At 34.5% G+C, this 103461-nt stretch overlaps 14 protein-coding genes across 31 annotated transcripts; 7 read left to right on the top strand and 7 right to left on the bottom strand.

The window, feature by feature from the left end:
- Positions 1-990: 990 nt before the first annotated feature.
- On the bottom strand, positions 991-5141 carry LOC123202730 (lysine histidine transporter-like 8). The gene is made up of 5 exons (XM_044618813.1): positions 4467-5141; positions 3139-3272; positions 2303-2730; positions 2064-2195; positions 991-1779 (listed from the first exon to the last, which is right to left on the bottom strand). Exons 1-5 carry the CDS (start codon positions 4847-4849, stop codon positions 1294-1296), a joined length of 1563 nt encoding a protein of 520 aa, XP_044474748.1. The 5' UTR covers positions 4850-5141; the 3' UTR covers positions 991-1293.
- A 5484-nt stretch (positions 5142-10625) lies between these two features.
- On the top strand, positions 10626-13349 carry LOC123203661 (thylakoidal processing peptidase 1, chloroplastic-like). Its single transcript, XM_044620107.1, has 6 exons — positions 10626-11673; positions 12139-12207; positions 12311-12379; positions 12506-12592; positions 12748-12815; positions 12937-13349. Exons 1-6 carry the CDS (start codon positions 10969-10971, stop codon positions 13055-13057), a joined length of 1119 nt encoding a protein of 372 aa, XP_044476042.1. The 5' UTR covers positions 10626-10968; the 3' UTR covers positions 13058-13349.
- Positions 13350-14186: 837 nt separating this feature from the next.
- LOC123203677 (protein NRT1/ PTR FAMILY 4.5-like) lies at positions 14187-16792 on the bottom strand. The gene is made up of 6 exons (XM_044620123.1): positions 16727-16792; positions 16488-16566; positions 16152-16369; positions 15491-15934; positions 15278-15402; positions 14187-15200 (listed from the first exon to the last, which is right to left on the bottom strand). Exons 1-6 carry the CDS (start codon positions 16727-16729, stop codon positions 14312-14314), a joined length of 1758 nt encoding a protein of 585 aa, XP_044476058.1. The 5' UTR covers positions 16730-16792; the 3' UTR covers positions 14187-14311.
- A 9038-nt stretch (positions 16793-25830) lies between these two features.
- LOC123203287 (nucleobase-ascorbate transporter 3-like) lies at positions 25831-31590 on the top strand. 2 transcript variants are annotated; one of them, XM_044619605.1, is made up of 15 exons: positions 25831-25982; positions 26277-26499; positions 27107-27204; positions 27294-27470; positions 28006-28106; positions 28255-28330; positions 28423-28482; positions 28570-28754; positions 28859-28955; positions 29194-29280; positions 29429-29487; positions 30218-30309; positions 30393-30470; positions 30562-30722; positions 31106-31590. In XM_044619605.1, exons 2-15 carry the CDS (start codon positions 26340-26342, stop codon positions 31322-31324), a joined length of 1650 nt encoding a protein of 549 aa, XP_044475540.1. In that variant the 5' UTR covers positions 25831-25982; positions 26277-26339; the 3' UTR covers positions 31325-31590. The 2 variants fall into 2 exon arrangements, with proteins under 2 accessions (XP_044475540.1, XP_044475541.1); XM_044619606.1 differs by lacking the exon at positions 25831-25982 and having other exon boundaries at positions 26068-26499.
- A 1487-nt stretch (positions 31591-33077) lies between these two features.
- LOC123203065 (mitogen-activated protein kinase kinase kinase 5-like) lies at positions 33078-39691 on the top strand. Of its 2 annotated transcripts, XM_044619234.1 has the most exons (11): positions 33092-34837; positions 34990-35739; positions 35839-35926; positions 36429-36491; positions 36584-36747; positions 37028-37103; positions 37678-37737; positions 37818-37943; positions 38618-38827; positions 38937-39037; positions 39161-39691. In XM_044619234.1, exons 1-11 carry the CDS (start codon positions 34536-34538, stop codon positions 39384-39386), a joined length of 2166 nt encoding a protein of 721 aa, XP_044475169.1. In that variant the 5' UTR covers positions 33092-34535; the 3' UTR covers positions 39387-39691. The 2 variants fall into 2 exon arrangements, with proteins under 2 accessions (XP_044475170.1, XP_044475169.1); XM_044619235.1 differs by lacking the exons at positions 38937-39037; positions 39161-39691 and having other exon boundaries at positions 33078-34837; positions 37818-37929; positions 38618-38816.
- Positions 39692-39834: 143 nt separating this feature from the next.
- On the top strand, positions 39835-48641 carry LOC123203064 (CST complex subunit CTC1). 4 transcript variants are annotated; one of them, XM_044619231.1, is made up of 17 exons: positions 39835-41317; positions 41418-41536; positions 41813-41887; positions 41977-42055; positions 42182-42244; positions 42335-42412; positions 42564-42764; positions 42992-43096; positions 43231-43509; positions 43704-44189; positions 44307-44945; positions 45039-45130; positions 45533-45740; positions 45907-46024; positions 46686-47020; positions 47123-47292; positions 48263-48641. In XM_044619231.1, the coding sequence occupies exons 1-17, from the start codon at positions 40274-40276 to the stop codon at positions 48447-48449; spliced, it is 4278 nt and encodes a 1425-aa protein (XP_044475166.1). In that variant the 5' UTR covers positions 39835-40273; the 3' UTR covers positions 48450-48641. The 4 variants fall into 4 exon arrangements, with proteins under 4 accessions (XP_044475166.1, XP_044475165.1, XP_044475168.1 ...); XM_044619230.1 differs by having other exon boundaries at positions 41977-42082; XM_044619233.1 differs by lacking the exon at positions 48263-48641 and having other exon boundaries at positions 47123-47479.
- A 3850-nt stretch (positions 48642-52491) lies between these two features.
- On the bottom strand, positions 52492-53686 carry LOC123202991 (transcription factor MYB77-like). Its single transcript, XM_044619147.1, has one exon. The coding sequence runs from the start codon at positions 53506-53508 to the stop codon at positions 52918-52920; it is 591 nt and encodes a 196-aa protein (XP_044475082.1). The 5' UTR covers positions 53509-53686; the 3' UTR covers positions 52492-52917.
- Positions 53687-58155: 4469 nt separating this feature from the next.
- Positions 58156-59671, top strand: LOC123203592 (phosphoglycerate mutase-like protein 4). Of its 3 annotated transcripts, none has more exons than XM_044620028.1 (7): positions 58156-58314; positions 58404-58485; positions 58604-58654; positions 58729-58839; positions 58927-59058; positions 59129-59204; positions 59300-59671. In XM_044620028.1, the coding sequence occupies exons 1-7, from the start codon at positions 58247-58249 to the stop codon at positions 59518-59520; spliced, it is 741 nt and encodes a 246-aa protein (XP_044475963.1). In that variant the 5' UTR covers positions 58156-58246; the 3' UTR covers positions 59521-59671. The 3 variants fall into 3 exon arrangements, with proteins under 3 accessions (XP_044475963.1, XP_044475961.1, XP_044475960.1); XM_044620026.1 differs by having other exon boundaries at positions 59285-59671; XM_044620025.1 differs by having other exon boundaries at positions 58906-59058; positions 59285-59671.
- Positions 59672-60479: 808 nt separating this feature from the next.
- Positions 60480-67473, top strand: LOC123203274. 2 transcript variants are annotated; one of them, XM_044619582.1, is made up of 18 exons: positions 60480-60832; positions 60958-61145; positions 61443-61547; positions 61649-61720; positions 62097-62244; positions 62649-62731; positions 63325-63380; positions 63783-63919; positions 64080-64170; positions 64272-64337; positions 64476-64698; positions 65215-65316; positions 65561-65646; positions 65742-65864; positions 66508-66577; positions 66650-66741; positions 66937-67041; positions 67123-67473. In XM_044619582.1, the coding sequence occupies exons 1-18, from the start codon at positions 60495-60497 to the stop codon at positions 67237-67239; spliced, it is 2202 nt and encodes a 733-aa protein (XP_044475517.1). In that variant the 5' UTR covers positions 60480-60494; the 3' UTR covers positions 67240-67473. The 2 variants fall into 2 exon arrangements, with proteins under 2 accessions (XP_044475517.1, XP_044475519.1); XM_044619584.1 differs by lacking the exons at positions 61443-61547; positions 61649-61720.
- A 1071-nt stretch (positions 67474-68544) lies between these two features.
- Positions 68545-70589, bottom strand: LOC123202922. The gene is made up of 2 exons (XM_044619068.1): positions 70544-70589; positions 68545-69864 (listed from the first exon to the last, which is right to left on the bottom strand). Exons 1-2 carry the CDS (start codon positions 70587-70589, stop codon positions 68753-68755), a joined length of 1158 nt encoding a protein of 385 aa, XP_044475003.1. The 3' UTR covers positions 68545-68752.
- Positions 70590-72533: 1944 nt separating this feature from the next.
- Positions 72534-76543, bottom strand: LOC123202747. Of its 6 annotated transcripts, none has more exons than XM_044618845.1 (12): positions 76322-76543; positions 76015-76076; positions 75845-75929; positions 75438-75539; positions 75230-75346; positions 74879-75125; positions 74327-74795; positions 74128-74227; positions 73903-73962; positions 73682-73765; positions 73422-73538; positions 72534-73162 (listed from the first exon to the last, which is right to left on the bottom strand). In XM_044618845.1, exons 3-12 carry the CDS (start codon positions 75905-75907, stop codon positions 72863-72865), a joined length of 1659 nt encoding a protein of 552 aa, XP_044474780.1. In that variant the 5' UTR covers positions 75908-75929; positions 76015-76076; positions 76322-76543; the 3' UTR covers positions 72534-72862. The 6 variants fall into 6 exon arrangements, with proteins under 6 accessions (XP_044474780.1, XP_044474781.1, XP_044474782.1 ...); XM_044618846.1 differs by having other exon boundaries at positions 76327-76543; XM_044618847.1 differs by lacking the exon at positions 76322-76543 and having other exon boundaries at positions 75845-75920; positions 76015-76295.
- A 6967-nt stretch (positions 76544-83510) lies between these two features.
- Positions 83511-85959, top strand: LOC123203518 (serine carboxypeptidase 1-like). The gene is made up of 8 exons (XM_044619897.1): positions 83511-83993; positions 84149-84256; positions 84344-84618; positions 84695-84937; positions 85021-85139; positions 85249-85344; positions 85417-85522; positions 85622-85959. The coding sequence occupies exons 1-8, from the start codon at positions 83612-83614 to the stop codon at positions 85763-85765; spliced, it is 1473 nt and encodes a 490-aa protein (XP_044475832.1). The 5' UTR covers positions 83511-83611; the 3' UTR covers positions 85766-85959.
- Positions 84997-93320, bottom strand: LOC123203519 (uroporphyrinogen-III synthase, chloroplastic-like). 5 transcript variants are annotated; one of them, XR_006499312.1, is made up of 11 exons: positions 93030-93320; positions 91253-91340; positions 90799-90868; positions 90224-90342; positions 89342-89437; positions 88722-88777; positions 88219-88304; positions 87779-87913; positions 87541-87607; positions 87265-87446; positions 84997-85133 (listed from the first exon to the last, which is right to left on the bottom strand). XR_006499312.1 is itself a non-coding variant. In XM_044619898.1 (10 exons), the coding sequence occupies exons 1-9, from the start codon at positions 93240-93242 to the stop codon at positions 87559-87561; spliced, it is 912 nt and encodes a 303-aa protein (XP_044475833.1). In that variant the 5' UTR covers positions 93243-93320; the 3' UTR covers positions 87054-87446; positions 87541-87558. The 5 variants fall into 5 exon arrangements, 3 of the variants coding, with proteins under 3 accessions (XP_044475833.1, XP_044475834.1, XP_044475836.1); XR_006499311.1 differs by lacking the exon at positions 84997-85133 and adding an exon at positions 86185-86438; XM_044619898.1 differs by lacking the exon at positions 84997-85133 and having other exon boundaries at positions 87054-87446.
- A 6634-nt stretch (positions 93321-99954) lies between these two features.
- Positions 99955-103179, bottom strand: LOC123203763 (polyadenylate-binding protein RBP47-like). Its single transcript, XM_044620232.1, has 6 exons — positions 102511-103179; positions 101462-101942; positions 100979-101046; positions 100773-100903; positions 100565-100661; positions 99955-100349 (listed from the first exon to the last, which is right to left on the bottom strand). The coding sequence occupies exons 1-6, from the start codon at positions 102844-102846 to the stop codon at positions 100182-100184; spliced, it is 1281 nt and encodes a 426-aa protein (XP_044476167.1). The 5' UTR covers positions 102847-103179; the 3' UTR covers positions 99955-100181.
- Between the last annotated feature and the right edge of the window lie 282 nt (positions 103180-103461).

The following is a 103461-nucleotide window of genomic DNA, read 5'->3' as shown; positions in this document are numbered from 1 at the left end:
TAGTGTCATGATTTCATCTTTTAAAAACTATATCCATTTTTCTGCATGCGCAATGTGACCCTCAAACTGAAATAGTTGTTTGAATGGTGAGTGAGATCAATACAAAAGAAATGGACCATGATGTTGAAAACCAGAAATGACTGTGGAATAATGTGGATTTGGTGGGTGGTTGTTTTTAATTATGCCTCCAAACAGTGTAGTGATCCTCAGATGCATTTAACGTGTGCATAAGGCTACAATGCTTTCACTGTACACTTAAGTTTAAGCATCCGATTTAAATGATATATCATCATGTAATTGATATTACTTTACCGATAATTTAAAATCACACAATAATATAATTATATATTATTTAAATATATAATTAAATACTTAAAATTAGGTATACATAGTTTTAGTGTTGGAAAAATTATGGACATCATACAATATGAACTCTATTACTTCCATTATTCATCTTTAACAAATGAACAGACTCATTTCTCTTCTGCTTCAATGTCCATTGACTAGCCTGGAAAATTTATCAAGGGTATGAATATTCCCAGAAGCATCCACCTGTCAAAACTTTCAACAAAAGCACTTCGAAGTTTGAGAAATAGAGATCTCCTTCCCCGTTCCAGCCTCAACCGCATGGAAACAGAGTCATTCAGCATCAGTTCCATGTATGAAAAAGAAGGAATCATGATTCATGTCTGATATTATGAGGTGTTCCTCCTTTGCAGAGCGATGATAATGAAACCTTTCAAAGTCCGCATGCGAAAATATCACCACCAACAGTATAGATTTCTAGCTTTTTTCTTGGTCAATTGATGATCTTTATCATTGATGCAATGTCAGCATAAATGGCATATATAGTGGAAAGAAGCAATGATCCAAAGTTGTGTATGACCACATTAGGCAAATGGACCATAGATTAGGATTCAAGTTACTATAATTGTAATCAAGTATGATAAAGAGGAAAACAGAACAACAAAATGATATGGAGTCATCCAATTCACAAACCGAAGCTCAATTAATTCGACTGATGCTTTTAACAAGTGAATTGGTCAAGCTTCACAACCCTCACCAAATTACTATGAAATTCGTAAAGTAGACAGACAAGAGATCAGGATAACACTAGGAGAAGACAATTTGTCCCAACTTATATGAAACTGTGATCCTATGCACCATATCGTATATATGCATATATTAAGTTTTGAATTCTCTGAAAATATCAAGAACAAATAGGACAATCCCACATTCCCACTTGAAACGTTTAGAGTTTTTGTGCTCCTTTTGGCCGCTTTCATCTTATTCTTAACTGGGTTTGAAGAACTTCAACTTAAGTCCATTGTTCACCAGACTCCAAATGCCCCCAATGGAGAAAGCCAAGCTAAATGCCACACCTAACCAACCTAGGGTCCAATTGAAGTACCAATTAAAGCTGTACTTTGCAGGCTTTTTAATGAGAACCCACATGAAGCAAGGGTAAGCAAATGTGACAGGAAGAGTGAGTCCTCCTAATAGACCAGCGAGACTGGAGAGGAAAGGGAGTGCCACACCTATGAAGAAGTTGACAAATCCATAGAAGACCCGAAAACCAGATCGAACCCAAATTGAGCAAGGGCGGTTGGTACGACTTGTGTAGCTAGCTTCAAAGCTGTCGAAAACGGGCATCGAGTATATCTGAAAACTGCTTAAACAATTGAACACAACTAGAAGAAAGGTCACAGCAAGAAGTCCTCTTGAAATATCATGACTGTGAAATTCGAACAAGGCACTGAGCATCCCTCCAGAAGGCATCTGAAACAAGGAAAAAAAGAATAGAGAATAAGTCAAGTAAACCTCGTGCCTTAAATTTCTTGTTTTTAAAGATTCTAAGAAAATTACTTTACAGTAAATATCTACAATGGAGAAGGCTTAATTCTTTAGGTAATTAAACAAAGCCAGTTAATTAAATTTAAAAGTAACGTAAAAGATTATATATCCCCTCCTTTCAGGGCAGTTTAAAGTCTAATTGGAACTTCTACAATTCTGCCTTATATTGATGTTTCAGCAATCATTTGCATAAGGAATAAAGATTTTACATGACTTCCATAAGCCCAAAAGCCTCCAATTGCTACTGGGAACAGGCACATAGCAATGAATACATAGGCAACTTTGGCTCCTTTCCACATAGGCACATGCGCTGGGTGCTTAAAAGTAGATGGCATTGTTGCCTGAAAAATATTTAATGAGATCATGAAATCTTTCAGATAATGAATATAACGCTTTTAAATATAACTGATTTTGCTAGGTGCTTCAAAAATCGTTCATCCATTTATACCTGTATTTCCATAGCTAAATTATGGCCTCTAAATGCAAATGCTATAATTCCAAGTGCATTAAACACAGAAAAGAGAGAAGCTGCGGAAGATGGCAATGAAAGGGGCTCATAAGAGATTGATGGTGGCCTTTGTTGGCTAACAGAGAGTACCCACACCATGGTGGAGTAAGTAATGGCTGTTATAGCCCCTACTAGTGAAAGCCCTGCAATTGAGTTGAGGTTTGGGAGCTGAGATAGGACAATGCATAGAGAAGTGAACACCAGATACCACTCAACCGTTGTTAGAGGATTTGAGGAGCAGAGAGGTCCACAAACTATCTGGAAGAATAGTTTCAACGTATCTCCTCCTATCAGAATTAACGCTGTTGCAGTTCCTGCTGATAAATAAACAGTTGGGAAGAGAGCAAGCCAGACACCAAGTCTCTCCCCTGCAAAAGATATAGCATATTGCATTAAGTCTCTCCAATGCAACACATATCACGACATGAATGAATATCTTTAAAAGAAGTCTCCCCTGATTTCCTGGTTAGTTCCTTGGCAGTTTACCTAGGATTCTATGTCTCAATCCTTCATGGAAAATTTCAGATAAATATAAAAGAGACAATGCAGAAAACGAGATTAAAGACTTAGTCCACGGTTTATATTCTTATGGTTTTACAACCCTTGCAAATGTTCAGGTACTGACTGTGTAATCTGACCATATGAGTAAAATGTAAGTTAAATGGTTTTAAGAATTATATGTGTAAGTCATTATAAATAAAAATGGCCATTATCACATTTTTAAATAAACCACATTCCTTTTTGTTTAACTTTATTGTATAAGTATGAATTCTCACCGAAGGCTGCTTGTGCTAGCTCCACATATCTGTTATACCTCTTTCCTGGAACAGCTTCATGCAACTGAACTAACATCCACAAGGTGTAGAGTTGCCAACAATAGGCTATTATCAATGAAAGTATACCCCAACTCCTAATGAAGACATCATAGAAGGCAAACCAAGTCAATCAATACATTTTTTAGTTCCTCTAAGCACTTCAATAAAAAATTCTTTTAAAAAATGTTGTAAAGATGAAAGGTGTCATATTCAAATTAGCAATCTAATTGGCCTAGGGGATCCTTCAAGGACAAATTCAGTGCCCATTTGTGACAATAAGAGTTTCAATTTCGATGTTCAATTTCTCACAAAGTTCAAGCAATAAGCCTTTGTTTTGGTGCGGCCTGAAAGGTGGAAACAGAGTAATCTCTAACTAACTTGACAACTTCTTTACATTTTTCCTTGAGTATGCTGATTTCCATAAAGGATATAGAAAATAAATTAGGAAAATTCCGAAAAAAGAAAGAAAGAAAATAGATATTTCAAGAATTTTCTATTCATTTTCAATCGAACATATTAATTTACTTTGTGAACATGCTTATGAATCGTGGCTATTATCTGAAATCATGAGTAATGGATACCAATAGTGGGGAAAACTATAATTAGATTAAAATGGGCCTGTGTCCTGATCCTTTCTATGAAGAAAACAGAATTGGCAATGGCCCCCAGAAAAAGAGATGGGAAATCTCTAGAATGATTCAACCTCTGTCAAAGCAAAAGAAAAAGAAACGAAGTGACTTGCCTCAAGGATGTTTATTGGTATAATTTAAATAAAAAATTCCTTGTAGACCCACTACCAAATAAATGTTAATGATAAAATATCATGACGAGCATGCATAGGTGAAAGTGAGAGACAGAGTGTAAAAATAAATAAAGTTAGAAGATTCGTCTATTGTACTTCAGTATAAAGCACGAAATATAAAAAAGCTACAGTGCATGACTGGAAGAACGATGAATAGATAACAAAATTTTCATCTTCAAGCTAGTAATTAAGACACAAGCCAAGATGACTAAAGGATATGTAGCAACATGGAAATCTGAAAGCCTCCAATTTAGAGATGAAAATTGTTAATTTTATGTAAAATAAGAAACACATGCAAAAACATTAAAAAGCTAAGTACTGAACAAGATAACCAACGGCCATGACAGGATTTTCACTGATATTTATTGCTTGAGTCATGTACTTTTCCTCTGCAAAGCCATTTCTTCAAGCAATGTCTACTGTCTAACCTTGTTTTCATAAACAAAAGAATCGAGTGGCAAAGCCAGTAAATAAGTAAAAGGCATACCAGCCAAGAAAAGCGAACGCCACGGGCAGGACAAGCGCTTGAAACCCAATACCAGCATTCAGATTATGAAACGCAGCGTAGTGAGCATTTCCATTACGTGACTCAGTGATCGGAAGCCAAGCGTCTTGTGGGTTAAGCTTGGTTAAATGTCCAACTTCCTCTAAATAACCCTTCATGTTTATCAAAACCCTCTTCATTGGAGTCCCTATGGGGCTCAAAAATCTCGGGGATATAAACGAAGTCGGAGTCCATGCTACAGAAGATTTTGCCTCCTTTGATGCTGGCCTTGGCGATCTCTGTCCTGATGGCGTTAGTATCTCCGGCGTTGAAGCACGTGGAGTTGCCGGAATGGATATCAGCTCCGTCTCTGGCCTCTCTTCCATGCTAGCTAATGCTTCACTATGCAACTGCAACCACTTAGTGCTTCTTTGTTGAACTGTGTTTATTCTCTAGCCTCTCTTTTTCCTGTCGCTTTTTGTTCTTTATTATATTATTTTCAGGCTTCAGTGTGATAAAACTGAGGAATATGTGAAATGCAGAAATGGTGGTGCTGGTGATTGACACAGTGGAAAATGATACGCAACTGCAACATGAAAGTTTGCACCTTTATGATCTACACCATTGATTTTGCAAGAGAGAATAAAAGGGCAGCTTTGACGGTAGTGATGTTGTGTGATGGCATTGGTACAAGCGACAATTTCTTATATACTGAGAGCGAGGGTGGGGATGAACTTGTGTGAGGGAAGAAACCGGTGATTACGGTGAGGGCTCAACGTGATCTGTGGGTCAGAGGGATAATCAAACAAGATTATAGCGTTCAATGACGAATCATTTCCACGGGTCCTACTTCTGCCTCCGGGATGTCCGTTTCTGGGTGTCAAGAGAAGGGTGGGATTGGGCCAGGATCTCGCACGCGACTGTAGGCGCGTTAAAAAGCTAAAAGAAATAAATTCTTCAACATTAATTATTAAGTGTTGGGTTGGCGCTTGAGGTCACTCTGAAAAGGTCGACAAAAATAGAAAATAAGAGGCGCGTGAGAATGAAGTAGTGCACGCTCGGAAAGAGCACCTGCAAGTGGAGTTATTAACGATGTATTGTGTGTGGCGGTAACTTTGAAAAAATGGACTAATAATACTGAAAGAATAGTAAAAGTGTCAGTTTTACCGACAAAACCACGTGCCATCTTCTCGCGTGGGCTGTCTCTATCGGTCAGCTTATTAACTGCTGACTGCCGGCCTTCTCCCGCAAACAATGAAATGAAGAAGCGACCCGTCCCATGAGCGGGGGCATCCAAAACAGAGGTGGAAAGAGACGGAATCGAGTTGAAATATCGGTTTATTTTAATTCAATTCGATATAAAATAATTTAATTTAAATTTTATTCAAATATTATAATTAAAAATTAGTTTGAATTTAATTGAAAAAAATAATATTATTTTATTAATAAATAATAAATTCAAATTATAAATTTAACTCATAAATTTGAATTATAAATTTAAATTGAATTAAATTATAAATAAAAAACTTAAATTTAAACTATTAATTCAAATCAAATATCCCTTATTTTAAGTTAGATTTAATTTTAAAAAAATTAACTATTTTAATTTGAATTTAAACTAAATACGATTTAAATTTACTCATAATCTAAATAAGAGAATATAAATTCAAAATCTGTTAATAATATATTAAAATTAAAATTTAAGCTTAATTAGTATAATAATTATAAGATTAATTATTAAATCTTAAATTTTACATATTTCATAGGAGTAATTTAATCATAAAAAGATAAATGATTTCTGTTTAGAAAAAAAAAGAAAGGTGTGTCCGGCACGCCTTTGGATTATATGATGACTAGAGGACATTGCGTATGATATTAAACATCAGGTTGTTTTCTTGCATAAGCGACTGAGCATGCATGTTAATGCCAATGACTCCAACAGAGGGAGGGGGAATGGGCCACATTAGACAAAGTTCAGTAGCCGAAAGTGAGATCGGCGCTATTGTTTAATTTATCTTTCCGTTCCCAGATGTTTATGCCACAAATGGAATGGGACTATGTTCTTTTCCAATTCTTTTTCCCTATTTGTAATTGAGTAATATTACGTGTATTTATTTTAAATACATAATTATGTACATATTTATATATGTTATTACATAATTAAATATTATTTTATTTTTAATTTAAAATTATTTAATCATATAATAATATATATATATATAAATATATATATATTTATATATTTATAATAGGTATATATATAATTTTATTGTTTGTAATAATCGCACACTTTGTTTTTATCAAGTCTTGCCAAAAGAATTCTGGCCCATTGGGTGTGAACTAATTGAACAAACAATGGCCCAACGCCGCACCCATTTCAAGTTGGGGTACAAAAAAATGATACAGGCACATTTAGAAATTGGGTCTGCTTATGGCAACATTTTTTGCTACTTTATGTGTAAGGTCTAGGACCTTATAATAGAAGACAATTGTGCGGTCGTGGAACATGCAAGTTAATGTTTGATTCTAGGTAAAGCTAACAATACACAGAGAATTTAAAAAAATATACGAAAAACTTGTAAAGAATGAGATTAAGAGAAAACTCTTCTGTATAGTTCACAATAAGTTGGATGGTCTATTCTATTGTCTAAAATATTATATAACATAATGAAAGCTTCTAGCATATTTTTCCAGATGTTCTTCGTATACAACACTTAGCGCTCTCCTTCAACCTTAATATTTGGGGGTGCGACATCTCTCATCATAAAATGGGTCTAATGAACTTTTAAATTCAAGTTAGATATGATATCCTCTCTTATCTAACTGTATAATTTTCTCATTATACTTATAAAATTGTCTAAACTTTTGAACCTTTTTCAAATATGAATCTATGTTGTTGATTCTCCTTTACATAGTCTTGTTCTTATATAGACCTTACAATATCAATTATTGGTTTGTTCTTCCTTATGTAACTCATCTTTGCTCTCACATCTTCATCACTCAATAGTTGCATCAAATTTAGATGAATTAAATGAGACGATGATTTGACCACAATAGGAATGAAGCATGGACCTCAATTTGTTATGTAAACCACATTGCCACAAGGCATTGACATCACATTGTATTGCCTCATGAGCTTCATGTCAAACACTATGTCGCACTCATCCATTAGTATTGCTCAATGGTTTGGCTCTCCTTTCCAATTGCCTAGGTGTAACTCTACTTCACGAGCCACGTCATTAAAGTGTGCATCAAAGACCCATTTATGTGCTTATGAGATGCAAAACTCACTTGTAGGGAATTGAGAATTTATGAGCTACCTATTTGTGCATGCTCTTTTACATCCATCTTCTTTGCCTAAGAGGTTCAACATATGAGATTCTAATTGGTGATGAAGAGATAATTAGTCTTGTCGCTATTGCCTTTCTTGTACATAGTTTAATCTGACTTCATTTCTTCTAAGCTCATATTTACACCTCTAATTTAAGTTTGATGTTTTGCTAATCCAAGATTCTACTTTTCTTAAGATCTAAACCTTATTCTACTACTAAATATCATGAGCTAAAAGAATCGTTAATCTAAATTCATACGAATCTAATAGATTGAATGATTATAATTAATTATGTTAGAATAAGAATTGTAATCCTATTTTATTATCTATTTGAATAAAAAAAAATATTTAAGAGCATATTTGCTAGATACTCTTTGGATCCAAACAATTACTACTATGGATGAGACATAATAAATCTTTGAATTCAAGTTAGATGTAACGTGACTCAACTTCAAAAAAAATTTTTTATTAAGTCTTTGACCTACCTCAAACCCGACTTACAATTAGGATCAAACTCAAACTATTCAAATTGGATTCAAACACAAGATAAATGGTTGGGCTCTTCATCTTAAATAAGTTGAATTCGATTAGATCTTTTGGCTTGGATTGATTTCACTATTACTATGGACTTGGATTAAGTTATCCTTTAACCAAACACCAAGATGATCTCCTGTCAATGATTGCTAATGTTTTTATTTGGGTAATGATATATTGTGAATGAAAAAAAAGCTTTAGCTCTTAAATGGGATTAAGTTCTCCTTTCAGTTCAGTTTTTCCAACAATCTGTTTTGTGATTATAAAATTCTAACTTTACTTCAATGTACTACCAATAAACTTTTAGAGAAAAAGTTCCTTTCAATTTATATATTAATCCAAAAATTTAGAAATAATCGTTCCACCTACAGAATTTGAAAAAGATTGAAACGTGTTTGACGTAGCCTCTATTCAACCAGCTGAAGTATGCGCTTCCGTCACAACCTTTGTCGCCTCGCCACTTAAGGAGCGGCCGGCACTCTTTCAAGCAACGTGGGAAATTACCTGGGCAGTTCTGACAATCCTCCTTCTCTTCTGATTTTCCTTTTCACCCCCAACCACTTTTGAAATTTCCTAAACTCTCCAAAGGTCCTGATACAATTTTATGAAAGCAAAATTTATTAGATTATAACTTTTGTGAAAGAGAACAATACAAAGTTTTATTTAAGTATCTAATTGTGTATTTTAATTATATATATCATTATATAATTAAATAAAATTTTATCTTTAATTAATAATTATTTAATTATATTACAATATATTATTTAAATATTTAATTAAATATTCAAAAGTAGATGTATAAGATTTTATTTCGTGAAAAAATATAATAGTTGTTCGATTAGAAAAATTGATATCAAAAGTTAGCTTGTGTGATTAAATGAAATGACTCTATCGCAAAGGGTCAAAGTTCGATTATCATGATATTTTTCTTATGTAAAAATATTGGATCGATTAATTTAAAATCAAATAATAAATTACTACAACAAAATAAAACCGTAAATTATCCGATAACCTCAGACTTTGCCTGTTTGACAAAATAGAATAAGATTCCCCAAATATTAAAAAAAATATACAAAAGTTTTACATAGATTTAAAAAAGCTTGCCAAATAAACTCAATCTTTGAATGTCGTTCAACAAATATAAAATTGATTATTTCAAATCGTATAAATGATATACAATATGCTTTTTTAACTAATAGATAAGCCTAACAATAAAGTTGTAAATATTTCTTATATAATTATTTTTTGTTAATTTATTTATATTAAATAATGCAATAATATGTAATTGAATGATTTTAAAATAGAAGTTATAATCCCATTTTACTACATTTGAATTAGGAGAAAATGTTTGTAAATATAATTTTATTTTATTTTATGTGTCTCTAAGAGGATGTACTTTCAATTTTTCCAAAGATAGGGGGCAAAAAGAATTACAAGAAATTTTTATGTGAACTCAATTAATGAATTTGTAATGTTGACTGGTCAACTTATTTTGCACATCGGGGAAGTTGTAGGAAGGCAACACGAAGAAGACCATCCCTGGTCATAGTCAAATAATGCATTTATCAATTACCCAGTTTACCCTTACTCTTTGCCCCCACATAGAATGACAAAATTGACCTCCTCCCTCCGTGCGCCCATTTATCTTCCGAATACAAACAGATTAATATTTATAAAAATTATTGTTTAAGAAGTTTTATTTTTATTTTTATTTTTTTAAATCTCCTTTCAGTCTTTCGCCAGAACACTTTGAAATATCAAATTATGCGCATTTAATTTTATAATAAGAAATATCTCCCCTGGTTGAAAATTCCAATTTGTATAGTTAATAGATTGTTTTTAAGTTATTGCTTTATAAATATATATAGGCAATTTTATTTTGTGAATAATTGGACAAGTCCAAATTTGAATTCATATCCTATTAAAATTAATTGAATTCAAGTTAGTTCCCTAAATCAATAATTTTGTTTAAATTCGATTTTTTTTATTTATTCTATGATATTATTCATTTAATCAATAATATTATTTATATTATCAAATATATTATTTATTTAAAGATAACCTTCTAACCCTGTTATTATAAATTTAAATTAATTTATATTTAAATTAAATTTCATTTGAATTTAATTTTAATATTAAAAATTTTGTTATTTTTACCTTAGAAATAATATTTTATTTATTTTAATATATTCATGTTAAAAGGATTATTGTGAGGGTATTTTCGTAAATTATTCAGTCCACTCTTCATGGTCATAATTGGTCAACAGCCGCCGTTATATATACACGTTTGCCATCACTCATCTTTGTTGTTTAATTCGTCGACTTCAAAAATCATTCATCGCGGCGTTTTCCCTCTAGTCTCTCTACTTCTCTCTCTCAGAGAGAAGAGAAAAACTCCGGATTCCTCTCCGTCTTAGTTCGCCGTGGTCGAAAGCTAAATCGTTAGCTCAATTTCACACCGGCTCCCAATTTTTGACCTCGCTTTGACCCAAATCCCCAATTCAACCCTCCCGTCTCTCGTTCACTGAATCCTCCTGTGACAATGGTGTTTATCGCTTGCTAGAGTTTCTCCGATCAACCCTTTTAATCTCCGAAAGCGCAATTAACCTAATCCTCATCAAGCTTATCAAGATTGCTAATATGGCGTTTCGTGTTTCTGTCCATTTCTCCGGCTATGTGGCCTTAAACCTAGCCCACGCCGGCTCCCGGCTGGGCTCCACCACCACCACTGCTACACGATCCTTCCATGAATGTGTTGTTCGCCCGCGGATCTTCTGTCACACCCAAAAACTTGATGTCGATCCTCCTCCAAATTTTCAATCCCAAACAAACCATAGAACTTCAGTTTATAAATCAATTGCTAATGAATTTTTAGGAGACAATTGTTCTACCAGTCCGATCCTTATGGGATTGGTGTCGTTAATGAAGTCAACGGCATGTGTATCCGGTTCTTCCGCAACTAGTATGGGTGTTTTCGGTAATTCACCGTTTAAAGCCACTTCGATTTTTCCCTTTCTTCAGGGATCGAAGTGGCTGCCGTGTAACGAATCAGTCCCGGAGAGTGACTACGTGGATAAAGGAGGGACTAATAATAATATAAAGTATCGTGATAGTGGAAACGATGATGATGATAATGTTAGCTTGCAATTGAAAACCAAGGAGTTCGATAAGAGCGGAAGTTGGTTATCAAAGTTGCTGAATATGTGTTCGGAGGATGCCAAGGCGGCTTTTACGGCTGTGACCGTTACTTTGTTATTCAGGTCGTTTTTGGCTGAGCCCAGATCGATTCCTTCCTCTTCTATGTACCCTACTCTTGATGTCGGTGACCGCATTTTGGCTGAGAAGGTGAAGTCAACTATATTAACTCATCTTAATTATATGGGAGAAAAGGATATGGAGTTGTAGAATAAATATTATTTGGCTTGGTACTGTAATATAACTAATTTGTTAAACAAGTATGTAGTGAAATTGGGTTCTTCAATTGGCCTATGGTAAAATTGTCTGATCATGGGCAAATTATTGCTGATTGGTAATCTTATACATAACTTTACAACCCATTTCATATTTACCAATCTGTGTAGAAGTACTTGAAAGATGAAACCATTTATTTCTTACTTTTTAGTTTAAATGGGTCAAATATAGCTTTATTAAAGATAAATTCCCTGTAATGATCTTTAGAGAATTTTATTGTTGGATTAAAATGTTTGATGTTGTGTTGAAGCAAGAGGATTGGAGATGTTTAAGGTTTAGAGATAAGTTTATCTTTTTTTATATTTGTCTGATATTAATATTTTATGGTTGGTTTATCAGGTCTCCTACTTTTTCAGAGAGCCTGAGGTATCAGATGTTGTTATTTTCAAAGCACCTCCCATCCTGCAGGTATTCTTTCAAAGTTTCTGTTCAAGTCCATTTATCAGGATATCTTTAGTTAGTTCATTCTTTACTATTTCTGGTTTTTGATTGTTCCCTTATTTTTGTGCAGGAAATTGGTTACAGTTCCGGCTATGAATTCATAAAAAGGATTGTGGCCAAGGCTGGAGATTCTGTGGAAGTAAGTAGATATATATCCAACTTATTCTATTTCTTACTTTAGTTCTTCCTTTATTTCCTAATTTATCTCTTGTAGAAAAAAATTATCATATACTCTCTTTTCTGACATCTGATATATGTGTTATAGGTTCGTGATGGACAATTGCTTGTAAATGGTGTTGCCCAAGATGAAGATTTTATTTTGGAGCCTCTTGCTTATGAAATGGACCCAATGGTAACTTTTTCGTACCCTTGTTCTCCATTTCTTGATTTATTTTGATATCTTCTCTTCTATAACATCTGCTAACTTCTTGAATTATTAATAAGCTGCTCAACATTTCAAATTGGCTAAGATAGTTTGGCAATTTGTTCTGTTTGATCTTTCTGAAGGTTGTTCCCGATGGCTATGTCTTTGTGATGGGAGACAATCGCAACAACAGTTTCGATTCTCATAACTGGTAAGTCTAGAATCTTAATATCACTTATTTATATAAGTACTAGTGCAAATTAGTGGGTACAATATTTTTTGTTTATACTGTTAAACGTAATATCTAATATCAACATGTTTGTGTATTCCAGGGGTCCACTTCCTATTGAAAACATTGTTGGTAGATCAGTATTTCGGTATTGGCCGCCTTCCAGAGTATCTGACACTGTTAATTATCAAAGTGCGAACATGAATGCTGTGGCAATTTCATAACATGTTGCTTCCTGTCTCAAGAGAAGGTCTTAGATAAACCTTGGTTTCACTGAGATGCAATTTTTATTATTGCTCTCTCGTGAATGAGTTCCTGTTAATATTTTTCCTTTTTGTGTCATTTTTCTGTTTATGTTGGACATTGTTTCAATGTTTCATCTGTTTAATCAGTGTGTAAGTCTATTGATGGCCCAACCATGGCCGATGACACTTTCTTTTTTGTAATCACATATTCTGACTTGCTTCCACAGCAGTGGAAAAAAAAAAAAAATGCAAATTTGTTGTTCTGTACAAATTTACATTGTCCACTTTCTTTATACCCTCGATGGTTATTTCGAAATTGATGTTTCAATGGCTTTACTGAATGCTTTCATTACCTGCTAAACTCTCTGCATAGAAAAACTCCAGCTGCCCAACCAGAGTGAACAAGGCAGCTGCTCCAGGTGTTGGATATTGGAACCCCAGCATGTATAGCCTCCGCCCTCCAGTAGGACTGGATTTTTCAAGATTGTTAAATTAGGTTGAATTCGAATTGAATCATCTTTGAGCTTGTTTCAAGATTGTTTGACAGAAACTAAGCTTTAAGTTGGACTTGATATGTAGTTGAGTAAAAATAATTAAAACGATATTGTTTTGATGTGTATTAATTAAAACAACATTGTTTTAATCTATTTATATAAAAGATTTTCAAACTTGTGAGTTTGGTGAGTTGAACATTTTTAAAATTGAACTCATTTCAAGTTTGTTCAAATTGAGTTTGTTTTCGGGTTTGAATAAATAAATTTAGTTTGAATTCAACGTTAACTTCTGGGGTCTGAGGGTATTGTATGATGTGGATACACAGATATTAGTATTGGTCCTAACGATTGCTGCCTGGTCCAGAAACCCAGATTTTGCAGGGATTGATCCATTTTAAATATCATGAAATTTAAACCTATTTATGCAAAACATTACTTTTGAGCATCAAATTGGTCTGCTCCCAGCTTATTATACTACGTTTTGTGTGCTTGCTTCTTCCGTTGGGCATGCCACATGTGGTTTTTAATGAACCTTAATTTGACATACAAGAGCCAGAGATCAAACAACAATCAAGACCAAAATTGATCAGTCAGAGCTCAAAGTAGAATTCACCTTTAAACAACCAGCAATAAAGCTTTGGACAACATTATTTCTATTTCACTATACATGTACACAAGCAGTATAGATTGATACAAACAATATCAGGAGCAATCTTTCAGGAATTGGGCCGTTCTATTTCTAAAATTTCTCCATTTCAAACTTTCTTTTTCCCTTGGTATCAGCATCACTAATTTCCTTCTCTTGATTTGCCTCATCCTTCTTATATCTGTACCAATGGGCACACAACAGATAAACACCAAAATTCACCACACTCAAACCTGAAAGCAGCCAATAGAAATAGTTGAGTTTGTCTCTGTTCAAGTTGTTACTGGCCAGCCACCCACCACTCACTTTGTTCACCACATCTACCACCACTGTGCTTAAGAAATACCCAAATGCCACTGAGCACCATGAGATGGCTGTGCTTAATGACCTCATTCCAGCTGAACTCTCTGCATAGAAAAACTCTAGCAGTCCAACCAGACTGAACATATCAGCCGCTCCAAATATAGCATATTGGAATCCAAGCCAAAGCACACTCATTGGTAGAGGCTCGATAGAGTCCACCATGTTGTGTTTTACAGCCACGGATTTCCTTCGGGTTTCCATGATTCCGGCAATGGCCATGGAAATGGCTGAGAGTACCAGCCCAACTCCGATTCTCTGAAGAAGTCGAATCCCAGTTGGGACTCCTGTCAACTTTCTAGCAATGGGAACAAACACGCGGTCGTATAGTGGGATTAGAATGAACATGAAAATTAAGGGGATGACTGGAAGGGAGGGGCCAGGCATTTTAAATCCAAACAAATGAGGATCCATTGTTGTGCTCTGTTGGATGGAGAAAGTTAGGAGTTGAGCCAAACATGTGTTCATGAAAACAGTGCTGAGAATAATCGGCAGCATGCGAAGTAGAATCTTTGTTTCTTCTACTTGTGTCACTGTGCATAGTCTCCAGGGTCCTGGAGTAATCGATGGAGATGAACCAGAAAATCTACTGGTTGTAAGGATTGCAGCTCGGTCCAAAAACCTGAGAAATTTGATGGATGAAATGTTTTTCAATTACTGATCCAAACCCAAAAACTATTTAGCAAACTGATAAAATACCTGAATTGATCGGTTCTTTGAAGAATTTCAATTTGCAGTCCTGCTTCTTTGTCAAGAACCTCATGTAATTCATCAGCCATTTCTGGTGTTGGAAGGTGGCGATTTCGAATTGCAGCAACGAACACCTAATTTCAAGAATATTTAGAACAAATGGGGCTGTAATAATTGTTTATACGTATAATTTTATTCATAGAAAATTGTTCAATTCCTTACCTGTAAGATGCGAACGATGGGGCTTCCTTTAGGCACATAATTCCGATACAGTGACTTGCCCATGCTTACAAACACAACAGCGAACAAGACAGCTACGGTGCACATACCAAAACTCCATTGCCAACCAACATTGGTGCTTATCCAGACAAGGAATGTGCAACCGATTATGGAACCAACAGTGAGGCTAAATAAAAACCAGTTGAAAAAACTGGACAATTGAGCTGCCTCTTTAGGGTCCTTTCCATCAAATTGGTCTGCTCCAAGTGCAGGCAAAGCAGCTTTAATCCCACTGGTGCCAAATGCAACCAGATATAGACCAGCAAAAAGTATTGTGTTTTGGCTACTGTCAGCAGTCTCACATTGATTCATTTGCCGAGCTGCACCCCCGCAAGGAGCTGGCCTTAATTGATCAAAATGTGCTTGCACCGCTAGAAGAGCATATCCCTGCAGCATACAAACAATAAAATCCACTGTAATTAATAACTTTTTGTGCATAACTGGAGGCAACATCATGTACATAAAGCCCTTTTTCTCATTAATTAAGATGTTATTAGGCCAGAGCTTTGGCCGTTGGTATTCTTCCTACCTGCCCAATTATTGAATTTTAGGAAATAATTGAGTTAGCAGGTCAACCAAGTGTGAGGATCGGGAGGAACATTACCACCAACTCAATGGATCCAAACAGGACAATGGTCTTGAATCTTGACAAATATGTATCTGTGATAAATCCTCCAAAGAGAGCCAGCAAAAATGAAGTCCCCAGGAAGTTGGTAAGCGTATTGGCAGACTTTGTTAAGCTGAAGTTCATGTATCCGTAGAAATAAGTTACCAAGCTCACGGCATTGGAGATAAATGCCATGTTCTCAAGAGCTTCCGTAGCTGCATCGAATCAAAATTCAGTTTCTTCATTAACAAAACCAAATGAGAAGGACGGGAAAATTTCAAAGTTTCCCAGAAAACTTGTGTCAAGTTGGATAAGATAATGTTAAATAGTTACCGTAAACAAAAAGAGCCGCCCTGTTTCCTCCAAGCTTGGTTTCTTGTTTAGGTTGTGTCTTTTCATCTTTGCTGGTTACCTGTTGAGTGATCAAGCAACAATTGGTTAGCCAAAGGCAAAAGACGCTGGACTTTTACGTAGAATAAGATGGAAGAAACTCAAATGTATGATGAAACATAGAGACAATAGAGAGGCTTTTGGTTCTTCTGTCATAGAAGGCAGGAGATAGATTAGTTTACCATTCTGTTGAGAGCTTTATTTTCTTCTTCCTGTGTCTGATGGATGGAAGAGGAACGATTTCTTCTTCTGACTCTGGTAGCTGATAGGTTTAAGTTGGAACCCATTTCCGTATTTATAAAGGAATAATATTATGCGTATATGGTATATATATTTATATATAGTATTATATGACTAAATATTATTTTATTTTTAATTTAAAATTATTCAATCATACGATGACATATATAAATATGTATGTATTTATATTTTTAAAATAAACATATATAATTTTATTAGTTTATTAGTTTTATTGTTGATAGAATCAAATAATTACAAATTTAGTGATTGACATTTTCCCACCTAAGTTTTTGCCTAAAAACCTTTTTCTACCCATTAAATGAATAAATCACATATCCTCACCTAAAACCTAACTCCGATTATGGAAATCTGACTCCGATGGACTATGTATAGATTACAATTACAAAATTTGCTCGCATAAAAGCCTCTCCTTACTTTCTCACCTTCTCTCTTGTCATGTTTCATCCCACACCATTTTCCTTTTCCTATCCTTCGCCTCTCTTTTCTTCAAATTCGGCCCTCTTTTTATCTTCAAATCACCATGTTCAAGTTGCACCTAAAAAGACCCTTCACCCACCTTTACCACAATCTTGCTCCTATTTGCCACCACCAAAATAGCCTATTTTAATCTTTAATCTGACAATTAGAGTATGAACTATATTTTAATTTTTTATTTTTTACCATCCATCTCCTCATTATCGCCTTGTAACTCTCTCTTTTGACCTTTTTAACCTCACAAGACTCAATAACTTGTAATGCAAGTTCTGAAGCTGTTGTCCTCTCTTCAGATGAATTTTTATGCTCTTTACTTTGCTTATAATTAAACTTTAATTGGAAAAAACATAATTACACTTCTCTCGAGCTAACTCCTAATGCCTCCATGGAAAATCCTTCAATGCACGTGCCAACACTTTGCAACCTATTATGAGGCACTTAACATATCTCATACAAAAGCTTTACACTATTAGTATATATTAAAAAAAAAAAAACATCAAGAATTTTGGGGTTAATATTAGATTCTACGAGAGGATTTATAACTTAAACAATAATGACAAATCAGTTTTGTTTAATTAAAGAAAAGGCGAAATCCTCCTGATAAAGGGTGAGAATTAAAAATGTATATTCGAATCAATAATCAATTAACGAAAATTTTAAGACTAGAGGTAATTATAGATTGTGGAATTCAAATAAGAGTAAATAAGATGGTAGTCTAAATAGTTGGCAAAGATTTTTCTAACAATTTTTTTTTCATTTTTTTAATTTTAGGAAACAAAATGATTAATTGGTCCTTTTAACATAGGTTTTCTATTGAATGAGTTAGATTTTGAGTGGAAAAAAAATATGATTTATACATTCACGGCTGAAAAGGTGTTGTTAAGCCAAACATTGAGTGGGGAAATGTTAATCACCCTTACAAATTATATGTAGAGAGAGACAAGAAAACCAGGAAGGAATCTTGTGGCATCTAGCCGTTGAAAAAATTAAGTGGGTCCTTTTGTATTATAAGATCAGCCCCGTCGCTCTCCCGAGAGAATAGACATAATTAACGGATCGTGTTATTTGACTTTCTTTATAATTTTTCATTCAATATTGAAACCAATGCCTTCTCTTGAGTTGACCAATGAAATTTCATGCTTGCCTCTGGAAATTTACATTCAGCTTGAGTTTCTTTATACTTAAGTCAGTCAGGTTGTCCCTTTTGAAACTGAATTGCCCATGTTAAATTGATAAAACTTTGATATAATGACTAACCGTATAATTATTATTTTAAATTAGCCAAAAGTTTGATACTTTCTCGTTTGATCATCCCATCTTTATCACTTAAACTACCTTTGTGATGATGAAAATCTCAACAACAAGCAAGCTACTTGGGACCAGTAAACAGAAGGTAAATACAATCAAGTCTAGGCTCTGGCCGGCATTGATGCAGATGGATGATTATTTGTCCAGTTGTTATTCAAATTACTCGAAAAGATTTGTTTTTAATAACTTGATATTGTAATGCAATCCCAACTTAGAAATGATAAAGATCTGTTGCCGACATTATAAAAATGGAAGTTCGTGAAAGAGGTAGAGGTTGTGGCATATACAATCTGGTTCCAGAGGCCTGCTTCTGGGAGCTCTGAAACATTCTCATTTTATATATTCAGAAGAGCTGTCTGCTTTTATCATAATGAATGAACAAGCTGGCTCTGCTCTTTGACTTTGCAAAATTCTGAGGCTCCATTGAAATGGCCTCAAGTTGTGGGAGAGTTCTTCTCACGTAGTGGTCCTGTCCTGTGTGTGCGGTGCTCCTGGACGTTTTATTGCCACTTTGGGTTACTTGTTTATTGATATACTGCTAGGCATGTGGAGCATGTCCACTTTGGTATGGCTTGGATAATTAAACTAATTCGATGTGGGCAAACAGTAAGACTTTCGTTACTTTCAAGATATTATAGTTTTTTTTTTTAATTATTTGACTTGCTCGTATTTATTGGATAGATAAACCTAAGATACAGTGATCGAACCTATAATTATTATACTAGATAAGTCAGGATTTCACAAACGTGGTAAAGACTTAAACTCAAATTTTCATTTTTAAAATTTTAATGTTTTATTAGTTTTATTAACCCCTTGGGGTCTCAAGATATTATGGCTTTGTGATCAACATTTCGATTTATCTGTTTTTGACAATTGCATTGGCATCACAGCTCACAAGCATGATACTTGGGGTTACAAATTCAATGGTGTAAATGGATTAATTAAGTGCTATCTTAGTTTCGTCTCTCCAACTTCTCATTGACCACGATAGAATTTTCCTTCTAATAGTATTGGACTCACGCTGAGTTGGTTCAAACTTGATTGTTAGTTCACTTCGATCAAGCTTGAAACGAGTTTTCACTAGGCAAACTTGAGTTCCAATTCGACTCTAGAAATGTTGTACTATCAAACTCAAATTCAGATACGAAGGGAGTTTGATTTATCAGATTCACGAGTTTGAGAGAATTCGATTCAAAATAATAAAAATAATATCGTTTTGATCAATATACATCAAAATATCGAGCAAAACTTGAGCTTGGTTTAAGGGAAGCTTGTCGAACTTGAGTTCAACTCTCTCAAGTCAAACTAAACTTAAGTTAACTAAAATTCAAACTAGAGTTAACTCGAATATAACCTTATTCTTAAACATTGTTATTTGAATGACATACATATTTTTTTCTACCCAAATAAGTGCAACGTAATAATTATTAAAGGGTAAATTCAAGTCAAATAAACTTAAGCTTAAATCAATATTTGACTTGAGTTGAATAAAATTTGAGTTAAAACTCTAGCTCATTTTAGCTCAAATTCGAAACTTATTAACAGTATATAATCATAACTTTTCTTCTTTTCCCCATATTATTGTTTACTATTAGAATTGATTTGAACTAAAATTTATATTGATTATTCTAAATTTAAGTCAAATTTGATAAGAAAATTGTTCAAATTTAATTCAGTTTGAATCCACTCTTAGTAATTATCTCGAAGATTTGAGTCCAACCTTCACTAGACAAAAATATACAGATAATAGGATGACTCCGAAATTTTGAGCCAAAGAAAAAACAAAATATGCTTACGGCTTACCATAAAGCATCTTTTGACAGTATCAAAATGCTCTCTTTTGAAGTCATTGCCAAATGTTAATTAACCCTATCATTGAAATTGGAGTTTCTTGATAAAATATTTTAAGTCACCGGGTCAGGCTTTCCATTCTTTTTCTTTTTGTTCAATTCGCAAAGCCAAACAAATAAATAAAGGTGGAATATGCCATAATTAATCATGAAACCAACCAGAAACCTACCTTGAAAAATTTTAGTTTTGGAAATGTGGGTCTATCAAAAGGGACATCATGGTTTCAATGTAAATGGTGCTTTGGCTTTTTGTGCTTATCACTATTGGACGCATATTGCAATATAGAAAAAAATAATATCGTATATATCTTATTTTTTATATTTAATTAAATATTTAAATAATATATTATTATATAATTAAATAATTTTAAATTAATAATAAAATAATATATAATTATATAATAATATGTTATTTAGATATTTAATTAAGTATTTAAAATTAGAAACCAATCTTTGATGGTTTCTCTCTATTCTCTTCCTAAATGGGCATCTTTTTTTCTGCATTGCCTTGTCACCATTTCATCTTCATCAATGTGGCCAGACTTATGTCAGCCAGAGCCAGCACAGGCATGCAAAATCAGAAGTCAAATAATGAAGGATGCTGATCTCACCTGCTGTACAAAACAAACTGAAAAAATATATAAAACTGAGCCTGATTATGATTTGACTTAACCTATTATTTTAGAAGTTGCAATCACTTGATGGTTCTGTTTTTGTTGGAAAAAAATGAGAAGGCAACTAACAGACCAAGTACTCAGCTCCATTTCTTCCATTCAAAGAATGGAACAAAGCAGAGCATGTTTATGATAAAAACCCTGAATAAATTTAGTTAATGAATATAGTCTAAGTGCATGCACCTGAAGCAGAGTCCATCCATTAATTGTTTGTAGGAGTTGGTAAGATGCTTTCTTCAAACAAAGGTCATATTAACTTGAAGACAAATTCAATATTATTTTATCCTGGTAGTAGGTTACAGGCACTACTAGCTAGCTAGGAAGAGCCAAAGTTCAGATAAAGCAGCCAAAATTCTGAAGCATGGATTGGGAAGAGGAGTTCAGTCTAAGGGATTAACTAAGGATTTTGACAGACGTCAACCCTAAGAAAGTTTCTTTGAAACTTATCTTATCCATGGGAGTGGATGTTTGCTTGAAGACTCTCTTAACTTAAATTTAATTCCCATGAAAACTGATCCAGTTTAAGGATGTTGAGCCAAAATTAAAAATAGTTTAGAGAAAAAAAAGATTTGATTCGAATTCATAGTTTAAGTTTGTGATTTATTAATAAAATGATATTATTTACCTAATAATAAGAAAAATAATGTTATTTTGTCAATGAGAGATAAACTCAAGTCATAAGTCTGAATCATAAATTTACACTATGAATTTAAACTGAACTCAAGTCAAACCCTTTAACCTGTGTTCAATTTGATTTAAAAAATGAGTTAGTCCTCTAAACTCAAAATCGGATTGAATTCAAACAAAAAAAATTCAAATCGAGTTAAACAAACTTTCAAGATCTAGTTGATACAATTTGGATCTAACTCTACACATCAATATAAACAAATATAGTAAAATGTGATTAAATGACTTAAAGTAAAAATAAAATAGATGATCGTATTACCCAGTCACGTATTAAAACATTAGTTCGTATAAAAGCTAAATTCGGAGTTCCAGACAAATCATGGTCCTTAAAATATTTTAAGGGCCCAACCCAATCCCTGTATAGTCTGCTTTCTGCTAACCCAAACTACAAGAGCATAACAAAATGATCTATTAAATAAAAAGACCCTCTAAAGCCCAAGATGAATTAACCCAATGAGGCCTATTCTCGGCTTAATTCCTAAGCAAACTCCCGCCTCATCTCCAGCGCGGCAAGCCGGCCATTTAAAATCTCTGTCCACCAAAAAAGGAACGACCTCAACTTAACACTTTCTCATCCCAATAAGTTACTTTCTTTCAAGGATTCTTTCAAACAGGTTGTGGATAATGTCTACAATGCCGCGCCAAATCAAGTTGATTTTCAAAAGGTAATTCTTTTCTTAATAAAGAAAAAACAAAGTTCCCATATTAAATCATTATGTAGTTAGATCAACTATTGATGTTGCACTGTTGGCACAAGCTTTCAATCGATTCAGTTAATATCGACATATTATTCTGGTGATAACATTTATACAATTGAAAAGAAATGTTGTTAATTTTTTTATTGGAAGGGTCAATATGATACTTAGCTGCAAGTAATGAATTATCGGGATTAGGCTTTGTTAGGGTTCTGCAGATTCCAATCCAAGCAAACAATGTCTCCAACAGATAAACAAGAAACCAATATGATTCAATTCATATGCTTCTTCCCTTGCACTCTAGATCCTATTGGATCCGGGTTTACTCATGACGGGTCGATCTGACCTGATTTGATTAACTGCCGAAAGACAGTTATTAACAGTTATTATTGATAGTTGGACTCTTATATAAACTCTTAACTACCTCTCAAAGCAAAAAAAATATATGAGATAACGTCATTTTTACAAAGAATCATTCTCCACCCAACACACAAAAGCACAGATCCTGTCTCCCAAGATGAAAAGCAATACGTGAGCAAATTGTGTTGTGGAAACAGACTAACGTCAACACCTCGCGTAGAATTCGAAGACGCTTCATCGAATATTGAAACGGGTACGTAAATTCGTATTAACATATTTCACAGATTTTAATCCTGACATGTTTAATTATTTCCAACAGATCCTAACAAGCTTCTATAGAGTAATACTGTGAATTCATCATTTTAATCCACTGAAAGGATGACATTGGACTAGAACTCAGGAAGGTTTACCCTTGACACTAGGTTGTTATTTTTACTTGCATTTGAAAGAATGGTCAGAACAATGCTTAGCAATTGTTAGTGTTAAAAGTTATGATTGTTAATTTGTTGTTTAAGTTTCCTTCTATATGTTATTTTGTTTCCTTGTATATGATTTAATCTTCAGTTTATATTCATGTAATGTAACCCATTACAATTCTTATATGCAATATAGACATATATTCAAAATATACATTTACTTTCATTAATGGTATTATAACGCGTAATATCCATTCAATAAAACTATATGTATCCATTTTGAGTATTATTTGTATCATTACATGATTAGATAATTATGAATTTAAAATAAAATAATTACAATCACACGATAATACATATAAATATATACACATTTGTGTATCTAAAATAGATATGTATAGTATTACTCATATCTTTTTACACACTTTTGATTTGATTTCTCCCTTTTCACCCTTTCACCCTGAAACTAGGATTTCATATTTTCGCCCCTGCAGCTACCTGCCACTTACTTTCGAAAACCATCGCTTTCAACCCGTGATTGTGCCTTCTTCAAAAGTGACTGGAATGGTAATGTTCATTGGTCATATTCTCAATCATTTAGCTGCTTGATTAACTGTGCAAACGTGTAGAGTATGCTTAACAATTTTCGAACATAAATAATATGACTCAAAAGTAGATATGTTGCGCTGCGCCAATTCATATAGCCTACATTAGCTCAAACTACTGTTCCGTTGTGGGGCTCTGAAAGTTGGTTTCAGTTGTGCTAGTTCTGGTTATGTTTGTCGTTCTTGTTTTCGCTTTAGTGCTATTAATATTAGAAAAAAAAATGTACTCTGTAGTTTGGGAGACTTATCGTCGTTCTTGTTTTTTTTGTAGTTGTTTCTGAGGCTCTTCTATTATAGATTGTTGGTGGATTTAAGCTAATTTAAATGGACCATAACATAGTATTGTGGGTTTCTTGTTTGGGATTTGGAAGTAAGTTGTTTGTCTCTTGTCCTGATCTGCGGAAGGCACCAGGAGAAATTCAGATTTAGCGGGTAAAATTCTTTTACTCCATGAGAGCTGAGTTCATGGTTTATTTTTATTGGGTGGGGATTATTTCAGAAGCTTGAGATAGATGCTTAGATCATATGATTTATTGTTTAATCTCTCAGATTTGTTCTTTATATACATATTTTAAAGTTTTCATCGCGTGCAAAGTTAAGAAGAAATAAAAGACTGAGCACAGTTTCATAAACTAAGATTTTTTCCTTTTGTGGGTATGAGTATAAAAAATATAATATTGAGTTAATGCGCGAAATCAATCAAGGTCAAATAGTATTTAGTTTGAGTTTGGTTTGATATTATTCAAGTTAAACTTAAGTTTGAATTTGTTGAGTTAAAAAGTTTTTTGTGCAAGTTCGAGTTGAAGACAAGAATGGTTAGCTCAATTTCAGTTAAAAAATTTTCATTTAAATTTTATAATTTATATATTTATCAATTAGTTTTATTAGTCAAAATAAAAAATAAATTTATATTTGAACTAAATCATTTTGACTTGTTTCAAGTTAATACAGTTAATTTTGTCAATGATTTTTAACAAAAATTCAAATGAATTTGATTTTGAGTGTAAAATGACTATTTAAGATTTGAATCAAACTTTAATTAGTCTATATTGAGGATTAATTTAATTTTAATCTAACTCTAACAAACAAAATAAGGATATGAATATAAGGCTTAAAATCTTGAAAATTTTGTTTATATTTTATTCGAATCTAATTCTATGAGTTTTGACACTCAGGTTGGATTTGATTACACTCAATTTGGGTCCAAAATTCATGCATCTATGCATGGTTACTACCACATGTACAGATTTATCAGTTATCAGGGGAAAAACCTTAGCAAGTTCTTTACTTTAGATCTTTTCGATTGACAACAAATATAATATTCGGTTTTGAAGATGCGTTAGATCCAAGTTTTTCAATTTTCATCAGAATAAGACGTCATCCTGAGTTAAGTGTAGATACCCTACTAGGCAGCCACGCTCGGTGCCGACGTCTGTACTTCAATTTCACATAAACCTGCATCAACTTGATTCTCTTTTATTGCGAGTGTAAAATTCCAATAACTACGCTACGCAGCATGATAGAGGCCCTGCACATGGCATGGCCTTCACGTGGCTGGTGCGAAATTTTATGTTTCTCTTGTTAAATTTTGTATTGCACATGTAGGTTCATTTTTCTTTTTAATCTAGGGTTAACGCCATCGCTTGATTCAGCTGCAGGCAAAGCAAATCAAAGTTGAACAGGTTTTACCGCAAACTCTGCTTCTGCTATGGAGGTTGGAACGTAATTGTGACTTACTGGCTATGGCTATGGCTCATGTCAACCTGATCAGGTTCAAGTAGCTTGACTAATGATTAAAGAGAATGAAATTATTGAAAAAGTTAAAAGGGGTTAGTGCTGTACCTATCAGTCGGTGATTGATTAGATGTGTCATTACTGTAACTCTTAGATTAATTGAATTTCGCACAAGAGGTGGCTACATTTAGAAGCAATATATTCAGAGCATAATGCGAAAAATGGCAAGAAGGTAATTGAAAGAGCATTGGATGTTAAAAATAGAAGAAAGGAAAGCTTGCAACTTGCAGGAAGTAAAGAGCCCACTCCTTAGTCTTTATGCCCATTGCCCGGACACGTTAGAATATTATGCTTCGATAGACGACAACCTTAAGGTAAATCCAAACTCCCTTGCCGAGTTCTTTTGCTTTCCTTCTACCTAAGATTAAACACCTAAGCTTATCTAACCTACAGGTCTTTCTCTTTCTCGGTGTTTTCTTTGGACTTTACTAGAAGGAAAGAAGCATCTTCATTAAAAAATGAACTGAACTGATTGAACTGTTCATATTATATATATTTTCATTTCCTTTCTGGGCAGATAACAGAAGCAGCACTTTCCTATATTTAATTAATAATATATTAATATTTGTGTTCTTTTATTCATTTTTGCTCCTGTTGGTGATTCAAAGCTTCAGTGCCTGTAATTTGAGGAAGAAGAAGAAGCAAGCTAAGAAGATAATTTGATAAAAGAGATGGGCGAAACAACGAACCACGGGCATGCACCACCAGCTCAGGCGGCAGCGCCACCACCACCAGTACTTCCTTCTCTTGCAGTTTCAAGGGGTCCTACTTGGACTCCGGCCGAGCAACTTCAGCAACTCCAATACTGCATCCACTCCAATCCTTCTTGGCGTTAGTCTCTTTCTTCTCTTTTTGATGATTTTCTTGGTCTTTATAGGATATACATCCTCCACTTAATTCTTTCTGTTTATTCCGAAAGGAAAGCTGGGAATTTTAATTAGAGTTGTTCTTTCTGTTTATTCCGAAAGGAAAGCTGGGTAAAGTTCAGATTCTATAGTAAAGTGAATTCTTTTTGTTTTTAATATAATTTTTTATAGTTTTGCTGCATGTCTATGTGATCGGCTTTAAAAAAAGCTGATCATGAGTTTCTTTTTATTTATTTATCATTATTCATGTCATGGATTCTTTTTATCTCAATTTTGCTGATCCAAATCTTTTGATCTGGGATTTATTTATACTATGGATTTGTTTGGTCTAGATAATCCTTTATCTTAAAATCAGCTCCTCTTTTAAAAAAAAAAAAAAATGTGTGGAATTTCATCTATTTCGAATCTAGGACAAATTTAAACTACTGAAAATTTCCTTGCTATTTTGATTTATATTTCATACGCTAATTTTAGTTATTTATTTTTGTGGAAGGAAATGAGATTACAGGCTTACTTCTAAATTATGCTTCTAACTTTGTAACTAATCATAATTAATAAATCGTTTTTCACAGCCCAGGCAGTCTTACTGGCTTTCCAACACTATATTGTTATGCTTGGAACTACTGTCTTGATTGCTAGTGCACTTGTGCCTCGTATGGGTGGGGACTATGTACGTTTCCAATCCACCAGCTCAGTTTCTTAGAATGAATACACTACTGATAAATCTCAACTTATGAAAATTGGTGCTGATATGAACAGGGTGACAAGGCCCGAGTAATTCAATCATTGCTGTTCATGTCAGGAGTGAATACACTGCTTCAAACACTTATCGGCTCAAGGCTTCCTACGGTGATGGGTCCATCAGCTGCTTTCACCTTGCCTATATTGTCAATCATCAATGATTACTCTGATAGGACTTTCACATCCGAGCATGAGGTATGGAAACTTCCAAAGAGATTCAATTGAAAAGTGGGAAAACAAAATAGATAGACTGTTAACATTTGAGGTGCCTGTGTTGATTTTCTGTATAAAGGACATTGTCGATGGTGTTGAAACATCAGATAAATATATTGACATGACATTAGAATCATTCATCTTTCAGTAAGCTTCTGCAACATACAACTTCTTCAAGATTTTATTTATGGTATGGATGACTGTTTGCAGATTTTCAAGTATTTCAAATGTTAATATGAATACTTCTGAGTTATCTCTGCAATTAATTTTTGAATAGTTCTTGGGTGGAAGGTATTCACTTTCTTGTAAAATACCTTGTTCCTTCTCCCTTGAATTAAGTTTATCCATTCTTGCTAATTATTTTTGCTCATGAATGTTATAAGCTGTTGCTACAAGAATCTCAGTTATTTATAATTTACCATATAAAACTACCACTGCCTTTTGATTGTACACCCATAATATGTGCCATCCTGGGTGCTGCAATGAATGCTCTGACAGATATTGTGGTTGCTTGCAGAGATTTCTCCATACCATGAGAACTATACAAGGATCATTAATTGTCTCTGCATTTGTCAACATTGTGCTTGGATATAGTCAGGCTTGGGGTAATCTAACAAGGTTGAGTTTTGAACTTATATCTTATCCTTGCTTCTTTAATGCTTAAGGCCCGTTGGCTACTATATTGTTATGACCTGATACCTATTGAGAAAATTAATTGGGTCTCATAGCTGGCTTTTACTTGTTGCTTTTCTTCTGCTCCCTCCAGATTGTTTAGTCCCATTGTCATTGTTCCAGTGGTTTGTGTGGTTGGTCTTGGTCTGTTCACGAGAGGCTTCCCACTGGTAATCCTTTCATCTGGCCTTCCAATCTCTGGTGGCTTTAAAAAATTAACACTATTGAAGACCTATATTTAAATCTACTATACTCTGTACAGCTTGGCAATTGTGTGGAAATTGGCCTGCCTATGTTAGTTCTACTAGTTGTTTGCCAGCAGGTAACAGACCTTATTCCATTTTCACTATTACTACTAGTATATTAATATACTTTGTAAATGCAAGAAACCTTTTGGTTCTTGGTACAGTACTTAAAGCGCATCCATCCAAGGGCTCATTTCATAGTTGAGAGGTTTGCTTTGCTTTTCTGCATTGCAATTGTTTGGGCTTTTGCTGCTATCCTCACTGTTGCCGGTGGTTACAACAATGTTCCAGAGCAGACTAAACTGAGTTGCCGGACAGATCGCACTTACCTTATGTCATCTGCTCCTTGGTATTGTCCAGATGATTTGTGTTTTTCCTCTTGGTCATTGTAATTGAAAATTATTGAATTACATCATTTTTATGACAATTCATTTGATATTGTTTCCAACCTAGGATTAAGATTCCATACCCATTTCAGTGGGGTACTCCAATATTCAGAGCAAGTCATGTCTTTGGGATGATAGGAGCAGCGCTTGTTTCATCTGCAGAGGTTCAATTACTAGTTTTTTAACATATGAAATTCCTTGGATATTTACATTAAAATTTGTACTTTTGCTTATGTTAAAATTTTGAACTATTTTAACATGTAAAATTCCTTAAGCTGTGGATAGAATTCAAATGTCTAAATGATATACAGTAAAAAATATGATCAGTTGCTTGTCTCATTTTGTTGAAAGAGAGGAGAAATCTGGTATTTGAATAACTGCTTTTATAATCATATGGTGCAGTCAACAGGAACATTTTTCGCAGCATCTCGTCTTGCAGGTGCCACTGCTCCCCCAGCTCATGTCCTCAGCCGAAGTATTGGCTTGCAGGTTCTCGCACATATTTCTATGCTTCTTTTTCTATTTTGTTTTCTTATTTGATCATCAATATATAATTTTAATTCACATGCATGGAATTTCTATCATTATTTTACCTATTAGAAATTTAGAAAATACTCTTTTCTTTTATCAATTGCAGGGTATCGGCATGCTGATTGAAGGAATTTTTGGTTCTCTCGTTGGTACCACTGCTTCTGTGTAAGAAGCAACACTTTATGAGTTAAATATATGTTAGTCTCACTATGGCTTAGCTAGTGGTCTTTCAAGAGTTCATTTTCATTGCATTAATTAGGTTCTTGCTCTCATTTATGGTGTCACACCTCATTTGGGTCTGGATTTGAAATGTCTTGACCTAATGAAGTTGGATTTTGTCATAGGCTAGCGGTGATAACTGAAATCATGAAGTTAGCTATGTGAAAAGAAGCTTTCAGTGCTTCCATTGGAGTTGGATTCTGTCTTACTTTAGGCCATGTATTTGAGGTGTAGTTTTCACATATTGTTAATCCTTATAAGAGAGCCCGGTTCATTATTACACCTGGTAAAATTACCTTCAAATTGTTGTTTTGAATCTTTTGTATTTTGCTCTGAAGTAGGAAGCCAGGTAAAATGTATTCGTTAAAGTTGCGAATTGTATATTTTTATGTTGTGCAACTGAACTTCTGGAAATTGCTAAGCCTGAAAATTATCTTCTTTTTGGATGCTATGCCTGAAATGAGTTCTCTTCCATGGATTATCTGTCTCCTTTGCAGCAGGCATCTGCAAACTTAGCTTGGCTTATACATTGTTAGTTATACTGTATTGGAAAAGTACATCTAGATGGCTATACTTTACCATCTTGCTGAGCAGTGACTAAATGTGAAATGAATTGACACACTGTTTCAAAACAAACCAAAGATTGTTTTTAATGACCCATCAAATGATATTGCAGGGAAAATGTTGGGCTTCTTGGACTGACACACATTGGTAGCAGACGAGTGGTTCAGATTTCAACTGCTTTCATGTTCTTTTTCTCCATATTTGGTTTGATTTTTACCCCTCATAATTAGATTCAACTCTGCTTTTTATTTTTGATGATTTTGTAATGACTTTGTAAAATATTTCAGGGAAGTTTGGAGCCTTCTTTGCTTCCATTCCTCTACCAATATTTGCAGCCATATACTGTGTTCTACTAGGGATTGTTTGTGAGTGATAATGTTCAGTATGGTGTTTTTTTTTTCTTCCCTTTTTCCATTAATGGGAATATGCTCATTTGATCTGTTTTCATTTCTGCAGCTGCCGTTGGGATTACTTTCATACAGTTTGCTAATAATAATTCCATGAGAAACATCTACGTTTTGGGTGTCTCTTTGTTCCTTGGCATATCAATTCCTCAATACTTTGTCTTGAACACTACTCAGAGTGGTGATGGACCGGTAAAAACTGATGGGGGGTGGGTAAGTAACTGAAGAACATGATGTACTTCTCAATTATTCCGTCTTATTTCTGTATGCCATTTAGTACCTCCGAGGTTTTCATCCATAACAACCCTGTCTGTTAAAGTCTGGTACGAATAGGATGGAAAAGAACTGGTGCACAACGAGAGGCACATGTATGTTGTAAATCATGCTCTAACATTATGACAATTTCCGAAGCAATCCGCTTTTAACACTTATGTATGGTGTGAGGCATATTATTTGCAAATGTTAGGGATTGATTTCTCTGCATTGACTTACTGTGTTGAATGGTTTAAGTTGTTTTGATATAATTTATTCAAGCCATTAGTCATGTGGACATATATATGTATTCAGAAATTTCTCATCTTTCACGGTTTTTGCAGTTCAATGACATATGGAACACAGTCTTCTCATCACCTCCAACTGTTGCTATGATTGTTGGGACGCTGCTTGATAACACACTTGAAGCAAGGGAGACAGCAGTCGACAGAGGACTTCCATGGTGGACACCATTCCAGCACAGGAAGGAAGATCCTAGAAATGAGGAGTTCTACAATTTCCCCCTCAGAATAAATGAGTATATTCCTACTAGATTTATGTGATTATAACTAAAACTAGCTCCTTGTATATTAATTATGATGCTGTGAGAAACTTTCATGTTTATATACATGTTGAGTAGGGGCATGATTTATATGAGAAAGCTGAGAAAACTCTCATGTCCCAAAAGGTTTTTCCCAGTAGCCTTCTGGATCTGAAGGTCCCAAAGAAGGGCACAGTATTGTTTTGCCATACCCAGAAACATTTTGCTGGTTATCGGTTAATTTTGAGATTAAAAAGATGATGATGTGTAGCTGTAGAAGCTTGAAAATGTGGATCTATAGCATGAGTTTCTAGCCTTTTTTATGCTCAATCAGTTGGAACCGAAATTAGACTTATGCAAAAGTCATCTCTAAGTCTTGTTATGTGATTATGTGTTACTTTTATATTTCGTCTCTAAATTGCAATAATATAATGTTTGATAGCACAATATTCTATACAGTAATTCTTTGTTTTATAAACCTCCAATACTGTGATCTGCGACCAGGACCTATACAACCAAATAACTCTCCTTCCAGCGAGCAGCCACGATTCAAATCTCAAAACTTTGTAATTGACATCAAGGTGGGAGTGAAAAGCAGCAGATATAATTGACTTCCATTTCCGGCGTCTTTTCTTCCGCTATTTCTGAAGGCCCACAAACTTACTGTGTCTCATCATAAAGGCCACGAGCTGACAAGATGTCTTTTTCTGCGATGGATTTTGAGGTGCTAAGTGAAGTGCTAGGCTTTTACTGATCCGTGAGGTGTTGTTTAGTTGGGTTTGGGTACGATGTTGAAGTGGGGTCAAGGCTGGCTTGGCCCTGGATTGATTTGCTTGGTTCACTTTGAATTGGGCTAAATCGTTTGGATTGGATTTCTGGCTCTGTTCTTCTGACAATTCGAAGAGGAATCTTTCTTGCTTTTGAATAATAAAACGACGACAAAACATAGGCCAAAGGACTATTTCGCACCCAAGGTATGTTGCAATCTCAAGTTTTCACTTTTTAATTATAGAAATACTAAACACCTATCTATGAGTAGTTAAAATTAACGGTAGTAAGGGTAAAATCGTCATTTTCTCTATAATATTAAAAAACAAACTAAAATGTAATCTATTTTTGCTCCCCTAAACTTTAAAAACTAAAATTTTTTCTCAGTCTAAGTTTTAAAAAATAGCAGTTTCACTTTAGGATTTCGTTTTGAAATCTCCGACGACATCTCCGGTTCTATTGCCGATGACCTCTCCCTCCCAAAACGTTATCTCCTTCCAACGATCTCTTTCCTCTCATTTGGATGCCCGATCGGCGTCGGAGAAGCTTTGGGAGACGAAGAACTTCGTCAGAAAAGACGAAGAATATCTTCGGGGAAGACAAAGACGAAGCTGTCGTCTTCGTTTGGAAAGACGATCGTCTTCCCAGAGGTCTTCTGGGAAGACGACCGTTTTCCCCAGACGAAGACGACAACTTCGTCTTCGTCTTCCCCAACGATATTCTTCGTCTCCCAAGGTTTCTCCGACACCAATCGGGTGTCTAAATAGGAGGAAAGAAATCGTTAGAAGGAGAAGATACTTCGGGAGAGAGAAGTCGTCGGCAATGGAGTCGGAGATTTCAAAACGAAACTTTAGGGTGAAACTGTCATTTTTTAAAACTTAGACTGAGAGAAAATTTTAGTTTTTAAAGTTTAAGGGGGCAAAAAGAGATAAAATTTTTAGGCGTTAGAGTTCTGTTAAATTTAACTGGCCATGAGTGGGTGTTTGATATTTCTATAGTTAAATGGTGGAAACTTGAGATTGCAGCATACCTTGGGTGAGAAATAATCCATTGGCCCAAAACATATGACTGGATGGTCATTGGAGTAGAGGCGGTGTCATGGGGCTAAAAAAAACCATAGTCTGCCTCAGCTAGACCTACAATTTTACCGGCCGAGTCATGGTCTGTTGATTGTGTGGGTTATGTCAAGGGTCTTTAGATAAACTTTAAGATTAATCCATAAAAAAGTTTAAAAAAAATCTAAAAACATTAATAATTATGTAATGTAATGGGTTAGCTTACAAAACATGTAAGTCAGTACATCAAATGCCCAAGAGGAACAACGTAGTAGCTCTATACGTGTCTGATATTTTGCTCTTTTAACGAATCGATAAGATTCGTAAAATTCATCTTTTAACAAACCTTAATATTATATAATTTGTAAGTTCAATACCAAATATGATTTGACTCAGCCACATACATACCTACATTGGGGACAGTTGTTGTAAGAATCTAAAGACCTTTTTAAGGTTTAATTTAACATGGTTTTACTATGTATGGTTAAAAGACCCTTGGTCAAGCACTTGTCTTATGTTGTGTTGATGCTTAAAATGGCATCAAAGACAACAGCACTAGATTGTGCTATAAAAGTGTAATAAAGAAAGTACTTGTTTTAACATGATTTGACCAAACTAATAGGAAAAAACATTAGAACTTTATCAAGTTAATATTTCAGGGGAGCAATTGTTCTGGTTTGACTTTCGGTTATGAATTGGTTACTGGAATTAATATTTCAATTCTTTCAGCGTCATGGTAGGGAGAGATATGATATATAATGGAGGCAATCGACCGGCCGGCCAGAGTAAACAACTGGAAGTAACCCAGTCAAATTAGTATTTCAAGTTGATTTTTTTTTTTTCCTTCTTTGTTTAAGTTGAAAAAGAGTTTTACTTTCTGCAATTTTGACTCCATCAAAACTCAACAGATACACTTGCCACGGAGACGACAGCTCTAGTTTCTGTTGCTTTTGTGGCTTCCAATCCAATCCACTTAGTCTTTCGTGTGGATTACGCCCCATTTTGTTGACAAACTAGAGTACACATCTTGGAAGTTTGCCGTACGCACACGGCATGTCGTGGATCTCGTCAACCTTGACTTTTATATGTTCTTCGTGAGCCACGTATTGACTTAGTGAACGATCGATTTCTTCAACATATTTGCTGGATTGGAATTTTTGAAGTAGTATTTAGGGTTTTCAGGTTTGAACTGAGAGTAGGAGTCTGTTGGGTCATGTTCTAGGTCACTTTCCATCTTAGTTGTTGACAGAAAATTTTTATTTAGAAAATTTATCAAATGGTAGACAAAGTAAACAGAGAAGGAACCGAGGTGTTTCCTTCCAAGTCATCAACATAGAGATAGGACTTAGGAGCTGGCTGCCATTGTTTCAGTTCACATGAAGCTTAGCTGGTTCAATTTTACTGTCTCAAATGCAAGCGAGTGGGAATGCTAGTAATTTTCTCCAAAGTCAAGGCCAATCCTCGCCTAGTACAGAGCGGAAGCTCAGGCGCATGAGGAAGCTTAGACACGCTACTGACGATGAACTCGGATTGTCCACCGATCGTTCTTCTCCCTCTTCGGATTTCACCCGAAAGTCGCGGTCAACCTTCGCCGTCCCAATACCTCTGCCGCTCCCTGAATCTTCCTCGGTTCGAAGACCAGACTCTTCCGGCTCCAATTCCTGCCATAGTCTCCAATCTCCGGACGAGGTGCTTGCCTCCTCGTTAGGAAGGTAAATAATTTCATTTAGACTTCGTTTGTTAAGATTTTTTGAAGAGTGTTTTCGGGAATTCAATTTCCTTTTGCGTTAATTAAATAAATATTTATGTATAATTATTGTTTTATTGTTTACTGTGTTAAATTTGTTGTAATTTAATTTTTCAGGAGGAAAAACTCAAATCATGTAGCCAGATGTTCAGACAAATCTTTGAGTCATTTTCTTAAGGGGGACTCTAAAAATGTTGATAATATGAGGAGCAGCCCAAGAAGGGGCTTCTTAAATCCTGCTGTTGGCGCACAAAGATCAAATGCAGCAGGTGCTGATCTTTTTTCTTTGCCTGATCCTGATTCCAAATCTTTAAGCACTCGGCGTAGAGGATTCTCTCATGATTTAAAAGTTGTTCACCCATTAAGGTTCGATGTTTCTCCCAAGAGTGCTCCGACAAGTGTTTTCTCAAGTCCTGCTGTTAGTCCTCAAAGAGCAAAAGCTGGAGATCCTATTTCTTCTTTCTGGGCTCGTAAAGACATTCTGGCTTGGTCAACTATAGAAGTCTCAGACTCAAGTAGGAATTGTACTTCACCGGTCTCACCAGTTAGAACAAGTGTATATAGTGCTGATCATTCGCCCCTTCATAGCCCCACTATGCAAAGTCCAAAAATCAGCCCCAAAAATCCTAAATTTTGTTTCCCATTGCATCATCAATCACTTCCACAGCCTGAACCTGAAAGCCATGCTGGTGCCTACAAATTGCCTCTTCCCCCTGGAGCTTTGGCAGCACCACAATCATCTATGCCATCTCCTGTGATTCATCAAGTTTTTGAAATGCCAAATCCATCATCAATGCAGAATCAATGGCAAAAAGGAAAACTTATTGGACGTGGTACTTTTGGAAGTGTTTATATTGCAACCAACAGGTGTGCTAGTATGCCGAAATTTTTTCTTCAAGTTGGTTCTTTATTTCTTTCAGTGAACACTAACATTTCTATCTCTTTTTATTTGATGGGATCTAACAGAGAGACTGGAGCTTTATGTGCAATGAAGGAGGTTGATATCATCCCTGATGACACTAAGTCTGCTGAATGTATAAAGCAGTTGGAGCAGGTCACTATCTGGAGCCCTTCTGGAAACAATCTAGTTGATTACAAAATTGTTTCTGTCTGTTAAATAACTTACTGAGGAATATGCAAATCTGATTTATTTATCACATCCTAGAGTATTTGTCACCTATAGTATTCTATTTCACGAATAATATGGAATTGGAATTTGTATTTGTCTTACATGAATGCTGGCTGCTTTAGTTGATTTTTTAAATGAAATCAAGCCTGAGCATGGTGCTCATGGTGAAATTAGTGGCATGCATAAATTCAGTTATCCTTTTCCTCATTTTTGGCTCAGCACCTAAGACCACTACCACTCTGCTTGTTAATCACTGCTACCAATGTGAAATGCTCTTTAGAAGATTCAATTCTTGTTCATGAGCTCTTCAACTTTGTGCGATGAGGATACATAAGACACTAACCTTTAAAATTAGTTTGACATAGTTTTTTTCAATTTCCATTTTTTCTTGAAAACTAACTATTCCTGCTTATCATAATTGCTGCAGGAAATTAGAGTCCTCCAACACTTAAAGCATCCAAATATAGTACAGTATTATGGAAGTGAAGTGGTGTGTGATTCTTCTTATAGAATATGCTAGATTTGACTGTGTTTGTATTAGTGCAGATATAATTGTTTTAGGTAATATTGTTTCTGCTGCAGGTTGATGATCACTTTTACATATACCTGGAGTATGTTCATCCTGGATCTATTAATAAATATGTTCGTGACCATTTTGGGGCTATAACAGAATCTATAGTTCGTAATTTCACCCGACACATTCTCTCTGGGCTGGCTTACCTGCATAGCACAAAAACAATCCACAGGTAACAGTTGTGCTTGACATGGAGCAGAGAATCATAGTTTAACTTCTTTGTTATTTGTTTTATTACTACACTTTGCACATTGCCAAAGTTCAGATATGTTCTTAATCTAGTAAAAAGACAACATTAAATTATCAATGATGTTTTGGAAGAATTGAACGGCTGCTTATTTGACAGTCTTTACTGTTTTGACATGCTTGTTGAATTTGGATTTTCTGCAAATTTTTTTTTGGTTATAAATTATTGCTTTTGGTTTACTTATCTACTTGATTATAATTTATAGGGACATTAAAGGCGCAAATTTGCTTGTTGATGCCACTGGTGTTGTAAAGCTTGCAGACTTTGGGATGGCAAAACATGTGAGTTTGAGATTCTATAGCATTACCCAGTAATGAATATGTTTCTTCATTTATCGTAATCTGGGAATACGCTTCTCTAACATTATCTTTTCATAGAGTATTCATTGGTATCTTTTCAAGCAGAGTGTTGTGGTTGAATGTTTGTTAACATAAGCATTCATCATTAATGATGGATGAGAGGAGCATGCTTGTGGTTGTATACTTTAGCATCTATTTGACACCTCTGAATTACATAATAGGAGACTTCTTTTTTGTGTGTATCAAGTCACTTAGCCATAATAGTGCTGACATTAGGCTGGTGAGCATGGAACAACGGTTTACATAACTATTCTATCAATAATTGAAGTGATTTTTTTGACATTTCATTATGAAATTATATGGTTTATTGACTGATTTATATTGGTTACTATCACTTTATGGAGATCAGTTTGGAAGAGTAATCCTCCTTTTGCAATTATGTTTGCAAGCTATTCTGTCTAAACATGTGGCTTTCTAACTTGTCATCAGCTATCAGTCACCTCTGTGCCTGTTGTTTTATTTATTTATTTTTAATATGAGTCTTGTTTGTATACAGCTTACAGGATTATCATATGAGCTATCATTGAAGGGCAGCCCATACTGGATGGCTCCTGAGGTACATTACATTGCAGTAGTTAGTAAGGTCCTTTTCTGTTTATGCCAACTTTTTCTTCATTAGTTTTTTTTTTTTCGCAGGTGATGCAGGCTGTAATGCAGAAAGATGCCCATTCTAATCTTGCTTTGGCTGTTGACATTTGGAGCCTAGGTTGTACTGTAATTGAGATGCTTACTAGTAGACCTCCATGGGGTGAGCTTGAAGGGGTTAGTACTTGATTGAAACTCATGTCTTATTCAGTTCATTATTAAGTGAACATGCCCAATACTATGATGGTTTAGTACAAACTGAAATCATATTTTATTTACCAATACGGGCATTTGTGTTAGCATATACTTATTGTAGTTGATGTTTATTTATGTATAACTGATTCTCTGCACTATTATCTCAAGAACTCTTCAAGAAAGATTGAAATATGCTTTGAAATATAAATCCATTAGCATGCAGAAGATAACTGAATCTCTGAATTGCTTTGAATAATCTGGTGAAACCACTGTTGATTACTTCTTGCTTTTAGCAATCTGGATTCTGTTTTCATGAAGAATTTCAGACTCGCATTTTAATTATTTTTATTGTTAAGAAATTTAAAATTTGGACAATTTCTCACCTTGTCATGTCATCAACTCTTTATATTTTTATTCTTTGAGTACCAAGTTCCACTGTTATTTGCTCTTTTTTGAGATTGAATTACTTACAAACTTCTAAATTGCATGGGAGATTCTGATTAGAGAATTTAAAACTTTTTTCCATATCTTGCTTTCCTGATAATGTGTTCTGCTTGTTGATGAATTTCTGCATATCACTGATTGAGCTTATAGCTTGATTTCTGATGTGTGATTTACACAAAATCACTTTCATTGTCTCATCTTCTATTTGTCAGCCTCAAGCTATGTTCAAGGTCTTGCACAGAACCCCACCTATACCAGAAACATTATCTTCAGAGGGAAAGGATTTTCTCCAACTTTGCTTTCGAAGAAATCCTGCAGAGCGGCCATCAGCTACAATGCTACTTGCACATCCTTTTGTCTGTAACTCAAATGATCAAAATATGCCAGTCTTGGTGCAGGGGATTTCAAAAATGAACCTAATAGTACGTACTACATAAACACCTGCTCTCTGCAGTTAATAAGCTCCAAATAATTTTATTTTATTACTTCCAAATATTATTTTATACTGATTGTATGTTTCTGCTTCTATAGGATAGATCACTTAGTCCAATAGACCATCCTGCACAGAAAGTTGAGTTTATGCCAAAGTCGTCGGGCACACCAATTAGAGATAGTAAGCAGCCTTGTAATAGGTAAATGCATCATGTTCCCAAGAACTAGTAGCAGGCTTGTGTGGAATGATTTGACCTAAGCATGATTAAATGTTTTGGCTCAATGAAATGTAATTCTCTATTCTTTGTGTTTTTCTTTTCCAGTGAAACCTTTCAACAATGTTACGCATTTAATTGCGCTACAGCTTCGCATCACTCTCCATGTTCTACCCTTGGAGTAAATCGGTCTTTATCAACACCGCCATTGATTCATAATTCACATAATTTTAGTCCCTCATCAAACGCTTCCAGCAATATGCCCCTGGGTGCCGTGAACAACCACCCTTGTGCTCTGTCAAGGACTCATGGAAGGGAAGTTCCACACATCTGAAACACGTTTTTGGTTGAAATAGATTGATCTGATAGTGAGTCTCCCCTGTGCAGAGCTGCAGGGCAAACCTAGGAAGTTGCAGAAAAGCCCTCGAGGAGGTTTTGATAAATTAAGCAGAGGTTGAATTGTAGTTTTTCTTTTATTAACCTCTGATTTCTGCCATGTAAATACAGGGTGTCAGTGTGTGCCTTATAATGTAACCAGGAAGAAAATTTTTATTGGACGAAAGGAGTTGTAGATATTTAGGCATTATTTTTGGCCTATGAAATTTATTCTTGGCAACTAATTTTGCCATTGTTGAATAATCAAATGGATGGCTTGTGTTTTGTTAGATAAAATAAGCCAGGTTGATTGATGAGGTTTATGCTTTGACTGATACAACCAGAAAAATAGCCATGCTACAAACAAACACAGAGTTTGCCAGCAGACAGGATAGATCTGAGGGGAAAATGCTACCCTGGCATCAATGTGGAACTAAAAGGAATCAGTTGGTTAATGGTTGTCTTTGCTTCACTTCATGATCCCAGAGTCCCATAATTTTGGTTATTCTTGATTCTTGAGTCTCATCATCATAAAAGACACTGTGTATGTTACCATAATTCTTGATAAGAGGTGAAAGCATTAGTTATGCCATCTAGAGGTAGAAAAGTTTTCTTAGGACAAATATTGGGTGGGAAAAGATAGTTTACTCAAATACAAAATGACTTTGTAAATTCATTTTTCATTCCCAAGATGGGAAACTAGACCACTCGAAGCTTGTAACTGAAGCCTCGGGTGAAGGGTTCGGGTCTATATATGGGTTTGCAGTCCACCTAACCCGGATCCGGATAAAATTATTTAAAAGCCCATTTCCCGCCCTTCTCTGACCTTTTGTCTATCCAAGTGAAATGGAAGAAAAAGTGGCCGTCCTCACAGTCGCTGAACTAATCCACACTGGCCGGCCCCTCACGGGTACAGCCTCTCTACACTCTGATCTTAACCGTCCGGTTACTCCAACTGTCTCATCAAACCACCGACCATCTCCTGCTCCCACCAATTCAGATCGTAACCCTAAAGTTCTGACCCCGTTGAATCACCCCGCCTTCCTCCTCGGAACCCTAACCATAAAATCATCGCACGACAATTGCATTAAATTCAAAGACATTTCCGCTGAAGTTTGCTGCGACATTCTCGACTTCAATGTTCGCGCTATCGGGAAGAAAATCTACGTCACGGCTTGGAATTTCATTCCCTTGAAACGCGGTAATGGTTTTCTGGAGATTATCAAATGGAAGCTTCCAGATTCAAGCTCTGTGCTTACTGGATGTTCAAGGGCCACTACATTCGATTCCTTTCCGTTAATTTCAGGTTCTGCTTTTGTTAATGAAACATATACTTCCAAAGCAAGTCATCGTATTCATGGCGCAGTAGAATCAGTTAGTCCTGTTTCTATCGTTCCGTGTTCAAATCCAGCTTCTTTGACCGGTTCAACTAATATTCAAGGGTTTCTAGTGCGAGTTATGACTTGTGAGTGTAAATTATGTAGTTCGAAAGAAAATAAGACGACACAGGCCTGTAAGGTCTTCACTAAACCTGTGTTCGTATATTTTTGTGGTGCTGCTTCATGTTGGCATCCTGTTATGATAAAGCTTTCTGGGCATGTTATTACAATCTCAGGGCTGAAGAAAAAGTTGGTTTTCATAGCGAAAGAGGAGTCTCAGTTGATGTTTGTAACTGTGGAGAATTCAGTTTTGCATGTTCCTAGGTTATCGGAGAAATGGTTTCCTGTTTCAAGAACTGTTATTAAGGGGAAGGGTGAATGCGGAGTGTATACTGGTGTAGTAAAGGGCGTTTACATGCGTGGTATGATTGTTGAGCTGGACAATGAAGTGTGGCTTCTACTAAATGATAAATTACTTAGCGTGCCACATAGTCTTAGAGAAGGCGCTGTTGTAAGTAAAATAATGTTTGCTTTTGTGTCTCATAAACTGTTCTATAATGTTTATGGACTATCGTTTTACATTCTTAGTTGTTGTTTTTCTCTTTTGGTAGATTTCTCTGAGAAATGTTCATTTCGTCAATCCAAGATTTCCATGGGCAAAACTTCTCATCTTAGGTGCATGCTTCAAGACTAGCATTATTGTCGAGTCATTCTCTCCGTTGGAAGCAGGGTACCTCATGCTCATTTTATTGTCATTTTATCTCTTAGTATTCTAGTGACTAGCAGCAAAGTCATCTTTGGGCTTGCTGTGGAAATTGAATTCCTGTATCTCATCCCATACAGTGAAGGTGAATGGGGCCATTTCTGAAATGACATCAAACTAATTTCAATCCACTGATTGTGGTTAATTGATCCCATCGTATTTATTGGTTTACTTTAGCTGATCTCTTTGGAGGAGCATAAGATGATGTGCATTTATGAAAGCTAATCTAATTGTATGTTACAGGTGCTATAGAAATGTTGAATCGCAGAGTCTATTGGGGAAGTTTGTTGAAACTTTGTCATTTTCTGCCAGACTATGGTAGGGTTTTGATCATGCTTATTTAGGAATGTTTGTAGCTGCACAGAACCAATTAAGATTTATGATATTATTGATTGATGTTGTTTCAGGGCACTTCTTGTTGTTTCATGCATTCGGAAAAAATTTTGTGGGATCTTATCTGAGAAGGAGATTTTGGGATCAAAGCATGTAAGTAGCTTGCTTTTGGCCTTGGCGGTATGTTTCTTTGAAGTTGTGCTTCTTGTTTTACTTTTGTCTTGGTAGTCTTGTTTCAGTTCCTGATGAGCATATGTGATGGTTGCAAGGTGTTATCAGAGGAAAGGAGTTGCTCAGATGTACGCTAGTTCACATTTGCCTTCATCTGTAATTCGAGCTCGGGTAATTTGGTAATTCAACTGATAGATATTTATATGACAGATCTATTTTGGAATTATTTTGCAATCTTCTATAACAAGTTTCTTTTGGCAGCATGGAGTATTTACAGAATTGTGTAAGCATGAATCATGTGGCTGTGGTAATGAACCATATTGTGGTAACCTGAAATTGGTGAGTCCTGGCCTGCAAGTTATTTTATTACAATCATTATGAATAGCTATTTCCTCGAAGGAAAGCTAAGTAAAATTCTTGTGCCTGGTTGCTTTTACATAATTGGTACCAGAAGATGAAGTTACAATTATGTATTTTTGTTTATGATCAGGTGTTGCCCATCTCTTGTTTCACCTATCACTGTGAAGCTAAGTGGATAAAAATGCTGTTACAATCAGACAGTGATCAACATCTATCATGTGAGAACTGTCTGATTAGTTCTCTATCTTCATCAGGTAAATCTTACAGTCGATCAAAGAGGAGGATTTTTCCAAGTGAAGACATGGGTATTGTTTTGCTTGGAAGTTTAAAGGTTAGAAATTTAGCTTCATTATAGAATCTTTTATCTCCCTTTTCCACTCTATTCCATTTTTATCTTACATTTGTTTATGACTTGGGGAGTGTAGACGACATTTGATTTCTTTTTTTGGGTATCAGCTGATGAAGCCATCTGTTGTACTTTTCAGAATACATTCTTCCTGGCTGTAAAGTTTTTTATTTTCTTTTAGTTCTGATCATGAATTTGTATTGACCTTTCAGGTTTCTCCATATTCTGGAAGGTTGCAGTTGGTTGACATGACTGGCAGCATTGATGTTATTGTACCGGACCTTTCATTAAATTGGAGTTCCAACAGCATTTATGAGGTCATAATCAATGACAATTCTACCTCATATTCTTCATCATTCTGTTGTGAACTGTGTTTAGTTTCTGGAATAAAGGTGCTACTTATGTTTTGCCCTCCTCTCTGAAGTCACTCTAGTTTGTGTTGATTTTTCAGGTCGTTGACTATGGTCTTATTGTGGAAGGCATAACTGAAGTTTTGGATCAGTTGGTAATGCCTGGCAAGGAGTTATTCTCATGCAGAAGCATCTTTAATTGTGCCCCAGCAGGAAGAAAGGAAAACTTATCATTTATTGTCCATTTTCACATGAGTAAAGCCACCAGCAGAAATCTTCCCTTTTATCCAAGTGTGGACCGGACAAATGATTTGAAGGAATTTGGAAGTGGGGCATTTCATCTCATTCGAGTAACTCATAAATTCCCATTGCTACAAAAGGTATGTTTGTATCTTCATATGTAATTGTTGGAATAGTTTATATAGCTGCTCTATCTTTTCTTCTTTTGTTATTACTTGAGAACCTGTAATTCTAAACAGAAGAGAAACTTAGAAGCAGTATTTTTTTTTCTCAAGTTGCTGTGTTGACTCATACTTTACAAATGATTAATGTTTTTACATTAAGTGTTTCACAGTTTCAGGGTGATCTGGTCATAGCAAACAGGTCTAGTATGTTTGTTGAGGCCATTATCTTACCGTGGAGTTTGGCTCTTGATGGAAAAGATGGAAGTAAGCATTCAACAAAGGTGTTGAAGGATCAATGGAGTCAAGCCATGGAACATGGTGCTGGTGAATATTACCAAGGACATGTTCCTGGAAAGAGGCATAAAACTGATTATGCATCAAGTGGGGCACTGACTTCAAGTTCAGGGGTTGATTTAGGCGATGTTGACTATGCATTAAACACTTGTTGTCATACGGATTCTAGGAAGGAATGGAAATGTGAAACCTTGAATTTTCCTCTTGAAATTCCATGTTTTGTTACTGTTAGAAGTATTAGTAATTCTGACTTTGTTAGTTCTGGAATCTTGTATTGCGCAAAGAGTCATGTTGATGTCCCCAATTTAACAGCTGAGAAGGTCTTGCTGCAATTTAACTCTGAAGATTCTTTGAAGTATCAGGTTTTTTTTTTTTTTTTAATTCTGTTAGTTAAGCTTTATGGGACCATGGAATGTTTCCTATGTGCTTTCAGCTCACTAAGCTAGATGACATATTTTGACGTTCATCTTATTTTCCAGTTGTTGCAGATTGGTGGTTATTACATCATCAAGCACCATATAGGAGATCCTTTTTGTTCTATCAAGGACTCTGACAATGTCAGCTGTGTTAAAGCTCTAATTACTTCTAAAACACACATTTGGAGTCTTACATACTCTTCTGATGAAGTTCTAATGAATAATAAATCATCACATGATCCTTCACCAAAATATTCCTCCTTCAGCAGTTGTAAAGCTCTGGCCGGTGATCAAATTGATTTTCTTCTTCAGAGGGTCGCTGCCTGTTCTCTCGGATGTTGTTCAGATGTGCATCTTCATCTCTCTGCTAATGCAATAGATATGCTGAAGCTAAACCTGAAGAAGTTAGAGCAAGACTTTATTAAGCCTGCTGTAAGATCAGAAGAGGCTTCCAATATTTCTCCATGTTCATGGAACACTGTGAATATGTCTGTGCCTCTGTCTATACCTACTGATTCTAATTGCCTGTTTCCTGAAGGGAATTTAGTGTCTTTGCAAGGAGATGTGATTGCTCTTCATGCTTTTGATGACAATTATGATGATGTCTTTGTAAGCTGTGAAGAACTTGGTGATGCTTTTCAGTTGAGATTCTCTCAAGAACTTCCAAGTTCTTGCATTCATGTTTTGGTGGACCATCAACTTGTAATTTCCTATTATACTTTTTTAGATTTTTTTCTTTTTCATTACTTGAAGATGGTGCGTTTCATCTTTTTTTGCATCATTTTAATTGGTTAGGTAAAGGTATTTGGTACACTTAATGAACATGTGTATCTTAGTGGATTTGGGGCTGGTGTAAATGCGACATTTCATCGGATTCTGGAAGTGGGGTAAGAATCCTTAATTACTGTATGTGCTTTAACATTTGGATTAAATTTGTCTTTCACTTCATAGAATTTTAACATATGATAGTTTTTAGATTCTAAATATGATGCCATTACTTTTGGCATGATTTATGATGAAGCTCCACCTGCTCTGTATATGGATTGTGTACGCTACTAATAGAAAATAAGTGTGTAAGGCTTTCTGTTGTTTTTAAATATATCTTCCTACAAATATGGGCTGTGGAAATTGGATCTTTTTTATGTTGCTTTTTCTTTGTTCACTATTCTTACGCCTATTGTTACCCTTTACATTTGTAATTTTAATGCCTTTCGCCAAAGTGCTTCCTCTAGGTTTTACATAATCATAGGGATGTATACTAAAATGACTGCCATTTTTTGGTTTTCTAGGGGTTCAAACAGCTTGATGTTGACATCTGTATCGTTTATTGTAATAAACTCAATGAGGGTAGTCAAAGAACCAGATGTTGACAAGTTTTCTGAGTTATTGTGGAATTCAGATACATGCAACAAAGACTCTAGAGACTCCATTTCTTCTGGTCTGATTTCTGAATTGGCTCCATGCTTGAATTCTGAGCCAATGCGCATCCGTTGCAGAGTAAGTTTTACCAGAGCAATATATATATTTTTTTCCCTTCTCAAACAAGCTAAATTTGTCTCTTTAATAAATTTCCTTGCTTTCAGAGTTCTTATTAGTGGATGGATGAAGTACACTCTTATTATGTGGATGCTGGCAATTGATTACCTGTTATTTGTGATGACAGGTTGTTGCTGTCCATTTTCTCGTTCTGGAGAAGAAGAATAGACTATGTGATGATTTACAAGTGAAAACTCACTCCAGCACCCATCTTTTTAACATTCCTCTTGCTTGTTTTGTGTTGGGTGAGTTATTCATGTACTTCAGAGACTATTGATGTGTCATATGAATGAATTGTCTAGTCCAAAATTTTCCTGAAGCACAAATACAAGACATCTCTTGAAAACTTGATTATACTATCTTCTTGTATCCAGCAGATTTAACCTATCAAAATGATGGTTTTGATCTCCAAAGTTATATGTGCAACGAAATTTATCATTGCTGTAGCCTTTAGGCATATGCCAGTAAACGTAGGTCCTTCAAGTTAAATGAAACTATTGTACCATCCATCTCAGAACATGAAAGCAACGACTCCATGATCTGTACCTACAGATACTTTTTAGGCATTAAGATACAATTGCATGTGGTTAAAAATTGTGTTGTAGTTTCATGATCTTGGTGAACTTTGTCAAAAGTCTCACTTTAATTTTCTTAGTGATAAACAACTGTTCAATGCATGTTTTTCTGGTGATAAAAATGCATAATAGAGAGTAATCCCCAGACAATCTTCAAAATTTGGTAATTGATTTTTAGGCTATGAAATAATTTATGAATTGGTGGGAAATCCTGTTCTGAACTTTGCATCCTTAATTTCATGAGAAACTTGCTACATATCTTCTTTCTAAAACTGAAGTAAAATTTAGTTTATTAAATAATTGATTTTTTCTTTGTAATTTGCATGCTTAGATGATGGGTCATCCTCTTGTTGTTGTTGGGCTGATGCTGAAAGAGCAGCAACCTTGCTAAGGCTGCATGAGCAACTCCCACAGAGTGCTTTTGAAAGCAGTGGGTGGACATTAAAGTGGGTGGCAACTGATAACAATGCGTGGAGATCCACCGTGTATCATATTGAAAGAATATTGAAGAAGTATGACAGAATTACAGTGAAAAACTATGGTTCAATGGTTGATTCTTCTTGTCAAAATCTTAGTGTTTCCGTCAACTCAGAAAATGCTCTAAGCTGCTCAGACGAAAACCTCCTCAAATTCATAATCTCCAATGCTTGCTTTGGCACATTTTGGGTGAGTACATATGCAATGTAGAAGAGGGTTTTTTTATGCCTCAGCTTAGATGCATAATAACTTCACTGCTGGCATGATAATGTTCAATTCCTGCATTGGCAGACACTCGTTGCTAGCTCAATGGATCCAAGTGCTCTCAGGTATATGGGAAAACAACACCTTAATGAGATGGAGATGACAATGCATTCCATGCAAAATATATGGGCTAAACAAGTTTGTTACACCAACCCTATTACTGAGGCCAGGAATGTGTTTCAGGAACTGATAAACAGGTAGTTTTCTCATACTGTTAAATTTGTTGGATGTATTATGAGAATTTCTCTTTCTGTGCCCCATTAATATGAAATATGGGATATAATTTTCTGACATGTTAACAAAACATGTACTTGCACCAGTTGCAGCTGTATTTATACGAATCAAGGACTCAACATGAATAGAATTTAAAATCATTCAACTTTTTGAACTGTTTTCATACTGCCCTTTCCTTTTGATGTCTTTTAAATCAGCATAGGTAGAAATTTGTAAGTTGCATAATGAAAACAAATTGCCTTGGAAATCCGTTTGCTAAAATTCATTATTAGTTACTGAAGTGCTTTGTTCATCGATAAAACTGGGACTGGGAAATTAGTCCTCGAAATTTGCTATAATTCCACCAGGTACAGACTGAATTAAATGAGACCCCACGTGTCAGAAATAGGTAAATTTTCACAATTTACTGGCAAGGTCAGTGGTTTCTTTTGAAATTAATTGTGCAATATGAGAAATGGAAGGCCACTGGTTATTATTGAAATTAAGTTGTGCATTATCAAAGGGTAAATCATACGACATTCTGACCTGAGGTCTCCTGACATTGAACTCATTGGAGGGAGAAAGTTTATCCACTAAGACAGTGCTCCATTTTTGGAGGCACAAAATGGAAGCAGTGGCCACTCTTCTGGTCCCAATGAAGTCCCAGTAATAATTTGAGTAGCCCTTTTTCCATGTTATGCTCCTTTGGTACTTTTTACTGATGTGAATTGTTACTTGTATATTGCATAATCACTGTTGTTATTAGAAAGATAACATAATTTCCTCTTCTCTCTAAATATATGTGAAAACGACAGTGACTTGTGATGAATTTTGACAGACCAAATTCAAATTTTGAAATGTGAAATAGGAGTGTTTAGTCGTAAGTTAAGGTTTTTGAATTGTACATCGTTAAGGTTTTTTTTGTTTTTTTTTTCTATCTATGGCATCTTGCAGTGGCAGAAAAGTTCTGCAAAAGCTTGTCGATGTTTTTGAGGTGAGTTTCTCAGGCAAAGGTATTGGACTTTTTTACTTTTACACTGGTAGATTCTCACGTCTTTTCTGGTTACTTTTTACTGTCCCTAGGGTTCTTCATCCAAGTATAATATATAAAATAATACCAATACGTACCATTGGTCATTAGATCTACCATTACCTCTTTTCCTTCCTCTTCATTTGAATTTTTCACCCACCTTCATGTCTTGTTGTCTCTCTTTTTCTATTGAGGGTTTCCTTTTCCTTTTCCTTTTCTTTTCCTTTCACCATAGTCCATTTTCAGCTGTTTCTTCTTCAGTAAACAGAGTCTTCTCGTTTCCTACACTATCTCTCATTCATAATGTCAATGCCATTAGAACAGCAGCCACCGCCATTGATGATAGCAGACAGCAGCCACTCAAGGGAGGAGTCTGTGGGGCCAGTGATTGGAGTAATGGTGGTGATAATGGTGTTAGGCGTAGCAGCGTGCATGATCGGACGACTGTGTTCAGGTAAGAGAATTATGGGTTGTGGTGAATACGATATAGAGAGGTGGGCAGAGAGAAAGTTCTCTTCATGCATTGATGGAACAGTCAGCCCCCCACCACCACTCCCAACGCCTTCTCTATCTGATATTTCTCTTCCTTCCCCACACCCTATCCAACTCCAACCATCCATGCAGCCCAACCCCAACCCCAACCCCAACCCGGCTGCTAATGTAGATTCTTAAGATATCATAACCACTCTTCTCCTGCTTCTGCTTTTCTTTTCTTCCTTTCTTATTTCAATGTGTTGGAGCATAGCTTTACTTGGTTTACCATAACCTGGAGAATGATTTTATTATTGCTTTGGTTGGAGCCTCGTCTTACTACTGTAACTAGTTGAGGTCGCTAAAACTAGATTATTTTCATTACTATTATTACTATTTTGGCTTCAACTCTGTGAAATAGTGTACTAGTTAGCACTGAACTGTTCTCATCGTTAAAAAGTGGCTTACATTGTTTGATTTACAAGCATTGTCGATAATGATTGAACAGTATTATACGTGTAAATAATATATATAATTTTATATAAAAATAAAGATATATCATTAAATAATTAAATAATTAAAAATTAAAAATAAGATATTTAATTATATGATAATATATTATTATTTGTATATAAAATTATATATATTATTTATGTATATAATTTTATTATTATTTTTTGTGATAAATTATATTATATTGTTATTTTTAGAAAAAAAATCTTAATTTAATTAAACGTTTTAACGAACCATTATATGAAATATATAAAATTTTATTAATAGTTAATTTCATAATTATTAATTTAAACAAGATAATTATTGAATTTTAAAATATAGTTATTAATTTTTATTTTATTTCATTCGATATCTTAGATTTGACAGTTCAATTTGGCAGTCAAACATAACTCTACCGAAATTCTGACGCCATAGCTAGAGACAATTACTAGCTGGCTGCCTATGTAGTTGATGTGGACCTTTTGGACATGTCAGGAAACAACATTATTTCGCCAACCATATCGTTCGTTTTCTCAAATAATAACAGGAATAAAGAAAGTTGTCGGTTTCTCCTTGCAAATAAAGTCTCATGTTGGTCTCACATGTCTACCGTAGGCAATCTCGAAAGGATGCCTGACAGGACAACTGTAAATGCCAGACTGTAAAACTCCGACCGAAATCTCTGTTGCAATAAACACCTATCAATTCAGGTTCACCGCTGTAATCCGCTTGAATAAATACAGATGATGCAAATGCTGAAATTAGGGTAAATCTGATTTGATCTAAATTAAGTTTGAACAAATGTCAATTTAATATTAGTCATATATAGAATTATCAATTTTAAGTCTGTTTGAGAGTGATGAATTGAAATTTTTTATAACTAGAGAGGTTCGGTTTCTAAAATTAAAACCTAAATACTTGAACTTGAATAATGAAATTGGTTCAAAATTAGTTAGTTTATAAATTCAATTTGAACTTTGACTCAAACTCAACTTTTTTTCTGTGATGTGTAAGTCAAGCTCAAACCAATTTAGGTTGTATCTATTATAGCTGGAAAGATGAGAAGTCTAATCCTCTTTACCTAGAAATTTTTGTTGCTGCCCAAACACTGTAATGGATGCATGATTTACTTTATCTGCTCTAAATTCATATTACTAGAAGTCGAATGCTACGCCGGTGCCACCAAAAACATGTCTTTCATGAACTGAGAAGGACGGTAGCTTTTGCTCATTCAGATAGCTTATAATACAGCTAATAGGTTTCAAGGGGCAATTAATTCTGAGAAGATAAGGGAGGGAGACCTGCCACGAAATGAAGCCGACTGCCAGGAATACCTGTCTTCGCCAGTGCCTTCCCATTTTTGTCCAACAATGCAAATCTAGGAATACAGGCAAAGTCATAATGCAGAAGATGCAGGACGCTGAATATACCAAAACCAGGACCATTTGAAATCGATCATGTTTAGTCATTTAGATGAAGAATTTAAACCTGACAGCGGGAGCTATTTCAACATGAAGCTTATAAATAATGAAGTTTAAGTAATTTATATCCACAATATGTCCACATAAATGCACTGTTCTAAAACCTGAATCGGCTGATCCAACCAGAACTAGTGCCAAATCAGTTTGAGTTATGGATAAAACCAGTTTTAGTTATTAGACATGATTTACTCAAAGTTAAATTTGGTGAAAAGTACTGAACTGTAGTTTGATTGTTAGGTCAAACTGGTTCAATGGGCATGTTAAACACATATAATTAAAATTCTTTTTAAAATTTTAATTATATTATATTAACGTAATTAATCTAAACAATTTGTTAGATCGATCAATCTATAGAATAATAAGTCAACACGCCATCTAAGTCTAAAATCACTGGATAGATTAAAAGGGTGTGATAACCCCGAACACCAGCACAGACATAGATTGTACAGAATGTTTCAACAAAATATAATGAAACTGAAGACAATAATTGAACTGAGGGTACAGTGGGTGGAAGACCCTATTTGCAATAATTCAAACAGGCGGCATAAACCCTTATCCTATATTATATGCAAACATGACAGTGGATTATGCTGGTCCACGTTATATTGGTACGATCTGACCATGGCATGATTCACAAATTTGTTGATTGTGCGAAGGTCTGCGAACAGGGTTAGTGATGCTGAGACCTGACGGGAAGGTTTGCCAAAAGACCCACATAGATTCAACCCACGATGGACTGTGTGTCGAACCTTTAAATTTTGTAGGCTAGCACAACCTGTTAGGACACAGTCCATGGATCGAGATGTTCTCCCAACCATTAAAATTGTAAACAGTCAACTTAAGGATCCCAAACTTACAGAGGACGCGAGGCAGAGACTTTTGCTCAGGCACGGGCACAACACTATATATAAGGGAAATGGGGAAAATACAAGCGAGCAACATGAAAAGACGTCGTTTCTTTAAGCAAAAAAGAATTTCAGGTGGGCCGGTTTAGAGTCCCAGTTGCCATAAAGTAGGGTCGATGATTGAATGTTTACATAATATTTTCCTTAATTCTTATGCAGTCTGTAGAAATATTGCTGTGTCAGTTTCATTTGTATTTTCTTTATTCCACTTATGCCTCAGAGTATCAATTAGATAGAATAGATGCAGTGAGAAGCAGGCAATTGAAGACTTCCATTTTAAGGAACTTTCAGTCTCATCTCATGCAGGAGCTTTCACTAATTAGTGTGGGAAAATCTAAAGCAAGTGATTAGAGAGATTGTATATAAACTTCCTCCATATGGATTTACAGCTCCCAGCTTTAAACATATAGAGATTGTTTTAAGTTTCTAGTTTCCAATGAAAGACATGAAGAAACCTTTTTTTAGTTGGATCTAAACTCGTCAAAAGTTTGGTATTGATATATCATTGGTGGGTTTTGAATATATGTTTTCTTGTTAAGAGACCACTATCTTTATCATTCAAGCAAATCTTAGGCCTTAATTCTCAGTTTTTAGTAGACCTACCACTGCTACTAGCACTGTGTTTATTATATACTCGAAACGACTGCTCTTAGTTTCACACTCAACATTCAAAATTTCAATGAGCTTTAACTCCATGTCCACTGTCGGTATGATAAAAAGCTAAATATGCCTGAAATTGGTGGCATGATATTTGTCATGGAATATTAAACATGAGATAAAGATGTCAAAATATAGCAGTTTGAATTAACCATAATACCAGGGCTTTATTCATCGTCTGGTGAAAATTGTTAGACTGAAAAGACCTCTCCATTACTATCTTTGTTCCAGCAACAATTTGTGGCATGTATGTTGCCCATTAGGGCTTCCATCAAATCAGAACTTGAGCTTTACTATTTAAAGGTCGAGGTTTGCCAACCTGCACATCTTAATTATGTTTATTCTTACACGAAATTCATCCTAAATAAACCACCAAATTAATATTATTTTTAAGAGAAACCATTATTTGAATTCGACCGCCTTTTTGGAGCTGTTGAACTGAAGTTACAAAGCAGGCGCAACACTAATTCTCCGACAAAGCTGAATTCATATAATCTCTTACTTCTCTTGTTATCACATCTCTCATCGCATCCGAAAACCCAGCCGGTAAACTCTCCCTTTTCCTCTCCGTGGTCATCGCACACCACTCCCTGGTGGCCCCAATGTTAATGTTGTCGACGCATCATCTTCCAATCCCAAGTACTGCTGCACAGATCCTGAAGCCACAGACTCTCGGTTAATTCTTCCATTATCAAAATAGTCCATTTGTTGTTGCTGCTGTTGTAATTGTTGTTCTGTTAATCTTCTCTTCAACGTGGAGTTCCAGTGATTCTTGACTGCATTATCTGTTCGACCAGGGAGTAATCGTGCAATGGTGGCCCAGCGGTTACCGAGCCGAGAATGAGCGGCCAAGATGGTCTCGTCCTCTGCCGGTGAGAACGGCCTGTGCTCAACATGCGGGCTTAACTGGTTACACCATCTAAGCCTGCATGATTTCCCTGACCTTCCCTTTATGTATCGGCTTATAAGGGACCAGTTTTTTGGCCCACATCTTTCAACAAGAGTTATTAAAATGCGGTCTTCTTCTGCACTCCATGGACCCTTAACTCTCTCAGCTTTGTGGACTGCTCTTGGCGTTCTATCATTACCAGCAAAAGATGATTCTGATGAAGAAGAAGAACCTAAGGATGAAGTTGAAGAAGAACACCTATTGATTGCTTCCATTAAAGCAATAGTAGAGGATTGACAGAATTGAAGGGGTTTCAATATGAAGCAAGCATAAGCAAAGGAAGCATTTGGGCTTATACATGGAGTAAAAAGGAGACGGGGATATTTCCTGGAAGTTAGCTTTTGCAAAGTCGGGAAGGGGAACCTTCCAACTAGAACGGGGTGGCTTAGAAGTGGACCCCGTTTATATTATTACGGGGATTTTCTTTCCTCGATCAGAAATTGTCTATTCACCATTTTGGGTCTGTATCACAAATAGTTTAGATCAATGTTTGATTATATGAGAAATTGAAGAGAGGGGTAAGAATGGAATTTTCCTGGAGAAAAAGAAAAATTAATAAAATAATTCTTGTATTAACACAATGTGTAAAACATGACCGAAAAGGAAGGGCTGTTGAAGTTCAACACGAAACTGACGTTTTTAAACGGAAATTGGGACCATCTTCTTTTTGACTATTTTCCGTTCCTCAGATGTGCAGCTGTCTCTGCAAGTGGTTCAAATCTGTCTCAAACATAACCCTGTTACTTAAAACTCAACCAGTTTCAAGTTCTTCCACGTAGGATGGCCCCACTCCCAGCCTGTAAGAGTCTCACGTGATTCAACTTTGAATTCCTTTGACATAGAATTATCCACGGTTTGATGAATAGTGGGCCCCATATATATATATATAAAGATATATAATATTTAGCTTAGCTGTGATGAAATTAAATTTAAGGGAAATTATAAAAAATAGCCAAAATTTAGGGGGTCTAAAAAATTACCCAAAATATTTAGGTTTAAGCAAAAATGCCCATGTTTTGTGAAATGATGAAACTGCCCCATATATAAACATAGTAAATTTCCTTACTTCCCACGGTCAGTTCACTGTGCAAATTCAAAATTTCCCACTTTCCCACGGTCATCCCACGGTCAACCAAATTTTCGCCGATTTTCTTGCTTTTCGGCAACCGAAAATGACAAAGAAGGTTAGTATATCTCCCGTAATCTTGTTTGAATCAAGTTATTTCACATATGATTAAGATTTGATTGAGATTTTGAGGTTTAAAATTTTAGGGTTTCGACTTGAACAATGTTTAAAATGTTTTGATTCTTGGTTGTTTTTATTGAATTGATTGAGGGGTTTTGTGTTATACAACGTGTAGATTTGATTTATGTAGAAATTGGAGGCTAAAACAACCAAATTTTTGGCTGAAAATGGCTGCAAAGGAGCTGCAGTTTGACCGTGGGAACAATGTTTCCCACGGTCAAACAATTTCTCCCACGGTCAACAGACATTGACCGTGGGTTAGAGGGGTAAAATGGATTTTTTAAAATATTAGGGAGCCAACAAAAATTTTTTAGAACACAGTGGGTTTTTCAAGAGATTTGTCATATAACAGCATACTTGTTTACAATATAAAATATCCAAAAACCCCCCATATTTATCTAAATTTCCATTTAACCCCCATAGTGAGTGAGAGAGTTAAATAAATGAGGAGAAGGGTAATTTTGGTATTTTTTGTTTAGGAACAGTAAATTTGGGTATTTTTGCTTGGAAATAGTGATTTTGGGCATTTTTGCTTAATGGGAGGGTATTTTGGCTATTTTTTAAAATTTCCCTAAATTTAATTTCAGCCGCTCGATCAGGTGGGACCAGACTGTTCCCTTTCAACCCATTAGCCGGTGGGTTTGGTTTGGATGAGACCAAGGCCAATGCAAGAACCGCGTGGGAACAAGTAGTTTGTCCTCTTCTTTACAAAGTCAACAATTGGTTGGTCTTTTCTTTGCATTTCCTTTTATTCTAACGTAAGTTGTGCATTGAGATAGAAATTTCGGTCTGATTTTTAAAAGTTTTGATCCTCTCTGATTCAAATTAAAAAGAGGTTTTTTTAATAAAAACAAAGAAAATAATAAGGATAAAAACAAAGAAAATCTCAATAATAAAAATTTAAAAAAAAATTATCTTATTTTATTTTTATTAACAAAAATGAGAGAAATCAAATAAATCACTTCACTCTTATTAACTTTTAAATAAATTCAAAATTATGTTGAAAATTTCCATGGTGTAATATTAATTATAATTGTATTAGTTCCAAGTTTATAAAATTAAAATTTACCTCTTATATTAGTTTCAATTTTTAATTGTATGATATAACATATTCTCTTTTCATTTTTTTTAAAAGTGTTCTATTTTCACTTTCTCCGTTCAAAATGAAAGTGTTAAAAATTTTAACATGCCTCTGTAAAATATTTCAATAGAATAATTTTTACAATACACTATAAAAATAAAATCATATTGAGGTTATTTATTAGGTGTGCACGATCAAGTTTGATAAAGTTTAAGAGTTTTTTCAAATCAAATTGAAAAAAACAGTTTCAAAAATTTTAAATCAAACTAAAAAAATATATTTTAGTTTGATTTTGATTAAGATTTGTACATATTAAAATCATTCATTTCTAAATAAATTTGAACCAAGCCAACTTTTAAGATCGAATCAAGTTTATTCGAGTCCAACCCTAGTTACTTATATAGATAATGATGTATTATATAGTATTGATAATAAAGTCATTTTATAATACTTTTAAAAAATGAAATCATATTTATGACAATTATAAATATATTAGTTAATGAATTTTTATTAAAACAAATATTTGTATTTATTTTTATTTAAAATTTATTTGTACTATTATAATATTGACCTTCTAAATTTTATTTCTAGGTCCGTCATTGTCTGTTCTGTGTTGCCCCTATTTTTTATTTATTTATATTAATATATTTACTTAAAATATTATTATATTTTTATAGTTTTAGATTATTTATATTTTTTAAATTTATTTAAGTTTTTGTTATACATATTAAAATAATTAATATATTATATTTGTGATATTTGAAATAGTAGATTGATTTTAATTTTATTATTTAATATATTTATATGGTGTTTATAGAATATGAAGAGAAGATTTTTCTTTACAGACATAGGGAAAAAAAATTTTTTGCAGAGACAAGAAATGATTTTTCTTCGTAGGAAAGAGATAGAAAATCATTTTTATTTCTATAACGAAAACGAAAATTAATATTTCTTGTAAAGATAGAGACAGAAACTAGAATAGAGATCAGGATTGAAATTTTCTCCTTATCTCTTCCCTTTGTCATTTCTCATTGTGTAAAGGTCTACCTAGAATACTTAAGTTGTGTAGAAATCTGCATAGAATAATAATATCTCCAAACGTTTTATGTGTTTTGGGCGATTCAATTCGACCAAGACAATTGGGTCAAACATTTATAAGAGAATTATTACTTCTGAAACAGACAACAACTCAGGGAGTTGCTTAGAAAGGAACAAGCACTGTTTCATCCATCTGTATTTGTTAAAATATATACAGAGACATGGGCAGAGCCAGCAAACACTGAGCTGTTTGAAGCACTATTGACTTGAAAGTTCAAACGAAGCCACGACCATGAAAGACCGAACCCACATCAAGCAGATATTGTATCGGGCTATTGTGTTTTGATAAAATCTAATCACTTACATGGTTTGGGCTTATTCTTGCTGAAGCTTTTCCTATTATAAGGTCCAGCTTCAGTTTCATATATCCATTTTAGAAGGTTGAAATAAGAAGTGAGTGTTACTGTTAATATCTCTCCGTTAAAATTTTTATTAAAATACTGAAAAGACAAAAATAATAATAATAATATTATTATCATTATGGGTATTCAATTTTTTAATATGTATATAAATATATATGATATATTTTTTAATTTAAAATTATTTAATCTAGAGCAAAATAAAACTAAATAAAAATTCATGATATCATAATTTAAAATGGTGATAAAGCCGACGATAAATCATATTAATGGACAATTTATATTTGATAAAAGGTAGCTTGAGTGGCAAAGGTAATAACAACCATCACGTTTAAGTTGAGTTTAAACCTAATATGTCAATATCAAGTTTTGAACCCATACTCTCTTATGTGAAATATTATTATCTTTGCCATTCAAACTACCATTAGAAACAATAAGATTTATTTGATATTTCTCTATATATCAAACAGTTTCAACACAAGGACTTTCCAGAGGATCACCGATCACAATTTTCTCGTCCTAATATAATTAATTTTGGAGTTTTATTGGGATTTGATACATCAATGATAGTCGTACATTTATTTGATAAACCTACATATGTAGAGGGTAGCTTTTTTTAAGTGCTTTCGGCATAATAAAACTATATACACAATTTTTATGTATAATTTTATGTACAAATAATGATATTTTACTATATAATTGAATATTATTTTATATTTAATTCTTAACTGTATAATTACATGATGATACGTCATTATTTATGTAATAAAACTGTATACATAATATTACTCTTTTCAGGAATGCATGATGTTTTTAAAGATACTTACTTTGTAGAAATGTCTTAAATGGTGTACTTTCCAATGATATTTTAAGCAAAAATCTATATAAAAAATAAAAATGTTATTATATATATAATTTTATATAAAAATATTATATATTATTGTATAATTAAATATTAATTTATTTTTAATTTTTAATTATATGATGATGCCTTAGTTTTTATATATAAATAATAGTGTGTATAGTTTTATTACAAAAAATAAGGGCTAATACTCAGCCCAAACAAAGTCGCGTAAAGAGGCGGCAGTGCAGCACGAATAATTTTGACCGTAATGCTTCACGCATCACACGCAACATAAATTATTCCCGCCTCTTTATCAACTTCCACAATGGCATCAAGGTCTACAGAGTCTTGCATCTCCATGACGGACTCAACTACTGTCAACCCTGATTCAAGGTTTCTTTATCCCTATTTCTTTCACTTTGATTTTAGCTCTAACTGTGATTTGTTCATTCATGTGGCTTGCTTTGAATCTGATTTCAAAGTGGCTGTGCAATTGCTGATTATGCGGAGATTTTAGCGGTGCGTCACGGAGAAACATCCTGGAATGCTGATGGAAGAATTCAGGTACTTTACTTTATCATCACTTCTTAATTCGATGATAGTTAAAAATCCGAGAAATCCAGAAAAAGGGTATACTATGGTCGAGATGAATTTCATATTTTCCATTATAATTATTTTACAGGGACATCTGGATGTGGAGTTGAATGATATTGGGAGACAGCAAGCAGCTGCAGTAAGTTAAATTTTGCTTCTATCTGGTTTTTTCTGCTATGTTTGCTAAATTGCCCGCTTTTATCTCATTTCAAGGTTGCTGATCGAATCTCAAAGGAGATGCCAATCTCAGCTGTGTACTCTTCGGACCTGAAACGAGCCACGGAGACTGCTCATATTATTGCAAGCACATGTGGTGTCCCCGAGGTTTGCTCTTCACAGAACTTCTGTGACAGTTCTAATTTATTGTCTCCTGCCTTACATTTGCTTTAGAAGTTTTTTAATATGTTTCAGGTCATAACAGATCCAGAGTTGAGGGAAAGACATCTCGGAGATCTTCAAGGGTTGGTTTTACGGGAAGCAGCGGAATTAAAGCCAGATGCTTATTTAGCATCTTTGTCTCCAAGGACAGATCAAGAAATCCCAGTACGTCATTACATAGTTTGCTCATTAGTTGAAGCTGCTAGTTTTGATAATCAACCATAACCTAATGTAGGGAGGAGGAGAAAGTTTTGATCAACTCTATGGCCGCTGCACATCTTCATTGCAGAAAATTGGGAACAAGCATACAGGTAGGCTCAATGCTTGCCTGGAATTTTTTATAAGATTCATGATTATCTCTTTTTGCTTCCGACGTCTTTCAGTTTGGTAGCTGCTTGTTTTACAGGAGAGAGAGTGGTGGTGGTCACTCACGGCGGAGTCATAAGAGCATTTCACAAGCGTTCTGCTCCGACGGAAAATTTGCCAGGGAAGATACAGAATGTATCACTGAACATTTTCCGCTTAGCTGGAGAGGAGTGGATGATAAACACTTGGGGTGACACTAGCCATGTTAGTAAAACAGGCTACCTGGAGACTGCCTTTGGCGGCGATAAGACTTCTGGTTAGTTCGTTGGAGTCGGGCTATGGCTGGCTATGGAATTGAGCATATTAATATATGCATGCATTTCCACTGATGTAATGCAACTGTGATTCTCCCGCTGTCCTGCATAATTTTCAGAACTGAAGGTTTATTTTATTGATTTTCTGACTTATTATTTATTTATTGAGTGCCGTGCCGACCGGTGAACGAGAGGCAGTTTCAAAATAAAAATTAGGCCAAATGACAAGGTCCCACTGAAGGTTTAAGAAAGGCCAGTTGCCACCTCTTAAATTTAAAAATATTATTTACTGTCAAAATTCTTTAAAAATTTGTTTAAAAAACAAGTATAAATGGAAATTTATATGACATATAATTATATATTTAAGATATATTATAATTATTTAAACTTATATAGATTTTTTAGAATTTTCAGAAAAGTTTAAGAGTATTTTAAAATTTAAAATTTTAATATATTCTTTAATAAATTTAAAAATTATAATTATATTAAAAATAAATAAATAAATAAAATACAAAAAATTAAAATATCATAACAAAATCATTAAAACTATAAATATATTTTTAAAATATATAAGATAAATATAATAAATTTTATACCCAAAGAGTAAAAATGTTCATTGCCCCTTATTAAAACAATAATATTAATAAAATTATATATTTATTTTTGATATATAAATATAAATATATTATATTATTAAATAATTTTAAATTAAAAAAAATTATATTTAATTATATAATAATATATATAAATATAGATGGTTTAAAAAGGTATTATAGTATTATTTAAATAATATATTTATTTTTTTTCTGATGAGGGTGAAAGCATCTATTTCCATCAAACCTGACACCATGAAATTTCAGGATTCTTGGTTTCCTCAAATCAGACGGTGATGATTGTTCTAAATTAGCATGCCGCTCTTGAATTGTAGACCCCGTAGTCAAATACATGATTTAAAAAAAAAAAAAAGTGATTCATTATAAAATGTCCCTCTCAGCCAGAGCTTCTGTCACTCGCTTATCTGCTTGTCCGTCGTCTTGCTCTTCTAGTCTTAGCTTGAAGTATATATTAAGTGGAAGAATCGCATATACAGTATCGGCTATAACGCAGATACATCAAAGCTGCAAAATAATGGCTTCTTCAACAACTTCGGTTCTAGAAGTATCATCACCTTTGCAAGACAAAATCACGGCTCCATATGGCTCTTGGAAGTCGCCAATCACAACCGACGTCGTTTCAGGGTCCTCCAAGCGACTTGGTGGAACCGCTGTTGATGGTCACGGCCACCTCATCTGGCTCGAATCTCGTCCCACCGAATCAGGGTGCACTATGTTATTACTATTAATTCATTTTTGTCCTTGTTTGCGTTCTCTCTATAATTAATTCTGTTTTCTTTTGATTTTTATGATTCTCGTTAGTTACATTTTAGTTATTTTAATGCGTTCAGGCGAGCGGTTCTTGTTAGGGAGCCAGAGAAAGAGGGAGGCGAACCGATTGATATTACTCCAAAAGAGTTTGCGGTGCGCACGACTGCTCAGGAATACGGAGGTGGTGCTTTCAGCATTTTTGGTGACACTGCCATTTTCTCTAATTACAAGGATCAAAGGCTGTACAAGCAGTCTATAGCTTCTAAAGGTAAAGTTGTGTAAGAAAAAAGTGGGTTACTATCATAAATTTTCAAATTTACTGTTTAAAGTGCTGATTTGTTTCATATAGAATTGATTGACGTGCAAATACTAATTGACAATCTCCTTTAAATTTTTTTTTTTTAATTCACTGTGTGTGTATTTTCTTCTGGCTGGGAAATTTTTGGAAAGATAACCGAACTTGGAATGTTGTAACCATTGTTCTAGTGTCATAGTCTTATAACAAATTGGAACGTTACAGGGGAAATATTCACTTTTAGCTGATTTATTTATTGCATGCAAGCAGATTCCTCTCCTGTGCCAATTACCCCGGATTATGGTGCACCAGTAGTACGTTATGCAGATGGAGTTTTTGATTCACGCCTTAACCGTTTTGTTACCATTATAGAGGGTAGATTATCCAGATGTCGTTCATACCCAAGGCTAATTTATCTAAATTTTTCCTGGGCTATACCAAAACCATCCATTAACATATATTTCCCATCTTTATAGATCATCGTGAAGATAATTTAAACCCAACCACAGCAATTGCAAGCATAGGCCTCAATGATCAGAATATCCAAGGTGAAATTTCTTAAACATCATTATAATTTAAAGATAGGATTATAAGCTTAAAGTTATTGCACTTTCATTGTGATTAAAGAGCATCTTAAAAGTTGCACCTGTGGGGTGCCTCTACTTCCATCAATTTGTTGGTCAGGATCACGAAACTATTACTTTAGGAGTAAAAGAGGACATTTCAAGGCATATGGGTTGCTTTCAATTTACTGTGATTAGGTTCCTCCAGGAATTTTCTACAATTAAATTTGCGCATATGCATTTATGTTATATTTTTGTTGTGTTTAATCATCTGATGGAGAATCATGTTTTTTTGCCTCCTCTCTCTCTCTTGTCCTCACCCCACCTCGGTTACTTTCGTTTTTGATCCTATGGCATTCAGAACCAAAAATATTAGTTAGTGGCAGTGACTTCTATGCCTTCCCGCGTATGGACTCAAAAGGTGAACGGATAGCATGGATTGAGTGGCATCACCCTAACATGCCATGGGATAAAGCTGAACTCTGGGTTGGCTATATTTCTGACAATGGGTAAGCCAAATTCTGTTTATGCTTTCATAGCTCTACTTATCCAAGAACTAACCTTGTATTAGATACTGAGCTTTTTTTCCTATTGTCTAAATGTGTCAGAAAAACCAATAGCATATGCCTACTATTGTTCGGGATGGGAATAAGGATTCATAGAACTTATCTGAAACCTGCAACCGTTGAGCATTATTTGCTGATTATATGGGCCTCCATAAGAATTGCTGATTATATGGCATAAATCTCATACATTTATTTGTGTCTATGCTCATTAGGCACTCTGGAATCTTATGACATCTGAATTACAAGCTCTTTTCCAAGCGCCCACTTATCTTTTCTGAGTCTTCAAAATAATCTTATTTATTGATGATAAATTGGATTGGATTAATTCCTTTGATTCTGTTATGCAGAGATGTCTACAAGCGCGTATGTGTTGCCGGTTGTGATCCTACTATCGTGGAGTCTCCAACTGAACCCAAGTGGTCTTCTAAGGGTACTTTGTTTCTGGTCTATAGATATAGTTTATAATGCTAAAGCAACACTGCTGTATCTATAGTATAGTACTTAAAAATAAATTGTGAAGATTACCTAATGAGGACAAGATTGTCACGTACTTCAAGAATGCATTTTAATAGATGACCTTGATATCAATGCCCAAGTCTTTGTTAATTCTAATAAACTATATCCTATTCTAGTTGGGAATGCCCTGAACCTGTATTCCAGGAGAACTTTCACTGCCACTTGAGATATCATGTCTCACAAGTTTCTTGACTAAAGTTTTTAGGGTCTGGAAGTAACTTTTTTCCACTTCTGAACTTGTCAAATCCATGAGATAAGGGAAATCCTTGAACCTAGTTATTTGGATATGGTCAGATGCCAAATTTTCCTTTCTTTCTCTCTTTTTAAAGGTTTTTATTTTTTATTTTTTTGGCTTTATTGTCTACAAATGAGTAATTTTTTGCATGTATAAACAATTTCTATGAGCACCTAATAAAGGCATATCAGTATATTATCTAATTACAAGTATCAAAATTCTGTTCTTTCAATTTGTTGCATGTATCAATGTTTATGTTTGGTTTTATGCAGGGGAACTCTTTTTTGTTACTGATAGAAATAATGGATACTGGAATCTTTATAAATGGGTGAGCTCCAATTTTTTTTTGAGAGTTTGTGGTTGTATCCTTTTCAACACATGAAGCACTGTAATATATCAGTTGGCTGTATGTACTTAACCAAATGATTCATTTGTTTGACATTGTGATTCATCCATGAATATTTGTGAAGTTGCATTTATTTACTAAAATGTTTTGTTATGCAACTCTTTCTTCATTCAGCTCTGGACTTGATAAATGTTCAGGAAGCTATATTCTCTGAGTTAGCGTGTAATCTGGCTTCAACTATTCTGTAGCTCTCTTGTTGTTTCATTCAACTGTCACTTATAAGCCTTCTGATTCTTAGCACTATCATAGCTTTTGCTTGGTTGTTAGGTCAGATATCATTATGCAGTACCTATCCGATGATTCTTTTTTGTCTCCCTGCAACAGATTGAATCAAACAATGAGGTTCTCTCACTTTATTCCTTGGAGGCTGAGTTTTCAAGACCATTATGGGTTTTTGGTACGAATTCTTATGAAATTATTGAAAGTAAAGGACAAAAGAACTTGATCGCTTGCAACTATAGGTAACCCTGGGGAGTTATTGCTCTTAGGTTCTTAATTTTTTTTTCCTTTGTGTAAATGCATGCTGAGGCTTATGCATGAACTCACACATATTTCACTTGTAAGATGTGGTGGGCCCATTTATACATTTTCATGTCATTAAATTTTTATGTTTTAATTCAGGCAAAATGGAAGGTCATATCTTGGAGTTTTGGATGATGCTGAGGGCTCAATATCGCTGCTTGATATTCCTTTCACTGATATAGACAACATTGTATCTTCAAAGACCTTACTTTCCATAATTTGGCATCAGAAAATTTTCAAGTACAAACCATAATGATAATTTAATAAAATGTTGCATCATTACTTATGCAGACTCCAGGGAATCATTGCCTTTACATTGAGGGAGGATCTGCTGTTCAACCATCATCAGTGGCTAAGGTTTATCTGTTTCTTTTTTCTCCATGTTTTCTGAGTAACATTTTTTTTACTACAATACTGGCAAATAATAATGTTATAAAAGTCTAAGCTGTGATACTAGCAACACTTATCTGTGCTTTTATTTGTGGTCTTTTGCAGGTGACTTTAGATGGCCATAAATTGAAAGCTATTGATTTCGAGATTCTCTGGTCTTCATCCCCAAATAGTTTGAAGTACAAGCCCTACTTCAGCTTGCCAGAGTTAATTGAATTCCCAACAGAAATTTCTGGTCAAAAGGCATATGCATACTATTATCCACCATCTAATCCCAATTACCAGGCTATTCAAGGAGAAAATCCTCCATTACTATTGAAGAGTCATGGTTTGCTTTTCAAAAACCTAAAAATTTCAGTCAATTAATGTTCTTTTTTTTTTAAAGAAAAAAATGGTAGCAGTATATTGTGGTTATTTTTCTTGTGATTGTGCCTTTTATGCATGTGGCCATCTTAAGTTGCTTTCATTTGAAGTTTGTACAACAAAAGCAAGCATATATTGGGAGTGTGGATAATTTGATGCATTAACTGAAATAGCAACCAAAAGCTTGGGCTATAGGAAATTATTCTGGCATTTAGATTGCAAGAAAATTTTGATAAATATGAATTATGGAATTATAATTTCACTTGGGAGTTATTGAGAGAATTGAAACACTTAGTTGCCTGGCTTCAGTGGACTACAACAATTACTGAACTTGTTCAGTCAGGGTTCATAATTCACGTGAGGAGTTTTCTGTCTGTTTCCCCTTTTTTATTGGCTCAATTTGCATTATTTTCAATGAATTAAGAGATTCCTTTTATATGTTGAATTTGTAATGAATCATATGGTGTATGAATTGTGGCAGGGGGGCCTACAAGTGAAACACGTGGGATTTTAAATTTGAATATCCAGTATTGGACTAGTAGAGGTTGGGCATTTGCGGATGTAAATTATGGTGGAAGCACTGGTTTGTCTGCACCCTCATCTGTTATATTTTATTTTTTCTTTCCTTTGAAATCCATATGGAAACTCATAATTTAGCAATTGTTTTTGAAAATGCCTTAGTCTCTAAGCCAAGATTGTGCAAGATCCTTCAGAGTTTTTCAGGGTGTTCTTTTCTGCATATATTTGACATCTTGAACAAGTTCATTTCTGTCTATATATAATTACATCATTCCTCAAAGTTGGTGGACCTGAAATTAATTTTGAAGGCTATGGTCGGGAATTTCGGGAAAGGCTTTTGGGACGCTGGGGAATTGTTGATGTTAATGACTGTTGCAGTTGTGCTACATTTTTGGTAATCATATTCATTCTGTCGTTTCTATCCAAGTTTTTTTAGAGGATGAGTTGCTATGACCTTTAAATTATGATACTGTTCATTTCATCATCTAGGTGGACAGTGGTAAGGCAGATGGAGAACGACTTTGTATAACTGGCGGTTCTGCTGGTGGCTACACAACCTTGGCTGCTCTAGCTTTTAGAGACACATTTAAGGCTGGAGCTTCCTTGTACGGTGTGAGTGCTGGCATTTTTACATTTGGAAGCATTACATGAATTTGTTGTGTTGTGGTGTCTAAATAACAATTCTTTCCCTGATGTCTTCTGCTTCTATTCTGTGTGTAAATTTTCTGCTAAAATAACATGTACTATTGACCCATTGATTGGACTCTATTTTCTTTCTGTTTTAGGGTTTAGGGTTGGATTCCCTTATTACTACTTTATTTGAGCCTCTCAGGCCAGCAGCATTTTTTTTGAATTTTCATATGTTGTCCTGATTTGAATATTACCATGGTTTTCAGTTTATTTAGATATATTGAGGGGTTAAGCATAATTTATGTTCTAATAGAAATTTTTAGTTGAACAGTACATGTCTTCCTGCTTTTCATGTTTTGAGTATGTGAAGTTTGATGTTCAGATGCATGGTGGCACATATTGGCTAAAAATTTTGGCAGTGGCATTCAGAATCTGTTTGGGATTTCTAGGTTGTTTTTTTTTTTTTTGGTGATATGTGCAAATCTTTGACTTTTTAAACTAGTGTTTCCCCTTGAAGTTTATATACCTCTAATGTTGTTCACATACTACTTATGGTGTCATGAAGGGCAATGCTCTCCTGTAAGTAGAAAATTAACATGTTTTTATGTATATTGCAATATGGCAGGTTGCTGACTTAAGCATGTTGAAAGCAGAAACTCACAAATTTGAATCTCGTTACATGGACAATCTTGTTGGTAAATAAAAAATGAAAAACACTTAATGTATCAGTTTACTCTTTATTCTATGAGTTAAATATCTCGTTTCAGGTAGTGAAAAGGATTTCTTTGAAAGGTCACCGATCAATTTTGTTGATAAATTTTCTTGCCCCATAATTTTATTCCAGGGATTGGAAGACAAGGTAAATTTTGATTTGCCTCCTTAGACAAGATTTATTGTATATGCAATTGACCTGAAAATTTTATATTTAGACAAGATCTTGCTTTAAGTTTGATTTAGTTGAAAAAGAAAATTCTGATGTTTTACAAATTCAGTTTGAATTTGGGAAAAGTTATTCCTAATTGTGGAAAAATGAAACATTTTCATTATTTTGCAGGTTGTACCCCCTGATCAAGCCCGAGCAATCTACCGGGCACTGAAGGAAAAGGGTTTGCCTGTTGCTCTCGTGGAGTACGAAGGAGAACAACATGGTTTCCGCAAGGTTTATGCTTCTTTTCAGAATTTCCAATCACAAACTTTGCTTGTCTGGGAAACATTACAGCTGATCTAATATTTTACACAGGCTGAGAACATTAAGTTCACACTGGAACAACAAATGGTGTTTTTTGCACGGTTGGTTGGACACTTCAATGTTGCAGATGATATTTCTCCAATCAAAATCGACAACTTTGACAGCTAGAATAATGGAATCTGGTTGCAATGAATTTATTTTAGCCAAGCATTTACTTGTACATCATGTAATGAATAATCCTTCACTCTGTTTTACTTTAACCGTGTATGGGGCTAATTGCCAACTACAACACATGCTTTTGAAGTTGCCATAGTCCTCTTTTCCTTCCCACTCAAACTCTTTATGTTACTGTTGACCGCTGCCTATTGTTTAATGTTTTAGATGATGATGAATGCCCTCCCACTTCTAGAAGTTGACATTCTAGTAGTTTTATTTTCTAAAATCCTTGTTGCAAAGCAATGGCAGAGCATGAAATGCAATTATAATAGAATATAGAAGACTTCATCCAGTAGAGTCAACAATTTGTGGCAGATGTTATGGCGTAAATTATATGACTTGGTAATCATTTACAGAAGTATGAGCAGGTACGTCGTTGAAAAGCCCAAAGCATGTCACTGTAATCCTTTTCTTGTTTTATTTTCTGTTTTTTTTTTTCTCTGTCCTGAGGATTTGGCTTCGTTATTTGATCATGATATGTTACTGACTGACTGGGATATCTTTGATTTCAGATGGAGGGTAGGTGACTGGTGCCTGATTTTCTTCTTCCCTCCAGGGTAGCTCAGGAAATACACGTGCGCGTAATTTTTTTGGGTAAGAATTTCATAGCCAAACGTTTTTCCCATCTAAAGATTTCGAGAAACCATAAGTTTTCACTTTCTACGTTCTAAAAATTCAAATTAAAACATTTGATGTTAACTTTTGCCAGTGAATTTATTCGGTTTTTTTGTAAATGATTATTTTGTTATATTGAATTTACAAAACTAATATTACCACTTAATATAAATATCAGAAAATAATGTTATGTGTATCCTTTTTTTAAAATATATGATGTATTATTATATGATTTATTTTATTTTTAATTTAAAATTATTTAATAATTTATATATTTAAAATAAGTTTGTATAATTTTATTTAATATAAAATTATTAATATATTTTTATCAATTTAAAATTTTATTAATTAGTTTTTTAAAAGTATACCAATTTTAAAATAGTACATTTAGATTATTTTTTAAAGATATTACTGTCATTTTTTTTAATTATTAATAGATATATTAAAATTTTTAAAAAATCTCAAACTTATTGAATTTTTAAAACTTTATAAAAATTTATTAACAACCTAATATTTTCAAAAATGATAATTCTTCTCTTCATCTTTTTAAAAAATGAAAAAAAAAATGAAAAAAAATAAAAATAAAAAAAGAAAAATATATATATAATGATTTTTCTTTCTTTTTTATTTAATGTCATTATATGATTTTAATTATATAAAGATATATTATTATTTATACATAAAATTATATATGAAAGATTGGTACAAGCGTGGAATCCATATTTCCATGGCTCGTAAGTCGTAACAGTTTGTTCCTTGATGTAAACTCTACACTTAACATAGGAACAGAAGAAAGAATAAAACTATCTTTAATTACAGCAACATGTAATATTAACTAGGTCTCTAAGTTTCATGATCGAAATCCATTTGCAAGAGGATTAACGGCCAGCCTCCCCAAAATCCCTTGTTTGTATGGCAAGAAAGTTCTCTTCTTCAAATTCTCTGATGCAGCTTTATTCTGTGTATAATGCAATTCATGTGCCGATACCTGTCCTCTTCTTCTTGAGCCAGACATTGGCTCTCCAGAACTGTCGGCTGACCGAAAACTAGAGTTCTTTGTGTCTTCATGTTTCTTGAACAAAGCCTGATACTTCGGTTCCTTATCCCTTGAATGTCCCTCAGATGCGCTTCGAAACAGAAGAAAATCCCTCAATCTCCATTTTCTTGATGAACTCTTTGAAGTGGAAGATGGCTTTGAGCTGAACGATGACTGTTTTATAGGTTGTTGATGTTGCGTTTCTTCTTCTTCCCATGGATACTCAGATACTCTAAATGGAGATAGTGATCTTGTCGCTCTACGGCTTGAACTTTTCGACAAATCTGGAGCTCTTCTTTCTCTTCCTCTGTCATTTTGCGTTTGCTTTCGAGTATTTTCAACTGCAGCCGCAAATGGGTCTGTTTCCTTTTTGCCTCTAGGTGAAAATACTTCACGGATGACCTTTTTCCCTAAAGATATGGGCGATCTCGGTGACCTCGAAGACAAAAGTGGGCTCTTCAGAGTTGTATGGTCGTCAAGCTGTAATCTTGGTGGAGGCTCTAGTGGACGGATTTTGCCACCATCAAAGAGCTCTTCAGCAGTGAGGGACTCTTTCTCCATTTCCTTACTGAAATTAAAAGCAAAATCATCTTCATTATCAGTAGCGGCTATTGCCCTGCTGGGAGATTGTGATTTTGGTGTACCAGGCTTCTCTTCCCAGTCAAAAGGAACAACAGAAGAATGCTCATCGTTCATCATATACAAGCTATCAAATTCCCTGTCAAACTGAGAGATGCCCGAGGGACTTGTAGGTGCACTTGTAAAGAAATATTCACCAAATCTCTTTGGTGATGCTGGAGCACTCAAATATGGAGATGATCTTGCACTGGTAAACTCGAACTCCATTGTTGGAACCGCAGGTATCACTATTTCCATTTCTCTAATAGAAGAAAATAGGTCATTTAGGAGCAGAGAGACAAAGTTGGCTTCATATATATATATATATATATTAGAGAAGTAGTTATGATGATGTATATTGAAGGAAGGAGCTGAGAAGCAGAGGTGGAGATTGTTGACCACGGAGTCATAATTTGCAGCCGCCCGTTAATACTACAGGGGGTGTCTTTTCAACTCTGATTCACAGAAGACGACTTTATTTAATGTTTTTTCATATGGAATGGAATTGTTTTGGTAAATTCTGGTTTGGGGGAGGGGATTAGAGTGTCATGGTAAAACTAGTTTTGTGTGAATTTTCTTTTAAACTTTAGAGTAGATGTGACAAATAAATTAAATATATAAATTTCACCAATAATTTCATCGTTTGTTGTGGGTAGGATTATATTCAAATCGAATTAAGATTGAGCTCAAATTCAGTTCAGTTTACATATAATTGAGTTCGAATTCGTGAAAGTCAAGTTCGAACTTAGTTTGAATTCAGTTTGACTCGTTTTTCATTATTAAAATGACGTCGTTTTACTATATATTAATCAAAACGACGTCGTTTTGTATCAAAATTTTTAATTAAAAAATTTGACAAATAACTCAAACTCGAACAGGCTTGATTCGAGTTCAACCCTACTTGTGGCATCAGTCGCATCACCTATCACCACCTTGACTAGAATAAGGGAACAACTATCAGTCAAGTGAATCTAGATGGTGCCTTACCTCCTATGAACCTTAATTGCCCAATTAACCGGTGGATTTGAGCCATGTCGTCTTCACGATCAACTCAAAAGAGTTGAATTTGTATGATAAATCAGTTTGAGTTTAATTTATTTGCATTATTGCTAATATTTTTTTGTTTTATCAATAATATTATTCATTATTTTTTTGAGATTATCCATTTGTAGATTTCAAAGTGACCATTTTCATCAACTTAAATGAGTTCAAATTTCAAATTATATTTAAATTTATTTTTATTTAGACTAAAATCTAAGTATTATAGATTCAAATCGAGTTTAAATTTACTTTTATTTAAATTCAATTCAAATTAACCCTTAATTGTAACAAAACTCAAAGAGGCCTTGAAAGAGACAGGAAAACATGTAATAAAAAAAAACCCAAAATATATACATATTATTTAATTAATCAAATCTTAATAGCTTAATTTTTTTTTTAAGTTTAGTTTGGCAACCAACTTGAAAGCTTTAAGGTATGATAGTGATTTAATTCCAACCTCTTACACCAAGTTTGTCAGATTGGTCCAAAAGTGGCAAGTTGGCAACAATTATGTGAAGAATAAATGTGCTAGTAGTTGGTGAATAATAAATTTATCTTATTATTATTATAAGTAGAAGCAGTAACATAACGTGCATAAAATCATAATATGACTAATTCATGACTTCTAGATCTGTAGACTTTTTAGGCATCCAAATTATTTGTCAAATTATCCAGTTTGTGTCACAATCCACCCCTCTTATTATTTTATTTTAAATTGTATAGATATTTTGATGGTTACCTTGATTTTATATATATCTCAATACGAATGCGATGCACGGTATTCAAATGTGAAAAATATTACACAGGCACGCCAATTAAGAAAATTATAAATGTGTACTGCCGGCCGGTCGGCTGGCCTTGTCTCAGGATCAATAACCAGAAAGAGCAGCTTTTTTGGGCTACCTATCTCGAATGTCTTTACGTGGTGCCATGTTCCTTGGGGAACTTGCAAATCGATTGCTCTTGTGCCCTTAGGCATTGCTCTTCTCTGTTTGTCTTCCCTTATGCTCTTAAATGTCATGCTTCTTTTCTCACAACTTGGACACTGTTAAGGGTGGATTCATGCCCGGATAAGACTAGTTCAAATTTGATTCAATTTTAAAAAAATTTAGCTCAAACTAATGATGAATTGTTGAATGTGCTATTAAAAAATCACTAAAGATAAAGAAAAAAATAAAAAGTTTTTGAAAAAGAAGGAGACTAGATTTATTTGAACTTGCTCATAATATCATAAACTCATAACTCTCTTCAATCTATTGTTTTGGAAAACAATGTATAATATTATAGACTTGTAATTTAAAAAACCTTGGACCAATTTACTCTGAATTTACTCTGTAGGGAAGATGGTTTCAATTAGGAGTAACTAATAAAGCTCCAAACAGAAGAATAAGAGTTCAAATTGAAAATTACCTTTATTATTTAAATGTAAATTGGTGTTTTATATTCTCATGTTATTCAACTTGAAAGTTTGTTTTTCCATTGTGTGACCTCCTACCAAGTAGGCAAAGCAAAACTATGGAAAGAATTTTCTTGCATTCTCTTTAATGATCAAAGAGAAAAAAAGGACATGGTACAAAAATTCCAAGGCTATTCCAGAATTTTATATTGCATAATTTGTAATTATGAAAGGTGGTCTAAGAGCAGCCTGGAAATGTTACCAAACTCTGCTCAGCGTCAATTAGATGGCTCATGCAGTAGGGAAAATGGCCACCTTTCTATTGGACCACAAGTACAATTAGTTGGGTGTTGGGCATCAGTAGCTTTCTTTGAATGCTTATCTTGGTTGTTTAAGAAAGCTGTTTCCCAATGAGCTATGCATTGACATGCCAGACACAGTCAAGAACTGTCACTGTTTGGAGCTAATTTTCTTTGATGAAACTTTGTCTCTTTGTCTTAATTACAGTGTTGTTGGTCATCTTTAATAGAGTCAAAGAAATTGCATTCCCCCAAGTAAAGCCACCTTTTTGTATAGAAATCTTCCCATTTCATAGTTACATGCAGGATCCCAATAAGAGAACATTTCTCTGGCAACTACTTACAAGAAAGACTAGATTATACATTTAGTTACAACATCTATTCTCTGGTTGTGTAACCAGTTTTGAGTACCCAATAATGTATCCAGACTCGATCATAAGATGACACATCATCTAAATACCTAATTAGGTACTCAAAACTAGGTGCACATAGTTTTATTGGTGTACAAAACTGTAACTCAACACTCTTCTTTCAGCCAGGTCAAAATAAATTCCAACTAACAAGAATCATTCATGTGTATAGAAGATACCTAAAGCTGAATTCATATGGGACAACTTGGATAAATTTTGAAGAAGGCTCATGTTTTCCCCTTTCAAGACATTGAATTGCTTTTTTCCCTAATTCACTTGGCAACTGTAGGCAGATCCAATCCAGCAAAGACTCAAAGTCCTTTGCAAAGTCAAGTAAGTACCAATCCAATAGCTTTGGAACTGCAAATTTCTCTGCAGAAATACCAACTGCAGCTTGCAGGTATTCTCTTTTGGCAACTTCTAGTTCGTTTTCAACTTGAGAAGCAGTGTAAATTCTCACCTTCACATGTGAAGCAAGCAGATTCGTTAATCAGTAATATCAAACCATAAAAGATTCTTGCATAAATACCCAGAAAAAAAATGAAAAGAAGGGATCTTCAAAGAAAAATAATTAATAAATTTCAGTGAAACTGGTTAGTTGATCATAAAGTTTCAGTAAACCTAGGACCACTGAAGCTATCAATGCCATTTATCTGAGAATGTAAGTAAAATAAAGAAGTAGATAAGTCAAACCTATAAAATTTTATGCATGGACTTACAGCAGGAGAGGACCAGCTTCCACAGGAGAGGGCAAATGTTACTAACGGTTCAGATAACTCCAATCCAAATATGCACCTTGCTGCCATTTCATCGTTTTTTGCTCCCTTTGTAAAGGTCTGTTGAGTACTTAGAGGTAAGTTGCAGGAAAAGAATTAATTAACAAGCTGTAAAAGCTTTCAGAGAAGCTGAGTGCTTAAATTTTCAGGACATTTATTAATGAAAAAGCTTAAGTGCTAGCAAAGGATTTGAGGGCGCTTACATATTTTGAGTGATAGGGCAATCTGAGGATAAAGTGTTCAATGGTAATTGCATTAAGTAAATGGCCTCCAACATTTATTGTTCCCTGAGTAATAAGAATTGAACTCTCAGAAAATACATTCTCAAGGTTAAGCATGTAGTACACTGTTGGGTCCAAGTGACAGATCAGGAAATGCAGAACATCTGTAACAAGAACACACTTGATTCTTAAATAGCCCGTACCTTTCGCATCAATTCGACAACCATTTTGGGACTCTCTGGTATTCCATGCTCAAGAAATGCCTGGAGACATGCAGTATTAGTATTTGGCTTTTTTTCTTGATATAACAAAGACATAGAAAATGTAAAGACACAGATCAGAATGGCCACAAAACTGGAACTAGGGATTAGATAAACTAATGTAGTAAAATATTTCTAAAATTTGATAGTTAAGAAGGGCTTATGTACATTCATCATGCAGGAATTGTAAATGTTTATCCAGAATGCAAGCTTCTCCTGATGGGTGAGGTTCTGTAAATTGACAGAGGCAAGTTTCCCAAGTAGGATTCTGAGAATTCACAAAACCAAATGGTCATAAGTCCTAGCGTTTTACTAAATATAATGAATAAAGTCAGAAGCCAAGCTACATTTATGTCAGAAACATTACTTTAATCTACGGAGAAGAAACATAGAACTGGATGTTCGGTTTGGATTGATCGAGTGCACTTCAATAGCAAATAGATGCTTATATGGGCCAATATCTCTTCTTCCAAACTGTGAACAGATACCATAAGGATCCCCAAATTCTGCTTCCTCTCTGCTTTTAACTGTGCTCATTCTTAACAAAATGCCAGACAGGCAGTTCACAATATCCTCAGAAATTTTGTTTGGGCCATCATCTCCAGATGAGCTCTCCTTGGAGACTCTTACAATTTTTGCCTCTGCATTTTCGGGGTCTCTTACATGACATTCTAGCTGAACCTGTAATTTCTGAGGATCTAAATGCTTGTCTGCCAGTTTACTGTCAATGAGAGGCCTCTTCACTGGAGTTCTGGGTGGCTGCAATTTTTGCCCAAAGGATCCCTTCTTCTTCACAGAATTAGCACATGATTGGTTTTCTTTGCCCCTTCCATCTTCTAATAAATCACAAAGGAAGAATAATACTGAGGACTTGATTACAAATCACAAACAGTTAATTATATACTGATGCGGTGCTTACTGGAAAGAGAAGCCAATTGGGTTAGTGTGGATGTTGTGGATTCACCCGCATTCCCATTTGAACACTTTAACTGCGCTTGTTCTGAATTCTTGTTCATGCATGAATCAGCTGAATTTTCCATGTTCTTTTTGGAGGATGAAATGTAGATAGCTTCTTGATATAAATCTTGTCTGAAATGCACTACCTGTTCTTCAAGCCGAACAATCTCCTCTTCCAATACGGCCACTTCTGCAAGAAGCTTCTTTGTCTGTAAAAAATAAGAAACCTTTCATGAGAACTTTCAATAAATAAGTAATCTTGTAATTGAAATGTCAATTTAAAAGACTGACAAGGGGATGGTGAATTACTAACAGGAGGAGGAAGATAAGGAGGTAGACGAGGCAGAGCTCCCAAAGGTCTATTGAAAGCCCTCTCTAAAGCTCTGTGAATATTCTCTTCATGCCTAAGCTTCTTCTTCAACTTATCAACCTGAACAATTCCAAATTCGAAACTCAAAAATAAAAGGAAATCCAATCTATTGTGTAAGAATCTCAAAAGGAAATTAAAAAAATGCACTCACATCTTGTTGCAGAGCCATTTTTCTCTCTCTGCTAGAGACTCGTCGACTTGTGGTTGCTTTCACGGCAGCAACTACTTTGCTCCCCCGCATATTGGCCTTCTGCTTCAAACCAGCAGAAATTGAAATTTATAAACAGATCATCTTCAAAGTTTAAGAAAATAAATCATTATGTTCTCGAAGATTTAATTTGAAAACTCATGTCTTCCAAAATCTCCAGGAGCGTTTCACTTTCTGGAGCCTCCTCATCGAAATTGAAGCCATTTCCCTTAAAGTGAAATCTAAATTTACCCATATGAGAATAATTACTACACATTTCATGGCTCTTGACCCCTTACAATTCAAAACTTTTCTTCCAAAGAGAGCAATAAATTCTAGATATTGACGAAAGATTATTTAATTGTGATTACTTTATCTTGCTTCAGTGTAGCCTTCATAGATTGCAGTTTATTACTCTTCACTCTGGTATTCATCTTCTACCAATCGCTGCAAAACCTGCAAGTAAATGATAATCCCAACACATCATCGACAAGCTTTTTCAAATGCATCATATTGAATTGCATTTATAACAAGAAAACACCTTTTTATGAAGCTCATTCCAAGACAAAGAAACTACTTCAATGAAGTCTCGAACTCCGATATCTGCATTGTTAGATCATTGTGAAGCACAAAGCAAATACCACCCAGAGAAATAGCTAGAAGTATGTCAAAGAAGAAAACGTTATTGAAGAAAATTCTATTGAGTTAATTGAGTGACCATTGGACAGAGTGTTCAGAGTTTACTGCTGTATTTGTTGATTTTTTAAAGGTGAGTGGTGAAAATTTAAAGCGGCTGTCTTTGTAACTTAGAAAAAAGAAAGAGATTTTGGTACAAGATGGCACCGTACGCAACTCCATGCACCCCACTATCAAAATGAGATCTATTCTGAGCTTTCCTCTTCATCATCATTGAGTAAACGTGCAACTTCTTTTTTACAGTCTGCTTCTAATTTCACTCAAGCCATTTCTTCTCTTCTCAATGATTATATTCTGGAGATACCCTCTGTTCTTACCCCATGTATTTTTTTACAGGTTGACAAGCAGGCAGAAGGGTTTCATGTAACATAGCTAGGCCAATAAACGGACCCACGGACAAGATATTATCCTTAATAACTTAAAAGCTTACTAGATCGATAGTAACTTTGCTTTGATTTAGCTCATGTTCAGAGGACACGTGCTCACAGAGAATCCTTCCATTAGGTGACTAATACTATTTGCAATATTTTTAGTCCAAAAATTTGATGCAAATTGAAATTTGGGATGATTCATGTAACGTCTCTTAAGTCTTAATAAATGTAGCTAATTTTTTATAGCTTAAAAGGTAGGCAACAAAGGAATATGGACATCGATAACTGTGAACCCCAGTCGGTGTGCTTTGCCTGGCGTTCTTCTTAAGCTTTCCTCTGTCGTGTGTATTTATCTTCCTTGGCTTTAATTATTATTATTATCAGATCTTAATTTTTATTTAATTTGAGAAAATGAGAAGACACAAAATGGGTATTGATCTATCATGATCGTTGGCCTTGAAGATAATGTAGAGTGTAATTGTAATGGGCACATCACCGTGACTCATGTGACAATGATCTTCTAATTTGTAAGGCGAATCGTTTCCACACTTAAGTTTTGATGAATGAAACTACTATTTTGCAGGTTGGTAAAAGGCCAAAAATGTCTTTTGAATTAAGTTAAATATCATGTTATCTCATAAAAAATCTATCTACCTTATCCACTTCTTAAAAAATTTCCAACACCAATATTTTTGCTTATGTTATTTTGATCTAAATTCATTAGATCTCATTAAGATTTATTGTTTTTTGTCTAAATCTGTTAATAACCATTCTCGTCACTCCACCACCCGCCACTCTTATTTCTCCACCACTACCAACCTTTCCCATCGTTGATTTACTTGTCACATTGTCACCTCCACTGCCCTTCTCAACTACCCCCACACATCCACACCTCCATCATTTACTTCTACATCTTCTTCACCTCCATCAACTCCTTCAAGTAGCAATTCACCCTTAAAATCAAAAGGTTTGGGGACACTATCACCGCCAATTGTTTGGAGTCCATCGCCTCACTTTTCTAACCTGCAACTCACAACTTGGATCTAAAAATTGCTATTGCATGAGTGTTTGTCTATGACCAACGAATGAGGAAGGAGAAAAAAAAAAAGATATGGGGGAAAAAATATGAAGTGATTTAGATAAAAATATAATTTGTTTATACTAGTATATAAGTAAATAATATTAGGATCTTATATGTTGTATAAACGCTAGTTAACAAATGCACGTATAAAATATGTATTATACACGTCTACTATTTTAAACGTGTGTGATTGTATTCTTAGATAAAAAACGTATAAAATATATATTTATGTTTAGACATAAGAAATGTATATTTAACAACGATATTATACATTTGTCATTTTTTGATTTTTTTTCTTTAAGCAATCACAAAACAATATTGTTTTGGTGGTTTTACAAAAAATTAGTTAGTAAATATATGTATTGTATTTTTACAAATAAATTCTTCACCGTTCAATATCTCATACCTTTATAATATTTGAACGATTTTCTTTTCCCCCCTATTTACCTATTGGCATATAAGCTAATAAAAAATATTTTTCAATTATTAAAATTAACATATCACTTTAACAAGTGAGGGGAAACAGAACTTTCTTAATTTAAAAAGGGTGATAAATGTCGTTTCATCAAAGTTGGGGTGGCTTTGCTTTTGTATTAGTAACGCATTAATGTCTATGATTACCCATCCCTGCATGTATAACCCAAAATTTATCTGAAATTAAGACAAATTATGCAATGCAATGCAATGCAATGTCATCATATTATGATTGTAATAAGATGGTGAATTACGTCCAAAACATATAATCATTTGTGTGGTCGGTAAGGTTTGACGATTCTATGTTGAGTGCTAAAGTTTCAGTGTGAAAATGTTAAATCATATTTCTAAAGGGGTTTGGTTTGGATGGGAAACTATAATTATGTGCGAATCATTTAACATCCGAAATTGGTCAGTCCGTTGGCTTTTTCTAATTTTCTTCTAAATTACTTTTTGGGTTGAGGGATCAGTTTCACCACACACCAACATATCATCTTCTCATCCCAAATGGATGGTTTTGGTGGTAAATGGGTGGATTTCTATGGTGGAGAGCTTGAATTTAGGTTCCGTTGTTTACATCTTTAATACCCACTTGTTTTCGGGTAATGTTTAGGCCAAAGGACTATTTCCCTTCCAAGGTATGTTGATTTTCCAAAGTTTCCCTCATTGATTTTAAAAATACTATTTACCCACCTATGATCGTTTAAATCTGTTAATTTTAAGGACAAAATCATTATTTTATATTTAATATTAAAAATAAACTTAAATATGATTTCATTTTACCCCTTAAAAGTTTAAAAATTAACTTTTTTTCCCTAAATCAAGTTTGAAAAAATCACATTTCCCCCACAGGGTTTAGTTTCAAAGTCCGATCACCTTCTCCGACACCATTGTCGGTCGTCTCTCTTTCCCAACGGCTCCCCATCCTTCGATTTGCTACCTCACCTCCACTCCAACCCCTCCGGCGTCCAAAAACATCGTATGAGAAGAAAAATCGTCTTTCCAGATGAAGACGAAATGACTCGTCTTCTTCTGGGAAGACGTCTTGTCTTCGTTCAGAAAGACGATTATCGTCCTAGACGACTTTTTTGGATGCTGGAGGAGTTAGGGTGGAGGTGAGGCAGCTTGTTGGAGGATGGGGAGCCGTCGAGAGGGAGAGACGGCTGATGATGGCACCAAAAAAGGTGATCGGATTTCGAAACTAAACCCTAAGGGGGAAATATGATTTTTTCAAACTTGGGTTGAGAAAGAAAATGTTAGTTTTTAAACTTTTAAAGGGGAAAATGAGATAAAATTTTCAAGAGTTAGAGTTCCGTTAATTTTAACCAGCTATGGGTGGATAAATGATATTTTTAAAGTTAACAAAAGAACTTTGAGAAATCAGTATACCTTGGGTGGGAAATAGTCCCTTGGCCTAATTATTATCATAGCACCCACCAACCAAATGTTCATTTTAGAATATGGAGGTTACCTAATGTACTGGACAAATACCTGGTTTTGTATTGATTGTTAAAGTACAGGCAAATTAAGAACCGAGGCTGCAAGTTTTCTATACATGCATCAGTCTTAATTGAGGGTATATAAGATTCTCTTGCTCCCTCTTTGTCTTTTCATAAGTTTGAGTTTGACCAGTAGTACAACAACCAATAGTGCACGATTTCATTTAAAAACAGAACGAAATTGATGGATGCATCAGGTCACGCAAGGACAAGTTTACTTCTTGTTCCATTCTCTTGGTTGAAGAAGTGTCCATCTCAAGGAGAAGCGAAATTTAAGTTAAATACTATATCTGCATATTTTTCAAATGTTAGTTTGAATAGTAAAATTGGAAGCGTAGAGTATGAGTTTGAAAATTATTGACAACTAATTACCTGGTGTAATATTTATAAGATTGACCATCAAATTCGGATTTCATTTTTACCCTAGGTGAAACTTAAGGAGATTTCTGGGGGACATGGCCATTATTTCCTGAAGAAAACAAGACATTTGGTCCCACCAAAATCTCCTTTTCTTTCAATATTATCATCTACTAACAATCTACCAGACGTGTATGAGATGTCAATGTCTCTTCTGTTGTTCGACAGACAAGACAAGCAGGTAGAGCCACTGTTAACAACCTGATTATCTAAGCATTCATTATACATACCACTTAAGAAATAGTACATTAGAAGCAAGGAGGTTGAGGTACGTTGCTCATATAATTTTATGATATGTCAAGAGACCAAAAGAATCTCTGATCCTGATTTGAAGGTAAAGAGAATATGACCCTTCACCAGAAAAATGAGAGCCAGTTGTTAGAGATGAAAGTGAATCTACTTTTACCTAGCTTATTCCTTGGTCGAAATTATTTAGCAGCAGAAGCTTTTTCCATGATGCAATTGGTTGATTCATCAATGTTTTTATCCCTGTTTTTTTTTTTTTAAAGAATTCTTATTTGAATTAGACAGTCATTTCAAGGTTGAATCGAAGTTATATTGACCAACTTTATAATTATTATACTAAATAAGTTAAAAGCTTAATTTTGATTTGTTATCGAAAGTTTTGAACCCATGTTTGCATGTTTGGACACTCCACCTTCACCACTCAAAGCTGGCTTCTTTTCTTCGTTTCTTGACCAAAGATTACACGTCTTCTCTGTAAAGTTTATGCTTTACATGGTTTTTAATGCTTTTCAGTGTGGGGACTTTTGATGATAAAAATTACTCGTATCTTCATGCCACTCAAATGATTGTACCAGCTCTTCCCTTTCACTAAAGCTTATCGATTATTACCCACATCTTTCCTTTTCTACTTTTCCCTTATGCCAATGTTCAACCATGAAAATATATTGCACTGAAAGGAAATCAATTACGAATTGCTGAAAAACAATGTCAAGTTTGTTACTGTCTCCAGGGTATGATTTTTCGAGAAATATTTTCAAGACCATGAACAATATCAATGCAAGGTCAAAAGCTGGCAGAGGCTTCAGCTGGTCCCGTTATCATTGGAAGCTTGTGACTGCATCCATAGGTTTTTGAGTCTCCGCTTTCTGTTTGCATCAGGCCTAAATAGAAAATAGAAACAACTTTGCAAAATTTTGTGCAGTTTCTTCTTTCTTTTTTGATAAAAGGCCAAAAGCAGCTCTCATGCTAAAAGGTTCGTGGTGGCAAGCATCAATACAACTTCAGGTTGGGGTCCATTAAGTTTGTAAAGTTCATCTCTGTGTCACTGTCTTATCTTTGCCTCCATTCCCAATATATAATTATTTGAAGAGACGCTCTCACAAATCTCCATTATTTTATAATAAAGGTGAATAAGTCATATACAGTGCTTCGCAAAAGTAAGAGATGTTCAATCTGCGAATCAAAGTTCATAATGTGAGTGCTCGCAACCAAATTTTTAGTAATATTTTAAAATTAAATCTTGTATTTACTTAATTTAATAATTATAAAACTAATCTGGAGTTTTATTTATTTGAAATGATTAATTTGGTTACAAAGAAATAATCCGATTTGAATAAATTTTTTCATTGAGAAAGGATTAAAGGAAGTCAGTAGCGTGAGCTCATTTCCTAGCTCACCAGGCAGACTTGCCAAGTAAGCTCCCAACTGGAATCCATGCCATGTTACCTTTTCCTTGTTGGATTTGTCTGTGACTAAGATAATATGCATGTAACATTGGCCAGGGTAACTTAAATAGTAAAGGTAGGGTGTACAAGTATAAAAATATGGGTTCGAGACCCATGATATATCAAGATTAAATTTTTAATTTATCTTGATTAAGTAATTTGAATCAGGTTTCAGCTCACAATTATATTCAACTGCAAGTAGAATACTTTGTAATTGAATGGTCATTGTCAATTTAAATTTTAGTTTTGCCAGCTCTTCCATATGAATTGGTCCCCCTATCCAGTTGACATATACGTCCTTCTTTAACTACTGCTCCCTTTTACGTTTCACAGTTCCCACTATAATTCCATTTTAGTCACTGAAGTTGACAAAAAAGAAGGCCATTCCCCTTTCAATTCGGCATTGATGGTACCCATTATACAGAGCGGTTAAAATGTTCATCTATGAGTCTTTCTTTCTGTCAACAAAGGAAAAAACAATAACCCTAACATATTTCGACCCTTCTAATTTTTATCATTCAAGCTACCTTGACAATTTTGCAATGGTGTTCTGAAAACAAGCTTCATCTTACAATGAGTTGCGGCATATATATGGGCAGAAGCAGATGTTGAAATGTGTGTGCCGCTTTAATTTTTGGATACGGACAAAGAGGTGAGTATGGGCACCGGCTCAAAAAGGACCTCTATGACATTTCCTGGAAAGAGTACAGCACTGATTGAACTCAATTTCAATGGCTGTATATATCAGGGAGTAGGATCTATTGCAAGCTTGGAAGTCTTTATAAATGAAATTCAGTGAGTGAAGTTCCAGCCTAACCATGCTCTATCTGGTAAATATGCAACAAATAAAGTTCTGAACCTCCCCATATTTCATCAACACAAACAAGATAAGAATCAAGAGGCCATAATATGGCATCTGAGGTATTTGAAGCCCCGATTTTGATAGATCATAAGTCCATCTTTCAGACCCAACCTGTAACCGATAAAAATGCCCAGTCTATGTATCTTCTCCAGAGGAGTGATCTGATTTGAGCTAACTCTGTTTGATTCGAATAAATCGATCTTTAACTGAAACTTCAACTCAACTTGTTTATTTATAATACTATTTATTTCTCTAACAACATTGTCCACCTACCAACAGTCTTTTAATGATATTGTATATCAATTTGAACAAATTCAAATTGAAATTGAGCATTATAAGATTTGATCCAAACTCGATTTGGCTCCTATTTTGACAGATCATAGGCCCATCTTTAAGACCCAACCTATGATAGATAAAAAAGCCCAGTCTACATATCTTGATTCAAACTCAATTCAACCCCCATCAATTGGATTTGGATCGAATCATCCCTGATCTTCTCAAATGAGACAGCTTGTCCCATTTTTCAGGTCCATATGAGAAGAATTTTGGCCAGAAGGATAATTGATCGAGGTGAGCCCGGACAGAACACGCCTGCAGAACTTCAGTCTGAACTCTGAAGCTCTCCCAACTGAGGTAACTCTGCAAATGTTTTTTGGCAAAAATAACAGTGAACAACTCATAATGAAAGCGACAGCTACCATTTAATTTACAGTCACTCGACAACTATTTTATTACAAGCATTAATAATTCGGTGGTCACATATTATTGTTAATTTTGTATCGACTGTAATTCTGCTCAACAGCTGGCCTGGCCTTAATTTATGTAATACCTGCATATGACCAAGGCAATATCTCGGTCCATTTTCACCGATTAATTAGTGCTTAAAGTCAAAATTCAAACATACGACAGTCGACCAATACATAATTTACAGCATTTCTCTTTTTTTCAAAGTAGGGTCAATTTTGGTTGATCAACCTCTTCACCACCAAACTCATTTTGAAAAATGGAAGACACATATATACTGTAATTCATTCCAGGCTATTAAAAATGGCAACTTCTGCATTTTTCATTTGGATGTTTCTCTTGTCCTTGGCCAGCTCAACTCAACTTTATGGATGGATTGATATCAATCCTTTCAAATTTGTTAAGGAGGAACTGTCAAGGGAGAGACCATCCCATGCATTTGCAAGCTATGATTTTGATAAATATTCCACTGCAGAATATTCAGCAGTAAATATAAGCCCCCAGGAGGGGCAGAAGGAAAAGGACAAGATCGAAAGCTTGCCTGGGCAACCTCCGGAAGTGGAGTTTGATCAGTATTCAGGCTATGTAACGGTGGACCATGAAGCAGGCAGAGCATTGTTCTACTATTTTGTTCAGGCGGCTGTGAATTCTTCTTCCAAGCCTCTTGTCTTGTGGCTAAATGGAGGTAAGCCTCTGCTCATCTGGCCGAGAAATGTAATTGTAAACTGAAACAAAAGAAGAAAAATATAGACATAGAAACTTATTTCCCACTAGAAGATATGAAGTTTATTGTCATCTAGATTGCAAAAGCTCATGTTTAATACATGTTCTCATGGCTAGGGCCTGGTTGTTCTTCATTTGGGGCTGGAGCGTTAATGGAACTTGGGCCATTTAGAGTTAATAAAGATGGTAAAACTCTATGCCACAATGAATATGCATGGAACAAGGGTGAGTTTCCAAGTAAATTCTTAGTCATGCTCAACACTGCCCATAGAAAGTAACTAATATAAGTTGGTTGGTTTCTAAAAATCCCAGATGCCAACATAATCTTTTTGGAATCTCCTGCTGGTGTTGGATTTTCCTACTCAAACACAACCTCAGACTATAAATTAAGTGGAGACTACAGAAGTGCTCAAGATTCCTATACATTTCTAGTTAACTGGCTGGAAAGGTTCCCAGAGTACAAAAGCAGGGAATTTTTCATAGCTGGAGAGAGTTATGCAGGACATTACATACCACAGCTTGCTCATGCAATCCTTCAAAACAGCAAGAACACCAACCAAACCAGAATCAATCTAAGAGGAATTGCTGTAAGTTTCATAAAAGAATTAACATTTCAGAATTCAATGCTTTTATTTGAGCTTTAACTGAGTTTTGATGGATTAGATGGGTAACGCGTATATCGACTTTGAAACAACTATACAAGGGGCAGTGGATTTTTACTGGACACATGCTCTCATGTCTGATGAAATTTACCATGGACTTACCTCAAACTGTGATTTTACTTTGCTGAATTCTTCGGACAAAGTATGCTTGAAACTTATAAATGAAGCACTGGATGCGGCTGGAAACATCTACTCTTACGATATCTATGCTCCCTCGTGCAATTCTTCCTTGAAGTTTCATTCTGTAAGAATATTTTGAATGTCTGTACAATATGTACAGTTGTATTATATTAATCTCTCTTGCTAATAGAAAATGCAAAACCGCAGGTTTCAGCTTTCGACCCATGCTCAGAAAATTATATCAAAAGATACTTGAACATTCCTCAAGTTCAAAGAGCTCTTCATGCAAATGTTACTAGTCTTCCTCATCCATGGGAATCCTGCAGGCACAGTTTTATATACATTAATAATTTTTACTTCAGCCATTATATATTCCACTCTAATAATCCATTAACATTAGTTCTGTCATGTCTTCTGGGTCATGCTCGAGAACAGTAGAGAAATCAATCGAAATTGGAAAGATAAGCAGCTAACAGTATTGCCAATCATTCAGCAGCTCATGGCAAGAGGAATTCGCATATGGATATACAGGTAATTAAGGCAACAAAATAAAAACTCATCTTCTGACAAATTCATGCACTTAACCATTCAAAATGTATGCAGCGGCGATACAGATGGCGCTTTACCTGTAACCTGCAGTAGGTATGCCATTAACAAACTAGGGACGCCGGTGAAGACAGTCTGGTACCCCTGGTACACCCAAGATGAGGCAAGTATTTCACACGGTATCTTAATAATTAGAAGAATAATTTCACTACTGAAATGCTACAAACGGTGTCAAAACTGACTGGGGTGTTTGTGTTTGAAGGTTGGAGGATATGCTGTTGGATTCGAAAATCTCACTTTTGTAACTGTAAGAGGGGCTGGACATTTTGTTCCAAGTTACCAGCCGGCTCGGGCGCTAGTGGTCTTCTCCTCATTCATAAATGGGGTGCTTCCACCTCCAGCTTAGATAGTTTGGAAGTGTAATCTGAAAACTGAAAGGAAAACACAACTGACAACATTTTTTCTTCTCTTTGGGAGATTGATTGATTAAAGCTTTTGCAGGAAAATGTATTATCAATTAGTACTTGGCTTGCTCTGTTTCCAAGGTTCACATAAGTACAGTACGCCTGAAACAAGAGTTGATGAAGTGTTCAATCCAAATCAATTCTTCTACGTAATGGAAAATTTTAAGCCATTATATTTAACGTGCTTACTGCTTTCCTTGTAAACTGGCCGGAGAGATTTCCCCAATGCAGAACCATTTATTTCTGGACACAAATACTGCAACCTTGTTACGGGTTATCTTTTAAATAATTTATGTTCTTGGACATAATGCGGTTTTAATTTGGTTAAAGGGTTGTCCAATCAGTTTTAGCATAACATAACTAAAATTTTAAAGTGTTCATTTTATAGGATACAAATATAACATCAAAATGATTGTCTGATTGACCCACTAATTGAACACATGATTCATATCACTCAATCCCAGATCAATCTAATCTAATAAATAAAATGAATTTAATTTATCAATCAAACTAGATTTAACAGGGGTTCCTAGTTAAACCGACCAGCTTGGGCTTTATAACACTGCATGTAATGCATGTGCCCGGTATCTGTTAGTGTTTTCATCATCCACGCACCTGAAAAAAATCCAAAGCTGTACTTAGTTTATGTATATATTTTTTATCTTAAAATGTATGTAGCACTTGCAGGTTGGAGGATCTGTGGGGGAGCTGGGCATACGGTTCCTAGTAACCGACCATAACCAGCACAACCATGATCTTTTCTTTCCTTCAGGCGAATTTCCACCTTCCTCACAAATCCGAAGAGCACTTGAATCTTACAATTAGAATGGCAAACAGGAAACATAAAATATCAATGAAACAGTTCGATGTCATCCAAGCCTGTTGTTCTTGACGCCAAAAGATGTCAAAATTCTTATGTTGAGATCAAATCAAGCAGGGCCCACTTCTCAGTAGTTAAAAAACGTCGTCTATACTTCCAGCAGTTACAGAATTAACTTTATATTAGTTCCAACATTATTGAGAGAGAGAGAGGAAAACCACACACAAGTGAACGCAGAGAGAACCTCATAATAACAATTAACCTTTATAGCTAGTTTTGTCCTAATATAGCACGACTTTGTGCAACTGTGAGGTGCAACACTGACAATCAGGTATAAAATCCTATTAAAACCTGAAAATACGCCTTTATGGTAGGACAGCTAACAATCTTGGACATGAAGAGCATAAAGGTGTCAGAAAGAAGGGACTTTCCATTATAAACTCAAGACGTACAGAAGGATCATACAACAACAGAATCCACAGAGAGTAATCACACAGCTTAGTCCTAAAAAAACTTTGCTGGTTCTCAGCAATTCAAGAATATTGCATAGTCCTAATCCAGTCAGTAATAGTATAATTATGTAAAATCATATATATAGATACGATAAAGGAGAACACATACATATAGAGAAAGCTTCTTTAGTGACCTCAAAGGAAAGCTCAGCCAATGAGATACAATGTCTCCACAATGTCAAACATCTCAGCACCTTTTTGTTCTGCCGCTTGCAAGTTTTCCTGTCATAATTATGGCTTGTTTGTTGATGAGCTTGCCTGATTATTCCTTGTCAGCCAGCTGGAGGAAAACTAGAAATGAAAGGCTCAATAGTCCACTGAGAAAGGACATAATGACAATTTTTTTAAAACACATTGCTGGGCAAAAGATCACTATAATTATCACCTGAATAACTCAAAATTTCTAGATGTGTTCATGTGCTCTCAAGGCTTCAAGAATACTATCAACCCATCTGCCACAAAACATATAAGATGTCAGCACCTGCAGTTAGTATATTACAATATACTAAAGCTCAAGGGCAAAACACAATATTATAGATGATCATTCAAATAATATATATATTACGGAGGCACCACATAATGGCAGAACGTTAAAAAAAAAATTAAATGAGAAAGAAGATTACCCTTCAAGTCCAGGATGTGTTGGGTAGTAAACATTTTTCAGGCCTAATCTTTTTGCAGCAGAAGCAGTAGTCTCACCAATACATGCAACTGAATTGCTCCACTGTTCAGATTCTGAAATAAGATTGACCCAGGAACTGTTGCAACACAGGTTTTCGACAAATGCAGATATATTACCAAGAAGAATTAAGTATTTGGAATAGAACTATCACATTGAAAAACCTGCTAGTCATTTTGGGATCACAAAATGAGAAGTAATAAGAATGCAAGAGTTTCCATGAACCTTTGTCTATCAAAAATCATCAAGTTGATCACGGTAAAAACCAGATTTGCTTGGTATATTCAAGTCATAATTTCCTCATTGATGGATACAAAGGCTTTTAATAGAACTTTAGTCCAGGATGAAAAAATATATTAGATGTTACTACCACCAACTACTTACCGAACTGCAGAAGGTGAAGCAACTGCAACAACTGGGGTACAAAGTGCCCGCTTCAGAATAGTCTGGTCAACATCATCAACAGGTACCTGGAAAAAATTACAAGGTGGTTGCTAAGTTAAGAGTTCTAGGATTATATTGATAATCAACTCAAGCACATCAAAACTCTTAGTAATTATAAAACTCCACTGCCTACTAAGGAGACCTTCAACCAGTAATAAGTCATCAAGGTTGTCAAACAACCATTTCAAACAAGACACCAAGGAATTATTAAGGTAGGTATGAACAACAGTCTGCAACAGATAAAATTAGCTTCTCAACAATAATCATCATTAGGCCACCCTACATGCATTAACTCTTTGATTTATAGAGGAACACAACATAACAATAACTTGTTAAGTGATGAACAACCACTGTAAAGACAAGAAGAAAATTATCGAAGCAAAAAGCAATTATACCACCCATAGGAGGAAACAAAAGTAATGTGCCAACATTGAAATACTAACCGTTGTGTATGTATTCAGCCTCACAACCTCAAATCCGCGATTGGATAATCCTTCTTCTGAAATATACAGGAAAAATAGATGTTCAAAACAATTAAACCTCAATAACGAAAATAACAGTATTAGTATGATACCTAAGGAGTCAAATTATAAAACATTTTATCAAACATATTTTCTTTTGTAACATTAGAAATTATGGAAGCTCACCTGTAATATAAACTTATGAATTACCACATATACTAAAAAATTTCTCTTAATATATATCGACAAAATACTGGCATCAGAACCATGATATTGTTTACAATTTATTGACGTGTTATCAAAACTTATCCCACAAGTTAAAATGAGCCTTAAATTCTCCATATAACAAAGCAAGAATGAATCCTATAATTAATTAAAATCCAGTTATTAGCAGTTAAAAGACTGAACAAAATCAGGATTACAACTGGTCCTAAAAAAGATAAAGGAATTCACTGTAGCATGAACCAACCAAATTATGTACCTCATAGGGATAAGTAATAATTCAAGATGTAGCAATACTAAAATTAATAAGTATCAGAGCAGGAGAAAAAATAAAGAACATCCTCCAAAAGTAAAGCATACAACCAGAACTTTTCACATACCAATCTCATTGCTAGCTTTTGCAGAAGCAGGATACAAAACAGTGCATCTTTTATTCCCGTTCTTTGGAAGCTCTGAAGCCAAAACTTTTCCTGTAGCTGCAAGGAAGAACAATTTACCCAAACGGTTAGAATCATAATCAGATGCTATTAGAAACCAAACAGCGACACCAAAAAAGCAATCTAGAAGCATTTAAACCCCAGAATCATTAGTTGGATATCATGTAGTAACTGATGTCTATTTTTGCATAATTATCATAAAACCAATCAGATTATAAGTCCAACCAATGACATGATATAGTAAAATGCCACTATCATGTTAATGATGATCGAATCACAAGTAATTCAACATAATACTTTCAAAGAGGGTAAAAAGAAGAAACAGGGAAAAAAATTACATGTCTATACACATATTGTGAAAGTTTCCTTTCTTTATATAGAAACAATGCTATTTACTACAATAATTTGAGGAGTAAAACAATGAAAAATAATAATTTAAAGTGAATTTTCCATTGCTTTGGACATTAATGTATATCCAACCAGATGAAAGTTCAAAACCATCAGCTGATATTCCAAACAAAAGTTTTGGTATCTAGATTTAAAATCTACGTACCCATAAATTTAAAGTAAAGAAATCTGCAAAGCAACAAGACCTTTTCACTGGAAACTTAACAGTTTATGGATGCAACTATTCCACACTTTCATTTATTATTATGTTCGCGTATTAAAAACGCTTGCCAAAAACTTCACTCCTAAGCAGCTACAAGGTTTTGGAATGTGTTTTCTTTTTCTCTAGTCTCCTTGAATACTAAATGATGCAAAACAGACAAAAATAGTGCAATATAAAATTTAAGAATTCCTGCACATATCCACATCCATGAATACCTTTTGATGGTGTAAAGGCCACATCAAGGGAATGCTTTGACAATTGCCTTACTTCTTCAAAAATACTAGCTGTGCCAGCTCCCACAACACCAACCTTAACATTAGGGGTACCAGCTTCCCTATAATTCAAATTCAAGTATAGATTCTTACTTGTAGATAATCAAAACAAACCAAATGAACAAAAGAAGAATCACTACTCAAAACAGCTTATGGAACAACATAATCAGTTCCACTTATTCAATCCTTCTGTAGTCAATCCAGACAATAAAGTTAAACAGCTTTTAGATGATAATATATATTGACACTTCGGAAAAAAGATAAATCTATGATCCAGTAATATAAGTTCACCTCACGCACAACTACAAGAGTGGTTGAAGCATGCAGATAATTAGAAACATCCTAAAATGAACGAGTACACAAGCATGTTAATCTGAAAACACCTAGGTCAGCAGAAATTAAAGCACGCTCACATTTATGTCACATCTGAGCATTGACTATCTTTAGAAAAAATAAACAATAGAACACATCGAAACATCTTAGCAAATTGCACAAAACTAATGAGTTTTAAACCTTACTTCCATGCCTCTAGAAAGACAGAACCTGCTTCAGGTGAAGTTATGATGATCCAGTCGAATGCAGCATCTGCTGTCCATCAGAAAGATACAATAAGAAGGACAAAGAAATTTATTCATATGCTTATCATCTTGGACCATAAGATAATAAACATCACATGAGAATTTCCATTGTTCAAATGAAAAAAGTAATTCTACCCTGCAGAACATCTTCAGTGAAATTAGGCTGGTAAGGAGCATATGGTACACGAGAACAATACTCGGTGGTCTCACAAAACACTAAAATGGACACACAAAACATATCCCCTCATAGTACAAGGGTTAGTTAGACTCTCTCAAACTACAAATGGCCCAAGTATAGGAATAGCTGGCACATGCACGAAAGAATCATTCCATACTACTATCAAGCTAAATGAAAATTTTAGAATTTCCATTGGAAGCTAAGTAGAGAACTAACCACTTAGTAAAGAAGATAGTCTACCCAAATCAGGTCCCTGGGCATGCTGGATAAGTGGAAGCTCCAAACAACCAATCCCATGCTTTGCCTGTATCCACAAACAAAATTCCATCTCAGAACTATCCTCTATTGAAAGTGCACAGCCAGAGGAAAATACCGTCCAGCAAATTCTTTTGTCTCAGATAAATCAACTCTGCCTGGTGCCTTGGCCGTATGATACAGTTTCATTATATGTATTTGCATTAGTGAAAGTGAAAGCGGCCCCAAGACAACAAAAATCAACCATACAAGATTTTACTAACAAATAAATTCTCATATAAATTTGTAAAACCACGACATGCACTACAAACATTAGAATAATAAAATATGTACTTTCAAATGCTCTACATTACTTCATGTGCTCATCAGGTCACAGCCACCAAGTAAAAAAAAAGATAAGGAACAACTGAAAATATAAATTTTTTACACCCAAAGGAAAGAAGGATTACAAACATTTGATGCTTGTCTGGGAAGATGGTGGAGCGTGACAAAAAATTGACAATGCATAGAAAAAGCAACAAATCAGCATTGAAAACACAAAATTCTCAGAGGGAAGGAAACTATTACCAAAATTATGTAGCATAATAGAAAAAACCATGGCAGTAATTATATAGCATAGTAGAAACAACTGGGGCAGTAAGCACAGCACATAGTAGAAACAACCACGGGAGGTTTGATAGAACATAGATTATGTTCTAAAGAAGTTATCAGATGAAGGTTAAAAAAGCCAACTTCACGCATTATAAAATAAATTTATATGCACACTGAGTAAAGAAAAAGACTCTAGTTAACATGTCCCTTAATTGCAAAGGATTTTAGTCATTTATATTTAAAAGACGATACACTAGGAACCATCTAGTTCAACCAGTTGGATTCTTGGGGAAGTCTAAAGATCTTAAAATCAAATCCTGCTCACTGTAGGCTTTGGAGAAATTTAGTTTATGTAGGCAAGTTTCAAAAATAAATAAATTAAATAACAGAAAAAAAAATGAGGCCATTTCTGAAATGCTATTCATTACACACCAACAGATTCTACCAGCACAGGTTTCATGTGATAACATGCCATGAACACTTAGTGATGAATCATTTTTATCTTATTTTTCGTCAATTGTTTCACGATAATAAATGCATGCCTTCAAACTTACTCAAATAAATTCACCAGAAAATAATTTACAAATTGTTAGTCAATCGAAAGAAGACACCAGGTCAAAAAACTTAAATTCAGCTAAAGAGTCATAAGATTTATTTATCTTTTTTTCCATTTTGATATCAACATGACGCTTTATATTAATTACTAGTACATTTTTTAAATTAAAAAATTCTAGCTCACGTTAATCTACACAAATTTACTATATTTTTTCCAAAAGAGGCAGCCTTATACTAACAGATAAAATTCATTCTACATTGAAAGAAAAACAAAACACAGTCGGAGAAATACAAAGAAAAAAGTATTGAAAGAAAATATTACGGAAATAGTCAACGATCCATTGAGCATTTGATCAAACACTTAACAAGTAAAATTATAGTACAAAATGAGCAATAAAAAAAGCAAACAATTCCCGAAGATATACAAAATTAACAGAAACTGGATGATAATCGAAGTTTAAATCTAAGGCTAGAAAAACAAAAGTGAAACAAAGCCGCAGCAGTAGCGTTCACCAAAGTGAAAAGAAAACAATGTATGACATTAAAGTAATAAATAAACAAGAAAAAACATAAGAGACAACAAAATGTATACCAGAGCCTCGATGAGCTTTCCGTTTTTGCCACGTTCTCTGGTTACCACGACTTTCGGATTCAAATCACGAGCGGAAGTAGAAGTAGAATCAGAAGAAGCTTGAATTCTGTTTAACTGAAAAAAAAGTCGGCTGCGATTGTGAAGTCGCAGACGAAACGCAGCAGCGGGAGGAGGTGAAGAAGGAGAGAGAGAGAAGAGAGAGAATTGTGCCATTGAAACGTGTTGCCCCAAGAGGAATCAACAAGACGCCGGGCCAGTTGTTATCAAATGAAGTGGCCCTTAAATTAAATCATTTATTAATTTTCTATTCATAAAATGTCTAGCTCTGGATAAAATAATTATAATAATGGTTAGATTGAATGAAACGGCCAAAAGCTAACAGTAGTTACACCTGTAGAAGTTGCTGGAAGACACGTGGCTGCGTTTGTATGACCTCATCAATTATCATCTACTATCGCTCATCACTAATGTGCATCCACCGGACCACCGCTACATCCGGTTTATTTTGAGGATAATTAATTAAAATATTTTTTTAAACATTATAAAAAATAAAGGTGATTAATTAAAATAGTCTACTTTCATTGATTTTTTTTGTTTGATGGGTGTAACTACAAAGGGCAAATGGGTAAATGACATTTTATTTTTTATTTTTTTATAATTTTTTTATTTAAAAATGGTTAGTTTAATTAATTGCTTTTATTTAAATATTGCCTGCATGAGCTGTACTCAATGCTACAATGGACCACTGTCTCGAAATTACATTAGATTTGTGTTTGATTATCAAATACGTAAATTTTGCAGACAAGCCAATGATGATTAAGGACTGGGTAAGGCTTGTTATGATTATTATTCTTTGCTTCCCATCTAGCGAACCCAACTCTAGGGTGCTGTGCCCCCTTATGGTCAAGCAGATCCGACACCGCCATGACAAACGGAGAGTAAGTTGAGAGTGCCCATATAGCCGTTTGTTATATTTAAATTTATTTACATAAATTAAAAGATAATTTAAAATTAAATCCCGTAATCATTTATTAAATATTATTATCTCAATTTATATAATTTATTTATTTTTTTATATAATATTATTCAACCTATTTATATACAATAGTAGAGAGATTATTTCGAGTGATCTTATCTAAGATTTAGATAAATCATGCAATGATAACTAATGCATAAAAACTATGAAGTATGTAAATTTTGCAGACAAGCCAATGATGATTAAGGACTGGATAAGACTTGTTATGATTATTATTCTTTGCTTCCCATCTAGCGAACCCAACTATAGGGTGCTGTGCCCCCTTGTGGTCCAGCAGATCCGACACCGCCGTACCAATCCTCATGACAAACGGAGAGTAATAGGCCTGGGCGCAGATCAGTTTGGCATGTGAATCAGATCAAAATTAATCTGGAAATAACCGAAATCGGATTGAACTAAAATTGAAATCGGATTTTGATGATTCGATTTTAGTTTATATAATTTGAAATCGTAAACCGTGGGTTTACATTCGATTTATGAATCGACAGTTTGGGTTTTTGAATCGATAATTTTATTTTACTTTTTTGAATTTTTTTATTTTTTTAAATTAAACAAAAAAAGGAACTAACGTTCCCTGCATGGAGGGAATGGTTCCCTACAAATATGCAGGGGACGGGGCCTTGCATATTTCAAAATCTTTCGCAAGGGGTTGGTCTTGCAAAAGATTTAAATTTTTTGTAAATTTTGTTTCACCCCCTCTTTTTTTTAATTTTTTATAAAAAAATTTCTTATATATATCTATTCAATCTCTTAACTCTTTCACACTAAATCCTTCAAACTCCTTCATTTACTCTCATTCTCATTCTTTCAATTTTTAATATTTTCTCAATCTTTCAATCAAATTCTCTCAAATTTAATTAAATTCTTTCTTTATTTTTTATTAATTTCAATTTCAATTTTTATTATACAATTTATAATTAATTATAGAATTTATTCCTATAATCAATTTTATTTTTTTATTATCTTTCATAATTAATCATATAATTTATTTTTTATTATGCAAAAGTAAAAAAACTACATAAGCTTTAATTCTTCTAAACCTCAAGAAGATACGTAGGAAGTTTAATTGAAAAATTAAATTCAAGCCTTTCTTTTAATTTTCAATTATTGTAATTAATAATTTAAAAATTAAATTAAGATCATGTATTAGAATTGACAATTTAATGTCGGTTTCGAACTGGGTCATAAATCGAAATCATCGGTTTCAAACTAGGGTCATGAACTGAAACTGTCGATTCTAAACGGGGGTCATGAACTAGAACCGTCGGTTCTGAATCAATTACAAATCACCCTATTACGGTTTCGGTTTAGGATTCTTATTTTTTCGAACTGTGAACTGACAGTTTGAACTGAAACTGTCAGTTCATGAACTATGGTCAAGACTAGAGAGTAAGTTGAGAGTGCTTATATAACCGTTTGTTATATTTAAATTAGGAAAATTAATTAAAATTAGCACATAATTTATCGTGTAAACTTTTATTGATAAAATTTTTGTAATTTTATCTTTTTAAGTAAATCTTATTTTTTATTCTAATAATACTATTTATCTTATTTCTTTTTATTCAAATTAGTTTTTATTAGAAAATATTTTATTTTTTAGAGTATATAGATTAAGTTTAATTTTTTCGTGATTGTTAAAATTTACATATCACAAAATAGATTAATTTCTGATATAATAGTTGATATTTACATACCTTTAAAAAAATGATGATCATAACTACACAAAAAATGTGTGTGGGTTGTGCACGGGGTGCTAAAGGTGTGCATTCTTTTGAAAGGGTGTGAAAATTAGGAAATGGTACGCGTTTTTTCAAAAGGGTGCAAAAATGTGCAAAATGATGCGTGTTTTTTCGAAAGGGTGCGAAAATATGCGAAATAATGTAAAAATATACGAAAATGTAAAAAGGTGGGTGAAACTATGAATGAGTGTGGGAAAATGTAAAATGATGCGTAAAAATATAAAAAAGTGCGTGAAACTGTGAAAGGGTGGAGAAAAATGTGAAGAAATGTGTAAAAATGTAAAGGGATGCATAAAACTGTAAAAAGGTGCGAGAAAATGTAAAAGAGTGCGTAAAAATATAAAATAGTGCTTGAAATTGTGAAGGGGTATAGAAAAATGTAAAGAGATACATAAAAATGTAAAAGGGTGCGTGAAACTATGAAGGAGTGCGAGAAAATGTGAAACGGTGCATAAAAATATAAAAGGATGTGTGAAACTATAAAAGGATGTGAAAACTGTGAAAAAATGCGGGAAAATGTAAAAAGATATGTGAAACTATGAAAGGGTGCGTAAAACTGTGAAGAGGTGTGGGAAAATATGAAGGTGTGTAAAAATATGAAGGGGTATGTGAAACTATAAAAGGGTGTGTGAAAATATAAGGAGGTGTGTAAAAATAATATATATTATATTATATTAATATATAATATAATATATAGTATTAATATATATATATTATATTATAATATTATATTATAATATATACAGAATATAATATATATTTGGGAGAAGGACTATTTCCCACCTAACTTTTGATGCTTTCAAAATGTCATCCACGGCAGATAAAAATCCACTTTTTCACCCATGACCAAACCGTCGTCCAATTTTTCAGTTAGGGACGGGGGCAAAATCGTCATTTTACTTTTAAAAACTTAAAACTTTAAAATTGTACCGTTTCCCCTCTCCAGGTTTTAAAAATTAATAACTAACACATCCTCAAAGTTTGAAAAGTTTAGATTTAACCCATAGGGTTTGCTTCCTTCTCTGACCACCACTGACGGCCTACTCATTCGACCGATCTCCTATCTCCGACTATAAAGGATGACAAAGGATGACCCTTCGTAGCCCAGATTTGGATGACGAAGCGTCGTCCAATCTGGAAGAATAGACGAAGGACGACGCTTTGACGCAACGAGCGACGAAGGATGACGAAGCGTCGTCCTTTGTCGTCTGGGTGGAGTGACGAAGAGATTTCCGTCTCTTCGTCGCATTGTGTGACGAAGAGATCTCCGTCTCTTCGTTGCACCGTGCGACGGCGAGATGAAGATCTTTTCGTCTTATCACCTCGTCGCACCAAGAGAAGGAAGAGGCTGGTGACGACGCCGGAGAAGACATCGAGAGATGAAGTTGAAGAATGACGGTGAAACTGCTAGTTTTGAAAGTTATAGGGGGCGGCTGCATTTTAAAAAATATAGAAACCCTAAGTTTGGGGGTGAAAATGTTAGTTTTCAAAGTTTAAAACTTTAAAAAAGGTGAAATGTTAGTTTCTAAAACTTAAGGGGGGTGAATAAAAACTCTCACAATAATTTTGTGACGTATTTGGCAGATTAAATTTAGGGGTATTTTTTTCATTTCATCTAATAAGGGTAAAATGGATATTTTACCTTTATGCAAACAAATATCATCCATATTAACGGCTCATAAGTGGGAAAAGTGGATTTTCATCTATCGTGGGTGACATTTTGAAAACGCATCAAAAGTTGGGGGTGAAATAGTCCTTCTCCCTATATATTATATATAATATATAATATATTTTACGCACTCACGCACCCTTTTATATTCTATGCATCTGTTTTTATTTTCATGTATCTGTTTATATTTTCACACACCTCTTTATATTTTCACACATTTGTTTTTTTTTTTACGCATCTGTTTTGTATTTTCAAACACCATTTTGTATTTTCACGCACTCGTTTTATATTTTCATACACTTGTTTGTATTTTCACACACCTTTTCATTTTTTCACACACCTCTTCACATTTTTATGTACTCTTTCACAGTTTCACGCATCCCTTCACAGTTTCACACACTTTTTCACATTTTCACACACTCTTTTACACTTTTGTATATTTTCGCACCATTTTGCACATTTTCGCATCCTTTCGAAAAGACACACCTTTTTGCACATTTTCGCACTCTTTCAAAAAAACGCGCACCTTTTCCCTAATTTTCGCATCTTTTCAAAAGAACTCACACCTTTAGCACCTATGCATAACCGTTTGTATTTTTACGCACCCGTTTGTATTTTCACACACCCGTTTTATATTTTCACACATCCGTTTATATTTTTACCCACTCGTTTGCATTTTACCACACTTGTTTTGTATTTTCATGCACTCGTTTGTATTTTCACGTACTTTTTCACATTTTCATGCACTCGTTTGTATTTTCACGCACTTCTTCACATTTTCACGCACCCTTTCATATTTTTATGTACCATTTCACAGTTTTACACACCCCTTTATATTTTTATGTATCCCTTCACAATTTTACATACCCTTTCATAGTTTTATGCACCTCTTCACAGTTTCACGCATCTCTTCACATTTTCATGCACCCTTTTACACTTTCGTATGTTTTCACACAATTTTGCACATTTTCGCATCCTTTCGAAAAAACACGCACCCTTTTGCACATTTTCGCACCCTTTTCAAAAACGCTCAAATTTTCCCTAATTTTTGCATCCTTTCAAAAGAACTCACACCTTTAACACTTGTGCACAACCCACATGCACTCTTTGTGTAGTTATATTCATCATTTTTCTAAAGGTATGTAAATATTAACTATTACATCACAAATTAATTTGTTTTTTATATGTAAATCTTAATAATTATAGAAAAATTAAATTTAATTTATATACTCTCAAAAATAAAAGATTTTCTAGTAAAAACTAATCTAAATTGGAAGAAATAGGTTAAAGAGTATTGTTGGAATAGAAAGTAAGGTTTGCTTAAAAAAATAAAACTACAGAAATTTTACCAAAAAAGGTTTACGTGGTAAATTTTATTTCTATTTTAATTAATTTTTCTTTAAATTATTTAAATTCATTTACATAAATTAAGAGATAATTTGAAATTTGAAATCAACTCCCGCAATTATTTATTAAATATTATTATCTCAATTTATGTAATTTATTTATTTATATAATACTATTCAATCTATTTATATACAATATTAGAGAGATTATTTCGAGCCATCCTATCTAGGATTCATGTAAATCATGTAACGACAACTAATGCATAAAAATTATGAGAGACTTTGAATTTTTTCTCTAGTTCCAATCCAATAACCTTATAACAAAGGGAGAGGTGTTAAGAGCGCCCATGTAACTATTTGTTATATTCACATTGTTCAAACTTATCTATATAAACTAAATAATAATTTATAATTAAATAATGTGATTATTCATTTTTTTTTTTCACTTTAAAATCATCTAATCAAATATTATTATCTCAATTTATATAATTTGTATAATTTGTGTCGGTTTATATACAATGTTGAGGGGATTACTTCAAGCCATCCTACCCCAGATTCATGCAATTCTTGTAACAGCAACAAGCACCTAAAAGTTGTGAGATGCCTTTGAGTTCTTCCTCTAGTTTCCATCCAAAAACCTTCTGACACAGAGAGAGATAGCTAAGAGCGCTCATATAACCATTTGTTATATTGGAATTGTCCAAACTTATCTATACAAAGCAAGAGATAACTTATAATTAAATGATACGATTATCCATTTTTACTCTTACTTCAAACTCATCTAATCAAATACTATTATCTCAGTTTATATAATTTGTTTGTCCATATAATATCACTCAATCTGTTTATATACAATGTTGAGGGGATTACTTCAAGCCATCCTACCCAGGATTCGTGCAAATCATGTAACATCAAGAAGAGACTAATTTCCGGACTTAACGTAATTCAAGTTAGGAGACTGATAATTTATATGACAAAAATTTAAACTCTCTAAAATGCGGATCACGAGAATGCTAACGAATCATTCCAACACATACCAAACAGAGCAAGCACGCAATGAAGCCACTACTCTAGATCAAACCCAATGACACTCTCCATCCAGAAAGTAGAATGCAGCACACATTGCAAGATCATGTATTCCAACGATAAGTTTCTCATTAACTCCCTTAGTTCTAAGCAAATAATAAATCCAATCCCTAGAAAACTAGCTCAGGTTGTCAAAATTCAGCTCCGCTCCATAACAGAAGGGATTTTATAATAATTCTACATAACCAAACAGACTACGGAGAAATCAGGCAGATTTGCCTTTTCTAACGTGATAACATTTAATTACAGCAGCTACATGCTCTCATTCGGTCCCTTTCAGCTTACTTGTTGCTGATGACTGCCATAAACAGGGTAGGCTCTGTAGGCTGGGGCTGCTACAGCGTACATGCTTGGATCATGTGGAGGCAGAGCATAGCCATAACCATCATAGACCAGCCCTCCATAATATGCACCACCCCATTGGTTCCCATAATCTGCTCTAAACTGCTAAACCACAAATTAACTAGTTATTGAAGAACTCACAACAGAATATAGCATCATAACAACTCAATCTGATAGCTAAATTGTTTTTAGACACTCAATTCAGTATTTATCAAAAAATATCATATATGCAAATAGTATTCACAGGTACACTATTTAGCATAATGCTTATTCAATTTTAAGAAAATGCTTGGTAGTAAAATGGGGGAGAGATATGCCTGCTTATTAGCTGGATTGCGACCCCAAGAAAGACGCACTGTTTGCTTGCCAATTACTGTCCCATTCAACTTCTGTAAAGCTTCCTCAGCATTATCTCTGTTAAGAGAGATCGCATGTAACTAAGTGATTGAAGCAAGAACTAGAGTAAAACTAGATTATTAGTTTGTTTACTAGGATGCCAGAGGTAAATACAAGAAGAAATTTCACCTGTTGGCAAATTGTACAAACCCACATCCTTTTCCAGCTGGTATTTTAACAGAGAGTATTTCACCATACTGAGAAAAAGGTTGTCTAAGATCTTCATCATTCACATTATGGTCAAGCCCTCCAACAAATATCTAAAACAAAACAAGTATTAGCCAAAATCGCTGGTCCTTAACAAAAAAACTAGATGAAGGAAGCAAGAAACCGACAGTTGTATTTGAAGAATCCCCATCAGATTGAAAGCCTTGGCCTGAGGCAGCATTTGATGCATATCCACCTACCAAAATAAAAGCAAAGCAGAAAAAGAATCATTTTTCTTGACAATATGAAGACAACTTTTACAAAACTATTTTCCGTCTTTCTCTTTTCTCTTTCCAGTCCTGCATCATCCTTAGAAACATAAGGCAATAGAAAAAATAAACATAAGAGCAAGCTGAACCAAAGTAAGTCAACAAAGAAGCAGAGACAAATAAAGCATAAAGACAGAAAACTCACTATTCCCACCAAAAGAATGCCACTTCAAAATGTAAAATCTAGAACTACTTATTGATTCATACAGAAACTGAAGTCTAAAAACTAGTTATGTCAATAAAGAGGAGGTGGCATTGAAGGGTAATCTATGAAGAATCCTGGAGAACTCATTCAGTAGAGAGAAGAAGAGGGACAAGCAATGCAAGAAGGTTATTAACTACCTTGTGATGAATATTGTTGTTGATATCCTGACGATTTCCTGGGAGTAGCAGCACCAATTCGCATGGGTCTGCTTGAACAATAGACACCATTCATTTCAATCATGGCCTGTGATCTCTCATTATCATCTCCAAACCTCACAAAACCATAACCTTTTGAGCGACCAGTATTGGCATCAAAGACAACTTTTGCAGCTTTAACAGATGGATATTTACTAGCAAAAGTTTCATGCAATAAGCCATCAGTAACATCAGCAGCTAAATCACCGACAAAAATAGAAAGACCAGGACCATTATCTGGGCGCTTGTCACCCATGCTAAATGTTGCCCAGTTCAGGCGGAAAGCCTGGTCTGTATTAGGCATCAGGGTTGTCGAATAGGTTTGTAGAATTTTCTCAGCTGTTGCATGGGTAAAAAATTCCACAAATCCATAACCCTCTGACAGTCCTGTCTGCTTATTGCGAATAACCTTAATGGAGGCAATCTACAAGATATAGAACACGACATGTTAGAAATGAGAAGGCAAGGCAACAAAATGAATAGACAGAAGAAAAAAAATGAAGCAGAACACCTCCATTATCCAGGCGTAATGAGATTTCAGCTAAATGATACAAACTTCTAACATATAACATCTCCTGAGAGTATTAAAGCTTTATAACAAAAAGTTATCCCAGAAAACATCCCCACAGATAGTTATATTTAATCCTTTTTAAAGTCCTTACTTCACATTTTGCGTAGCCATGCCCAATACACGAACGAAGTCATTCCATTTTTAGGATCAAATTACATCATTAACTCTTAAACGTGAAATAATTTTTTCGGCATTTTCAACTATTCAATGACCTTACGCCCCGAATTGATAAACGGTTCCAATCCTATAACAATTTTCACTAAAGCAACAACTTTTCTTTCACTTTCAAGTATAATAAAATAAACTAATCATACCATATAACTTTCCATAAATAGCAACATCACAAACTTATGAAGAGTTAATAAGAACATCAACAACCATTAAAACTACGTAGAGCTAGAGAGAAACAGAGAGTTTGGACCTCTCCAGTGGAACCAAAACAGGTGTGGAGGTAATTCTCATCCATCCAATGATGCAAATCACCGACCCAAACAGTCTTGTTTTCGCCACTGGATCCTCCTTGATGCTGTTGTTGCTGGAGGTGCTGCACGTGCGGTTGATGATGATGAGGATGTTGATAATGGTATGGCATATACGGCGGTGGAGGCATAGGATAATGTTGAGGTGGTATCATTTGCGGCTGCATTACCATGGGTGCAGCCGCATACTGCACCGTCACCCACTGCTGTTGCTGCCGTTGATTCTGCTGTTGCTCTGCCTGCGATGATTCAGAGCCATTTGGTTGCGTCTTATTCATTTATAATATAAATATAAATATATATCTATATCTTCCTCTCTTTCGCAAAAGATTTTAATTTATTTGTTATAGATTCAATTAAATTAAGAAAATAATAATAGAATGAATCAGAGGTTTTGGAGAGAGAAACAGTTGAATCTGAGATCAAGAGAGAGAGAAGGGAAGTTAGGGTACAAGGAGAAGATTTATGTTGAGGATGGCGGATACGTGTGGCGGGTTTGTAAACGAGGTTGAGTAAGAGCCAATGGATATGGAGTGTAGATTAATCTTAACCGTTGGATTTAAGAGAAACTAAGGATATGCATGTGACGGTGTTGAGTGTTGAGGTCTCTCTCTTCTTGATCCGCCGCCAGCTACCCTCGCAGCAAAGCAAATTATAGATATTTTTTTGTTATTTTTCTCCATATTTGTTGTAGATTTATTAGGAAAAGATGTACACCCAATTTTGATTATATTTAAATAGGCCAAAGGGTTATTTTACATCAAATTGTTAGCTCAATTTTTAAAATTACATTTATGCTAGGGTAAAAATTCAAATATTTATTCAATTTTAAATTTTTATTACAATTCTTATTAAATATAAAATTTAAGCACTTATTTTTATAATAATATTAA

The sequence above is a fragment of the Mangifera indica genome, chromosome 19, assembly GCF_011075055.1.
Source record: "Mangifera indica cultivar Alphonso chromosome 19, CATAS_Mindica_2.1, whole genome shotgun sequence".
In the NCBI taxonomy this organism is placed as follows: Eukaryota; Viridiplantae; Streptophyta; class Magnoliopsida; order Sapindales; family Anacardiaceae; genus Mangifera; species Mangifera indica.
This window is presented reverse-complemented; position numbering and strand designations above follow the sequence as displayed.

What these genes read in the sequence shown, in the direction of transcription:
- LOC123202730 (XM_044618813.1), bottom strand. Translation starts at nt 4,849, where the DNA reads ATGGAAGAGAGGCCAGAGACGGAGCTGATATCCATTCCGGCAACTCCA. An exon ending in GCGTTCGCTTTTCTTGGCTG is followed by an intron (nt 3,273 to 4,466) that starts GTATGCCTTTTA and finishes TGTCTTCATTAG; the next exon opens with GAGTTGGGGTATACTTTCAT. An exon ending in GCTAGCACAAGCAGCCTTCG is followed by an intron (nt 2,731 to 3,138) that starts GTGAGAATTCAT and finishes TATCTTTTGCAG; the next exon opens with GGGAGAGACTTGGTGTCTGG.
- LOC123203661 (XM_044620107.1), top strand. Translation starts at nt 10,969, where the DNA reads ATGGCGTTTCGTGTTTCTGTCCATTTCTCCGGCTATGTGGCCTTAAAC. An exon ending in AAGCACCTCCCATCCTGCAG is followed by an intron (nt 12,208 to 12,310) that starts GTATTCTTTCAA and finishes ATTTTTGTGCAG; the next exon opens with GAAATTGGTTACAGTTCCGG. An exon ending in AGGCTGGAGATTCTGTGGAA is followed by an intron (nt 12,380 to 12,505) that starts GTAAGTAGATAT and finishes TATGTGTTATAG; the next exon opens with GTTCGTGATGGACAATTGCT.
- LOC123203677 (XM_044620123.1), bottom strand. An exon ending in GGCGGCTCTTTTTGTTTACG is followed by an intron (nt 16,370 to 16,487) that starts GTAACTATTTAA and finishes GATTCGATGCAG; the next exon opens with CTACGGAAGCTCTTGAGAAC. An exon ending in CCATCGTTCGCATCTTACAG is followed by an intron (nt 15,403 to 15,490) that starts GTAAGGAATTGA and finishes TCTTGAAATTAG; the next exon opens with GTGTTCGTTGCTGCAATTCG.
- LOC123203287 (XM_044619605.1), top strand. Translation starts at nt 26,340, where the DNA reads ATGGGCGAAACAACGAACCACGGGCATGCACCACCAGCTCAGGCGGCA. An exon ending in TACTAGTTGTTTGCCAGCAG is followed by an intron (nt 28,483 to 28,569) that starts GTAACAGACCTT and finishes TTCTTGGTACAG; the next exon opens with TACTTAAAGCGCATCCATCC. An exon ending in GTTGGTACCACTGCTTCTGT is followed by an intron (nt 29,488 to 30,217) that starts GTAAGAAGCAAC and finishes ATGATATTGCAG; the next exon opens with GGAAAATGTTGGGCTTCTTG.
- LOC123203065 (XM_044619234.1), top strand. Translation starts at nt 34,536, where the DNA reads ATGCAAGCGAGTGGGAATGCTAGTAATTTTCTCCAAAGTCAAGGCCAA. An exon ending in AGTATTATGGAAGTGAAGTG is followed by an intron (nt 36,492 to 36,583) that starts GTGTGTGATTCT and finishes TTTCTGCTGCAG; the next exon opens with GTTGATGATCACTTTTACAT. An exon ending in AGTAAGCAGCCTTGTAATAG is followed by an intron (nt 39,038 to 39,160) that starts GTAAATGCATCA and finishes TTTCTTTTCCAG; the next exon opens with TGAAACCTTTCAACAATGTT.
- LOC123203064 (XM_044619230.1), top strand. Translation starts at nt 40,274, where the DNA reads ATGGAAGAAAAAGTGGCCGTCCTCACAGTCGCTGAACTAATCCACACT. An exon ending in CATCGGATTCTGGAAGTGGG is followed by an intron (nt 45,131 to 45,532) that starts GTAAGAATCCTT and finishes TTGGTTTTCTAG; the next exon opens with GGGTTCAAACAGCTTGATGT. An exon ending in CTTGCTTTGGCACATTTTGG is followed by an intron (nt 47,021 to 47,122) that starts GTGAGTACATAT and finishes CTGCATTGGCAG; the next exon opens with ACACTCGTTGCTAGCTCAAT.
- LOC123202991 (XM_044619147.1), bottom strand. Translation starts at nt 53,508, where the DNA reads ATGGAAGCAATCAATAGGTGTTCTTCTTCAACTTCATCCTTAGGTTCT.
- LOC123203592 (XM_044620025.1), top strand. Translation starts at nt 58,247, where the DNA reads ATGGCATCAAGGTCTACAGAGTCTTGCATCTCCATGACGGACTCAACT. An exon ending in ACTGTCAACCCTGATTCAAG is followed by an intron (nt 58,315 to 58,403) that starts GTTTCTTTATCC and finishes CTGATTTCAAAG; the next exon opens with TGGCTGTGCAATTGCTGATT. An exon ending in GCACATGTGGTGTCCCCGAG is followed by an intron (nt 58,840 to 58,905) that starts GTTTGCTCTTCA and finishes CATTTGCTTTAG; the next exon opens with AAGTTTTTTAATATGTTTCA.
- LOC123203274 (XM_044619582.1), top strand. Translation starts at nt 60,495, where the DNA reads ATGTCCCTCTCAGCCAGAGCTTCTGTCACTCGCTTATCTGCTTGTCCG. An exon ending in GGCTATATTTCTGACAATGG is followed by an intron (nt 62,245 to 62,648) that starts GTAAGCCAAATT and finishes TCTGTTATGCAG; the next exon opens with AGATGTCTACAAGCGCGTAT. An exon ending in AACCATCATCAGTGGCTAAG is followed by an intron (nt 64,338 to 64,475) that starts GTTTATCTGTTT and finishes GGTCTTTTGCAG; the next exon opens with GTGACTTTAGATGGCCATAA.
- LOC123202922 (XM_044619068.1), bottom strand. Translation starts at nt 70,589, where the DNA reads ATGGCTCAAATCCACCGGTTAATTGGGCAATTAAGGTTCATAGGAG. An exon ending in GCAATTAAGGTTCATAGGAG is followed by an intron (nt 69,865 to 70,543) that starts GTAAGGCACCAT and finishes ATATATATGAAG; the next exon opens with CCAACTTTGTCTCTCTGCTC.
- LOC123202747 (XM_044618845.1), bottom strand. Translation starts at nt 75,907, where the DNA reads ATGAATACCAGAGTGAAGAGTAATAAACTGCAATCTATGAAGGCTACA. An exon ending in CCAATTGGCTTCTCTTTCCA is followed by an intron (nt 74,796 to 74,878) that starts GTAAGCACCGCA and finishes GTGATTTATTAG; the next exon opens with AAGATGGAAGGGGCAAAGAA. An exon ending in GAAGCTGGTCCTCTCCTGCT is followed by an intron (nt 73,163 to 73,421) that starts GTAAGTCCATGC and finishes TCACATGTGAAG; the next exon opens with GTGAGAATTTACACTGCTTC.
- LOC123203518 (XM_044619897.1), top strand. Translation starts at nt 83,612, where the DNA reads ATGGCAACTTCTGCATTTTTCATTTGGATGTTTCTCTTGTCCTTGGCC. An exon ending in TGAATATGCATGGAACAAGG is followed by an intron (nt 84,257 to 84,343) that starts GTGAGTTTCCAA and finishes TAAAAATCCCAG; the next exon opens with ATGCCAACATAATCTTTTTG. An exon ending in CATCCATGGGAATCCTGCAG is followed by an intron (nt 85,140 to 85,248) that starts GCACAGTTTTAT and finishes GCTCGAGAACAG; the next exon opens with TAGAGAAATCAATCGAAATT.
- LOC123203519 (XM_044619898.1), bottom strand. Translation starts at nt 93,242, where the DNA reads ATGGCACAATTCTCTCTCTTCTCTCTCTCTCCTTCTTCACCTCCTCCC. An exon ending in AAAAGCTAGCAATGAGATTG is followed by an intron (nt 88,778 to 89,341) that starts GTATGTGAAAAG and finishes TGTATATTTCAG; the next exon opens with AAGAAGGATTATCCAATCGC. An exon ending in GGCTGAATACATACACAACG is followed by an intron (nt 88,305 to 88,721) that starts GTTAGTATTTCA and finishes AATTTTTTCCAG; the next exon opens with GTACCTGTTGATGATGTTGA.
- LOC123203763 (XM_044620232.1), bottom strand. Translation starts at nt 102,846, where the DNA reads ATGAATAAGACGCAACCAAATGGCTCTGAATCATCGCAGGCAGAGCAA. An exon ending in ACAACAATATTCATCACAAG is followed by an intron (nt 101,047 to 101,461) that starts GTAGTTAATAAC and finishes TTATTTTGGTAG; the next exon opens with GTGGATATGCATCAAATGCT. An exon ending in TTTGTACAATTTGCCAACAG is followed by an intron (nt 100,662 to 100,772) that starts GTGAAATTTCTT and finishes CTCTCTTAACAG; the next exon opens with AGATAATGCTGAGGAAGCTT.